Raw genomic sequence first — 114,271 nt, 5'->3', positions numbered from 1 at the left:
TCGGAGGTTGGAGAGGGGACACGAGGAAATGAGGAAACACTCAACCTCCTGGGACCTGGAATCATTCCTTTTAGCTCCGTGTTTGGTCTCCTCCAGCTGATCTGGTTTATGGTTCTCCTTCGGTTCTCTGAGGGTTTGGTGGAAACAAACATCTGAACCTCGTCTGCAGCAGATTAAAGGATGTAAATCAGCCTCTGCCTCATTTTCCCATCAGGCCTCGGGGCGTCTGAGAGGAGGTTGGAGGTCACGGAGGGTCGAGATGAAGAGATGGAGAGCAGACGGTGGAACATCTGAGAGGCTTCATGAAGAGGAGAAGATCTGTGCAGGTCTGGAAAATAACCAGTTTAATAAATACATAGATAAATAAATAACCAGTTAAATAAATAACCAGTTTAATAAATACACAGATAAATAAATAACCAGTTTAATAAATACACAAATAAATAAATAACCAGGTAAATAAATAACCAGGTAAATAAATAACCAGTTTAATAAATACACAGATAAAAAAATAACCAGTTTAAAAAGTAACCAGTTTAATAAATACACAGATAAATGTCAATGTCAATGTCAATGTCAATGTCAACTTTATTTATATAGCACATTTACAACTAAAAAGCCCAAAGTGCTTCACAACAATCAAATACACTAAAAGATGACACATAACTTTAAAATTAGCAAAGTCATAAAAATAGAATAAAAACATAAATTATACTATGCAAATAAAATAACATATTCAGCACATCTGATGATTAAAAAGCCAGGGAGAAAAGGTGCGTCTTAACAAGAGATTTAAAGTGCTCAAGTGACTCAATAAATAAATAAATAACCAGGTAAATAAATAACCAGTTTAAGAAATACACAGATAAATAAATAACCAGGTAAATAAATAACCAGTTTAATAAATACACAGATAAATAAATAACCAATTAAATAAATAACAAATTTAATGAATACACAGATAAATAAATAACCAATTAAATAAATAACCAGTTTAATAAATACACAGATAAATAAATAACCAATTAAATAAATAACCAGTTTAATAAATACACAGATAAATAAATAACCAGTTTAATAAATAACCAGTTAATAGGTAGTAAAATAGTATAATATCTGTAAGCATCTGTCATATTACAGTTTTTATCATCATATATATCTATGTGATGATATAAATATATATTATATATTTTATACACATAAAAATATTTTTATGTATAATAAATATGTAATATGTAATAAATATTATAGATAAATATTATTTTTATGCGTAATGATATTGCAAAAAAAATGCAAATGGAAAATTTAAAAGCCCCCAAAAATATGCATGACCTGAGGTCAAAATTAATGGTAAAAAATCTTCTTTAATTTTTCAAAATAATTGTATTTTTGTAAGATCTTATCTTATTAAAAATCCCATGAGAATACAATAATTTCTCATAATTAAAGTAGATTTAGTTGCCTTAATTTGAACTGAGATTATGCGTATTTTTGGGGCTTTTTAATTTTTATTTGTAAAATAGTTGCAATATTATTACCAGTAAATATAATATTTGTATGTAATGTTTAAAAAAAAATATATATATATCATCAGATAGATATATATGATGATAAAAACTACCAACGGTAACAGATATTACATTGATAAAAACCATATTTTTGTTGTGAAAACTTTTACTTCAATTAAATTACAGAACAAAAACTTATCTTTATTCTCATTGATTATATCTAATTTTATAAAGATGTTTAATCTATTAAATGTAATTCAACACTTTTGTATATTGAATATTAAAGGATTGTTTGTGAAATTTTGATTAAAAATTAATCTTTTAAAAAATTGATGTCAAAATTCTCTCTCTTATTTTTAAGAAATACAGAAAAATATAGGAACAAAACAAACACATTCTGTAAAATTACTTTTTTTAAAAAAGAAAAAATAAAAGCATAAAATGTATATATATATATATATATATATATATATATATACATATATATACATATATACATATATATACATATATATACATATATATATATATATATATATATATATATATATATATATATATATATATATATATATATATATATATATATATATATATATATATATATACACACACACATATATATATATTGTGGAATCCTAAGGCCAGTAACCTCCTAAATCAATCAAATAAATTAATTAACTATCAGAGGATTACTGGACCAGCTCTCCATCTAACGGGTCCGGTTCCCGTAGCCCATATGGTACAACCCAGATGGGATCTGAGGAACGTTTTTAAGCTGGTAAGCGAGAAAATTCACCTAGCTTCTAACTGCCTCCATCCAGACGCCTATCCTGCTTCCTCTGATAACTAACTCAACTGAGTAGCCACTTTCGAATGGTCAAATTAATTACCAGTCACGTCTGTTAACGGCAGCTTTTCTCTCATCGGATTCTGCACTTGGTAAGTTGCTAGGTTTAAATTTAGAGGTTAAGGAATGGATAACCCCAAGGATAAGTTTAGAAAAGGCCACCCTCGGCCCCAACGAATAGGTAATCTGACAGAACCAGTTTTAGATGTAATGCACACAATAACCTGACTTTTTACAAACTGAGAAGATATATGTGATTAATTCATCATCATGATAAAAATAAATAGAATTTCCAATCTGTTAACTTTAATTGCAGGATAAATGCTTTATTATAAAATTTCAGTAGGAAAATAGCAATAGCCCATAAATCATCAGACAACCAATTAAACATTAATTTCTATAACAATCCTCTAATATGACTCCTAACTGGAACTATGCTATTTGGAGGGGGAGAGCAGACGGTGTGGCCTCACCTGCTGCTCACCTGAAGACCGACGCCCCGCTGGGCTCTGCTCCAGGGAGGAGGTGGAGAGAGAGTTCAGTCCAGATTTAGATCTGCTTGTATCCATTTTTGTTCTTTGGGCCAGTAAAAACTTTGTTAATCCCATTCTGGTGTTAATCCTTTGGAAATAGTAGAGTTCAGTTATATTCCTTCAGTCAGCGTTATTTTTAGATCACAGTCTTTCGTAATCCTCAAACAGTGCAGAAAGAGCACTCCTTCAGTCCATAATTCCAATAGAACAGATATTCCTTTGCAGATCATGTTGAATCCCCCGTCCGAGTTACGTGGTAAAATCCCCTTTGCTCAGAGCATTTCTACCCTGGCTTGCAACGAGTGACCACCTCGCAACGACTCCCAGCTCGTGTCTCGATCCAGTGCAATTTATACAACAACTGAACCTTTTGCATATGCAATGACTGCACACTTAATTAACATACGTGATGACAACATCCATCCCCCTCCTTACTCGTGCACTGCTTCCATCCACTGACCTCATGGCCTCTGTTTGCTCTGGAGGAACTAAAACCATCTATTCTGGACTGTTCCACCAGCTCCCCCCCAACTCATCCTAAGACCCCTCCATGTTTGAGGAACTGAAACTAACTGTTTGGACTGTTTGGACCCTTCCACTCAGTCTTACTTCTCTATTAATGTATTTGCTCCATCTGCAGCTCAGAGCAGGCCTCCGGTCAGGAAACAGATGTCAGACTCACAAAAATCCTTGACGTCTATTTCGAGCTTAATAACCTTTACTGTGGGCTGCACAGTGGCGTAGTGGTTAGCACTTTCGCCTTGCAGCGAGAAGGTCCCTGGTTCGCGTCCCGGCTTTCCCGGGATCTTTCTGCATGGAGTTTGCATGTTCTCCCTGTGCATGCGTGGGTTTTCTCCGGGTACTCCGGCTTCCTCCCACAGTCCAAAAATATGCTGAGGTTAATTGATCATTCTAAATTGCCCGTAGGTGTGAATGTGAGAGTGATTGTTTGTCTCTGTATGTAGCCCTGTGACAGACTGGTGACCTGTCTAGGGTGTCCCCTGCCTTCACCTGAGTCAGCTGGGATAGACTCCAGCCCCCCCATGACCCTAGTGAGGATTAAGCGGTGTATAGATAATGGATGGATGGATGGATAACCTTTACTGTGAACACTTGACCCCAGTTCACCTCAGGTCTTGACTTCTCACTTCATTACTAAGTTAAAAACCTTAGTTTAACAGTAATCAAGACTCTTTCTAAAACATCTCAGTTTCATAGTAATCAAAACTCTTAAAAGCATTTCCATTTAATAAAGCATTAGTTCCTCATATATGTCATATCTATCAAAAACATCAGTTTCCCTGGTAACCAAAAACATCACTTTTCACAGTGAGTTGCTGTTCTGACTTAGTTACTTCTTAAACAAAGATTATAAAAATAGGTATTTGTGTTAGCTTTAACACACTTATTAGGTTATAGCATGAATCAGTTATAAATCACAGGTTATAATATCACAATGTTCCCTTATTTAGCTGTTATTCTGCCAGAGTCTCCCCCTTGTGGCTGATTCTGGGATCTCATACCGCCATGTTTCTCAACTATATATATATATATATATATATATATATATATATATATATATATATATATATATATATATATATATATATATATATATATATATATATATATATATATATATATGGGAAACAAAATAAAAGTAAATTCCAAATATTTAAATAAAAGGAAGCATAATATCCAAGAATCTCATCTGACCCAAATCCTGAATTTTTATTTTTAATGAAATGCAGAAAAAATATAGAAACAAAACAGACAAATTCTGTAAAAATTGCAGATTTCAAGAACTTATTTAAAAAAATAATAATAAAGTCAAAGGATTAAAAAATAAAAGCACAAAACTTTGATGTCTTGTGAAAAAATAAAGTAAAAATAAATTCACTATATTCAAAAAATAAAAGCATGTTATCAAAACATCATGAATCTAAACCCTGAATTTTATTTATTTTAGAAACATTTCTAATTTTTTAAAAACCTGTAAAAATAGATAAATGAATAAATAGAAAATTTCAGTAAAATTCCAAATGAATGCAGAATAAAACATTGATACAAACTGAACATTTTCTCAGGTGAACAGAAACTTCATGAATTAATTACGTCTTCTGATGCGCTTAAACTTTTCCTGCTGTTGTTCCTTTGAGCTTTTATTTCTTTACATGCATTTAAACTGCTGTTTTGAATCCAAATTAGACAGAAAACATTCAGAGAAATACATAAATAAAAGAAAACCTGCCCTGTTCAGACATTTAGATTTAATCTGAGACTCTGAAGTAGAAACAAGTGAAATAAAAATCATCTGAACCTGAAGCTGCAGAGATTCACCAACAGACTCCATCTGTTTACCTCTAAACACTCAGCTCATGAATATTAATGAGCTGCAGGCCTGGTGGGCGGAGCCAGCATCTCTGGAGGTTTGAGCTGATCTGAAGTCAGAATTTATTAAAACACTAAAACCTCCATTTGTCCTCTGAACTCCCACAATCCCCTTGGGCAGCATCAGCTGGCTAACACAGTGTTTGGAAGGAAAATATGATGAATAAATATTAGACAGCACTGGAAAATAATAAAAATAATACTGATAATCATAATAATAATAATAATAATAATAGTACTAGTAATAATAAAATAGTAATAATGATGATAATAATGATAATAATAATAGAATAATGAGAAGAAGTAGTAGAACTGTATTTATGAAGCAGTTTATAAAACAACTTTAATTTAAAACAAAACGGCAACAGATGCAAAAATAGCAATAAACCCTTAGTAGTCGCTGTAATTTATACAGAATCTTTAACAGCAGCTGAGATGACATTTTTACTTCCTCTTTTTAACTGTTAAACTCAAAAATAGACTCTAAATGTGCCAAAAATTAAAAGAAACCTGCTCAAAATTACTATAAGATCCTCATTTTTAACAAATTGAGTCATTTTTAATGAGTTTCACATAATTCTGAACAGTTTTTGAGGTATTTTTGATCATTGTTGAGTCAGTTTAGGATACATTTTATGTTACTTTGCACAGATTTTAATTGCTTTTGGACAATTTTAGATTAAACTTTAAATTGAGAGGAAAATCAAAGTTATTGGATGAATCAAATAAATGGCTCAGAAACAGTGAACAGAGGAGCAGGTTGGAGATACATTCAGCATGGTGAAACATCTTTCTACTGATGATAAGCAGAGACTCTAAACTGGACTCAAAATTGTCCAAAATGACTCAAATTGTCTACAAGGACTCAAATATTGATGTTTTGAACCAATTTTGGGGTTATTTTAAACACATTTCAAGTAATTTTTAGTCAATTTTCAGTCATTTGGACATTTTTTGTTACTTTGGACCAATTCTGTATAAATTTGGGAATGTTTTTCAGGTTATTTTCAACAGTTTTAGACTGAGATAAAAAATCAAAGCTACTGGATGAATCAAATAAATGCAGCATGGTTCAGAAACAGTAAACAGAGGAGCTGGTTGTTGGAGACACATTCAGCATGGTGAAACATCTTTCTACAGCTATAATTATTCATATTCAAAAGGAGTCAAATTTGTCCAAAATGACGTTAACTTGTGCAAAATCAGTCTAAAAATGATCAAAACTGTCTCAAATTACATGAACTCACATAAACTTGTCCACACTTGCTAAAAATTAAATAAAAAATATTCAAAACACTTCAAAATTTGTACAAAATGACATAAAAAAAGTGCAAAAATGACTTTTAAAACTGTCTAAAACGGAATAAAGCTGGGTAGAATTGTTGAAAAATTCACCTTAATGCCCCCAAATTCGTTAAAAGTTAACCTGAGAAGAAAACCAAAGCTACTGGATGAATCAAATAAATGCATCATGGCTCAGAAACAGTGAACAGAGGAACAAGTTGTTGGAGATACATTCAGCATAGTGAAACATCTTTCTACTGCAGAGACTCAAAAATGGACAAAATATTTTCTAAAATAAATCAAATTGTCCATAATGACTCAAATATTATCATTTTGAACAGATTTTGAGTCATTTTGAACTTTAGTTCATTTTGGACAATTTTCAAATTATTCTGGACTATTTTTAAGATGTTTTTGGACAATTTAAGTACTCTGGATGCGTTTCAAATCATTTTGTGCAATTTTTCAGCTGAAAACACAATAAAACAGGCTCAGAAACAGTTGATTAATTTAGGAGGTTACTGGCCCTAGGATTCAACAATCTTTAGAAGACTTTAGACTTCCTGTATTAATTATCTAGTACTTTGTATATAAATCTAGTTGTTTTCTGTAAATCTGTGTAAACGTTCTGTTGATCAGAGCAGCTCCAGACTAGAACCTGAATCCAGACTGAAGATCTGCTTCCTGTAATCAGCTTTAATTCATCCCTGGTTGTTTGGAAACACTGAAGAAGAATCTGCAGATTAAAGTCTGAATCCTAGAAGCTTTAAATCCTTCTCTCTGCTGCACAACAATCAGACGGCGTCATGAAATATTCAGTTTAGCCTTTCTGTTTGCGGAACATTGTTTATCTGCAGGTGGTTTCAGGAGAACATGTGGAGGCGTCTGAAGAACAAACCTGCAGCTTCAGGCCACAGCTCTGTTTGTTTATTTGTTTATTTATCAATCTGCTGCAGAGACAAAGAGAAAACAAACTGTTCCGTTTACAGTCGTCGGGTTCTGTCGGGTTCTATCAGTGGATCAACAGTCAGAGGTTTGATGGAGACAGAACGTCTACCAGAACGTTTCCCTCAGTGTGAACAGGTTCTGTTTGTTTAGACGTGATAAACAGGTTCTGTTTGTTTGTATTTATATCAGGAGGATTTACTGTCTGACTCCTCAGTTTATTGTCTGATTTTCAGGTTCTGGAACTGAAGCAGAAAATTCAGAGAACTAGAACCTGCTGCTGGTCTGAAATCCTCTAAAATACTAGAAACTATTCACTGATGCTTTTATTTCCTGTCTCTGTAGTGGTTCAAACTGTGCTAGAACCACTTTAACAATTCATAGAACCTTGTTTATCATCACTAGAACCCTCTCCATATGACTCTTATGAACGTCTTAATGGTCACTAAAGTATTAGCAATGACTCCTACATTCTAGAACTACAACTAGAACATTCTTAGTGATCAAAAGAACCTAATTAATTTTCCTTAGAACCTCCTTAATGCCCCCTAGAAACTTCTCAATAATGTTTTGAAGTTAAAGACCTGTAGAGTCCCTTTAATGACTCCAAGAACATTGCTAATCACTACTAGAACCCCCTTTTGTGACTCACTGACCTTTGTAATGGTCACTAGAACATTCTTAGTGATGGAAAGAACCTAATTAAAGATCTGTAGAACCTCCTTAAAGATCCCGAGAACCTTCTCCATAACTTCTAGAAGTGAATGACCACTAGAACCACTGCAATGACTCCTACAACCTCATTCATTAACATTGGAATCAATCTAGTAAATAAAAGCACATTTGTAATGACCCTTAGAACATCTTTAATTACTACTAGAACACATAATCACCGTCAGCGTGTAAATATAGAACATCCACAGCACAGAACCGACCCCCATCCTAGACGTTTATAGACCTCCTGATGATCTCACACGAGCCCCGCGGCGGTGAGGTCACAGGTTGCAGTGATGTCATCGGATCGCCACATAAGTCACAGCAACACGTTTACTGATCTGAGGACAAAAAGACGTTAACATCAGACTGTAGAGCAAAGAAATAAGATGTTAAAGAATGAAAGAAAGAAAAATAATAATAAAAACAAAAAACTCTGTGAGCCATGATGAGACCTGATGGAGGCAACACACGATTAATAACGATATGTAAGATGAGATACAACGACATGATGATAAGAGAGAAGATAATATAAGATAATATGATATAAGATAAACTAGGATAAAATAAGATAATACAAGATAAAATAAAATAAGATGAAATAAAAAAAGACAGTAAAATGAGATAAGATAAAATAAGACATAAGATAAAATAAAATAAGATAATATAAGATAAAATAAAATTCGATCAAATAAAATAAGATAAAAATAAGATAATACAAGATAAAATGAAAGATCAATGAAATAACAAGATAAAATAAGATAATATAAAATAAATTGATATAATGTAAGATAAAAATAAACTAAGAAATCTTAATAATTTGCATGTTTACTGCATAAAAACAAGCTAAAACAGTAAATAATATCCATCAAAATAAATCTACATTTTTATAAATTCGATTTTTTTTAACAATATTTGTAAAATAAATAAATAAAAATACATTTTTTTACTGTATTAAGATAAGCAAAAATATTATTTTTTATAGATATTTTATGAAGAAAATTATATATTAATTATATATTATATATTGAAATTTCTGTTGTTTTACAGATTTTCTTTGTGAAAATGCAAATAATATCCAGAAAAAAAATCACAAAATAGCTTAATGACTTGCATGTTGACTGCATAAAAACAGAACACAATTATAAATAATTCAGTCAGACATTTTTTACTGTATTAAGATAAGCAAAAATATATTTAATTTAACAGCTTTTTCCAAAGAAGAATTATGTATTGAAATTTAAGGATTTATTTTATTATTATTATTATTATTATTATTATTATTATTATTATTATTATTATTATTATTAATAATAATAATAATAATAATAATAATAATAATAATAATAATAATAATAATAATAATATTCCATTCAGATTTTTATTTTAAACGTATTTTACAGATTTTTCTTGTTAAAATACAAATAATATCCTGAAAAAATTGCAAAAAAATTTAAAATAATTTACATGTTGACTCCATAAAAACACGCTAAAATTGTGGATAATATCCATGACAGTAAATCTGTATTTTTATAAATATTAATTCATTCTTTTACAGTGTGTGACTGTATTACACAGGTTTCAGTTTTACTCCAGAGATCTGGCTTTTGAACGTCACGTTTCAGTTTCTTCACACTGATGCTGCCTGATGTTTACAGATGTTTTTTTTAACATTGTTTATAAATAAATAAATAAATAAAAAATAAAACACAAATGGGTTTAACGTCTGCAGAGTTTCTGTCAGACTGTCAGGTTTTAAGAAATAAAACACTAGAGATCAATGAACTGAAAAATTAATGTTTGACAGATTCAAAGGGTAATAGCTGTGTGTGTGTGTGTGTGTGTGTGTGTGTGTGTGTGTGTGTGTGTGTGTGTGTGTGTGTGTGTGTGTGTGTGTGTGTGTGTGTGTGTGTGTGTGTGTGTGTGTGTGTGTGTGTGTGTGTGTGTGTGTGTGTGTGTGTGTGTGTGTGTGTGTGTGTGTGTGTTTTCAGCGCCTGCAGTAACAATTAAATGTGTCTGCAGCGTTTAATAAGGCAGGATTAACACACCGGACCACAAAGCGTTTAATTAAACCTGTTTTCACCTCAGGGGAGACCAATTATTATTCAGGTTCTATCTGCAGAACAACCAGACGGACACAGAACCAGAAACTAGAACCAGAACCACACTGATAGACAGATACAGAGAGGTTAATAACAGACAGATGAGGACATCATGCATTAAACATGTTATTTATCTCACTGTGTGTTTGTCCAGATCCATGTAGTTATTCTGGTGTTTTTCTACAGACATCATGATGATTTATATTCATGTTTTAGTCTTTAAACTAATCGGCTCCATTTTGCTGCTTCCTGCTCGTCAACAACCAGCTGTTGTTCTTCACACCCGACTCCGACTGCTCACTTTAAACTGACAAACTGTGAACTACAACCGGCGCTACTGAGAGGACTTCACTCTGATACTCTGCTGGCTGCACCAGATTACTATTATGTTTTAAATAGATTAATATAACAGTAAAAAAATGAATTTATTGATTTGATTTGTATACTGATGATATTGTTAGAGCCATGCAGAATTGACTCTAAACAGACAAATTCAGCAGTGAAATAGACACACAAGACATTAGCAACACAAAATACAGCAACAATAACCTGGCATTAGCATGTTAATATGTTAGCCTGCTGAATGATGCTAATATTAGCGTGTTAATATGTTATCCTACTAAATTATGCTACTAATGGCAAGGAAAAATAGTAGTCTGTTTACTGATGCTAAGATTAGCATGTTAACATATCAGCCATAAGAGTAATGAAGACATTAGTGTGTTAATATGTTAGCCTGCTGCATAATGCTAAAGGTAGCATATTAATGTTGCTGAGCACTGTTCCCTCTAAGCTGCGCGCGTGCGCAATTGCGCACTGCTGACGGTCTCCGCGCACAGAAAATCTGCGCTCCACACACAAAAAAAAATCCAACCTAAATTGTAAATAAAATAAACACGAAACAATTCATTCTGTGCTATTTTTCAATGTGAGTCAGTGAGTGACCGGTGACTGGCTGCTGCAGCCAATGATGCGATTCACATACGTATTTACCATAGACTGTATATAATGGTATTTACGCAGCTAATCAACGTCAGGCGTCCTTATGTGCAGCCACCGTTGTTCTCATAGATATGAATGAGTAGATAGGACACGCCCCTTTGAGCTGCGTGCTACGGCGAGGCTAAGCTAGTGGGGGCAAAGTTTCAGTGCATTCCGTTGATGTAGACGGCGTGAAAACGGAAACAACAAGTATGCCGGCTCACTGTGCTGCATACAATTAGACACTACGTCGTACGATTGAGACAAGGAAACTTGGAATGACTTATAGGTACGAATAGTTTTTGGCTCTTTTTTCATTATGAAATCTTGTTGAGAGCTTCCAGTCTATGAGAGCTAACTAGTTAGCCACTAGCAAAACGCTAAGGCGAGCTAGCAGCTTGACAACCAAATACCAGACGATTAATAGTAGCTGTAGTATAGTTGTACAAGCAGTAGTAGTAATACTAAAAGTACAAGCAGCAGTAGTAGTATAAACAGCTGTTAGAGTCATAGAAGTAGTATCAGCATTTGTAATAGTATTACAAGTTGTAGTGGCAGTGCCAGTATCAGCAGCAGTCGTGTGTACTACCACTACTACTAGTAGTAGTCACATTACTATTACTACCACCAATACTACCAATAGTACTTATAAAGCCTAACTCATGTATATCCAGATTACCATCTATGTTCTTCCTCCAAACCCATTTTATGATTGGGATTACAGGCAGTTCTTTAGGACTGCTCTCAAATAATTGAAATGTTACTAAACAAGGTTATACTTATCAAATTAAATAGCTCTGGTCTCCAGTATATTGGCGAATTTGGTTCTTTGTACTTAATTTATTAGCATGATTTCTTTTTAAATATGTTGTGTACAGACTTATTTACTTCTCTGTCTACTTTTTTTTACTACATGTAGGTTTCCCAAAGACTATGGGTTGAGGAGGAAGTGGAAGCAGCTCTGAGGAGAGAGGGGTTTGCTGCAAATGATGAGTGGGTGCTCTGCAGTGATCATTTTAAACCTGTGGGTTTGACAGGGCTGGGCAGGTTTGTCAGTTTAGACCTGGTGTCATTCCATCAGTGTTAAACTTCCCGGTTCATCTTGGAAGAGTACGTGCCAGAAAGACCACGACCAAACAGCCTTGAGATCTTAGACAACGTCTCCCTCAGGTGGGTGTCAACGGTGTTCACGGTCAGGTCTGTGGTAATCCCATCAGAAAACAAAACAGAAAAAATCTAGATTATCAATCAACATGTAACCAAAGCACTCTGTGTATAACGCCATAGTATAGGATGTAGTTCAGAAAATGTCAAAATATAGTATGCTTTACTCAAGAATAACATAGTATGGCCTGTAGTTCATAGTACAGCATGTTGGCAAGAAAAAAAAAACATAGATTATTATGTGGTTCAAAAAGCGCAAAATGATAGGATGTTGCCTAAAATTGTTATGTATATGTGGTTCAAAAAATGTCATAGTGCAGTATATTTACAAAATAGTATGTAATTCAAAAAAAAAACATCAGAGTATATGTCATCTAAAAAATGCCATAGAATAATAATTTCATTGCACAAGTAAAAGTATAGTAAGTTTTAAAACTGTTCAAATTCTTATATGTTGCTAAAAAACAGCAAAAAAAACTAAAACAAAAAAAAGGTCACAGTAATATGTCAATTAAAAAAGCCTATAGTATAGCATGTCGCCCAACAAACATCATAGTATAGCATGTCGCTCTAAAAACATCACAGTATAGCCTTTAGTCCACAGCTGTCAGTAGGTGAGGAGCAACACAAAAACAGCCCAAATGCTGGTTTCCAGAGGGTTAGACGAGAATTTATTTGAAAGAGTAAGTTTACAACAACACAACATGTGAGGGGGTTAAAAACAAGTGGGTGTTAATAAAATAAAAATAAATAAACAGAACTAAAAGTGAACTTCATGTTGACATTGATGGGCATTCCAACCAGGAACAAAGTAAAAGATAATCAATACGAAAAAAAACTCTTCCTGTTCACCTCTTAAAACCCAAAAACACACCGCAGTAGCATCCTAAACTAAAACTACCAATGGGTTTCCTGTTTTCCTTTGTGAACTATTCAAAGGTCCCTCTCTATCTCCCCACACATCCACCAACCACTGGAACACATCTCCAAAGTTCTGCTGGGCCAGCTCAGCTTCCCCTCAGAAGAAGTGGCGCCACCTGCCAGATGAAGGAGCTTTTTGAGAGGCAGCTGGCATCGTGATTGGACTTTACTTTGGTCTGTTCCAATCCAGCTTCAGCTCCAGAGACGGCAGGTGGGACGAGTCTCACGAATAATCATTATCAGCCTTAAAAACCCACAAAACACCCCTCTATACTGGACCACACTTAGTACAGTCCGGTTCCCCCTTCTATAAATCTGCTTGGAATCTTCCACTTCCTGTTTGTCAAAGTGGCCTTCTACCTGGACAGGTTTTGTTGGAGCTCATGCAACAAACATTTTGGGTAACTGCAATTTAATATGGATGGATGACACTGAATTAGAGTCTGTTTTAATGAGACTGAGTTAAGATGTGTAGCTCTGTCATTAAATAGGAAATTATTTATCAGAATTCACAGAGAAAAGTCTGAAATGTTTGCTAGGTTAGCGTCCCACATGTTCTTTGGCTCAGCTAAAGCTAATTCTCTCCAACTTCTGGATCTCTTGAGTTGCTTGTTGTTAAAATATCTTGCTAGAGGTGCTGAAGCTCAGAAAGTCTGAGATGTTTGTTCAGAATAAGCTCATTCTCAAGTCTGATCTGAACTGTCCTCTTTTGTTTGAACTTTCCCTAAACTTAGGAGTTAATGACAGAGCAGCACATCCAGACTCAGTCTCATTTATGTAGAGATTAAACTTCAGTGTCATTCGTTGATGTTAAAGTGCAGTTTTTCAAATGTTTGTTGCACATGCTCCCAACCAAACCAGTCCAGGTGGAAGACAATGTGAAGAGAAAGCTCCAGAGGATGAATATCACACATTTACATTGGAAATAAATGTCCTTTAATGAGGCATTGTCATGCAAAAGTTGGATTTCCCTTTAATGATGTTCAAATCTTTGTTGAGTGTTTTGTTGATGTTGGTTTCTAAATGTTTTCTGACACTCGGCCCCAAAGATTAAAACCTTCTACGACTCACAAGCTGCAACAATTCACACATTATCAACTATCTTTCTGACTAAACTAAGATAAAAGGTGAAAAACTGCCTGATTCCTGCATCATGAATGTAAATCTTTTTGGTTTTTATGACAGTAAACTGAATATATTTGGGTTTGACATTTTATAAACCAAAACAAGAAATGAATTAGTGGAGAAAACAATCAATAGATTAATGGACAAAGAAAATATGTTTTCCAACATATATGGCTGAATTACTCCAACATTACAAGATACATACAATTTTAATTCAATTTTATTTATATAACACCAGTTACAGGTCAAATTGTCTCAAGATGCTTTATTTTTATATATTTTTTTGTCATATTTCAAATGTGACAAAGTAAGAAATTTAAACCTCTTGACTAATCCAATTTATTATTTAGTTTTTAAGAGACTAATTGACAATTAAAACTTTCTCCACTAAAACTAATAAACATGAGGTCAAATAGAAGGAACAGTTTTAAATACTGCAGTCCCACAACGACAAGAATAAAGTTGGTCAAGAAAAACAAAATCTGCTGGTGGATTCCATTAAAATCCTAATAAATGATAAAAAAGTGTGATACTAAAGGTTTGTGGTGCTAAAAATCTCAAAGTAAAGATATCAAGTTGAACATCTGCATGGAGGTTGATAAAAGTTGACCTCCCTTCATTTCTCTAGAGTCGACTCCATGGATTTTATGGATGGTGGTTAAAGACCTGCTCTTCTAGTGGTCTTCCTTCTAGTTGCTGTAAAAAGTCAGTCCATCCTGGCCGACTTCAACACCTCTTCATGATGACTTGTTCTGCCTCTGACCTGGTGGAAACTCCAGAAACTCGGGAAAACCTGTCAAGACTCGAGGAACTCATCGAGACTCGAAGAACTCGTGGAGACTCGAAGAACTCGTGGGGCGGGGGAAGGTGTGGTGGGTGGTGGGGGGAGGTGGGGGAGTAGAGGGGGGAGGCTGCCACCCACCTCCCCGCCTACTCTCCGCCCTGACTCCACCCAGACTCCGCCTTGGCTCCACCCATGTGGTGACTTCAGGAACTACGATGCCAAAGGGACGACGAATTTATTTCTTTTTATCTGATCTGTAGCTCAGTGAGTTAAGGATTTGCCTATGGAGCTGCAGGTCGCTGGTTCAAGACCAGACACTTCTTAAATTTTCTCAATATCCTGACAAAGACAAAGAAAGAAAACTGCCACTGGTGGGTCTTGAACCTGCGACCCTCCGCTCTGTAGTCTCTCCTCTTATCCCCCTGAGCTATCCGCTCAGATACTAATTCTTCTTTTTTTTGCGCATTTATCATCTATTTTTTGTCGTTTTCGAGTTTTTTTTTAACTTGAGTCTCGACTCGACCGTTTTTCTCAGGAGGTTGGACTTCAGCCTTTGTGCTGGAGGGTGGAACCCTCAGTTCCAAGACTTTCCAAAGCCTCCACACCTCCCGAGTCCTCAGGACCTGAGCTTTCACACAGTCTGAGGGCTGAAATTTTCTAAGTCCCACAGTAGTTCTCTGTTAGTTTGAACCTTCAGACAGTCCAAGGACTGAAATCCTAAAAGTTTCTCAGTACTTCTCTGTTAGTTTGAACCTTCAGACAGTCTGAGGACTGAAATCTTCAAAGTTTCTCAGTACTTCTCTGTTAGTTTGAACCTTCAGACAGTCTGAGGACTGAAATCTTCAAAGTTTCTCAGTACTTCTCTGTTAGTTTGAACCTTCAGACAGTCTGAGGACTGAAGTTTTAAAAGTTTCTCAGTACTTCTCTGTTAGTTTGAACTTTCTGGTGAACAGAAGCCTTAAAACTTGTGACCATGAGTCTTGATTTCACATTTAGATCATCCATCTGAGTTCTTCTCAGACCTTCACCTGTGGGTTTTTTAGAAATCCTGAACAAACTTTGATTCTCTTCATTGAACAGTAAAGTTTGTGGAGATCAGAAGGTAACATTAGTTTGATCAGTGCCTTTAACTACTAGTAAACTTTATCTGGAAAGCAGTTTTCCGAAATGAGTTCTTAGTAAATCTGTCCACAATCAAACCAAGAACATAGAAAGAGGAAATGTTTGAAGAAACAACTTGATGTTTTCATTTCAGACTAAAAAACACTTTAAGGCCTTTATCTGTTTTTGCTCTTTTGATCATTTTATTGTTTCTTCTGTTTAATTTGATCTTCTAAAGTCTAACTGGTGTCCTTTCAAAGGTTTTATCTTTAGTTTGATTCTTCTTAAATGTTTAGTTTTGCTCTTTTCTCACCTTTTATTCTGTTCTAATGTCTGATTCAATTTAGAAATGTTTTGTCTTTTTAATGTTTAATTGTTTTTTCAAATGTTTTGTCGGCTTGTTTGAAAAATTTCCTTTTCTTCCCAATGTTTAATTTTTCAATTAAATCTTTAAGGTTTTTCTTTTTAAATGTTTTACCACCTTTTAATGTTTAATTTTCTTTTTTAATGCTTCATTGAATTTTCTGTTTAATTCCTATTTAAAATTTTATTGTCTTTAAGATTTCATTTTCAAATTAAACATTTAATTTTTTAATTAAATGTTTTGACTTTTAAAGGTTTAATAATCTAATTAAATGTTTGTATTTTTCTCAATGTGTAATATTCTTGTTTAATTGTATTTTTTAAATGTTTATCTAAAATATTTCATCTTTAATGTTTAATATTTTTGTTTTAAAATTTTTGTTTAATTTCATAATTACATGCTTTGTATCTTCCATTTAATTATCTAATTAAATATTTTGTCTAATATAATTTAATTGTATTTAATGTTTAATTTTCGTTTTAAAAGTTTTATTGTATTAAATGTTTTTTTCCTTTGATTTAATTGCTTTTTTACTGTAGTTTATTTCTTAAATCTTTTTTTTCTGTCAAGATTTTAACCCCAATCTTAAAAATGAAACAAACCCTTAAATCACAATGAAAATACTTCTGTTGTCACAATCATGAGTTAATCAATTATTCAGTTTATCAATTCAGCTTTATTTGTTTAGCACCTTTCACACAGATGACAAAACTGAACAAGCAAAGAGAAAAAACTGCTAAAACTATGATTAAAACTCAAAAACATAAAAAAAAAAAAAAAATAAAAAATTTAACATGGTAATAAAATATGTTGTGTCCAGGGGATGGAGAGAGTTTATTGAAGTCTTCTTGGGCTCACATGGTAAATCATTTAAAATATAAACTTGATATTCAGTCTAAGGAAACTGCAGAGCGACAGAAGAACCAACAATATCTCCTGTTTTCTCCTTTAACGAGTCGACTCTTCTTGTGCTTTCAGACCAAAGAACTACAGACTCTTCACAACCTGCTCAAACTCTTGGTACAGGACCTCACCACACGGGTCAAGAAGGTTTCCTTCTCATTTCTACTCTGAAGCTCACCTTCTCCTGCTCAAACTGCTGATAAATGTTTCTGCTGCTCTAAAGTCTGGTCTCCAGAACTTCCTAAAAACTCTCCAAGTCTCTTCTGCTGCAGGTTGCTTTGTAGAACTGTTCCAGAAAACCTCACTAAACCACATGGAGGGGCCTCAAGATAGTCGTCCAAATGAAACCATACAAAAACCAAACTAGCACAACCCAAACACTAAAGTCCCCTGCAGCCTACCAGAGAACCTCTGAGAACAGAGAATCAGGACAGGAACTCTTACCTTCTGGACAACCAACATTGCTTCACAAACAAGAATACAGAATGTGTCTGACCAAAAACCTCTGAAGACTCACTACAGCCAAGATAAAGACACAACTCAGCTGTACCAAATCCACTAATCACTGCACACATTAGCACCATGTGCTAACTGTGGCTAAAGGACCTCATTTACCAAGACAACTATCCAGTACAAAGCCCTAAAACACACCAAGAAACACATTAAAGACGATTTTACTGCTGGAAGCTGCAAGCCAACGTCTTAAAGAACAAACTAAAGCAAGGGAGCCAAACCCAGTTCACTGGTGAAGAGAAGCAGAGGAAATGTTTGTCTGCAGCTAAATAAAGCAGGAAGACAGGGAGCTGCTCAGGTGTTCCTGATAACACCAAGCTGCTCAGGTGTTCCTGATAACACCAAGCAGCCACCTGGACAGCCAATAGGAACACAGCTTCCTGGAAGTCCAGAGGGCTGGGTTAGTGAAGGAAATTTTGTTTAAAGTTGAAGCAGAAAGTTAACAAAGAAAGTTGAAAACCACCTTCTGATACCTGAAATCTCTGAGTTTTCCCACAAAGAACACCTGAACATGTCAAACTGGTTCCATAGTAGAACCATCATTGTAAAAACGTCATAGTATGGTGTGTTGCTCAAAAAACATTAGGACCCGGCTGTCAGGGGACAAACATGTAAGAAACATGAGAACAGAGAGAATCCAACCAGTAGGTCACAGTTTATCATCCCCCAGTCATCTCCTGAAGTCCATATGGTGAGAGACATCAGTATCTGGTTGTTAATTTACCAGAGGATGCTTATAATCATGCTGATGTGGTCTGTACTCTACAGTATTTTAGTGACTCAATAAATGCCTAAGTTGTTTTTTTTTAATGCTTTTTAGTTTTTAATAAACATTTAACAGCATATATGTAATCAATAAATGGCCTTTGCCTATCTTAAGAAAAATTCACTCAGAACTCTGATATGTTAACAGTACTAAATAAATCAATAAATACATGCATACACACATAAATAAGTTAATACATTAACTGTGTTAAGATAAGATTTAGATAAAAAAAAAGTTGTTTATGTTTTTGCAGAATCCAGTATTGCTCACTGGTTGGTCATTACATTTTATTAGTTTGATTTCACTGTTTAAAATGATTCCACCTCTTTCCAGACAGAACCTGTGATAATAAAACAATACAAAATTTTTAGTTCCGTGTTAATAAAGCACTTAAAGCTTTAAGTATGACTAAATGCTTTTTTCAAAATTAAATATATCACTCCTTAGGTGGTAGTGGCCCCAAGTTCAGTAAAGTTGGAAAGATATTCACAGATTGGGACTTCCAGCATCAATAAGTCATTAGATATAGGTTGTCAAAACATAAACGGTGCCTCTTTCCCATTGTTGCAAGGCAGACAATGTGCTACAAGCCCAGTTTTATCAAAAGTAGCTGTCTTTCAAGCTACAGGAATAACATTGGTGTCTATGGAGTGAACAGGGTCCGTCTGCAATTTGCAAAACCACTGCAACAGTAAAGAGAGACAAATATTCAATAACTTCACTCTTATACATTGTAGTGTCACTAAAATCACTGCAGCCTTCAACTGACTCCTGTTGTCAAAGTGTTTTAACAGAAATGTAAATGCTGTAATATGATTCTTTTAATGAACCATGTAACTTGAATGGATGTGATGCTGGTGTGACCACAGTGCACACGTCTGATGTTGCTCACAGTGGTCCAAGAGACGCTCAGGGAGTTTGTGTGTTTGCTCACACTCAGACTGAAACATTACAGGGAACATTGTTGCTGAGTGATGTTAATATGTTAGCCAGATGATTGATGCTAATATTAGCATGTTAATATTTTAGCCTGCTGAATTTGAATTATCCTAATATTGGCACGTTAATATGTTAGCCTACCGAATGATGCTGAGATTAGCATGTTAAAATGTTAGTCTGCCACTTCATGCTAACATTAACGTGTTAATATGTTAACCTACTGTTTGATAATGATGTTAGCATGTTAATGTGCTAGCCTACTGATTGATAATGATGTTAGCATGTTTATATGTTAGCCTACTGATTGATGTTAGCATGTTAACGTGTTAGCCTACTGTTTGATAATGATGTTAACATGTTAACATGTTAGTCTGCTGATTGATGTTAACATGTTTGCATACTGATTGATAATGATATTAGCATGCTAATTTAGTCTTGTAAAGTTGTTTTCATCAAACTGCTTCAGTGTTTTTGTGTGTTTCAGGTCCAGAACCTCCTGCTCTTGTGTTGATCCGTCCAGTAGAACCATGAGGCCGCTGGTTGGTTCTGGTCGGGGTCATTCAGGTGGTGAAGATAACGATCTCAGTTTATCTGCAGCTCATCTCTGACTCTGCAGTTTTCTGCTTCGACGTGTCTCAACAGCTGCAGTGTCGCAGGATGAAGCCTGAGTGATCTGACAACCACAGGTGAGTCTGCAGGTAGACAGCTTTAAATGAGACGCTATGGAATGAAGGGTCAAAATCTGAGATAAAAAGTCATTATTTTGAAATAGTCAAAGTTAGAACACAAAAAAATCTGAAGAAATCAGGATAGAAAATCTAAATGTTGATTTACATCAGAATCTGAAATTAAAAACGGAAAATTACAAAATAAAGGGTTGCAAACGTGAGATAAAGTCAGAATAACGAAAGTAAGGTTCAGAAAGTGACAAATTGACAATTTTGTTGCTGAGGAAAATCCTGATATCATGATGCTGCCACCACCGTGCTTCAAATAATGATGCTGCTACCACCATGCTACACGCCATGATGCTGCCACCACCATGCTACACGCCATGATGCTGCCACCACCATGCTTCATCATGATGCTGCCACCACCGTGCTTCATCATGATGCTGCCACCACCGTGCTTCACATCATGATGCCGCCACCACCATGCTTCACATCATGATGCTGCCACCACCATGCTTCACATCATGATGCTGCCACCACCATGCTTCACATCATGATGCTGCCACCACCATGCTTCACATCATGATGCTGCCACCACCATGCTTCACGTCAGTCTCTTTCTTCTCGGTCTCAGGTTTTGAGGACGTCCTGTTCTAGTCAGATTTATTTATGTTCTATATGATGGATTTAACTGGACCCTCAGAGATCTTCAGGAACCTGGAAACGTTCTTCTACAGTACATTAATAATTCTGTGTATTTTCCTTTAAATATAAATTCCATAAATGCTGATTTCTGTTGTGCATTTGCCTGATTGTGCAGCAGAATAACAACCAGTGTGTAACCTAAATCCAGGGCTCAGTGGTGTGCAGTCCGGACCCTCCCTCCCTGTCCAGGTCACTGTGGTCTTTGTCTGCTGGTCTGGGTTCTCCTGTGAACTGGTTTAGTGTCGGGGTCAGCAGCTCAGTGGGATTATCCCAGTCTGCAGCCGGAAACACAAACTTTCTATCTCTGTGAGGACCTGCTGCTGCATTCACAGACCGCTCAGTAGAACACAGCGTCTGGACAGAGCAGACAGATAGACACACAACAATACACAAACACACTAATACAACAACACACAAATACAATACACACTAATACACAAATACACTAATACAACAATACACACAAACACACTAATACACAAATACAACAATACACAAACACACTAATACAACAATACACACAAACAACAATACACAAACACAAACAGGCAAATACAAAAATACAACAACACACAAGGCAACACACAAATGCACAAACACACAAATACACTAACACAAAAATGCACAAACATACAAACACAAAAAACGCACAAGCCAACACACAAACACATAACTTCACAAATACACAGCTGCATGAATACACAGACACACGCATCTATACAACACACATATACAACTACACAAACACAACAATACATCAACACAGAAACACAGAAACACCAATACACAAACATAGCACTCAAATACACAAACACAACACTACACCAACACACAAACATAACAACACAAAAAAACACAAACAAAAGAACACACAAAAAACACTCCACAACTCACACACACGGACACGCAAAAGCAAACACCAACACAAAAACACAGCAACATATAAACACATAAACACACACATAGAGACACAAAAACACACAAGCATACAATACAGAGACACACACACACAAACACACATCTAGTGTGAGGTCTTTATCTAGGTTGTGTCGTCTTTAAAGCAATTTACTTGTTTTATTACTGTAACTTATGACATAATAACAAAAACAACAACAATAAGAAGAAGAGCATCTTTATTTATCAAAACTAAGTCAAAAAATCCATCATAAGAAACATAAAAACTGTAAAAATTGATCAAATACTGAACAAGTTCATTAAACCTAGAAACTTGAAGGAAGCAGAGAATCTGTAATCAGATAAAACTAATGAAGGCAGAACAAATGAATTCAGTTTTATTATTTATTACTTTATTTACTTAATGAATTAAAACCTGAAACCACTCAGTGCGTCTGGATATGAATCTGTTCAGAGAAAATCTGATGATTTAATCCTCCTGTTGTCGTCATTTACAGGCATCAAAAAATACTGTTCCCTTGTCTGAAAAAAATCCAAAAATTCCTTAAAAGTTTCATTTTTAAAAAAATCCCCCAAATTTTGCAAGAAAATTCTTGTAAATATTTTCAAAAAATGAGTAAAAATCTTCCCAAAAAAATCCTAAAAATATCTAAAGTGATTCCATATATATCAGTAAAACTTATAATATTCTCTTAAGAACATTCCCCCCCCCCCAGAATCAACCAAAATCCAGCGAAATTCACTGGATTTTGGTTGATTTTTTTGTGAATGTTATTAAACATTTTTAACATTTCTTTTTTTCCACCAAAAAGTGTTCAAAGATTTCCCAAAAATGTTTAAAATGTGAACACCAGAAGTTTCACTGTGAATATATATATTTCTTTCCACATTTTCAAACTTTAAAACGGGTCAATTTTGACCCGCAGAACGACCGGAGGGTTAAAGCATCAAACTGTTTAAGGGTTAAATCTGAAGTTTCTCTTTAGGAGCTGATTGTTGTCTTCTGCTGCCTCCTGCTGGTGGACAGAAGACACTAATAGCTGATGCTGAGATAAACTTTATAAAACTACAGCTGTGAAGCTGAAACAGGATTTATGAAAAAAAAAAAACACTGAGAGGATCAGAAGTAATAAGAGATGATCAGAATGCTGCTTTCACTGATCGTTATTTCTTTCTAACAGAAGATTGTTTCTGTTTTATTTCTACTAATGTTGAAAAGTAACTCAGGAAACATCCACACTGATCTACTTCTCCTCTAAATTCACCACATTTCTCAGGTAAATTTTGGACTTTCTGTTCCTCTACATTTAGTGGACAACATTTTTAAGATGCACATCGACACAATGGATAGAAGTTAAAGATAAATCTACATGTTCTCTATATATGTTAGATATAAATATGTTTTTAATATGTTTTTATCTTTTTATGTTTTAACATTTACCCTTTTTTAAAATAAAAATCTGATTTTTGCTTTTCAAAAATAGATTTTTTCCCCCAATATTTTGATATTTTAAAACTATATTTTAATCTTTTCCATTATTTTCCAACAGATGTTTTTTGTGGATCAAACCAGGTTAAGAAATAACTAATTTTCTCTCCCAAATCCAAATTTATTTCATTAGTTTATCCGTAATTAGAAACAGTTGTGTCAGAAGGTTTCAGTTTGATGAGGAAGAGAACCGCCGCCCTCTACAGGCAGAGTCAGAAATTACAGAATTTCTGAGTTGAACAGCAGAAAATTTCCTCTGATGAATAATTAAAAACAAAAACTTTAGGACGACTATATTCAAAATTCAGACTCAAGGTAGAAACAAACGTGAGTCCAGCTGTGATTTCCAATCGGTCTACCTGCATGAACATGGTTCTAAACTGAGCTGAGAACATCAGAACTTTCTCAGTTCTGGGTCTATCTATGTCTGCATCATGGCTCCACATGGAAAAGAACTGAACACAGGAAGAGAAAAATCTGACTGAGAGACTTCACGAAGATGGAAAAAGATCCAAGAAGATCAACTAGAAACCAGTGAAGCAGAGAGTCAGCAATAATCTGGAGGTCTAGAAGAAGTCATAGTACCACTAATCAGGAGGTCTAGAAGGAGTCATAGTACCACTAATCAGGAGGTCTAGAAGGAGTCATAGTACCACTAATCAGGAGGTCTAGAAGGAGTCATAGTTCCACTAATCAGAGCTCCTAAAATGACTCCACAGACATTGAGCTACTTTCTCCATCCAGCTGTAAAGACAGACATCAGCTGCTTCAGACTTGGTTCAGGGGTTCTCAATGGAAACCAGAGTTAGTGTGAAGCTCAGACAGGGTGAAGGAACCTTCAGAACATCAACCTCTATGGACGGAGGACCAGAACTAAACCTGGTTGCTGCTCAGAACTAAACTTCCAGATGAAAGTTTGCTGAAGAACCTGAGAAGAAGCCCTGATGGATGCTGGAGAACATTCTTTGGTCAGATGAAGATCAATGAGTTCAGATGGAGTCCAGATGTTTGGTGAGAACCTGACCAGGACTACCACAGTGGATGCAGAGTCCTGACAGTGAAGAACGGAGGTGGGAGTGTGATGATATGGAGCTGCATGAGTGTAAAAGGCATTGATGATATTTATAGATGCAGCATGAAGGTCTGGATAAACCAGAATACTGGCTGATAATATGAAGAAGAGGAACATTCCAGCAGAGAACATCCAAAGAACAACATCACTTAAGCGGTTCTACACTAGAAAATAATCCGACGAGGATCCAACAGAACCTCTTTAAAGTTAAGGATAGACCAACTAAACCCTCCAGCAAAGAAAACTAAAATAATAACATGAGGAATATCTAATTCTTTCTATTGTGAGGTCAGATTTTAATTTGACATCAGAGCAAATACTCTACTGTTCAACTTAGAAGTAATCTGATTACTGTAAGGTGGTACAGTTTGGTGATTTATGGGATGTTGTACAGGGGGGTGCTCACTTCTGTTGTCTACGTTCATCTTTGTTGCACAGAAAATGATGTGCTTCGAGTGTACTGACTGGGATTAGAGAAGAATTTACTTTGTTACATGTAGACTTTCTTTACATTTTTCTCCTGAGGACCACACCCAGTCTGACTCATCCTCAGGTCTGTGTGATTCACGGCGTCTGGCAGCAGACCGAGAGGAATTCCTGTTCTACCGACTGGGTGTGTGTTTGTTTTTGTGTTGTTGGCTTCCCATCAGATGGTTGGACTGTAGAACCACACCAGCTCAGATTCTAGTTCACAACAGTTTTAAATGAAAGTGTCAAACTGTGTAGTTTGTTCCTCTGAATAAAGCAGAAACACATAAATATTGTAAAAATAATAATGTAAAAATACCTGAAAAAAGGTGAATCACAGAAATGTAGAAATGAAACCAAAATGGGGCAAAATATGAATTAAAAAGTAAAATTGCAGAAAGATAGAGACAATACAAAACAATAAGACACAACATCTCATGATACCAAAATGACAACCGATAATGTAAGATAACATGAAGAGAAACAGGATAACACAAGATCAAACAAACTGACATTAAATGACACCTGATACTAAGATTACACAAAATGAGAACATGAGACTTTAGATGACACCAGACAACAGAAGACGATGTTGAATATGAGATGATACAAGATAATACAAGATGACATGGGACAGCACAAAACAATACGAGGTGCTAAGAAATAATATATGGAAATATGCAGCAGAATGAGATGACATGAGGAGACACAAGATGACAACAGACGAAACAAAATGACATGAGATGGGACATAAAATGAGACGACCCGAAATGTCATGAGATGGCAAGAGGCGACACAACATGACAAAAAGTTCAAATAAATGACATGAGAATGAGAGGACATGAGATGATAACACGAAATCAGTCGGCGTAAAATTTCATAGGACAGCAAGAGGTGACAAAATGACACAGAAAGGTCAAGAGATGACAAGTGATAGCATAAGATTATATGAAATGAGAACATGAGATTTGACATAACATGAGACAACACAAAATGACACCAGAAATAATGTGATACAAGATAACAGAAGACAACATTGAATATGAGATGACATAAGATAATACGAGATGGCATGAGATAGCATGAGGAGACACAAGATGACACCAGATGAAATAAAATGACATCAGATGACTTGAAATGACATGAGATGGGACACAAAAAGAGATGACCCACAATGTTATGAGACAAGAGATGACACAAAATGACACAAAAAACTTAAAATAAATGACACGAGAATGAGATGACATGAGATGACATGAAATATCATGAGACAGCAAGAGGTGACACAAAAAAGTCAAGAGATGATGTGTGGTAACACAAGATTACACGAAATGACAACATGAGATATGATTAGACAAGACGACAGAAGACAACATTGGATATGAGATGATACAGGATGAAGCAAGATGACATGAGATGACACATAAGATGAGATGAGACGGCATATAATGAAATGACACGAAATATGAGATGGCAAGAAGTGAGACACAAGATATATGAGATGACACAAGATGATACAAGACAACACATGATGGAACAAGATGACATGAGATGGGATGCAAAATGAGATGAAACAAAATGTCATGAGACAACAAATGTAGCACAAAATGACACACAAACTGACAAGATGACATGTGATGACATAAGATTACGTGACATAAGAACATGAAATATGAGATGACATGAGACAACATAAGATGACTCGAGATGACATGACATGATACAACAATAGACAATGTTGGATACGAGTTGATATAGGATGACATAAGATGACACAGGACAACATGAAGTGCCACGAGATAACATAAGATGACAGGACATGAGATGATATCACACCTACAGTAAATCATTAACAAAATGACAAATATTTGTATCATTTTGAACAAAGCCTCCGGTCCGACTGCTGACAGGTGAGCTGCTTTCAGGTGAAACTTGTGTAAATCTCTTTGTTCTGAGTGCTGAAGGCGGGTCTAAAAGTCTAATGTAAATGGCTCTTTGGTTTCCACGGCGACACACAACAGCCGACTGATCACACCTGTAATAGTCAATCAGTTATCAGGTCAGACAGCAGAGAGGATGAAGGCAGAAGTCACTGAACAAAGGAGGAGTTAGATATGAAGTTTACACAGCAGCACTGGAAACACACCCAACCACTGTGTGTGTGTGTGTGTGTGTGTGTGTGTGTGTGTGTGTGAGATGTTCTGGTATTTCAGTGAGGACCGGACATGGTGGTCGGTCCTCACTAATGGGGTTAAAACCAGATTTAAGGATCTAATGTTAAACAATGAGTTATGTCAAAGCATTCTGGTGTGTGTGTGTGTGTGTGCGCGCGCGCATGCATGCGCATGCACGCGTGTTATGTGTGTGTCTGTGTGTGTGTATTTTATGCGTTTGTTTATGTGTGAGTGCATTTTTGAGGCCGTTCGTTTTTCTGTGTGTAGTATTTTTGTGTGTTTATACGTTATGTGTATTATGTGTGTGTGGGTGGTTGTGTGTATTTGTGTGTATTATGTGTGTGTTAGCGGGTGTATGTGGGTGTGGTCTGAACGGGGTGAGGCTCAGGACTGAAACTCTCTCCGGTTTCCAGCAGTCTTCATTCTGTCTGCAGCTCTCAGGTGAACTCAGGTACGTGTTCTTCTTCTTCTTCTTCTTGTTTTCAGGTTCGTCTTTGTGTCTTCAGATTGTGTTTTTTTTTTTTTTTTTTTTTATAAACCTGGCAGAGTTTCTCTTTTTCCTCTGAGTCAGATGCTGGAATCAGAGCTGGAACAGAAACAGGAAGCCGCTTTGTTTTCTCCTCTGATTCAGAAGAAGAAGAAAATGTTGCTAAACTTGGTTTGATGTTGGTTATTCAGGACGGTCTGACTGTGAACGGCTTCATTCAAGCTTTATTGACACTGAGAGAGTGAACAGCTAACAGTTAGTGATGAGTCTGCTGACGGTGACTCATGTCCCGTCTGATGTGTGTTGATCTGCTGTTTGTGTTTGTGGGTAGCGTGGGAATGTTAACTCCACCCAACGCAGAGAAAACGCTTAGAAAACACACAGAGAACATCCTGGAAACATACAGACAGCCTACACACAACACCACAACACCTGGGAAACGTTTAGAAAACATTTAGGAAACATTAAATAAACATGCAGACAATTTACACACAACACCTGGAAAGTATTCAGACAACATACCCTTAACACCTAGGAAACATTCCGTAAACATACAAGAAACATTTGGACAACATCCAAGACATATCCAGAAAACATTCAAGAAACATCCAGAAAACACACCAAGAGCATCCTAGAAACATACAGATAACACCTGGGAAAACATTTAGAAAACATCCTGGAAACATTTAGACAACATCCAGAAAACATGCCAAGAACATCCTGGAAAAAAATAGACAACACTTAGAAAACATTCAGTAAACATCCAAAAAACTTTCAGGAAACATCCAAACAACATTCAGGAAACATCCAAATAACATTCAGGAAACATCCAAATAACATTCAGGAAACATCCAAAAATCATCCAGGAAAAGCACACACAACATATAAGGAATATTTATACATGATCTAAGAAACATCCAGGAAAATCCAGAAGAACATTCAGACAATATCCAGAAAACATCTAGGAAACATACAAAGAACATCCAAGGAACATTTAGACTAAATCCAATAAAAATCCAAGGAACATTTAGACACCATCTAGAAAACTCATAAGAAACTTCCAGACAACACCCAAGAACCATTCAAGAAACATACACACAACATCCAAGGAACATTTAGACTAAATCCAGTAGACATCCAGAAAACTTATGGACAACATCCAGAAAACATAAAGGAAACATACCGACAACATCCAAGAAACATTCAAGAAACATACACGCAACATCCAAGGAACATTTCGACAACATCCAAGAAAACACATAAGAAACTTCCAGACAACATCCAAGAAACATTCAAGAAACATACATGCAACATCCAAGGAACATTTACACAACATCCTAAAAACATCGAGAGAACATTTTGACAACATCCAACAAAACATACTAGAAACTTCCAAGCAACATCCAAGAAACATCCAAAAAAACATCCAGAATTTTGGCAATATCCAGGAAACATACAGACAACATTCCGAAAACATTCAGGGAACATTTAAGAAACATCCAGGAATACTTTAGACAACATCTTAACAACATCCAATAAAATCAATCTAGAAAACATCAAAGAAGCATTTAGACAACATCCAGAAAACATTCAGGGAACATTTAGGAAAATCCAGAAATCGTTTAGACAACATCCAGAAAACATTTAGGGAACATTTAGGAAGCATCCAAGAATCATTTAGACAACATCTCAACAACATCCAATAAAATAAATCCAGAAAAAATTAATAAAACATCAAAGAAGCATTCAGAAAACATCCAGGAAATATCCCGTCCTTGTCCCAGTCAGTAAACGAACCAGTTATTGTTTCATCCACGGCTTCACAACGGCTGTTTGATCAAAGTTTGATCCAAAATGGCCGATGGGTTTTTAAACTGTTGTGATGATCATCTTAATGTGAACACCTTATTGATTTGAATTGCATGTAAACAGAGACGTCTCCTACAGTTTCTGGGTCCGTTTCAAGTTCTGATCTTGTTGTTTTTCTTCCTCGTGCCGGGACTTGTCTAACCCTAACCCTATGACATTCTTCTTCTGCTGCTTCAAGACGTTTATTCTTGTCTTTGTGTTGCAGGTTGCAGAAAGGCAGAATGAATTTCAATGTAAGTCTTCTTCTCTTTTTCATAAACTCTGAACACTGTTTGCCAGGGTTAATTGTTGTTTATTTGTTTTGATTTTTAGTCAGTTTTTCTTTTTCTGAATTAGTTCTTGATTAGTTTTGAGCTACACTACCATTAAAAAGTTTGGTGTAATTTAGAAATGTCCCTATTTTTGAAATAAAATCTTTTTTTCAATGAAGATAACATGGCATTAATCATAAATCCAGTGTAGACGTTGTTAATGTGGTAAATGACTATTCTAGCTGGAAACTGCTGATTTTTAATGGAATATCTACATAGGTAAATGTTACGGTGGGGGAAGCAGGAGAACCCAAGCGCAAACACACAGAACTGGCTGACAGGTGAATAACAGATTTATGTAAACAACAACTGAACCAATACATTAATGGGGAACTGAGCTGGGGGGAACAGAACTTAACCAACTACTAGAACTCTAATTCTACAAATACAAAAACGGAAGTTTACAAAACTTAACTGAATTACAAAACTAAGCTGGGTAGGGGTTCTCACGACATGGGGAAACTGAGAACCAAGGGAGAAAACAGGCTGGGGAAAATCCATGAACAGGTGGGAGCAAAATAGAGTCCAAGAAGGGGAAATCCAGGAGGGGGGAGAGCAACAGAGTCCATGGGGCTAAAGCAGTCCAGAGGTGGCAGGCTTGGTGGAGGGAAACAGAATCAAAGTAAGGATGTGAATCTATGATCCAGCAGGGAGTGAATGAATGGGCAGAGCTTAAATAGGTGGAGGTGAGGTGAGGTGGAGAACAGGTGAATGGTGTGAACTGATTGCTGCAGCTGAAACTCATTGTAGCAATCAGCAAGACAGAGTGAAGGCAGGTGAAGCAGGGAGAGCAGGAGGGAGAGAGACAGGGAGAGAGAGAGACATGAGGGAGAGGTGACAGACAGACAGAGGGAGCCAGAGAGAGAGACAGGTCAAAACAAACAGATGAGGAACAATGGTAGAAAGAAGGAAAAAGAGAAAAGGAGGAAGAAGGGCAGAGGCTGGAGCAGGATCATAACAAGTAAACATAAAAGTGTGAATTTTCATGGAAAATATGAAATTGTGTGGGTGGCCCCAGACTTTTAAACGGTAGTGTACATTTTCTCATTTAGCTGAGAGGAAACATACACACGACATCAGGAAAATATTCAGAAAACATTCAGGAAACATTCAGTAAACATACAGACAATGTACACAGAGCATCTAGGAAGAATTCAGAAAACATACAGACAACATGCAGACAACCTACACGCAACGTTTAGGAAACATTCAGTAAATATCCAAGAAACATTTGGACAACATCTAGAAAACACGCTAAGAACATCCTGGAAACATATAGAAAATACCTAGAAAACATTCAGCAAACATCCAAAAAACATTCAGGAAACATCTAGACAACATCCAAAAAAAATTTCAAGAAACATCCAAAAAATATTTAGGAAACATCTAGACAACATCCAGATGAAAATTAGCCCTCGAGGCTAAATCTGGCATATTTACATGTGGACATTTCTTGACTCATGTCGATTAATATGCACTGTCCCATCTTAAATAAATAAATAAACATCCCAAAAAAATTTCAAGAAACATCCAAAAAACATTTAGGAAACATCTAGACAACATCCAGAAAAACATTCAGGAAACATTTGGACAACACCCAGGAAACACACTCCCAACTTGCAAGGAACATTTATAAACCATCTAAGAAACATCCATGAAAATCCAGAAGAACATTTCGATAATATCCTGGAAACATACACTGAACATCCAAGGAACATTTAGACTAAATCCAATAAACATCCAAGGACTATTTAGACAACATCCACAAAACATTTCGACAACATTCAAGAAAACACACAAGAAACTTTCAGAAAACATCCAAGAAACATTCAAGAAACATACACGCAACATCCAAGGAACATTTAAATGACATCCAAGGAACATGCAGAAAACATTTCAACAGCATTTTCTGATTTAGCTGAGAGGAAGACATCTGTGTATTAGATGGTGGAAACAGAAAATCCAGAATACTAGTTTAGTTGGTAATGACTCAGTCTGACACGTTCAGTGGGGTTTTGAAAATCATCATTTCAGTTTCCGCACAAAAAACTTGACACTTGACAAATCTGTGAAAACAAACTGTTAAAGCAAATTAAATCTTGTGAAAACTTGTGAAATAACGCAGAAACAACCTAAATTTAAAGATATTTTCAAAGATTTGGACCTTGAGCTTCATGTCATCAACCAGCTGGCATGAATCTGAATTAAAGCTGCTTCAAATAGGAGTTAATGTCTTTTATAAATGCTGCTTTTTTGATGTTTAACGCTTTAATGACGTCCAACAAATTTCTAAAATCTGAGTCCTCCATTAATGAATTGGATCAATATTCTTCAGAATTCCTGAAGCCAGAGGGTGGGTGTAATGAATTAATCTGTGAGAACAATACCTTCATACAGAACATTCCTGAAGTTTGTGTACCTGAACACACCTTTAATCTGCCGACACACCTGGACACACCTGAACACATCTGGACACCTTTTCTCTTTTCACTAATTGCCCATCATCATAGAGGATTCAAGGCAACAAACGACAGTTTAAAGCAACATTAGTTAAATATGACATGTAGAATTTATGAAAAGATATAACATAGTACAATACAAATAAAGCATGACGTATTTTATCATTTCACATAGTTTACACACATTTGTCAATTCTGCTTCTGACAGCCTACACACAACACCTAGGAAACATCCAGAAACATTCAAGAAACATCCAGAAAACACACCAAGAACATCCTGGAAACATACAGACAACATGCAGACAACATGCAGACAACACCTAGGAAACATTCAGAAAACATTCAGGAAACGTACAGACAACCTACACACAACATCTAGAAAACATTCAAGGATATTTATTGTCATTGCATTTCTGAAACCAAACTTTGTTGGCACTTCCAAAGAAAACAAAACAACATAGTATAACAAACAACAAACAGCTGTATAAAACAAATATTAAGTATATATATATATACAAGTAAATAGAACAAGTATTTTAAAAAAGCGTAAAAGTGTGATAGTGCGATGAGATGCAACGTCTGCTTTAAAGTGTCTGATGCAGTAAAATGCTCGGTATGAATGATTATTGCACATTAAAATGATTGTTGTCCATCAGTGAGTCTCTGTGTGAGAGCAGGGGGTGGAGGAGGGAGGAGATGTACTGGTATGATGGAGGCAACAGCTCTGGGGAAGAAGCTGTTCCTCAGCCTGGTAGTCTGTGTTCTGATGGTCCGGTACCTCCTTCCTGATGGCAGGGGGACAAACAGGGAGTGTCCTGGGTGGCTGACGTCCATGCAGATGGACCCTGCTCTTCTCTGCTTAGTGTTCACAGAGTCCAGGTCTGGGAGCTCTCTGGTCCACCTTTACCACCCGGGACAGATCCTGTCTGTCTTCTGCTGTGCAGGAACTGGACCACACTGTGCAGCCCTGGCAGAGGATGCTCTCCATGGTGCTTCTGTAGAAGTTTCTGAGCAGTTGTGGGGCCAGACCAGCCTGCTTCAGCTTCCTCAGGAAGAATATCCTCTGCTGGGCTTTTTTCACCAGTTTGGAGGTGTTTAGTGTCCATGTCAGATCCTTGATAATGTGCAGCCAAGAAATCTGACTGAGTCCATCCTCTCTACCTCTTCTCCTCTGATATGGAGTAGGGACCGTACGACTGCACGTTCATTCAGTTAACATATACCCAACACCTAGGAAACATCCATTAAACATCCTGGAGTCATTCAGGAAACATCCAAGAAATATTCAGATAACATCCAACAAATATTTAGACAACATTCAAGAAACATCCAGAAAACACACCAAGAACATCCTGGAAATATACAGACAACAAACACAAAACACCTAGGAAAGCATTCCAGAAACATACAATTTACACACAAGGTTGTGCAACTGAACACACCTTTAGTCTGTCAACACACCTGACACACCTGGACACACCTGGACACTTTTTCTCATTTCACTAATTGCACATGGTCGTAGAGGAGTCGAGGCAACAAACGACAAACAGTTTAAAGCGACATTAATTAAATATGACATGTATAGTTTATAAATAAATCTAAAATAGTAATTTGCAAATAAAGCATGACATATATTATTATTTCATATAGTTTACTTGATATCAGTTTACTGAGATAATACATACTTAAAATGTTTTAGATGAGCTGTAGAGCCTGTTTGTTGTTACCGTTTAATGCTTCCCTTCTGCGGTGGCTTTATAGGAGTTTAGCCAGTAAAGGGACACCATGACAAAGACTATGAGGCTTACTGACCTCAGGACAGTAACCCAACGTCAGAGTTGATAAAGACTTCATCCTGCAGCCTGTGCTTGATTCCCGCTTATAGCCCATTGCTGCTGTCTTCCCCCCCATTCTTCTCCCTACTTTCCTGACTGTCTCTTCACTCACCTGTCAGATAAAACCAGTAATTGGCCCAAACGCCACTCATCCTCCAGCGGCCTCCTTGATCCTCATTTCAGGAACTGAGATGTCCATCATTATGATGCACCAGGATGGATTCCTGGGTTATGGGCTGAAGAACTGATGATTGAGGAGGCGAGGAGGCTGAAATTAGTGAAATGAGATGAGCCTTAAGTCTTCACTGTGTTCACATACAATCTGTCTCTCTGCAGTTTGGCGACGCTGTCGATAACCAAGGAGGTCCATGGCCTGAACAACCCAAACACCCCGCCTGGCCAGGTACATCCATCACCTTCTTCTTCTATGTCGTACTCCACCAGGAGTCCCTTTTCAAATCCTGCATGAGAACGTAGATCCAGAATAAAATCAGTCACAGGATCAGGATGAATTAAGATTTTTATCCAATCAAGGTCAACCTTCTGGAAACTCCCTCTGGCCGGGACAGAATAAACCCCAGACCATTTGGCAGGGAGGTGGAGGTAACCCCGACCCCGCCTGGAATTCACCTACTCCTCAACCTTCTGGACCTGGAGGGTGGTCCAATCCTTATCCTGGACCTGGACCTGGAGGGTGGTCCAATCCTTCTCCGGGACCTGGACCTGCACCACCCAGGAATGTTTTTCCCCAACAGAATCTGGTGAGGCAAACAGAGAGACACCGAGACACACAAACTGAGAACCAGACGTGATAAACAGATGTTCATTTGTTTTACAGACAGTTCCCCACCATCTCAATCTGCCCCATGGAGCTTACGACAAACTGCTCATCACCATCGCTGGAACCGTTAAACCTGGCGCTGACAAGTCAGTACAATCGCTTCGACCGTAGTGATATAAGATGAATTGAGGGGATCATGTTGCAGTTTGTCCAGAAGTCATGTTGTGTGGATAAAAGCTACAACATACATGACAATGTACATTTAGGGTTATGGACTGATCAGCTGTGGTCTCTGTTGTCTGTCAGGTTCACACTGGACTTTCTTACATCATCTGGTGACCTGGCCTTCCACTTCAACCCGCGCTTCAACGAACAAGGCAAGAAGGTGATTGTTAGGAATACCCTCATCGGTCAGAAGTGGGGCAAAGAGGAGAGAGAGCTGTCACGCTTTCCCTTCGTTCAGGGTCAATCTTTTGAGGTGAGACACCTTCACAGCATCCTGAAGTGAAGTTAAAGGACCAGTCTCTGAATATGTGAGCAGGTCAGTAACGGTTTGTGGTTTTGCTGTTGCAGATAAAGATCTTGTGCACCAACACAGAATTCAAGGTGGCCGTCAACAACAGTCACCTGCTGGAGTACAGATACCGGAGGGACATCAACCCGAGAAACATCACGAAACTCAGCATCTACAACGACATCATTCTGTCCAAAGTCACGACGGAGACCATGCCCTGAGACCCCTGATCCAGCAGAGATCTACTGGGGATCCACTAGACATCTACTGTTGATCTATCAGAGATCTACTGTTGATCTATCAGAGATCTACTGAGGATTTACCAGAGATCTACGGGGCAGCCAACCTTTGGGATCTACCACAGATCTACTGGAGATTCACCAGAGATCTACTGATGATTTACTGGAGATCTACTAGGGATCCACCAGAGATCTACTCGGGATCTACCAAAGATCTACTGGGGACCCACCAGAGATCTACCAGAGGTCGTCTGGGCATTTACTATCATCCATATTCCATATCTGAGGTAGATTCTCTGTGGATCCACACGAGATTCTCTCCCAACAGGATCATCGTCATGTTTAAATAGATTCAGAGAACTGCTGGTGAATCCACAGTAAATTCTTAGTAGATCTACAGAAACTACAAAATAAGATTATTATTGTTCCACAATTCCCAGTGATCAACAGTAGATCCACAGCAGATCCTCTCTTAACAATTTTCCTCTGCATGTTTGTACTCTGGGTAAAAAAATAAAAATAAAGGTTTAATCTGCTGAAGTTTCTGTCTGTTTGTGTATCTGTCAAGACAGATAAACCTGACCTCTGATAACATAAAACATGACAGTATATGACATATGCATGAAAATGCTTTTAAAATATTATAAAATGTAATTTACATTGATATTTAAAGAGAATAAACCGATTTCATTATAAACACGAAACTTTTTTTTAGGATTTTAAAAATATCTCTATGTGAATTTTCTAATGAAAGCAAATATAAATTGAATCTAAATCAAAGCGTGAATGGAAAAGATGGTGACAACATTGTTCCATTAAAACTGAAAAATAATGACATGAAAAGGATTAACCTCAGCGTACGTACATAAAACATCTTAACTTTATTCATACTCCTCATACAATTCCAACAACACAATAGCAACAATACAAAAAACAAGACATTAAACACTAAGGACAGTTGTATATAGGCAGAAATATGTGCCACAAGGAACTGAATTTGAATCAGATGGACTAAATCTGTACTTGTATTGAGCAACTTGAATTAAATTTCAAAAATTTACATTCAGTTTCAAGTTTAAAAAAACAAAAACAAATCTACATTTTTATTGCAATTAGAATATAGAATAGGACAAATAGCCACTTCATTGTCATTTATAACATACATACACCTGTGGAATCCTAAGGCCAGTAACCTCCTAAATCAATCAAATAAATTAATTAACTATCAGAGGATTACTGGACCAGCTCTCCATCTAACGGGTCCGGTTCCCGTAGCCCATATGGTACAACCCAGATGAGATCTGAGGAACGTTTTTAAGCTGGTAAGCGAGAAAATTCACCTAGCTTCTAACTGCCTCCATCCAGACGCCTATCCTGCTTCCTCTGATAACTAACTCAACTGAGTAGCCACTTTCCAATGGTCAAATTAATTACCAGTCACGTCTGTTAACGGCAGCTTTTCTCTCATCGGATTCTGCACTTGGTAAGTTGCTAGGTTTAAATTTAGAGGTTAAGGAATGGATAACCCCAAGGATAAGTTTAGAAAAGGCCACCCCCGGCCCCAACGAATAGGTAATCTGACAGAACCAGTTTTAGATGTAATGCACACAATAACCTGACTTTTTACAAACTGAGAAGATATATGTGATTAATTCATCATCATGATAAAAATAAATAGAATTTCCAATCTGTTAACTTTAATTGCAGGATAAATGCTTTATTATAAAATTTCAGCAGGAAAATAGCAATAGCCCATAAATCATCAGACAACCAATTAAACATTAATTTCTATAACAATCCTCTAATATGACTCCTAACTGGAACTATGCTATTTGGAGGGGGAGAGCAGACGGTGTGGCCTCACCTGCTGCTCACCTGAAGACCGACGCCCCGCTGGGCTCTGCTCCAGGGAGGAGGTGGAGAGAGAGTTCAGTCCAGATTTAGATCTGCTTGTATCCATTTTTGTTCTTTGGGCCAGTAAAAACTTTGTTAATCCATTCTGGTGTTAATCCTTTGGAAATAGTAGAGTTCAGTTATATTCCTTCAGTCAGCGTTATTTTTAGATCACAGTCTTTCGTAATCCTCAAACAGTGCAGAAAGAGCACTCCTTCAGTCCATAATTCCAATAGAACAGATATTCCTTTGCAGATCATGTTGAATCCCCCGTCCGAGTTACGTGGTAAAATCTCCTTTGCTCAGAGCATTTCTACCCTTGATTGCAACAAGTGACCACCTCGCAACGACTCCCAGCTCGTGTCTCGATCCAGTGCAATTTATACAACAACTGAACCTTTTGCATATGCAATGACTGCACACTTAATTAACATACGTGATGACAACATCCATCCCCCTCCTTACTCGTGCACTGCTCCCATCCACTGACCTCATGGCCTCTGTGTGCTCTGGAGGAACTAAAACCATCTATTCTGGACTGTTCCACCAGCTCCCCCCCCCAACTCATCCTAAGACCCCTCCATGTTTGAGGAACTGAAACTAACTGTTTGGACTGTTTGGACTCTTCCACTCAGTCTCACTTCTCTATTAATGTATTTGCTCCATCTGCAGCTCAGAGCAGGCCTCCGGTCAGGAAACAGATGTCAGACTCACAAAAATCCTTGACGTCTATTTCGAGGTTAATAACCTTCACTGTGAACACTTGACCCCAGTTCACCTTAGCTCTTGACTTCTCACTTCATTACTAAGTTAAAAACCTTAGTTTAACAGTAATCAAGACTCTTTCTAAAACATCTCAGTTTCATAGTAATCAAAACTCTTAAAAGCATTTCCATTTAATAAAGCATTAGTTCCTCATATTTGTCATATCTATCAAAAACATCAGTTTCCCTGGTAACCAAAAACATCACTTTTCACAGTGAGTTGCTGTTCTGACTTAGTTACTTCTTAAACAAAGATTATAAAAATAGGTATTTGTGTTAGCTTTAACACATTTATTAGGTTATAGCATGAATCAGTTATAAATCACAGGTTATAATATCACAATGTTCCCTTATTTAGCTGTTATTCTGCCAGAGTCTCCCCCTTGTGGCTGATTCTGGGATCTCATACCTCCATGTTTCTCAACACCCCCTACTATGAGATCACAGTCAGCCCTTATAAATGACTGATTCTGGGATCCCATATCTCCGTGCTTCACAACAATACGTAAAAAAAATCATTCAAAAATATATGTATAAAATATAATATACGCTAAATATATACAGTATAAAATTTTTCAAGTAATACCGCAGACTGAACTAACAATTCAAGTTAAGCAATACAAATTCAAACGATCACATATTGCTGCTCTTCTGCCCAACTGTTCAATTAAAGTAAATTATTTCAGTTTAATTTCACTTCAGAATGTAAAATTTTGATTTTTAAAATTTTTTTAGGTCCCAAAAACCGAGTCCGAGTCGCGCCTCTTGGTGTCAGTATACGAGCGAACAAACGTGTTCTGGACAGTAGACGATCTTTGTCAGGCTGGTGACGTCATGACGCACAGCTGTAGGCGGACGTCAGGGAGCTCGGTGGATCGGTAGTGGCTGAGAGGAACGGACAGCCTTCTGTAAACGGCGGCGCAGCTCCGGTTAAAACGACATTTAACGGTTTAAAAGTGAACTTAAAGAGCGAGCGAGCTGCGGGAACCGACAGCAGCGGGGATCCAGAGCCTCGGGACGGACCGGAGAAGAGGAGTTTATCTGCTGTGGTCGCTGCCAGCAGCTTTTTCTCCGTCCAGGGGGCAGAGACGGAGAGAGTTCCCCTGCCAGGTTAGTCCGACCCCCGGCCTGTGCGCCGCTTCTGTCCGCTGCTTCTGTCGCTATAACCTCCGCCTGCGAGCGAACAGAAACCGAGTTAAAGATTTATTTTAAGCTCACTCGAGTATTTTCGGAGCTGTCTTCGCGCTCTTGTCCCTCTCTGCTCTGTGCTGGTTAGCAGCGGAGGCTAGCCAGTTAGCCAGGTGTTTAATGGTTTCAAACGGCCGCGACTAGTAGCATGCTAGTTAGCGCTGCGGCTAGCAAAGTTTGTTTGTTTGCTAACGGCGCACCGGACACTTTGTTTACCGGGTCGCTGGGTCACAGTAACGGACAGTAGCCGTTTTGAGCCGGTGTTTAGCCACTCGCCGGCCGTGAACAGGGCGGAGGTGAAGCGGGGGCCCTCCGGTAAAGTTTACAGCAGCTGTTAGCCGTTAGCTTGAGACTGCAGACTCAGCAGCTGTCTGTCAGACTCCTGAGGGCCTGAAGCTGTTTTTCTGCTCTGACCTGCAGCTGGTTCACAAAATAACTGTTAAACACGGTCACTGGTGGAGGACTGGAGGACTGTGGGTCCGAACCGAGACACAGCAGAGCGGGAAAGAGGCTGTTAGAGCTGGAAACAGCCCCGAAATCTGGAGGTTTTGGAACCATTTTGGAGTTATAGTGTTGTAAAATGATAATGTTCTAATGTCTTGAAACTTGTTCAAAATGAATACAAATTGTCCAGAATGATGCAAAATTTGTTCAAAATGATTCAGACTTTCTTCAAAATTAAATAAAATATTGTGCAAAATGACTTAAACCTTATTCAAAATCACAAAAAATGTTCAAAATGTCTTGAAACTTATTCAAAATGACAAAAAAATTGTCCAAAATGATGCAAATTGTGTTCATTATAACTCAAAATGTCTGAAATGTGTTCAAAATGATACAAAATTTGTTGAAAATCATTCAAACTTTCTTCAAAATTAAATAAAAAATTGTCCAAAATGATTTAAACCTTATTCAAAATGTCTAAGAAATATCCAAAATGTCTTGAAACTTGTTCAAAATTCCTTGAAACTTGTTCAAAATGTCTTGAAACTTGTTCAAAATGACTAAAAAATTATCCAAAATGCCTTAAAACTTGTTCAAAGTGTCTCAAAATTTTCCAAAATGTCTTGAAAACTTGTTCAATATGACTCAAAATTGTCCAAAATGCCTTGAAGCGTGTTCAAAATAAATGTAAATTGTCCATAATTATGCAAAATCTGTTCAAAATCATTCAGACTTTCTTCAAAATTAAATAAAATGTCCAAAATGATTTAAACATTATTATTATGCATTCAGATTAATAAATAATCTGAATGCCCATCCTTTAAAGTCGTATTTTTCTCCACGTTCTGGGACGGACACTACTGAGAAATACAACATACTGCTTTATAAACCCGTCTTCGTAGCTGTGTTCATCAATTTCATGTCGTTTTTGACGTTAAAGATGATTTTTTTCTGTGATATTTGGAACCTTTCTCGACACACAGGATGACTTTTAGCTGAGTTTGTGATTTAAATGATCAAACTCGTCGTGTTTCCTCTTCTACAAGCTGGAAGTAACTGTTTTTATTTCAACATCCTCCTTTTTTCTACCTGAAATAATTCCAGAATGATAATCAGGGTTATTTTTTATCATTTATTTTTGATTAAAACCCTAAATCTTCATCTCTGCTCATCAAAATGACACATTCAGATCTTTTTTTTCACTGAAAACACTGTAAAACTACTATAAGCTACTTCTCCACCTTCATTGTAGAGATTTGAGGAACCAAAACATCGTATATCAAAGCAAAAACTACAATTTTCCTTCAGCTTTCACCCAAAACAACAACAGATTTTACATGAATAATGCTCAGTCTGAACAGAAATTAGCCACCAGGAGTAGACATTTGATAACAGCTTCAGGAGAATAAACAAACTACAATCCAAAAAAATCAAAAAAACAAACAGCTTAAAATGTTATTTGTATTTTACAGTCATTAATCTGAGTCTGTTTTTCTTACAATTATAGCAAATATCTGTGAAATGATAAGATTTTTCTAATTTAAATGGTCAAAAACTGTCTTTTTACAGTCAAACACTAAAAAAAATGCAGATTATTTTATGTGGACATTATTTACAGTTCAATATAATACAAATAAAACCATTACGACAAAATAATGTAAAATAGCAGAAATATTTCAATAAATGATTTCAATTGAAAGAAATAAAAAATAGTTTATTTTAATTGGTTTGTTTATAATTTAAAAAGGAAAATGTCTAAAATGTGCATTTAAAATGAATAAAGTAGAGATAACACTAAAATTAATGAATAAAATCTAACAAATATTTCTCAACATTTAAAAATAAAATTAGTTTCAATATGAATAAATATAAAAAGTAAATTTGGATTTTTTTTGCAAAGTTTTGCTTCGTGAAAAATATTTTCAATATATATTTTAGAATAAATTCAGTATAATACAAATAAAAACATTACAACAAAAGAATGTAAATTAGCAGAAATATTTCAATAAATGATTTAAAGTTAAAGAAACAAAAATAATATGAAATAGTAAAATAATTTATTTGAATTGTTTTGTTTATAATAAAAGCATTGAAAATGGACAGAATGCACGTTTAAAATGAATAAAGTAGAGGTAAGAGTAGAATAAATAAATAAATGAAATCTATACAATATTTCTGAAAACATATAAAAATAAAATGTATTTATATGTATTAATAAAGTTGGGATCTATTTGCAAAGTTATGCTTCAAGAAAAACATTTTAAACATATTTTAAAAACCGTTCAAATCTACATGAAAGGAGACTAACTTCCCGTTATGTACATAATTAATTAATCAAAATATAATTGATAGATGATTTTTCTCTTCATCTACAGAAATCTGGGTCGTAGCTGACGGTTATTTTTAGCATTGATTCATCTCTTCTGACTGATGGTTTGGTCTCAGAAAGGACAGAAACGTCGGCGTGTTTTTTCTTCGTGAAGGCGAATCTGTGCAGCTCTGAATGAATGAAGCTTCTCTCTGATTTAAATGTCTCTGAGGACAGTTGTTCCACAAACAGACGTCGGTTTTAGGGTGTTTTCTGAGAGTCTGACCTCAGGAAACCGTTGAGACGAACACGTAAAGTTTCTGCTGCAGCCTGTTCAGACATGTAGAGGAATGTCAGAGCAGCTTCGTTTTCTGCTCGTTTCAGCCCCGAGTTCAAACCCAAACTCCTGAAACTAAGGCTGAAAATACTGAAAATATTCTCTGTACAGACATGAAAAAGCTCATTAACTGATCTGAGCATCGTTTAAACATGAGGGAGGGGTCGATAGCCGAACAGACCTTCAGTTTCTGGGTGTTTTTCTGCTTCTGTCACTTTTTTTAAAGCTTTTTTACATTTATTTTGTTGATCCAGTTTGTTTTATTTTCCTCCCGGTCTAAAAATTGTCCAAAAAGATTTTAAACGCAGCAAAATAAGTGTCCAAAATAGCCTGAAAACTGTCCAAATGTAGCTGAAATATGTTAAAAATGATCAATTCTAGCCAAGTTTCAAGTCAATCTGGTTAGTATTTGTCATGTTTGTTAAATCTTGAGTCATTCTGTGCCATAATGATATGGTTAGAATGTCATGGAGAACATAAAAAAGATGCTTTTTTCCCAGTTTAGACAAATCTTAAATCATTTTAAACTATTTTATGTCATCATGGGACACATTTGAAGACATTTTGGACAACACATGCTGTAGATATTTACGTCATCAGTAGAAAGATGTTTGACCATGCTGAATGGATGTCCAACTAGCTGCTCCTCTCTTCACTGTTTCTGAGCCATGCCACATTTATTTTATTGATTCACTAGCTTTGATTTTTATTTCCAGTCCAGGGTCTATTCTAAAACTGTCAAAAGTCTATTTAAACCTGTCTAAAGTAACATAAAATTATAGTCCACAAAAGAGAAGATCCAGGCACTCATCGTTTGCAAATATGAGGATTTTTAATGGAGGGCCAGGAACATTAAAAAGCACACCAACGCGTGTCGGCTTACGCCTTCATCAGGATGTGAATACTCACAGACAAAGAGAGCACCTAATTATAGTCAATGTCTCCAGGTGTGCAGTCACATGACTGACAGGTCTGATGTAATACCTTTGTCAAGCTCTAGATGTAGACAATGGGCACAGAGAGCAGGAGTTTACAAGAGAATACAAATTTAACAGAAAAACTCAAGGTTTTACAAAAAACAAGAAAGGTCAAAATCTTCATTGAGGCCAGGGTACACTGTGGCACTGAGTTCATGTATCCAGTAAGCTTCCCTCTGCCTAAGGCGGAGGACTTTGTCACCGCCCCTTGCATCCATAGTGATAACTTCAAGTGCCAACACTTTTAGAGTAGAGTCATTACAGTCATGTATATCCATATAGTGTCTTGCCATGGGGTAGTTTTGGTTTTTTGAGCGAATGGCATAGCAGTGTTCAGCCACCCTATCCCTCAACCTTCTTTTAGTAAGCCCCACATAAAAACATCCACATGGGCATTGGAGGCGGTACACTACATGGGTTGTTTGACAGTTGACAAAAGAGTTAATGAAATAAGTTCTGCTCTTACCAATATCTATAAAAGTATTAGTTTTTATCAAGTTATCACAATACCTACAGTGGCCACAAGGAAAGTTCCCTTTTGGACGGGAAAGCCATGTAGTGGGTTTAGATGGAGGAAGATAGCTCCTAACTAATCTATCCTTGATTGTAGGAGCTCTTCGGAAACTTACTCCTGGGGGCTCAGGGAACACCTGTCTTAAAAGAGGATCACTCACAATAATATCCCAATTTTTTTGTATAACCTTTTTGACCAAGATAGCCTCCTTACTGTAACGTGTAACAAAAAACGGCTTTTGTGCTTGGACATTTTTAGGTTTGGGAGTGAGCAGTTCAGTCCTCTTCAAAGACAACGCTCTAGTGTGAGCTTGAGACAGCAGCTTCTGTGGATACCTTCTCTGAACAAAGCGTGCCTGCATGTCCCTTGATTGCTTGATAAAATCCTGGTCAGAGTCACATATACGTCTGAGTCGTTGTATTTGTCCTTTAGGAATATTGTCAATTAACCAAGGAGGATGGAAACTCTCCGCATGTAGCACTGTATTGCGATCTGTTGGTTTCCGGAAAATAGACGTATGAATGCTGCCTTGGTCATCTTTTGTAATATTCAAATCAAGAAAATGTATACAGTTCAGATCATACTTGAGATCTAATTTCAGGTTAACATTGAGACCATTCACATAGAGGTGGAAGTCCTTCAGTTCTTTTTCTGAACCTGAAAAGAAAAGGATGACATCATCAATATATCTGCCCCAGAAAATAATATTATCCTTAAATGGATTGTGATCAGAGAAGATATACATTTCTTCCCAAAGGCCTAAAAATAGATTTGCATAGTTCGGCGCAAAACAAGCACCCATGGCCGTACCTTTTTCTTGTTTGTATAGTTTATCTTCAAACAAAAATATATTGTTCCTTAGAGTCCACTCCGTTAGTTGTATTAGGAAGTCTGTGGGGGGCATTTGGTCAGAGTCTCTATTGCCCAGATAGTGTCTGAGGGCAGCTAATCCTTCTTTGTGAACTATATTACTAAATAGAGATTCAAAATCCATAGTAGCCATTAAACAAGAGCCAATATTTCCCATTTGTGATATCTTTTGGAGTACTTGAGTACTATCTTGAAGATAAGATGGTAATTTGAGAACATAAGGTTTTATAAAATAGTCAACAAACTTGGAGGCAGGCTCTGTGACAGAATCATTCCCACTTATTATTGGGCGCCCTGGTGGATTCATCAAGTTTTTATGAACCTTTGGTAACATGTAAAAACAGGGAAACCGTGGTTTGTCACGAATCAAGAAATCATACTCTTTATTTGAGATCCAATTTTGACTTTTGGCCACATCAAGCAATTCTAAAAGTTCTTTCTTCACATTGTCTATAGGATTTACAGATAGTCTTGAATAACACTCTTCATCATTTAGCTGACGTAACGCTTCTGTCACATATTTATCTTTGCTCCATACACAAACGGCACCACCCTTGTCTGCACTTTTTATGATTACATCAGTTCTTTTTGATATCCAATCAAGTGCATCATGTTCATTTTTTGTCAAGTTGTATCGTTTTATTTCCCTGGGACCCTGAAATATTTTCTCAACCTCATAGGATACTTTTTTTGTGAAAGTGGATAATGTTGGGTTATTTACACAAGGTATAAAGGTTGATTTGGGTCGAAAGGGCGAGTAGTCTCTAACAGAACCATTTTCATTGTTTGTGGAGTAAGACACTGTATTCTGGGGATTCTGATAATACCACAGTTTTAAATGTAGACTCCTATAAAATCGAAAGAGATCAACTTTAGTGTCAAATTCTCTACCAGAGTAATTGGGAGAAAATGTGAGGCCCTTACTTAGAACAGATATGCAGTCACTTGAGAGAGGGACATCAGAGATGTTGATCACAGGCGATTCTGTGACTGGCTCCTGGTGGCTGGGCGTTGAAAGGATCTTCCCTCTCCCCCTCCTGCTCCTTCGGGTTTTCCTCTTCTTTTTCTGTATGACTTGTGTATGTCTAAAAAAACCTTCTGAGACATCCCAACAGGGCGACGATCTTGAATACCACCTGTAGATCTTTCATCGTCCTCCTCTTCATCGGTGCTTGGAATGTTGAAAGACACAGTTCTCCTTCTTTTAGTTTTCTTTCCCCAGGTATAGACTGTGCCATTGCTATAGTCCTCCAGATCACGCTTAAATTTCGAAATCTTGACTTGTTTTAATTTTGAAGATAACTTGTCCACATCATCTTGTAGTTTTTTCTCAATTGTAGATCTGTTTTCTTCTGTTTCAGCTTGAATTAATTCAGCTCTTTTTTCATCGATCTGTGTCTGTATGATGGTCTTTTCTTTTCTTGCTTCTTCAATCAACAAAAGAATCAAGTCCAGGGAGCATTTGTTGAGAATTGCCTCCCATTTAGTCTTAAACTCTTCATTGTCATGTCCAAATGTCGGGAATTTGTTTAGCCTAAGTCCTCTTGGGATCATGCACTTTCTCCAGTAATCCGACAAGGTGACAATATGTAGCTGTAACTTTAATTCTTTTTCTGACAGTTTTTGGAGATCAAAGAGCAGCTTACGTGAATCAGGTGTTTGAGTAGATTCTTCATGATCTGATGATCATGATAACATAAAATTATCTTAAATTCACTCAAGAATGATCCAGAATTATTCAGTATTTGTTCAAAATGACAATTTTTGAGTTATTTTGGAGAATTTGGACTCCAATTCCAAGTCTTAAAGGTAAAAGAATGGAAGTAAAAATGTTGCCTCCACATACAAAATTGACCAAAATGATTAGAAACGTGTCTCAAATAACCTAAAACCAAAATTGACTCATCAATTGTTTAAAATTAGGTGAAATTCATTCAAAATGACAGTTATAAATCATTTTAGTCAAGTTTTTTGTTATTTTGGGCAATTTTTGATTTCCAGTCTTACAGGCAAAAGAGTGGAAGGAAAAAATCTACGTTCTCCATATATTTAAGACAGATATTTCTATGTTTACAGACGCTACAAACTTTTCCTCGCAATCTAAAATTGTCCAAAATGATTTTAAATGTTTCCAAAATAACCTAAAAGGACCAAAAATTGCCCAAAAGGACTCAAAATTTGTTCAAAATGGCAATTTTCAAGTCATTTTAGACAGTTTTCTTTTAATTTTAGACACATTTAGAGTCCAATTTTGAATTTCACAATTAAACAAAGAAGAAAAAAAATGTTGTCTCTACATATTACAGATATTCCAGTACCAAGTGATGTAATTTTAGAGATTTATTATAGATAATCTGCCTTTTAAACCCTCAGGCAGGTTCCAGACGGTTAACTAATCAGCTATTTATGAATAACATCAGACTTTCTTCAAAATTAGAAAAAGAATTATCCAAAATTAATTAAAACTTGTTCAAAATGACTCAAAACTGTCCAAAATACTGCAAATGAGGTTCAAAATTAATCAAAATTCTGCAAAATTTGTTCAAAATCATTCAAACTTTCTTCAAAATCAAATAAAAACTTGTCAAAATGATTTAAACCTTGTTCAAAATTACTAAAAATTGTCCAAAATGTTTTTAAACTTGTTTAAAATGCCTGTAAATTGCCTAAAATGATGCAAATTTTGTTTTTCAAAATTAGATTAAAAAAAATAGTTAAAACTTATTCAAAATGACTAAAAAATATCCAAAATGCCTTGCAACTTGTTCAAAATGAATCAATATTGTCCAAAAATATGCAAATTTGGTCAAAATCATTCAGACTTTCTTCAAAACTGAACAAAAATGATCCAAAATTATTTAAATCTCATTCCAAATGACTAAAAAATGTCCAAAATGATGCATATTTAGTTAAAAATGACTCCACGCTTTTTCTTGGATAAACAATGATCCAGAATGTGACGTTCTGACAGTGAATCCTGAAACCTTTAGTTATTATTCATTATTATTTTTATCAGTCATCAGCTGTTTGGTCGGTTTGTTGGTTCTTCTGTCTCTGTGAGGACCTCATTAACATAAACCTGGTTCTAAGTAGAACCCACTGGAGACTGTGTTACTGGGAGACTGTGTTACTGGGAGACTCTGTTACTGGGAGACTGTGTTACTGGGAGACTCTGTTACTGGGAGACTGTGTTACTGGGAGACTGTGTTACTGGGAGACTGTGTTACTGGGAGACTCTGCTACTGGGAGACTGTGTTACTGGGAGACTCTGCTACTGGGAGACTCTGTTACTGGGAGACTGTGTTACTGGGAGACTCTGTTACTGGGAGACTGTGTTACTGGGAGACTGTGTTACTGGGAGACTGTGTTACTGGGAGACTCTGCTACTGGGAGACTCTGCTACTGGGAGACTGTGTTACTGGGAGACTCTGCTACTGGGAGACTCTGTTACTGGGAGACTGTTACTGGGAGACTCTGTTACTGGGAGACTCTGCTACTGGGAGACTGTGTTACTGGGAGACTCTGCTACTGGGAGACTCTGTTACTGGGAGACTGTTACTGGGAGACTCTGTTACTGGGAGACTGTGTTACTGGGAGACTGTTACTGGGAGACTGTTACTGGGAGACTCTGCTACTGGGAGACTCTGCTACTGGGAGACTGTTACTGGGAGACTCTGTTGCTGGGAGACTGCTACTGGGAGACTCTGCTACTGGGAGACTGTTACTGGGAGACTGCTACTGGGAGACTGTTACTGGGAGACTCTGTTGCTGGGAGACTCTGCTACTGGGAGACTCTGCTACTGGGAGACTGTTACTGGGAGACTCTGCTACTGGGAGACTCTGCTACTGGGAGACTGTTACTGGGAGACTCTGTTGCTGGGAGACTGCTACTGGGAGACTCTGCTACTGGGAGACTGTTACTGGGAGACTCTGTTGCTGGGAGACTCTGCTACTGGGAGACTCTGCTACTGGGAGACTGTTACTGGGAGACTCTGCTACTGGGAGACTCTGTTACTGGGAGACTCTGCTACTGGGAGACTGTGTTACTGGGAGACTCTGCTACTGGGAGACTCTGTTACTGGGAGACTGTTACTGGGAGACTCTGTTACTGGGAGACTGTGTTACTGGGAGACTGTTACTGGGAGACTGTTACTGGGAGACTCTGCTACTGGGAGACTCTGCTACTGGGAGACTGTTACTGGGAGACTCTGTTGCTGGGAGACTGCTACTGGGAGACTCTGCTACTGGGAGACTGTTACTGGGAGACTGCTACTGGGAGACTGTTACTGGGAGACTCTGTTGCTGGGAGACTCTGCTACTGGGAGACTCTGCTACTGGGAGACTGTTACTGGGAGACTCTGCTACTGGGAGACTCTGCTACTGGGAGACTGTTACTGGGAGACTCTGTTGCTGGGAGACTGCTACTGGGAGACTCTGCTACTGGGAGACTGTTACTGGGAGACTCTGTTGCTGGGAGACTCTGCTACTGGGAGACTCTGCTACTGGGAGACTGTTACTGGGAGACTCTGCTACTGGGAGACTGTTACTGGCTGTCTTTGTGGACCGTTACCATGGTTACGTATTCAGCTATGACGGAATTAGCGATGATGAGGCTCATCGCTAGAAATGTTTTTCATTATTTTTGTTGTAATTTTTTGATTCATTTTATAGTTAATCAATACTATAAATTTATTTAATATGAATAAATAATTAATTTTATTTATTTATTCTGTGCTTATATCTACTTTTATCTGTTTTGAATGTGTATTTTAGACATTTTATTTTCTCTAACTATAAACAAAAGAACAGAAATTTAATCATTTAATTTATGGAATTATTATTTAATTATGAATTTTTTGTTTCTTTTAATTCAAAAAAATGTTCTCTTTTTCGTTATTTTTTGTAATGGTTTATTTGTATTATAGTGTATTTAATCTACTTTTATGTAGATTTTTATGGTTTTACAATATGTTTCAAATATTTTTATGAAGCCAAACTTTGTAAAAACATCCCAGCTTTATTTTTTATATTTATTTATTTAACCACTAATTTTACTTAAGTTGTAAAAATACTTGTATTTGATTTAATTCATTTGTTTTATTTATTTATTCTACTCTTATCTCTACTTTATCTATTTTAAATACATATTTTAGACATTTTCTATCCTTGAATGGCAAGCAAAAGAATTAAAATAAATGATCAATTTTTGTTTCTTTCAGTTAAAATCAGACGTCCCTGACAACGTATTTCAGGCAGTTTGTCCAAGATATACTTCCAAATATCTTTGTAAACATCCATATTTTAGACTCTGACTGTTATTTTATTGGTTGAAAACTAATCGAATGATGGTTGCAGCTCCATCGAACTCCATCTGCAAGAATCTGGTCAATTTCAGACGTTATTCTTGGAAGAAACTCAACACAGCAGCATAGAAACTCCACACTTAACCAGCGTTTTGGCAGCTTAGATTGAATGTTGTTAGATTTAATTGTGTTTGAGACGATTAAAAACGATTTATTGCTCATCAGAATAAAAGTACAGCTGTTGGACACAACTGTTGGTATACTCTGTGATATCTTCACTATATTTTTAAAGATTTTAGGCCATTGGCTACCGGAAAAATCTCAAAAATACAAGTTGGTATCATCAGTGGGAAAGTTAGTCTGGATCCCTGCAGAAATATAAAACCTGTTTGGTGTTTTAAGGCTCATTCCTGCAGCTTTCATGCTTTTTTTTTTTTTTAACATAGAACAAATGAGATATTTGGGGAAAATTGGCTGATATTTGAATAGAGTTTGGTTTGGATTCATTTTAGCTAAAAGATAAATAAACATCCTCTGTTTACAAGCTGGTGTTAAATAAACAGATGTTCAGATGGAGTTTAGTTCCAGTAATCAGAGTATAATACCTGCCGGGACTCGTCCAGGATGGAACACCTTGTTGGTTTACGGTCAGAAGGGAACTTCCTGTTGCTCTGTTTGGTTTTATGGTTGCTGGTTTGGGAGCAGATTGCAGGTTGTGTGTGAAAATAGTCTTTAAATTGGGCCAAATGTCCAACAGGTTGGTGGATTGGTTAATAAGTCATTTATAGCACAGATGTCAAATATTTTCAGGTTCCAGCTTCTTAAATGTGAAGTTTTTAAGATTTTCTTTGTTATATGTGGTATTGAGCTGAATCTAAAGACTTGAGATATGCGAACTTGCAAATGACATTATGACATTTTCTCAATTTTTGCATTTTGCAGAGGACAAAATACTTGTCAGATGAAACAATAATGAAAATAACTGTTAGTTGCAGGATTGTGGTGTAGTTTTAACTTTAACGATGAACTGTTTCACCTATAAAATTCCAGAAAACTACAAAAGAAAACCTACTAGTCTTCCTCAAACGTCACAAAAAAGACCCCTTAAGATGTTTAACTTAGTCGCGCTGCAACGATTAATCAATTAGTTGTCAACTTTTGAATTAATCACCAACTGTTTTGAGTCATTTTAAGTAAAAACTGTCTAAATAGTGTGATTTCAGCTTCTTAAATGTGGATATTTTCTGGTTTCTTTCCCCCTCTTTGACAGTAAACTGAAGATCTTTGGACAAAATAAGACGTTTGTCGCATTTTAGAGACCAGAAACTAACCTGTTAATGCAGAAAATGTTGATAGATGGATCTATAGTGAAGATATTTTGGGGAATTTTTGTTTTCTGCAGATTAATAGACGGTTCCTTTGCATTCTGGAGAACCTTTGTTTTGGAAGAATTGCTGAAAAATTGTGTGTTTTCATGGAAAAGTCCATCCCAAATCTGATGGTTCTGGGTTTATTGGGTTCATATTCTGCTCTGCTGTGGTCTGGATGGAGAAAAACATCCATATTTTTCTGCTTTTTATGAATAAAATAAACTTTCACAGATGTAAAAGTTTGTTTAAAACAGTTTTCTGGTTTGTGCTGGGACATCTAGAAGTCTTTTAAGGCACAAACTGGATCAAATGTCTTGATTGAGTCAAACTTAAACGTCTTGTTTTGTCTCTTGTGGTTTTGCGTCAGTTTTCTAAAGATAAATTCATCGTTTCTTGTTCTCATCTCATCACAGAACCTTTAGATTAACACATTTTAAGAGAAGGTCTGCAGGCGAATCACCAGATTTACATCATTTGTTAGAAAAACTGGAAACTCTGCAGGTTTATTCGGGGAAAATGCTGATTGTTGAGCAGGTGTGGTTCTGGCTTGTTAAGAGAATTCATCACATAAGAGCTCCTCCATTTCAAACACCAGCCTTCAGTCAGTGAAAACATCCTGGAATCTGGTCCAGGAAGGTGTTTTTATTGACTGTTTGCATTTTTCCTGTCGCCTGTTTCCAGTTTTGTTCATAATCGTGTTAAAATCTGTGTTTTTTTTCTTCAGGATTTGTGTTTTCGGAGGACGACCAGCTTCAGTTTCCTGTGTGGGCGGAGTGACGGTGAACGTCTGAGAGATGTGAAGCTGACGGGCCGGAGGAGCTGTCACTCAAACCACGACCACAACCTCCGCACCACCGCCAGCCAATCAGCGCGCAGCCAGGAGGTAAACAAGCTGTGATCCAACAAACTGTAGGGAAAAAAAAAAATCAGACGTCTGAGGAGAACTACAACTCCCAGAATGCACCTCAGCAGCAAGCGCCCAATCAGAGAGTTTAATGCTCTGATTGTGGATCAGTTCAGCAGAAAAATATTTTTTTATTTATATTTTATATTGTTCTACTTTGTGATGTGGAAAATTAACTCAAACATACAAAGCTACAACAGTTTTTTTACTGCTTGATGCAAAAAGAAAACTCACTGTTCTCATTTTTCATCACTGATCTACAAAAATATCTTATAGAGTATGATTTTATTTTATTTTCAACAGAATATATATATAGTAAAAGTATAAATAGATCAATAAAAATGCATAAAAATAAAACAATAAATAAATAAATACAGTAAAACTATAATACATAAAAAAATTACCAAAATACAAACAGAAAACAGGTTAAAAAATAATTAATAATAGTTTTAAAAGGAAAAATACTTACAAATAAATAAATGCAACAAAAATAAATTAACAAAATTACAATTTAAAAAACACAATAACAATAAATCCAGAGATTAATATTATATATAACACACTAATGAACAATAGAATATATTTCTATTGTTCTTTAGTGTGTTATATGTTAATAAATAAATAAATAAATAAATAAATAAACAAAAATGTGCAAAAATAAAACAATAAATGAATACATTTAAAAAAACAAAAACAAAAATACACTAAAAAAATACAAATAAAAAACAAGTTAAAAAATTAACACAAATATTTTTAAAGGAAAAAACATACAAATAAACAAATGGCAAAAAATTCATTAATTAATAAAAATACATTTTGAGAAAACAAAATGCATATAAAATATAAGTTTAAAAAAATGTATGGAAATAAAATACATACAAACATATAAATACAGCAAAATAAATTAACAAAAATACGTGAAAAAATACAATAGCAGTAAATCCATAGAGTAATATTAACAATTAACACACTAATACACAATTGAATAAATACTATGCAGTAAAAATACGAATAAATCAACAAAACTGCATGGAAATAAAACACAAGCAAATAGATACATTGAAACTAAAATAAAATAACAAAAATACATATACACATACATAGAAAATAAATAAAAAATACGCAAAAATATATTCTTAAAGGAAAAAATATATAAACAAATGTAACAAAAAATAAATTAACAAAAATACATAAAACAACTAGATGTATCTAAAAATAAGTTTAAAAATGTTACAAAATATTTTTAAAATGAAAAAATGCATACAAATGAATAAATTTAAAAGCAAAAGAGAGAAAATTTAACAAAGACAGGAAATAAATGAGTTTTTAGGTGGTTTTCTTGTATAAAACCAGCAAACAGAACCTCTAAAGCACCAAATCAGTGAGCTTCATCAGTCAGAGCTGCAGTATATTTAAGATCTTATTGTTTTCCAGCAGCAGAGGCTCATGGGTATTGTAGTATTTATTGAGAACATCATCTTGCAGAGCTTCAGAAACTCTCTGTAGTTGTTGTGTTTGACCTGTGACCTTGGTTCGCTCTCGGTGTTTTATATAACTGAGCTTCTGGCTCTGTTTAGCGTCTCTGACTTCAGGTTGTGTAATGATAATTGTTCCCAGTCGCCGTGACGACAACTCGCCTGTAGCTTCACAAACCTCCAAAACCACCTCAGTGGTTTTAGAACAAACTTCTCTCAACATTTCTGCAGCCAAAGCAGCACTTTATTGGCTCTTTTTCTACTCTTTAATCCAGTTTTTCAGGACTTTCTTTCCGTTTTGCGTCTTTATGTTGTAGAACAGCTGGACGTAATCACTCGTTTTAACTCCATTTGTTCTGTTAATTAAACTAAATGCAGCATTAAACTGGTCTGGAAACAGTAAACGGGTTTTTAAACTCTCACAGACTCCGAGATTCAGTTAGAGACTCGAGGAGGTTCGTGGAGGGGAAACGGTCAGTGTGGGATTGTGTAACCATCATGACTCACGTTTCATACAAACACTTTTTTCATTACGTTACATCATCGCTGATGTCATCCTTTAAACCAGAAACATACAGCGTTGAAGCTTGAGAGACTTCTATTATATAAGACCATATACACCGTTATGTAAGAATTTAAAGAAATTCACAACCGCAGCGATGAGCATCTTAAATATGAGCAGAAAATAAACTAAGAAAACTCAAAAATAAAGTATCAGTAAAATCAAAATAACAGTGAATAAATTACAGAATTTAATCATCTGACTTCAGAGTCGCTTGAAGCTTTGACTTAACCGGAGGGATCAAAAATAAAAATTGCAAACAACAAAAACTGAAAATACAAACAAGGCAAAAAATACATAAAAACATAGACAAAAATAAATTTAGAAAGAAGAAAAATCAATTTAATAAAACAAAAATGAACAAGACATTAATTGTAAATAAAATAAGTAAGTAAATAACAAAAAATAACTTTAAACAGTGACAAATCAGCAATAATACGCAATAAAAACACTAAAATATCATTAATACTACAAAACAGCAAGAAAAATGAACAAGAAACATACTTTAAAACAAAAAATAAAATAACAAAAATAAAATAACAAAATATAAATAAAAAGTAAGTTTCAAAATAAATGGAAAAAATATGGAAAAAATAAACAAGTAAATAAATGCAGCAATACAAAAGAAAAAATAAGAAAAATACATTAAAAATACAATAACAATAACTCTAAAGATAAATAAAGACACTAATACACAATAAAATAAATACAATAAAGACAGAAATAAATCAACAAAAATGCATAAATATAAAACACAAAAAATAAATACATTAAAACAAAAATAACTAAAGTACATATAAAAAAATAAATTATAAGTTACAGTTTAAAAAAAATTTAAAATGTTTTAAAATAAACAAAAATATTTTCTCAATTTTGTAATAATTTCTATCGTTACATAATTAACTCCCGGTTGCAATGAGCTCATTATTTCCCATTTATTCGGCTGAATTTCTACGTTTCTCAGTGTTTTGCTGCTTCCTCCCTGATGGAGTTGAGCGATGATCAGAAAACTCTGAAAGGGTTTAATAAATAAATGTGGGCATCTGAGAGAAGAATCTCCTCGGAGGTTCTACCAAACGCTGGTCGGGTCGGTTGGTGGGCGTTAGAGTCGAGTCCAGCAGACGGCTGAGGTAATGAACATGTTCAGATGATGTAATCCTGCAGTTAGAATGTTAGAACATGCGTTTCTGCACACGTCTGGACATGTGGTCGAAAACACAGCAGCAGGTGAAGAAGATAGTAGCACAGAATGAAGAAGTTTGTAGCTTCAAGTTTTATTGAGCTTTTAACAGATTAAACTCAAGTAAGAGTTTCATTTGGTTCAGTTAGTTTGATCCAGTCGATATTAAAGCTTCAGTCCATCAAGTTTCATACTCTCATAATGTCATAATTGCGAGATATATTTAGTAAATAATGATAATTGTATTTTATTGTTGTACTATCTGTATTTAGGAGTTAAAAGGTCCATATTTTGTCCATGCACAATCTGTATTTTGTGCTTTTGGTTTAAGTTTTGTTCGTACAAGATCCGTACGACTTACGAGATCCGCATTTTGTGTCTAAGAATTCAGCATTTTGTCTTAATGAGATTCGTAGTTTGTATTTCAGAGATGCGTTGTAATGTTAGGGATTTAAATTTCAGTCTTATGAGTTCTGTATTTCTTACTTTTGAGATCAGGGTGACAAGATTTGGATTTCCTACTTAAGACTTCTGTAATCTGAACTCAGGAGATTTGCATTTTGTGTTTACCAGTTCTGTTTGTCATCCGTACAAGATTAATATTTCATAGGAATTCTGTATTTCGTAGTTTTATCCTTATTTCACACACTATATCTGTGTTGAATTTACAAGATCTGTATTTTGTATTTACAAGATTCTATTTTTTTACGTACGAGTTTACAAGTTCTGTATTTTGTACTTTGGTACTTCCGAGTTCTGAATTCCGTACTTTTTCGATCTGTATTTTGTACCTATGATTTAAATTTTGTACGTACATGATCTGTACGACGTATGAGATCCATAATTCGTGCTTAAGAATTCTGCATTTTGTATTCATGAGATCCGTAGTTTGTATTTAAGATAATTTGTGTTTGTACTTCAGATATGTCTTTTAATTTTCGGGATTCTTGACTTACAAGTTCTGTATTTCTTACGTTTGAGATCAGAGTATCATACTTACTCGATCTGGATGATGAGATTAGAATTTCCTACTCATGATTTTGTAATTCGAACTTGGGAGATTTGCATTTTGTGTTTACAAGTTCTGTATTTTATACATACGATGTTAATATTTCATAGGAATTCTGTATTTCATAGTTTTATCCATATATCTGTGTTAAACTTACGAGGTTTGTATTTTGTATTTACATAATTCACTTTTTTTTATTTCTGTATTTTCTACTTAGGAAACCTGGATTTCTTACATAGGAGTTCTGTATTTTATACTTGGGTACTTTGGTACCTCTGAGTTCTGTATTTTGTGCTTCTCATTTAAATTTTGTACTCACAAGATCCGTATGATTTATGAGATCCACATTTTGTGTTTACGAGTTCTGTATTACATACGTACGGGATAAATTTTTCATAGGAATCGTGTTCATACTTACGACCTTACGATTTTGTACTTAAAAATTCTGCATTTCATAGTTTTTGCCATATTTCACACACACTATGTGTCAAACTTACAAGATCTGTAATGTGTATTTACAAGATTAGATTTTTGTTTTGTAATTTGTACGTACAAAATTCCAATTTTGCACTTAGAATTTCTGTATTTCATACTTACGAAACTCAGACTTCGTACTTACGGCATTCATATTTCGGATTTATGAAACTCGAATTTTGTACTCAAGAGTTCTGCATTTCATACCTATAAAACTCTGATTCCGTACATTTGAGTTCTGTATTTTGTACTTACAAGATTCATATTTCATACTTTGGAGTTCTGTATTTTGTACTTGTGAGTTTCAAATTTCATAGTTACCAGATTTATATTTCATATTTATGAAACTCAGATTCCATACTTATAAGATTCGTATTTTGTTCTTACAAGATCTGTGTTTCGTACTTTGGTACTTCCAAGTTATATATTTTGTACTTTTGCGATCTGTATTTTGTACTTAGGAACTATGCAATTCATGCTTATGTGTTCAATATTTCATACTTTTTAGATCTTTGTTTTGTAGTTATGAAATCTGCATTTCGTACCTATGAGAGCTATACATTTCATACTTTCAAGTTCTGTATTTTGTACTTTTAGGATCCATGTTTTGTACTTACGAGATCTGTATTTCATACTTTACATCTGTGTCGAACTCATGAGATCCATATTTTGTATTTACAAGATTATATTTTTGTACTTTTGAGATTTGTGTTAGGTACTTAGGACATTTATATTTTGTTCATACGAGATCTATATTTAGTACTTAGAAGAAACCTATTTCATACTAAAAAATGCTTATTTTCTATAGATAATCTGTGTTGTACTTTGGAGATCGATGTTTCATATTTAAGAGATAATTATTTTGTAATTATAACATCTGTATTTAGTAATAACAGTTTTTTATGCGGTAATTCACTACATTGAGAAATATGTGTTTAAAAATGAAGAAAATGATCCCAGAATGACAACATGTTATAGTTATGGTTTACCTGCACTAAAGTATTTCAGTAATAAAAGCTTATAATTTATATTTACAACATCTGTACATTAATACAGAATCTTAAAATCCAACACCAACATATTTGAGTCTTAAGGCTTCATTTTGAACAATAAGTTGCTGGAGGTTTCCATCAGAAAATGACTGATAGTTTTATCTGTCGTATCTTTCACATCCAGAAGACGACAACCAACAACATGAACACAAACAGAACTCCTTTAGAGGCCGAATGACGCTCCTGCTCCTCCCAGGAACTACCAGTTATAGAAACCTCTGATTAACTACAGACTTCCAGTAAAACCAGTGAGATCCTCCCAGTCTGCATCCCCACTAACCTGAGCTTATAAGGAGTTCTTCATCTGCAGCTCCAGAGCAGCAGACTAGTTTCATGTGATGAACGTCTGGAGGTGTTTGTTTTCAGCCTCCGCTCAGATCTTCCCTTGAAAGGCCTGAACCGATGTGAACCCTGAGTCTGTCCATTATTTATTTAGTTGCACGTTTAAACTCAGTTATCTGAACTCCTTAGTACCAAACAAAGACCCTAAAAATCCGAAATCTCATAAGAGATCTCATAAGTACAAAGTAAAAGTCTCGTAAGTACCGACATTCAGTCTTGAAAATATGAAATACGAATCTCGTAAATACAAAACACGGCTCTTCAGAATCTGAAGACCCGTGTTTTGTATTTACAAGATTCGTGTTTCATATTTTCCAGATGTGCATCATGGAATTACTGGACATTTTCATCCTATTTCAGAGCTCTGTGTGTCGTATTCACAAGATCTTTATATTCAACTTCAACTTTAACCACAGGTTTCTGGAACTTAATGATATAATATTTTACTTTATGATCAGAATGACAAGAGTCAGACCAAAAAGACAACAAAAGCAAGACAAAGTATTACAGAAATGAGACAAACAACATGAAATGAAACAAAAATGAGACAAAAAATTTGATAAATGTTACCAAATGCCAAAAAATGGACAAAAACTAAACAGAAAAATCACTCGAATGACACAAACGAGACAAAAAATGACAAAAAAAGAAACAAAACAACAAAAAATAGACAAACAACACAAGCGAGACAAAAAGACAAAACAACACACAAAACAGAGAATAAAGTGAAACACAACATGACAAAAATACAAAAAATGCAAGCGAGATAAGAAGGAAGCACAAAACGACAAAAACGAGAAATAAAACGACAAAAACACGAGATGAAAGTCAGACAAAAAATGGCAAAAAATAACAAGAAGAAGCAAAATATTACAAAAATGAGACACATGACAAAACAAAAAGAGACAAAAATTTAACAAAAAAGTGACAAAAAATTGACAAACGAGACAAGAAAATGGCAAAAAAAGGAAATAAAGGAAGAAAACAACAAAAAATTGACAAAAACAGATAAGCGAGACAAAAAAGAAACACAACAAAAATGACAAAGTGACAAAAAAAACAAAATATTTAAAAATGAGACATAACATGAAAAAAGAACAATGAGCAATCCAGTATTTTACTTTATGATCAAAACAACTTGTCATGGTCTAGAAAATATTTTAAATTTATAATTTTACTAATTTACCGGATTAGACGCTCTGGAGGGCCGGTTTTTTGCCCACGGGCCACATATTGGACACCAGTGGTCTAAAATGTTCGTTTCTAATTTTAGTTTTCTCCCCCTCCTCCTCTCTCAGGACCATCATGCACCTGAAGTCGTATCCGAAGCTCGTACGTTCGGAGGTTCATCTGGATGCCCCCGGCGTTCAGACGGCGTCGCAGCGGAGCAGTCTGTTCCTGAGCCAGCAGGGGGGGCTGCTGAGGACCTGCAGCGGTAACCATGGCAACGTCAGCAGCAACCGCCTCCCCTTCAGCGTCATCTCCACGAACACGCTGCGCTGCACCAACGCAACCAACTGCAGCAGCGGCGTGACATCGCTCCAGCTGAAGGCGCCATCCAGCGCCGCCCTGCAGCTCCTCCCCCCGACGCCAGGCTGCGAGAACAACTCGCCCGGACTTTACCAAACCACCGCCGAGGACGCCGACGCTCCACTTGACATCTGGGCCGTCATCAAGCCCGGACACGTCCGTGAGAAGATCGCCATCTTTGCCTCAGAGGAGGGGCGGGCGGACGGAGCCAGAGTCAGTGAACGCACCTCAACCAGCAGCTCCAGCAGCCAGGACAGAGCGCCGGCAGTGTTGGTGAACCACGGCACCATGACGGGACTCTCACGGGCCGTGAAGGCAAAGGGCAGCTGGGAGGAAAGCTCCAGCGCCAAACGCCGCCGCCGGTCTGGAAACAACCAGAACCTCCAGCAGGACCAGAGGACCCAGGTTCAGGACACTCAGCAGCTCGCCCTCAAACTGCCGCCACAAAGCTTGGACGCTACGCAGTGTCCAGCCGGCGGGCGGCGTGACAGCGAGGTGATGTCGGCCGAGGAGGAGGAGCAGAAGGTGTCGGTGGTGGAGATCGTGGCGTTCATGGAGCAACGGGCGAATGAGCAGCAGCCGGACTCCAAACCTCTGCTCGCTCTCCAGAGGAGCTCCACCACCATCACGCTGTCCAGAGCTCCGCCCCCTGTGGTCAGGGAGGGGTCAGAGGTCAAGGGGGAGGAGCCAGAGAGCATCAAGGTGTCAGACATGGTGGCCAGACTGGAGTCGGAGTGTCTGAGGAGGAGGACGGAGGGAGACCTGTCCAGAAACAACAGTCTGAGGAGGACGGTGGGACGAGTCCTGCTCGCTGCCGCAGATCACGGCTCCGCCCCCGATCACAGCTCGGCCCCCTGCCAGCCATCATCACCATCATCATCACTGACATCACCAGTGGCACCTTCATCTTCCTCCTCACCGCTGCCTGCGGCTCCGAGCGGGGAGCCAATCAGCTGTCTTCAAACCATCAGGGCGGAGACACCTGCCTCAGCTCTGACCACGACCCCCTCTCCAGGTCTGACCACGCCCCCATCAGGTGAGTTGGTGGGCACATCTCAGCAGGTGGGGGGAATTGTCACAGAGACTGTAGCTCCACCCCCTTCATCTGAGGAGGCAGAGCCTGTTCCTGGATTATTGTTTTTGACTCCGCCTTCTGCTGAGACAGACTCAGAGCTCCAGCCCTCTGCTGTTTGCCCCTCCCCCAGTAACTCTACCAGCCAATCAGAGAAGAGGAGGAGGAGGAGGAGAAAGACTGACGTCGTCCAGGCGGAGGAAGTTGTGGACGTGGCCTCGCCTCTGAGCCGGCGCGCGTCAGCGTCGCAGGACTTCCTGGTGATGCGTCAGCGGCTGCAGCAGCTGCTGGAGCCGCAGCCTTACCTGGCCGTTCTGCCGCATCACCTGCTGGTGAAAATCTTCCTGCTGCTGCCGACGCAGAGTCTCGCTGCACTTAAGTGCAGCTGCCACTACTTCAAGTTCATCATCGAGAACTACGGCGTCCGGCCTGCCGACTCGCTCTGGGTGTCCGACCCGCGTTACCGTGACGACCCCTGCAAGCAGTGCAAGAAGCGCTACGGCCGCGGCGACGTGTCGCTGTGCCGCTGGCACCACAAGCCGTACTGCCAGGCGCTGCCCTACGGCCCTGGATACTGGATGTGTTGCCATGGCGCCCACAGGGACGCGCCCGGCTGCAATGTGGGTCTCCACGACAACCGCTGGGTGCCGGCGTTCCACAGCATCAACGTGCCGATTTACAGGAGGAGCCGTAACCATGACGACTGAGCGTGTGCGTGCTTGCGTGTGTGCGTGTGTGTGTGTGTGTGTGTGTGTGTGTGTGTGTGTGTGTGTGTGTGTGTGTGTGTGTGTGTGTGTGTGTGTGTGTGTGTGTGTGTGAGAGAGAGAGAGAGAGAGAGAGAGAGAGCAGAATCGGGGCTGCAGCAGCTGATTGTAACATTTGTGTGCCTTACTTTAGTGATGTGTACATCGGTTGCTTGGCAACGGAGGCAACATTCATTCAAAACGGTTTCCCTGAACAAAGCTGTGATCTGCAGCAACTGTTTCAGAGTGTTTTTGTTGTTCTGTTGAGGTTCAGCAGAAATTTAGAAACACTCTAAAACACTTGCGAGGATTTCAGTGTTTTTGTGGTTGTGTTGAGGTTCGGAATAAACTCAGAAACACTTAGAAACACTGCCAACTGTTTCAGAGTGTTTCTGCGGTTCTGTTGAGAAACGTAGAATCAGAAACACTCGGAAACACTCTCAACTGTTTCTGAGTGTTTCTGTGGTTCAGTTGAGGTTCAGTGGAGGTTCAACATAAACTCAGAAACACACGAAAACACTTGAATTTATGAGTTTCTTTTGAGGTTTAGCAGAAACTCAGAAACTGCGGCGAGTGTTTCTGAGTGTTTGAGTGTTTTTGATATTCTGCCAAACCTCATCAACGCCCGACCGATCTATCAGGCGTCCAATCAGGATTCACGGTGACGGCCAGCTGTTTATCATCACTGCTGTAAATATTTATCACCCGCTTCAGTTCCCAAACCGCCCAAACGTCCAATCAGCTGCTGCGACCGCCTAACGCAGAAGTAAACATCAGCTGCTCTCATGATGCAACAGCGGGTCGGACTTTTCCTTAAATAGGTTTGTGAAATTTATCGTCAAACAAGTTTTCTTTAAGGAAAAATCTGTGCAGAGCGGCGCCCCCTGCTGCTCAGATGCCTCCTCACAGCCTCCAGGGTTTCAGTTTCTAGTCTGCAGCCTCCAATCGATCGATTATTGATCAGCAGGAGGAGGAGGAGGAGTCCCGGCCAGGGCTCTGATTCTCCTCTCAGATAAATAAAAACATTAGCCAACCGAGACGAGAAGATTTCCCGCCTTTTTTAGACGTTTTATCGACCAAACGGTTGTTCGATTAGCTAATCAATAATGAAAACGATCATTAGGTGATCAATAATTTTAATATCTGTACCTTCATGATCAATTATTAGCAATATTGTATATTAATTAGATTTTTGTTTGGTTGTTGTGTCGACAGAATGAAGCTTCTTCATTGTTTTTAGCTGTTTAACGTAAAGATTTGTCCACGAACGACTTTTGTTATTGATTAATCAGGTTATTGATTAGCAGTTTGGTCGATAAATTTTACTAATAATGACTAAAAAAAAGTAGAAAATCTTCATAGAAGCTGTAAACCAAATGTTTTTTACTGAAAAATCACCTAAAAGGATGATTTTCAGGTGTTTGAGGGGGCGGAGCTTCGATTGCGCGGGGCTTTAGTGGGTGTTGCTTTTTGGGAGGGGGCGGAGCTTCAGGAGGCGCTCTCTGCTCGGGGTAAACTGTGCACCTTGTTTCCATGTGGACTTGAATCCTGCAGTTTGAGGGGAACAGAATCGTGGCCTTTGAGTCTCGGAGTCGATGCAATAAAATGAGAAACTGGACAAAAAAAAAAGAATCTGAGGAGAAAAAGACGGACGCTGCAGCCGCTTATTTTTTAAGCTGTGTTGGTTCATGTCTGCCGGCTGTTTGCGTTTTGTTTTCTCTCCGTTCAACTTGTTTTGCTTTAATAAAGTGCTTTTTCATCGGGTCTTCAGGTTAAAACGTGACTTGACTTCTCTTCATTTCACTGTTTTTATCTGAAACGTCTCAAAACGACAGAAACTTCAAACGTCCTTGAATCCTCTGAGCTCCAGCAGCAGTTTATTCACTCCGTCTCATTTTTACTCACTGTAGGTTCGTTTTTACTCAATATAAAGTCCTGCAGCTCTAGCGTGGCTGCTTCTCCTGATATTTAATGTTTTTATGTTTGCTTTATTTTTTTTTTTTTTTGGTAAATTGGACTATCTTTTAGTCATTTAGAACAGTTACTTTGGACATTTTGGACACGTTTCAGTTCATTTTGAGAAAAATAACATTTTTGATGATTTTTGAATTTTTTCAGATGACTTTCAAGTCATTTTGGACAATTATTTTTGACATTTTGGACATGTTATGCATTATTTTCAAAAAATATTGCCATTTTTGACTAATTTTGAGTTGTTTTGAATATGTTTTCTGCATTTGTTTTGCTTTTGAGTCATTTTTAACAGTCATTGAGCTTTTTGACAAGTGATCAATTCTAGTCATTTTGGATGTTTTAGGTAATTTTGACCATTTTTTGATTCCCTTTAAATTATGTTTGAATCATTTTTGATTGATTTTTGCGTCATCGTGAACAAATGTTTGATAATTTGGATAAATTTTGAGTCATTTTGGACAGGATTTTTAGAGGTTGAGTTTACACAAAAAAGAAAAAATCCAGAATATTTTGACTTGTTGAATGTTGGAGTTTAAGCTCAGTGATTCCAGGACGACCGACCTGCTGATGAAGAGTCAGATGTGGCTGAAAGCTGCAGGAAAAACTGAAGTAAGTAACCCTAGTGGAACGTTTAACTGCTCGCTGTTCCATCACCTGTCCACCAGGGGGCTGCTTCGTTATAATGCTGGTTTATTTCAGTTCATCAGACTTTTAGGTTGTTTCGGTTCCATAAAGCAAAATTTAGCAAAGTTAAAAGTTAGTCTGGAAACTTGTGCTGGAGAGCTAACTGTCAAGCTGACAGGCTAACCAGACTTCCTGTTAAACTGACTTGAAAGAACATGAAGATTTTAGCACCGACTGTTTTTCTGCTGCATTAGTTGACTTTTTTTTTGTACAGTTCCGGCCCAAATATTGAAGAAACTGAGCTGATAGCACCCAGACAGTTATCTGGAATATTTAAACCTGCATTGATTTGATGACATGAACTCCAATAGAACCGATTGATCCCATCTGATGTGTTCTAGTCGAGTGTTGGACTTTTATCTCCACGTTTCTCTGCAGCTTTATGAAGGAGGCCCCAGGTGTGATGTTACACAACATTTTCATCATTTTCTAGTCGTTTCTTGACTAACTTCCTTCTACGCTTTAGAACTGAACCCTGGATCATTTTAGTGGCTCCAACTGAAGACGACTCTTTATCTGCTGAAAATGTAGAATTCACTAAAATTATTTTGGAAACAGAAATCTAAAATCAGTTTTTTTATCTTGTTGCTCTGATAGTATAGGATGTTTTTTGGTATAAACAGGAAGTTTCTACTGTCCTTAACTTCCACATGATGCTAAAATAAAACAAAAGGAGGCTTTGAAGACACTTATTAATAAAATAAAACAGCAGCAGCTCTTATAAAGGTATAAATTCACGTAGTTGTTGATTCTTAGAGCTGCGTTTGTCCAACACAGACTATAGTTTGGGTTCATGAGGTTAAATCCAAACATCATGAAGTCAAACAAGTCTGCAGTTCGAAATAAAACTTTATTCTAAATATAATAACTGTTGCCGTGACATCATGCGGATGCCGTGATGTCACACAGCGCCTCCAGCAGCTGGAAGTAGTTGTACTTGATGTCGTACTCCATGTCGTACCAGAAGTTCACTGCAGCGGAGACACAAAAAAAAGACGACAGAACATCGTTGTCATTATTGATTATTTGATCAATACTTTTATTGAGTGATCGGTTTTTGATTCGGGCTGTTAAAGGTCAGAAAACTGGAAAATGTGTTTTAACGTCTCGACACGTTCAGCTCAGTGTGAAAGGAGACAAAAGAAGGGTGTCTTGGTGCGTTCAGGTACCAGTATTTGCTGTGACGGGTGTGGTGATGTGTTCAGGTGTCTGCCAGTGCTGTTTCAAGAGGTGTGTTGCGTTCAAGTGCCTGCAGCTTCTGTCACAGTGTGGTGGTGCGCTCAGATGTCGGTACATGCTGTTACAAATGTTGTGGTGCGTTTAAGTGTTGTGACTATGTGGTGATGCATCTTGGTGTCTATACCTGCTGGTACAACTGTCGTGGTGCGTTCAGGTGTCTGTTGCGTTTAAGTGTCTGCACCTTCTGTCACAGTGTGGTGGTGCGTTCAGGTGCCGTGTCTGCTCCTGCAGTTACAGGTGTGGTGGTGCGTTCAGGTGTCTGTATCTGCAGTGACAGGTGTGGAAGTGCTTTCGAGGTACATGTACCTGGTGCTACACACCTGTAGCGTTCAGGTGGTGCGTTCAGGTGTCTGTACCTGGTACTACAGGTGTGGTGGTGCGTTCAGGTACCTGTACTTTGTGTTATAAGTGTGGTGGCGCGTTCAGGTACCTGCGATGCAGCCGTGTGACTGCCTGACATGATGGAACCACAGCGACGGCAGGAACAGCATCTCTCCAGCCTTGACTGTCACATGAAGCGGTCGAGCTCGCCGGTACTGAGGGAAGAGCTGCAGGTCCGGATCCAGAGGGTCCAGAGGGATCCACGGGACCTGAGGGGGGGAGGGGAGGGGCAGGGGAGGGTCAGGGGGTGTCACACAGAGCTGAGATTTACAGACACCTGAACGCACCTTCTCTGAGTCGCTCTGATCCATGACCTCGAACTCTCCATTGTCCCGCTGACGGTAAACAGCCGGCTGGTACACACCTGTCAGAGACAGTCACCATGGTTACTGCAGGTGCAGGATCACCACAGGGATACTGAGTGGGCGGTTGCTATAGTTACCGTAGGGGATGAAGGGGCGGTCGGTAGGCGGCAGCAGGATGAAGTGTTTCTCTCCAGAGACAACGCAGTAAAGATTCTCATAGTGGTCTTTGTGCACTGAAGGAAACAACAACGCAGGTAAAGAGGTAAACACAGCAGGTAAACACAGGTGAGACAGACAGGTGAGCAGGAGGAACATCTTACTAGACGTGACGGCGTTTTCTTCTCCCAGCCAGAAATTTACTGCGTCTGGTAACTTTCCTAAAAAAACAAAGATGAAATAATCTGATTGTTGTCAATATTTAGTTCACAAAAACAGAAGATCATTTTAAAAACACCACATTGGAAAACTGTTCAAGGTCAGAATGAAGTTTATTGTCAGTTCTGTCACATGTAGGAAACAGACGGGATTAAAACGATTTTTAGACCCAAACATGCAGGACAGAGTAGAAAAAACTAAAAATAGAAAGAAACAAGCAACGCAGTGGATACTGCAGTGATGTAGTAAAAGTACACAGATATGTACAGATGGCTTAAAAAGTCTAAAATGGTGTTAAATTCACAAAACAATACAAAAAAAAAGAGTTTCCATCCTGAATACGACGTTAAGATGTTTTTAGACAATTGTTCTTCTGATTGTTCCTTCAGTTGATTCCATTAAAATTGTTCTGCAATGGTTAAATTAACGCCCTAATTTAATTCTTTAATCTGCTGTCATCTGATTGGTCACAACTCTTCCGAGAAAAAGATGATTTCAGTGAAGTAAACCTTTTAAACCAAAACCTGTTTGTTAGAAAGTACTATTTACAAGGAATAAACCTTTAAAATTGTGAATATTTGGACAGGAAGTAGTATTTTGGGTGAAATAAGCATTTAAAAATGTAAATATTTGGACAGGAAGTAGTATTTTGAGTGAAATAAGCCTTTAAAAATGTAAATATTTGGACAGGAAGTAGTATTTTGAGTGAAATAAGCCTTTAAAAATGTAAATATTTGGACAGGAAGTAGTATTTGGGGGAAAATAAATCTTTAAAAACAAACTACAATTGTTAGAAAGTAACATTTATGAGGAATAAACCTTTTAGACCTGTAAATATTTGGACAGGAAGTAGTATTTTGGGTAAAATAAACCTTTAGAACCAAAACAAGTTTGTTAGAAATTAATATTTACAAGGAATAAACCTTTAAAATTGTGAATATTTGGACAGGAAGTAGTATTTTGGTGGCATAAACCTTTAAACGTAAATATTTGGACAGGAAGTAGCATTTTGGGTGGAATAAACCTTTAAAACCAGAAGTCCTGATAAACACGATATCTGTTGTCATCAATGCTGTGGACCAACTGTGGGTCAAACCATGAGGACAGCGGTCATCGCCGTGGTTACAGTCTCTGTGCTCCTACTGGGCAACATCATGGACGTATTTTGGACGTCATCATATGAGACGAAAAAAGAGAAACTCAATAGAACCATCAGCTGCTGAATCTGCAGGTGTTCTGGTGGAAAAGTTCTACATCAGCAGTGAAAGAGACTCAAAACTGCTGAAAACACAACTAGAGACTCAAAACTACACAAAACAAACAACTAGAGACTCAAAACCTACTGAAAACAAACAACTAGAGACTCAAACCTACTGAAAACAAACAACTACAGACATAAAACAGTGACTAAAACATCTGCAACAACACAAACTGAAGCTGATTCGCCACAAACAGAAATAAAAATAACTTCTCAGATAAACTAACGGATCACTTCCAGACCCAACAGAACAACAAAGAATCGTGACTGTTGAACCTGCTTCCTGGTTCAGCCCTCAGGTGGGACAGGTGTCCGTCTGAGCATGCTCAGTAGCGTGAACTCACCGAGAGCGCTGCTCATCCAGGAGATGTGAGGCTCCAGGTCATCATTGAGTTCAGGAAGCTCCAGCAGCAGGTTAGAACACTGTTTCTGGACGTAGAACACACCGGAACGCTGCACCTGTTCAACAGAACTTTATTAGAACACTGTATCTGAATGTAGAACTCTATTAGAGCACTGTTCCTGGACGTAGAACTTTATTAGAACACTGTTTCTGGACGTAGAACTTTACTAGAACACTGTCTCTAGAAAAAGAACTTTATTAGAACACTGTTTCTGGATGTAGAACTTTATTAGAACACTGTCTCTAGAAAAATAACTTTATTAGAACACTGTTTTGGAACATAGAACTCTATTAGAATTATTTCTGGACATAGAACTTTATTGGAACTTCATTAGAACACTGCTTCTGGATGTAGAACTTAATTAGAACTTAATTAGAACCCTGTTTCTGGAGGTAGAACTTCATTAGAACATCATTAGAACCCTGTTTCTGAGTCTCACCTTCCCCTCGATGACGTCGAGCACCGAGGAGAAGCTCATCTGTCGTTCTTCAGGCATCACGAATCGATCCCCGTTGACGGCGTCGGCGTAACCGTTGGGAGTCACTGCCACGCTGATGACCTTTGACCCCACCTTCTGTCTGCAGGTAAACAACAACAACACGACTGTAAACAAAGAGACAAACAACAACAGCATCATGTGATCCTAACAGGTATGACGTTCTGTTTATAAACATTAAATCAGCTAAATAACATATGAATTCTATAAACAGTCAATTTGTGTCCAGCTGTGTTTGTGGGCGGAGCTTCCTCACCTCAGGTACTCCAGCGTCCACCTGGACAGAGCCGGCCAATGGTTGAAGGCATTGCGGATGATGCAGGGCTTGTTGGGACCAATCCAGTCCCTGTAGAAGAGCAGCGGGTCAGGTGGTCCATCCAGGTAGGGCACCGATTGGTTCAGGTACAGCTCTGACAGGTAATCAATAACCAATCAGCTGATCAATCAGGAGCAGTAGTACAAGTATCAGTAGTAGTTACAGTACTAGGAGCAGTAGTATTAGTATCAGTAGCAGTACAGCTGCTACCCTTTATTGATTAAGTGATTGGTTATCAGCTGTTAAATTATTTGGGAAATATTCGACTAATCGATCAATTAAGATAATGGTTGATAGATTAATCAATGAAAGTAATCTCTGTAAGTAACCGCTGTATAAAAGTAGTGATGAATACTGCAGTAGTTGTAGTACTGACAGTAACTACAGCTGCAGTAGTACTACAGGTAGAAATACTGTGATCAATACTGTGATCGATCAGCTGATCAGTTCTGTGATCGGTCATCTCTTCTCACCCTGAGCCTCCTCTGAACACTCAGCCAGTCGTTTCCTCACAGACTCCATCTCCTCTCCTCATCGATCTGATCGATTAACTGATTGATTAGTTGATGATTGATTGATTGCCTCCGCCTCTCAGCTGATCACAGATCGATAATAATAATTGATAAATCACTCTAAAGATCGCTGCTGTCTCTTCTCTCCAGACCGGGGCCCTCCGCCATGCTGCTTTGTTTACATGTGGTGCGCATGCGCAGAAGACTGTGGCTGTTGTGATGTTTGACGTGAGCAGGTTTCCCCCTGGAGGAGGGAGGAGGAACTACGGGAAGAAGAAGATGAAGAAGAAACTGCTAATGGTATTATAGTACTAGTAATAATAATATTATGAAAAATGTACAATAAGATAAAATAAATATAATAGCAGGAATCATAATAGTAGAAACAATTATTACTGTTACTAATGACAGTAATAATTCAATTCAATTCAATTTTATTTATATAGTGCCAATTAGTCAAATTGCCTCGAGACACTTTACAGAACCCATATGCCTAATAAATAACAATAACATATATTGTAATTGTGCTGATAATAATTAGAATTATTGCTAGTATTTTTGACAATAATAATGTGAAAAAATAATAGGAAGAAGACAAATTTAGACTATTAGTATTAAATTTGTAATATTGATAATGCAGATGTGATTCGTTGATCAGAGGTCATGAAGAGTAAAATATCGTCTCTGATGTTTTGTTGCAGATTTAAAGATGCAGCAGCATAAAAACTAAAGAATGGAACTCAGAAATCTCTTCAGGTGAGTTTCAGGTGCAGCAGCTGATTCTTCACAGACTCTGAGTGTCTGATTGGATGCAGCTGAGCAGCTTCACCTGGAAGCTCCTGAAGATCCTGGACCAGGTGGACCAGGTCAGATGTGGAGTCATGGATGAGTCGGCGTTGGAGCGTTACTTCGATGACTCCATAGCAAATGTAAGTTTTAGATGTATCTAAATGTTGGGGCAGAATGTGTCTGAAGAAGAGTTTAAACAACAAACAGAACAGATCAGATCCTCAGAGTTTTACTGAAGAGTTTTAGAATGAAATGATTAAATAATGTCACAAAACACCAATTCAACCAGTGAAACCTGCAGAGTAGCAGCAGAAAACACCTGTCAGAAAACCTGACTTTAAAGCCAGAAAAAAAAAATTTCTTCCATTGACAAACCTGAAACTGATAGAAACAGAAAAAAACAGAGGGGATGTTTGAAAACCTGAAATTTGAAAAAAGTGACAGATAACTAAAAGCTTTGTGTCTCTTTGTGATCGTTTTGTGTGTCTTTGTGGTCGTTTTGTGTGTCTTTGTGGTCGTTTTGTGTGTCTTTGTGGTTATTTTGTCTCTTTGTGGTTGTTTTGTGTCTCTTTGTGGTCGTTTTGTGTCTCTAACAGATGAATTAGGAACTGTAAACCATCATTGTGTCTCTTTGTTTCTCTGCAGGACTCTGCCTTCATATTGGGGGAGGAGCTTGGCCTCCAAAGCCCCGCCCCTCTGCTGCATGACTCCACCCCCTCTGTGCAGAACTCCTCCTTCCTGTCTACGAAGTCTGAACGTAGCAGCGAGCTGGGCGATGAGCTCGACCTCAGCTTCCTGCCCGATGACCTCAGCACCCAGGAGGAGCCCAGTCAGGATGACACAGGTGTGAGGTCATGGGGGGGGCGGAGCCTGATGCAGGGGATGATGGGAAATAAGTAGAAATATGTTTTTCATGGAAAACAAGTAACGAAATCTATCAGGAGGCTAATAATAGAATGACAATGACTTCAAATGTTTGTGTGAAGATTCTTCTGCAGTTTTTGAAACTGCGTTTTATTGTTTTGTGTCTCTTTGTGGTTGTTTGGTGTCTGTAAGTGCATTTTGTGTGTTGTGGTGTTGGCGTTGTGTGTCTTTTTTGGCTACTTTTTTGGTCTCTGGGTGGTCATTTTTTGTGGTCGTTGTCTATCTTATTGCAGTAATTGAGTCTCTTTGTTGTGGCTTTATGTGTCTTTATAGTGGTTTTGTCTTCTTTTGCAGTCATTTTGTGTCTCTTTGAGGTGATGTTTTGTCCTTTTCTCGTGGTTTTGTGTCTTTTTCGGATGGTTTTCATCTCTTTCGGCTCGGGTTTTTTGTTCATCACTTTGTGTTTGTGTCTATTTGTGTTGGCTTTGTGTCTCACTGTGGTTATTTTGTGTGTCTTTTTGGTGGTTTTATGTCTCATTAATGTTGTTTTGTGTCTCTTTGGGTTCATTTTATGTTTCCTAATGTGTCTTTGTGGTTGTGTTGTTACTTTTTTGTGGTTCTATGTCTTTTGCGGTAGTTTTTCCTTTCATTTTGTGTTTGTTTGTCTATTTGTAGGGGGTTTGCGTCTCATTAAGGTTATTTTGTGTCTCTATTTTACTTTTGGCAGTCTTTCTGGTTGTTTTTGCTTCTTTGCTTTCACTTTGTGTCGCTTTTTGTCTCTTTGTGTGTGTCGTGTACCAAGCAGTCAAGCACAAAAGAACACAGGTTTAAAGTTCCAAACAAAGGAACGATTTATTTTACAAAGCAAATGACTAAAGGTAATGAAATCAAAGTTACAGGGGTCTTAAAAGAGGTCAACAAAATATAACTCTACTGAAAATAAGGCTGACAAAACCTAGACACCAACTCAACTAACAGACCTGCCAGAATGAGACACTGGGGCAACATTTAACACTCAGGGGAAAACTATATACAATAACTGAAACTAACACAGTGAAACCCTGCCCCCCCCCCCCCCCCCCCCCCCCCCCCCCATGATGTAAAAGCTCTTAGTCTAGACTTCAGCTCCACCCTCAGCCCCGTCTTTTGTCTGTCCAAGCAGGAAATGCCACGCAGCAGCCAGGTAACTCAAGAAAGGAGAAATGAATGACTACAAACAAACAGCAAAATGATGAACAATGTAAACTAAATGTTGGTGATAATAAACCAATTTTAAACAAACTGTGTTGTAATTTAAATGACTGCAACTCAAAGTAAGTAAACATTTGACAGTGGTGTTTGTGGGTGAGTGGACACTATAATCTTCTGTGTGGCTGTGGGCACGGCCATCATAGTGTGTCTCTTTGTGGTTGCTTTTGTGTGTCTTTGTAGTTATTTATCATCTCATTCTGGTGTTTTTCGTCTCTATAGTCATTTTGGTATCTTTTTGTGGTGATTTTTTTTGTGAAGTTTAGTCCCTTTGTGCCTCTCTTTGTGTGTTTTTCTGTTGTTTTGTGGTAGTTTTATGTCTCTTGTTGACTCTTTATTGTGGTTTTATGTGTCTTTCTGTGTTTTTTGGTGATTTTGTGTCTCATTGTGTTGATTTTGTGTCTCTTTGTGTGTCATTTTAGCAGCAGGCAGTCAGACTTCAGTTCTGGACATGTCTCAGGACAGCGGCATTGGGGTGAACTTCACCTCCCAGGATTCCGCTGCAGCCGAACCCCGGCAGGAAGCCTCTGTGTCGGGGTTGAGGACCATAGTGTCCCCCTTCTGTCCGATGACCCCGATGACCCCGATGACCCCGATGACCCCTGTGACGGAGAGATCAGGAATCATCCCACAGCTGCAGTGAGTCCCCGATGGTTCTCAGTCTAGATGTTTTACCAGGCCAGATGTTACCTTCTGCTCCGTCTGCAGGAACATCGTCTCCACGGTGAACCTCGGCTGTCCTCTGGATCTAAAGTTCATCGCCCTGCAGGCCAGAAACGCAGAGTACAACCCAAAGGTACTGAGGTCTGACGTTCCTCCATCACTGTGGTTTGACGTCTGTCTGTCTGAACTTCTTCTCTCTGGACTGTTTCAGCGTTTCGCGGCGGTCATCATGAGGATCCGTGAACCGCGAACGACAGCACTGATCTTCAGCTCAGGGAAGATGGTCTGTACTGGAGCCAAGAGGTCAGGAAGACTCAGGGGTGACTCTGGTTTGACTCACGTGGCTCAGATGGGACTTAAGCTACGTGTCCACAGGGCTGTTTTTTCTCACATGGAAACGTACCACATCATAATATCTCCTGCTTGGTGGGTGGTCATTAGTGGTCATGTAACAGACCTTCAGTCCGGTAGATGCGTTGGACCAACATGGCGGTTCAGCCGCAAACTTTCTTTTTTATTACAAAAGCCATTCAGCAAAAAGTATTTCTGAAAACATTTGAGGCGAGAAATAAGCTGCTGAATCTGTCCTGGTTTTAGTTTCCCAACAGCTAGTTTAGACATTTTCCAAAAGTTTTGCGATGGGTCAGACCTCTGCTCCCTGTGCCTCATTTGCATAAAATAGAAATGAAACTACTTTATGCAAAAGAGCTCTGGGGCGACACATCTGAATGCAGCTCGAAATGCACTGCAATGCAAGCAGCATGCGATGTGGTGTCATTTCACAAAGACAATGACTGGTGTGTGACATATTGACGGATCCTGTGGACACGTGCCTTTACTTGTGTCTCGGTCGTGACTCTCGCATGACTTGGTCTTGACTCAGTTGTGTCTCCAGTGCGATCCTGGTTTGACTCGGTCGTGACTCAGTTGTGACTCAGGTTTGTCTTAGTTGTGAGTTTGACTTCTTGATTCAATTGTAGCTCAGTTGTGATTCATTTGTGACTCAATTATGACCAAGTCATGACTCAGTTGTGACTTTGTCTTGACTCAGTTGTGTCTCTAGTGTGATTCTGCTTTGACTCAGTCCTGACCCTGGTGTAACTCTGGTGTGTCTCGGGCGTGATTCAGTTTTCAGTTTGACTTCTTGACTCAATTGTAACTCAGTCGTGACACTTTTGTGACTCAATCATGACTAAGGCTCTGGTTTGACTCAGTCTTGACTCGGGTTTGGCTTAGTTGTGACTCAATTTTAACTCGGGTTTGACTTAGTTGTGATTCAGTCTTGACTCAATTGTGACTCTAGTTTGACTCACATGTCACTCAGGTGTGTCTCAGTCATGACTCTGGTTTGACTCAGTTGTGAATTTTACTTCTTGACTGAACTGTGACTCAGTTGTGACTCTTTTGCGATTCAATCATGACTCAATTGTGACTCAGTTTTGACTCAGTTGTGAGTTTATCTTGACTCAGACATGTCTCTGGTGTGATTCTGGTTTTGATTTGGTTGTGACTCAGTTGTGACTCTAGTTTGAATCAGTCATGATCCTGGTGTAACTCTGGTGTGTCTCAGTGTGACTCAGGTTTGACTCAGTTGTGAGTTTGACTTTTTGACTCAATTATAACTCAGTTGTGACTCTTTTGTGACTCAATCATGACTCAGTCCTGACTCAGGTATGACTGTGTCTTGACTCAGGTGTGTCTCTGGTGTGATTCTGGTTTGACTTGGTCGTGACTCGGTAATGACTCAGGTTTGACTCAGCCATGAGTTTGACTTCTTGGCTGTGACTCTTTTGTGACTCAGTTGTGACTCTGTATTGACTCAGTTGTAAGTTTGACTTCTTGACTCTTTTGTGACTCAATCATGACCAAGTCTTGACTCAGTTGTGACTCTAGTTTGACTCACATATCACTCAGGTGTGATTTAGTCATGACTCTTTTGTGACTCAATCATGACCAAGCCATGACTCTGGTTTGACTCTGGTGTGACTCGAGTTTGATTTAGTCGTGACTCTGGTGTCACTCAGGTGTGACTTGGTTGTGACTCTGGTGTGACTCAGCTCAGGTTTGACTCAGTTGTGTTTCATTGTGAGTCTGCTGTTTGTTAACCGTCTGTCTTGTCCACGTGTTCATCTGAGCGCGTGCAGTGAGGAGCAGTCTCGGCTGGCAGCCCGTAAATACGCCCGGGTGGTTCAGAAGCTCGGCTTCCCCGCTCGATTCCTGGACTTCAAGATCCAGAACATGGTGGCCAGCTGTGACGTCTGTTTCCCCATCAGACTGGAAGGACTGGTTCTGACCCACCAGCAGTTCAGCAGGTAGAACCGGAGCAGCAGATTCCTTCAGTTTCACATGTTCAGACCATTCAGAGCTGTAGAATGGTCTGACTGCACCTCAGGATCATCAGCTGGTTCCAGTTTTCTAGTCTGTTCAGTTTATGTACCCCATATGATATATTTCACTCTCACAATGGACACAAAGGTTGAGATGCACATGGACTCTTGTTTGTGGTCGTTTTGGGTCTCTCAGAATTTGTTTTGTGGTTCTGTTGTGTTTCCTTGAGATGTTTTGTGTCTTTTTGTGGTTCTTTTTGGTTTTTTTGTGGTTGTTTTGTGTCTCTAAGTTCATTTTGTCTGTTTTTAGTGGTGGCTTTGTGTGTCTTTGTGGGTTTTTTTGTCTTTTTGGGCTACCTTTGTGTCTCTTTGGGGTCATTTAGTGTTTCTTTCTGGTGGTTTTGTGTCTTTTGTAATGGTTAAGCATCTCTTTGTGGTTGTTTTGTCTGAGTTTGTTTTGTGTATCTTTGTGATAGTTGTGTGTCATTTTGCGGTGATTTTGTGATTATTTGCATTAATTTTATGTCTCTTTGTGGTTGTTCTGTGTCTCTAAGTTCATTGTGTGCGTTGTAGCAGTGGTTTGTGGTTTTGTTTCTCTGTGTGGTTGTTTTGTGTCTCTGAGTTTGTTTAATTTCTTTTTGTGACAGAATGTGGTTTTTTTTGTGGTTGTTTTGCTTCTTTTCGTGGTCGTTTTGTGTGTCTTCGCAACTGTTTTGTGTCTCTGAGTTTGTTTTGTTTTTCTGTGTGGTTATTTTGTGTGTCTTTGTGATGGTTTTGTCTCTTTTTGCAGTTGTTTTGTGTCTCTTTGTGGTTGCTGTGCTTTTGTTTCTTATTGTAGGGGTTTTGTGTGTCTTTGCAGTAGTTTTGTATTTTATGTACTTGTTTTGTGTGTCTTTGAACTTTTGTCTTTAAGTTCATTTTGTGCATTGTAGCAGTGGTTTTGTGTCTTTTTGTACAGGTTAAGTGTCACTTTTTGTTTGTTTTGTTCCACTTTGTAGGCATTTTGTGTGTCTTTGCAGTAGTTTTGTATCTTTTTGTGATAGTTTTGCTCTTTCAGTATATATTAACAGGTTTTGTGTAATTATTGTCTCTGCCAGAAGGAAGAGATGAAAGTTTCACACTTAAGGTTTAATTTTCTTGTATTTTATCACCTGAAACTAGTTCATGAGACTTTTTCTAGTATATTAGCACTGGGGCTGGACCCGAATATTCGGTCCCGACGGTAGTATCCGGATATTAATTAATTCGTCATTAATAGAGCCCGTTTATCCGGAGCCCAGAAACTGCTATTCGGGCCAGCCCTAATTAGCGCAAACTGGACAACACTGATGTTTGCAGGAGGATTTAAATAATCTTTATTTAAACACTCAGATGGACAGTGACTGTTTTCCTCCTCAGTTATGAACCTGAGCTGTTTCCCGGCCTCATCTACCGGATGGTGAAACCTCGTATCGTCCTGCTCATCTTCGTGTCGGGGAAAGTGGTTCTGACCGGTAATAAATCTCCAACATGATCCAATAATAGTTAAATGCCTTAAAAAACACACCTCACACTCACTGAGGAAACCAAACCTGGAGAGTTTTCACACTTTTCATGACACGCAGTTCCATAAAAATGAGATTATTGTAATTTTTCATCCTGATGAGACACAGGTTGGGTTTTGTGGACACTCCGGTAAATAATCTGCAGATAAAGTCGTGTTAATTATTCAGAGTTGTGTTGACTTGCAGGAGCTAAAGAGCGAGCTGAGATCTACGAGGCGTTTGAGAACATTTATCCGATCCTGAAGGGCTTCAGGAAGCAGTGAGGACTCGTCTGTTCAGTATTTATGTTTTATTTTGTGTCTCAGCTGTTGGATGGGAAACATTCAGTAGTTTGTTTTACAGTTTCACCGTCCTGAGAGAAAATAAATGACAGTTTTCTAAGAAAAATCTCTGCACAGAAAACTCCAGATCTGTTTCTTCTAAATCGGACTTCAATGTTTAAAATACCCCTAAAAATCATATTTGATTTCTTAGAAAAATCCGTGTTGGTGTTAATAAGTGAATCTGGATAAATCTGACTTTCTATACATTTAAAAAACATCCAACAGAAACTTTTCCATCTTTAAAACACATTTATTCAGAGATATTGTTTTTCCCAGGATGATATTATTAGTAATCAAAAAGATTGATAACTGATATTTAAAATAACCTTCAGATGTGCTAAACCTTTATTATATTTGTCAAAACAAATTTTTTAATTTTAATTGATTTATTAAATTTATTTAATTTAATTGCTTTTTTAAACCACATTAGAGCAGCTCTGGATTAAAGCCAACCACAGCTGGACCTCATGATCAGCGAGAATTTGTTTAAATAAAAAAAAAAATTGTTCTTATAAAACCTAAAAGTCACGTTACTTTTTACAGAACATTTAAAACAATAGATGTCGAGAAAAACTGATTTTCATCAGATGAACATTTAAAAATGACCTAGTAAGTTTAAATCTTAATGTTAAGACCCTGTCGTGGTTATCTTAAGTTCTGTAGCTCTTTCCTTAATTCTCTTCTCTTTCTTGTTTCCATAACCACTTCATGAGCGAGAGGCGAGATATCGTTTTACGCGCTTTATTAAGCAACATCATCACAAGAACGAAGATAATGATGACAATGACGACGGTAAAACTACCGTGTTGCTCCGCTCCCGCTCGTTTACTGAAAACAAAAACATAACTTCCGGCCACATCTTCTTCGTGGCTGCATTACAAGCCTACGGAAGCCTAACAGGATAACAATTAAGTCGAACACTTTAATCATCTCAATTTACAAAAATCTGCATTTCAGCACCGAAAATGATAATTTATTAAATTAAAACAGGACTGCGAAAATGGCGCTTCCAGACCCTGTAATATATTTATTATGTAAATTTACCAGACTAATTTAAATAATTTGATATTAAAGTTAATATTCTACAATACTATTAATTACGTAAGTTTACCTGACTAATTTAAACTGCCGTTTAGATGGTTCAATATCATTAATTCTATAAGTTTACCTACTACTAATATAAATATTTTATATTATACCATTTAATCTTATATATCATGTAAATTTACCAAACTAATTTAAATAACTAGATATTAAATAAAAATTAATCATATAAAAAGTTAGGACATTATAATACTAGTATTATACAGATTTTCCTGAATAATTCTAATATTAACATTCAGAGAGTATAATTAATTCTCCTGTAATATTAAAAGTTAATTATTTTTTATTGTCTCTGTGGCGTGCTGTGGCTCCGCCCATCCGTCTTGCGTCACTACATAAACAAACCGATCACGTGTTCGGAGGAAACGGAAGTGGGGGATTCATCTCTTGTCTCTTCACCAAAACAAAAACGTCCACTACTGTCCGCCGCTGCTTTCCTCCACGGAGGCTTTTAAAACATGTCACTGGGAAAATAACATCCCGGCCGGCAGCACAGAGCCGCTCCGAGCCTTAGGTCGCTGCTTCTGGCTCTAACAACTCATTTTTAACGTTAGCTTAGTTTAGCTTAGCTTGGCCCCTCCATGGCGTCCTCAGCGGGGCACCCACCGCTCGATCCGGATCGCGCCGCTTCGTCCTCCGGCTCTCACTCCGGAGCCAGACCACCTCTGCGTCCCCACCACCCGCATCCGGCTCACTCCACCCCGGGCTGCGTGATGGTGGAGTCGGTGGACGACGCGGAGGGTCTGTACGTGGCGGTGGAGCGGTGCCCCCTGTGCAGCACGTCCCGCCGCAGGCTCACCTGTGCCCGGTGCGTCCAGGCCGGAGACTTCGTGTACTTCGACGGGAGGAACACAGAGAGGTAAGACCCGGAGTCTGAATGAACCCAGCCAGGATTCAGGGTGTTTTTGTTTGTTTGTTGGAGCCGAACTTCATCTCGAGATTTATAAATTTTACATTTGCCCCAATTTTCCTGCAAACACACACGACTTATCGGGTTAATTAGATCATTTTTATAAAAATGTCAATCCTTACTTCCATTCGGCATCAGTGTCATTAAAATGGTTTTGTGTATAAATGAGAAAATTTTAGTGTTTTATTCCGAAACCCTTCGATTTTCACCATCGTTTCTCTGCCAGAGCCAAACTTCATTTGGAGATTTGTAAATTTTACATTGGCCCCAATTTTCCTACAAACTCACACGACTTATTGGGTTAATTAGATCACTTTTATTAAAAAAATGAATCCTTTTTACAATTCGGCATCAGTGTCATTAAAATAATTTATTCACTAAATGGGACAATGTCAGTGTTTTTGTTCTGAAACCCTTCGATTTTCACGCTCGTTTCTCTTCCAGCGCCAAACTCATTTCGATATTTGTGAATTTTATTTTGACCTTAATTTTCTTGAAAATACGCATATCATTTCAGGGTTTTAAAGTAGTTTTATGAAGATATGAATCCCGTGTACAGTTCGGCATCAGTGTCAGAACTCACTGCGACATTAAAGCCCCCCAAATCGGTTTTATGTACCCGAGTTCCTGAACCGACCACATGCAAGCTCCAGGGGAAATAGTGGCGGAGCTCGCTGGTAGATCAGAAGTTAATGTTTGTAATTTGTTGAAAATATTGGTAACAGGTGGATTATATTAAAGCCGAATTATAAAGTAGATCACTCAAATCAAAATAATATCTGTTGTTTTCTTCTTCTTTTTATAGATGGAAAAAAACACGTTGAGTTTTAAATATATGGTTTCGTATATTGAGTTTCGTCTCGCTAACTCAAGCTAATTGCTAATTCTGTACTCGAGATAGGCTCAACTTGGTTCTGAGTACTTTAAAAAAATAAAGTTAGGATCTGATAACGAACACACACACGTTGATATCAATCTGAGCTAGTTAGCATTAGCGGCTAAGTTAACTGAAACTGGTTAACTTATGCTAGTTAGCTTGTTAGCTTCCACTGCCGAGTCAGTGGGTTAAGTTTTTGTTAGCTTTGCGGCTAACTGCTCCAGTTACACAACACGTGAAACCCAAAATAACTTTGTCCTCATAGTTTCCATGTCAGGAGGGCAAGTTTCCCAATCTGGGGTGTGGGACCCTTCAGGGGTCATGGAGAAGCTTCAAGTGGACCAAACAGCATGTGTGGAGTCTGAGTGGACGCTTTCTGATTAATTCTACTCGTTTTTATCTCTGCAGGTACACTGATAAGTTGGAGCGTCTGAAGAAGCTGAAGGAGGAGAAGGAGCAGCTGCAGACGAGGTAAAACCTGCAGAGATAGAAATGTTTACCACAGAGAGGACACGATTGATCGATTAGCTGCTAAATTAATCGATAAATGGTCAAATCTGGAGCAAAGATCAGTGATAATATACTTACAGGTAGAAGAAACAGACTAGAAACTACTTAAAAATGTTCTTAATTGGGTGTGTTTAAAGATGTGATGCAGCTGACATTGTTTTTTAATATTGCACCACAATCTAAATTCCGATTTACTGTAATAAATTGTCAGGATTTCAGAGTCAAATCTTGCGTTAAATCTGTCTAACCAGCCAGATTCCACCTGGGAGACGCCACAGAATTCTCATTTTTATTTTATTTGAATACTTTATGCCACTTTTTGATCATTTTGATCAAATGTGTTTAAGGAATTTGAAGAAAAACAAACAGCTGAAACACCAAAAAACATAAATAATACTGCAGTTATACCGACCTGTACTTAAATATTGTTTGATTTTAATTGATTTAACCTCAAACGTTCCTGCTACGCATAGAAACAGACAAATCTCTGCCCAGACATTAACAAATTATCTGCAATAGCTTACAGGTAGATATATAATAAACTGTGTTTTTGTTATTAGGCTGAATGTCATTTGTTCATTTTCTTATTTACTTAGATTTTGAGAAACACTGATCAACGTTTTTCAGCATTTTCTGACATTTTAGACCAACGAACTAATTAGTAATTCCAGTAAATAATCCACAAATTAATCAGCAATGAAAGTATTCATAGTATTCTGTTAATATTACTCCAGTAGGACTTCAGTTAATTGTTTCAGTCACTTTTATGCAGCCAAAGTGCATAAATGTTGCTGATTCAGTGTTTCAGGATTCAGACAAAATGTGATTTTCTGTTCTCAGCGTCCTCCAGGCCATGGACAGGAAGCTGCAGGCTGACGAGATGGTGAGTGACGATTTCTTCTGTGGTTTAATGTGGATTTAAATCTCTGAAATTAGACAGTTTTATACAGATGATGTTCAAGAAACACATATAGGTGACAACATCCAGAGAAATGTATGAAAAAATGTGAAAGAAAATATATATATACACACACACACATATATACACATATAAAACATGTACAAAAAATAAATAAAATGAATTTACAAATTAAAATATTTTTTAAAAGAATTGAATAGAAACACAAGATCAAAAGGAAAGTAAATTAAATTTGTAAATGAGCAAAAAAACTTAAATTCAAATAAAAAATACACAAAGAAATATAAAAATACATTTCATGCATTAGAATACAAAATACAATAAATAAAAAATAAATAAAATGAATTACAAACTAAATTTAAATATTTCAAAGTGAAATAAATAAAAACAGGATCAAAAGTAAAATAAATTAAATTTGTAAATGAAGAGTTGAAAATTAAAGATGGACAACAAGAGCATGAAGGAAGTCTGGGATGAAAACCACCATAAGATGAAAACCAGCAGCTCAGCAGAGGAGAGAAGAAACCAGTTAAACCAGTTCTACACATTTCATTCTACTCCCACTTCAATACCCCAAAGAATGGAAAATATGTTAAATAATAAATGGATTAAAATAAAAACAAACAATCAGCAACTGACAAACATCAAGAATAAAAGTGTGTATATATCTAGAAAAAGTCTAAAAAAAAGAAACAGATGTGAGAGCTGCACAGATTAAACTGAACCAACTATGAGCTGCTGTTTCCTCAGAAATGGAAGATCATGTCCTGTAAGATGAAGATCGAGCAACTGAAGGAGGCGGTCGCCTGGGGCAACGAGGAGGTGAAGAGCGGTGAGTCTTTAAGGAGTTTTAGTGTTTAAGGAGTTTTAGTGTTTAAGGAGTTTTAGTCTTTAAGGAGTTTTAGTCTCCGAATCTTTAAGGAGTTTTAGTCTTTAAGGAGTTTTAGTCTCCGAATCTTTAAGGAGTTTTAGTCTTTAAGGAGTTTTAGTTTCTGAAACTTTAAGTAGTTTTAGTTTCTGAGTCTTTGAGTCTTTAAGGAGTTTTAGTCTTTAAGGAGTTTTAGTTTGAGTCTTTAAGGAGTTTTAGTCTTTAAGGAGTTTTAGTTTGAGTCTTTAAGGAGTTTTAGTCTTTAAGGAGTTTGAAAGTTGCTTCAGGTCCATCAGCTGCTGTTTCTTCTTCTCCTGCAGATAAGGAGCTTCTGGTTCGGTCTCAGGAAGAAGCTCAGCGGCTGCAGCGACGAGCCGGACGCCATCAGGAGAAACGGGACAAAATCGAACGTCACAACCGGCGTCTGGGAGAACTTCTGGAGAGACGAAGCAAGGAGCAGCAGAGTCGACTGAGTCAGCTGGCGGCTCTGAGGAGGGAACACATCCTGGAACTGACCACCCACATCTTCCCCACGCAGGAGGAGAAACAAGGAAGCAGGTGAGTTTATAGTCGTTCTGCTGTGGAGCTAGATCTCCATGGTAACTGCTGCTGTGGAGCTAAATCTCCATGGTAACTGCTGCTGTGGAGCTAAATCTCCATGGTAACCGATGCTGTGGAGCTAGATCTCCATGGTAACCGATGCTGTGGAGCTAGATCTCCATGGTAACCGATGCTGTGGAGCTAGATCTCCATGGTAACCGATGCTGTGGAGCTAGATCTCCATGGTAACCGATGCTGTGGAGCTAGATCTCCATGGTAACAGATGCTACGGAACTAGAGCTCCATGGTAACTGATGCTACAGAGTTAAATCTCCATGGTAACCGATGCTGCTTAGCCAGATCTCCATGGTAACTGTTATTTAATCACAGTTTTTTCCCAAATATTCACCATGTTGATAATTTAACTGTAGAGTTTTGCACTAAATTATGTAGACTTCAGTTTTAATTTCTTGCTGTGCTGCACTTTATAAAGACGTACAGTTTTTCACATACAGAATTTACATTTCTGTCTTTTACAATAATAATAATAATAATCCTTCTTTTTTAGGCTTTTTTTTATAATGTTGGAAGTTTATTTCCACTGTTTTGCACTTAATTATGGAAACATTAGTTTTCATTTCATACCGTGCTTCGTTATACATAGATGTACAGTTTGTTGCTTCAAAACGAACACAAATAAAATAGTAATTTTGCTGTTTTTCAATTGAAAGTAATCATTTAGATAAAACAAAACAAAAGTATTTGTTAGTTCGTGGCGGTTCTGTTATAAACTGAATATTTTGAACAAATCAGGACATTAAAGCGTCTTTTTTGAGGCATTTTTCTTTGTTTTTAGTCATGTTGAAGTGTTCAGTTAAACAGGAATATATTAGTAATTGGAAGATGTTGGACAGATGTCACAGATATAAGAGTTTCCTGTGAAGGTTCTCAGTCATCCAGGTCGTGGTAGTCGTAGGAGCTTCAAGAGAAACCGACTGGACTTCTCAGTGAAACGTCTTCCAGAGAAATCCAGTCGGTTTCTCCTGAAGCTCCTACGATCATTTAAATGAAGCTCAGATTTGATCCCAGAACTCTGACCTCTAAATCCAGGTTAATCGTCCTGGTTCTGTCCCGGTTCTGTCCTCCAGAGACCCGGCTGACGTCGTGGCCGAGTGCGACTCGGCGCTGACCTCCAGCACGGTGAGCGAGCTGGCCGAGGCCCGGAGGACCACCTACCTGTCGGGTCGCTGGATCTGGGACGACCAGAACGGAGAGACCAGCATCAGCATCACTGGGCCACCGGTCACGCTGCCGAGCAACGGAGACTGCTCCGCCTACTACAGCTGGGTGGAGGAGAAGAGCACCAATCAGGGCCCAGGTGAGGAGGAGGGGGCGGGGCTTCACATTGACACACCTGAATGAGGTCTAAAGCTGGGACTGATTTAGTAGCTCATTTATGTTTCTCCTATTCTATTTATTTTTTATGTGTTTATTAATATTACTGATAGCTCATAGATTTATTTTTTAATATTTTAAGAATTTTAAAACTTTTCTGCCTTTAAAAAAAATCGTTTGTCCTGAAAATTTTCCCTTCACTTCACAAACTTGTATTTTTTTTAAATGTTCATAATTTTATTATTCTATATAGTTGGTGTTATTATAATTATATAATATATAGAATTGGGATTTTTTAAATCTCTATAATTATTTTCTTAATTTAAAAATTTATATTTTATTTTTGTTTTGTTTTTTTAGTTTTAAAAGCTTCCTCATCACTTCTCACATATATTTGATGGCTTCATCTATTCTGTCTGATTTAACAATGTTTTGTTCCATATTTTCTTGTATTTTTGCTGATATAATTTTTATACTATTTTTTGCATTAAGGATTTTATTTTTACTCCAAAATGTTTTAACTTTTAAAATTTTTTTGTTAATATTAGTTTCATAATTAATTCACACACATCTCCTGTTTTTATTTATTTAGTGTTTATTTTTCTTTTAAAACAATACAGTTTTTTAATTATTTATATTTATTTTTAAATCTTTTGTTGGTACCATTATTTTAGTTTTTTTTTTTTTTTAATGAAAATTTTTCTAAATTAAGAAAGTTTTTTTTAACTTTTATTTTTCTGTTCTTTTTTTATCATTTCCTATTTATGTGTAATTCGCAATGTTATTTTTTTTTTATAATGTTTTGTTTAGTCAAGCTTTTTAATTTAGTTGTTAAATTCTGTTTTCAGTTATTTTTTTTTTAAATAGAGGAAATTCACATTCTTACATATCTAATGTTTTCATTTATAAAATTTCTTGCTTTTCTTTTTATTATTGAAACATTTATATATTTGTGTATATTCCTATATTTTTTAAGCAGATTTTAAATTTTTTTTTAATCTATTTAACTGTGTGTTGTGTTGCTTCTGCAGAGTTGGACCACATTAATCCCGCCCACACCATCAGCGCCGCCCTCTGCTACGCTACGCAGCTCGTCACCATCTTATCCCACATCCTGGACGTCAACCTGCCCAAGAAGCTCTGCAACAGGTGAGTCTGACACACCTGCTGCTGCCTTCAGGCTCCACAACACGGTCAGGAAATCAGAGCGTCTGGTCCTCCACAGCTGCTTACAAACTCGACTCACTTTACATTTATCATAATAAAACAGTTTGAACTCAGAAAAAGGTTAAGAAAACATCATCAAACCAACAGAGTTAGAAAACAAAAACACATTACACAGTTTTTAATGATAAAAGTGAAATAACTCAAAACAAATATACTTCTGTTTTATATCCATTTAGTTACAGGTATGTATTCTTTGCTCTTTTTTTTTTTAGATACTATCAAAATATCAAAAACCTGAGCTTATGTTACAATTCAGGGTCTTCTACATACTCAACACTGTTTTTTTTTTTACCTGTTCTTATGAAATTTTGTGCATTTTGAGGCCTCTAAACACCTGTCTGTGTCAGTCAGGGATGTGTGATTATTTCCAGGTGCTGACAGATGTTTTACACAATTTTACGTCTCTGTTTTGACTGGTTTCGGGAGGATTCTTTATCCTCATCTTCATATCTGTTCTCTTTGAATCATCTCCATCCAGCAGAAGAAGCTCGTTCTTTCTGAATGAACTCTTCAGATCCAATAGTTCCTGTTTCTGATGTTTGTTTGTTTCCTCAGCGAGTTCTGTGGAGAGAATCTGAGCCGTTATCGCTTCACCAGAGCTCTGAGTAAACTCAACACCAACATCCTGCATCTCTGCTTCTCACAGGTCAGAAAACACCAAAAACAGTCACTTCACAGCTGCACACTCATTTATTCTCCCTGAGACTGCATCTAATGATGAATGTATTGATTATTTTATTAATGAATGAAAGGAAAATGTTCAGAAGTGATGCTCAGATGATCTCAGCTCCAAATGCTTTTAATTTACCGTCACATGTGGCAAAGAAAGCACCGTTTAAGAAGCTGAAACCAGACAAAGTTCAGCTGTTCTGCTTGAAAAATGACTGAAATAATTAATTTTATGTTGGCAAATTAATCTAGTTTTTTTCTTTTCTTTGGTGTGTTTTAATCATATTAATGCAGAGAAGTTGCTTCCGAACAGCTGCTGCAGGAAAAAAAACTGATTATCTGCAAATGAACTTAAGTATCTGCAAAACTACCACAAAGATACACAAAATGACAAGAATTCACAAATTTGGTCACAGACACATAACGACCAAAAAAATGACAAAATGACCACAAAGAGATTAAAAACAACCACACACAAAATCATCACAGAGACACAAAACGACCACAAAGAGATGCAAAATCACTATAAAGTGACAGAAAATGACCAAAGATTTGACAAAATATAAAAAAAATATACATAAATTGAATGGAAACATGCAGAACGATCACAAAGATACACAAAATTATGACAAATATACACAAAACGACCACGAACGACACAAAACGACCAAAAGAGAGATGCAAAATGACAACTAAGAGACCAAACATCACCACAAAGTGACAGAAAATGACCGAAAATTTGACAAAACAACTAAAAAAGTTACACAAATTGAACAAAGTCATGCAAAACGACCACAAATAGACACAAAATGCCCAAAAAGCGACGCAAGATGTCCGAAAAAGAATCAAATCAATCACAAAAAGACACAAAGGATTAAATCACCAGCACTTATAACTGATTATTGATTATTGATTGAGTAACATTTCGTCTGTTTCCTGTTTGCAGCATGTGGACAGCGAGAAGCTTCATCCTCATCACACCCTGAGGAACATCATGTTCCTGGTTGCCCCCGACAACGAAAACCTGGGCAGGTAAGATGTCTTTGTCTGAGGTCATCAGTGACCAATCAGAGAGCAGCTTCCTGAACTAACCAGGTGTTCTCTCCGCTCCAGGACGGGTCCGTTTGAGGTCAGCGCCGACCTGGAGGAGTCGATGGAGTTCGTGGAGCCGGAGGCGGCAGGTCCAGCCGAGGAGAGCGGAGACGAGGCGGTGACGGACGAAGAGACAGACCTGGGGACGGACTGGGAGACGGTACCCAGTCCTCGGTTCTGTGACATCCCATCACAGGTAGGAACACCTGGAACACAGGTTTATGAGCTGCCCCGCTTGGGATATGTGCAATACTGTTCTCTGATGGCACAGCTTTTGAGTCCAAGATAAATTTCCCCAAGTGAGACAATAAAGTACCGTATTTTTCGCAATATAAGGTGCACTTAAAAGCCTTTCATTTTGTCAAAAACCGACGGTGCGCCTTTTAACCCGGTGCGCCTTATGTGTGCACCGAGTTCCACCTAACCCGCTCCGCTTGATTGACTGTCGGACCATTTCCCACCAACATAGGGACGTAATACATACACTACATACGCTGGCAGCGATAAACCAATTACAGAACATTACATAAAGGTACGTACAGTGCCTACGCTTACTTCCGCCATGCCTCCGGTAGGTAGGTAAACTGTACTACCGGTATGCTGCAAAACAACACTTGTTTGGCTAAGGACCCCCAAAAATGGCATCAGTGAAGAGACATGCTTACGAGGCGCAATTCAAACTACAGGCTATCAGTTACGCGGTTGTAAATGGGAACAGAGCAGCCGCGAGAGAATTCAAAATCAATGAATCTATGGTTCGGAAGTGGAGGAAGCAGGAGAATGAATTGCGCCAAGTTAAGACGACAAAACAGAGTTTCTGCGACTCCATGCGCACCCATATCACCGCTACTTTGAAAAACCAAGTGAAGCAAATGAATTCAGAGCTTGCCATCATTCCGGGAGGATTAACAAAAGAACTCCAACCGCTGGACATTGGTGTAAACAGGGCGTTCAAAGTGAAGTTGCGAGCGTCGTGGGAGCGATGGATGAGAGACGGCCAACACACCTTTAGTAAGACTGGGAGGCAGCGCCGGGCGAGTTACGCCACCATATGTGAATGGATTGTGGATGCCTGGGCTAAGGTATCTGCTTTGACTGTCGTCCAAGCTTTCGCGAAAGCCGGCATCATTGCTGAACAGCCACCCGGCAACGAGACTGACTCCGACAATGACGAGAGGGAACCCGGCATGTTTGATGGCGAAATTGGCCCAGCTGTTCAATTCAGATACAGAAGATGAGGACTTTGATGAATTTGTGACAGAAGATTGATCAAAAAATAATGTGTGTATTTTTAAATACGTAATAGAATAAAGTTCAACCAAACTCACTGTTTTGCTTCCGTTACTTTGTTTTAGCATGCGCCTTATAATCCGGTGCGCCTTATGGTGCGGAAAATATGGTATATTGAATTGAATTGAATCTACAGGAACTTTATGTAATGGTTAAAGTTCTACCTTCAAACTGGGAATATTTCCAGAGTTCCAGGTCCTTGAAGTCCATAGAAGAGAACGTCCCCTGGAGAAAGTTCTAGAGTAGACCTACCGACAACTGTACAGTTGTCGGTAGGTCTACTCTAGAACTTTCTACAGTGGACGTTCTCCTTTCCTGCTTCCAGTCTTGAAATTTAGTCTCAGTTAGAACATTCCAGGTCCTTGATTTCCATAGAGGTGGGTCCAGATTTATCACTTTTTAATGGCTAAAATTACCACTAAGACAAAAAAAATCACACCCAAAAAATCCCAAACTATCTTGACGGGTCCAAATATGCCAGGAAAACCATGCAAAATCACCACAAAAAGGACAAAAATCACCACAAAACAGGTGAAATTGTGATGAAAACTCAAATTTGACACAACAAACATGCAAAATAACCACAAAAATGGCCAAAATTACTACAAAAAGACATAAAACCATCCCAAAATAACCTTGAAAATTTCAAATACGCCAGGTAAAACCTCCTCAGAACATCTGGTTCTTCATCTTCAGGAATTTTATCAATGATCTGATTTCTACCATCATCCTGTGAATGTTTCCAGAGTTCCAGGTCCTTGAAGGAAGAGGAGCATCATGATGTGAAGTTAGTTGTACAAAAAATTGTCATAAACCATTTTTAGTCTTTAGACTGTGACACCTGGATGGATGTAAAACTGATCTGGTGTCAGGTTTTCCCAGAACTTGGATGTTTTTCCTCCTAAATGTCATGGTTCTATCTGCTGGACTGATGAAGTTATGAGGCTGAGAAATGATGGAAAAAGTCTATTAAAAAGTGATAAATCTGGACCCACCTCTATGGACTTCCAGGACCTGGAACTCTGCTGTAATTTCTAAGAGTAGCATTAGGTTAATTTCCCCTCTCCTGTTCTTCTTCTTCTCCTTCAGTCCATGGATCTTTCCCAGAGTGCTCTGCAGGTTTCTCAGCCTTCAGCCAACACTGGAGGGATGATATCTTCTGCTGCTGCCTCCGTCACCTCCTGGTTCAGAGCCTACACCGGCCAGCGCTGATCGACCCGGATCAGGACCGAAGGCTGGCAGGTCTCAAGCATCCAGCCGCAGTTTAAAGTTTTACACATCAGCTCCTGTTGCACTTTTACAAAGAAAGAGGTGACACTTGTCTTCAGCAGCAACCTGAAAGATTTAAAAGCTGAAACAATAAAAGTTTAACTCGACTTGCAAGTAGCTCCGGATTCAAGAAGGCAAATGTTGGTGAACTGGACTTGTAGCTCTTCAACTAGTCGATAAAAATCAGCATGTTATCTGTAGGTTGGCGAAGCATTCGCAAAAGTACCACAGAGACACAAAAGAATGCTGGTTTGTGGCTTTGCAACCCCATATCCACAAAGATGGAAAAAATGACCACAAACAGATGAAGAGTGACCACAAAGAAACAAAAAACCATCACAGAGACAAAATTAAACACAAAGACACAAAACAACCACAGAAAGATGCAAATCGACCACCAAGAGATACAAAATGGCCACAAAGACACAAAATGTCTGCAAAGTGACAAAATGCAACCACAGAAAGACACAAAGTGGCCACAAAGAGACATAAAATGGCCACAAAGACACCAAAAAACCCCCAAAAAGATGCAAAATGGCCACAGAGATGCAAATTAACCACAAACGGATGCAAAACAACCACAGACATAAAACGGCCACAACGAGACGCAAAACAAACACAGAGATGTAAAATGGCCACAGAGGCACAAAATGGCCACAAAGTGACAAAAACCAACCCCAGAAAGATGCAAAGTGGCCACAAAGAGACGCAAAACAACCATATAGAAATGTAAAATGGCCACAGAGACAACTAGCAACTTCAGAAAGATGTAAAATGGCCACAAATGGACAAAACATGACTCTAGAGATGCAAAACAACCACAAAGAGATGCAAAACAACCCCAGAACGGCACAAAACGACCACAGAGACCCAAAATAACCCTAGAAAGATGTAAAATGGCCTCAGAGACACAAAACAACCACAAAAACACGCAAATCGACCACACAGTAACACAAAATCACCACTAAACACCTCTAGAATACAGATCTACTTGCAAGCAGCTGCATGACGATAGACGTCTTCGAGTTTTATTGAACTTTTATGGAGTTTTTTTGAGACAAACACAAACTGACGACAAACTGAACACTAAAGATCCTCTGACTGGATTCAGACTAAACTAACCTATAATAAATAGTTTATTTACCTTCAGTTCAGCCTGAATCCGACAACAAGGCTGAGGTCATCTTTATAGTCTGAGTCCTCACAGCTGCTGATAAACTGTGAAATCTATTTATTACACGTTTATTGATCAATCAGCATCGTTCGGACCTGCCAGCCGTCCGTCTGTCCGCCAACGCAAAGGGAAACTTTCCGTTTTTCACCCTCTTTTATTTAGTTTTTATGCGTTTGTGTGATGACGGGAGGAAATCGTGACGACGGAGGAAACCGTGACGACGAGGACGATGATGCAAATGAACGTTGGTTGCCACGGCCATAACGGACCCTGTTTACAAACTTGAACTCGACCAGACGGCGTTCACACTGGTTCAGAACCCGGATTAAAGACAGTAAATGGTCCAGGACAGAGAGGATTCTCAGAACTGAACTGAGTCTGGGTTTCTGGTGGGACGTTTTACCAAGTGACACAAAGTGGTTCAAAGGAAACTTTCTGTTTTCATTTAAAATAAAGTCCTGTTTTCTGCTTTGGGCTCTCAAGTTTCTCCAGTATTTTTATTTATCAGTGCTTTTATTCATTTTTTCTGTAAAACTAACCGAAGAAAACTGCCAAATATTTTCATCGGAGTCATGCGCTGATATTTAATCTGTTACTATAGTGAAATATTCAGTGTTTCCAGCTTTCTGTTTCAGCCATTTTGTGTTTTTCTCATTAATTTGAGCCAAAGTTTCCACATTCCCTTAATGAAATGCTGTTTATCTTATTATATGAAACATTTCACATCATGACTAGAGCTAAAACTATTAATCAGTTAGTTTACCACGTATCAGGTACCCTCACCAGGCAGTTTAATCACCAATAACACCTTGAGTCATGATTTTGAGTTGAGAAAATAGTCTGATTTCACTGCATCGTCTTAAATGTGAATATTTTCTGGTTTCTTTCTGCCTATGAAGCTAAAAATTCTGTATTTTTTACTTTTTGTTTGAACCATTTGAGCCTTTTCCTGAATAATTGAACCAAACTTTCCTCATCTAACTTTATAAACTGCTGGAGAGTCTCTAGTTGGGAATTTACAGCAATTTGTTGCCGCCACATCAGAAAAATAGATCAGTATTTCATTCATTTATCTTGTTATAACATGATTGTTTTATATAACAATTAGAGCTGCAACCATTTATCAATTCGTTGCCATCTGTCAGGTACTTATGATGCTGTCCTGACGTCCCTCACCAGGCAGTTTTATCATCACTAACACCTTGAGTTGTGATTTTGGGGTGAGAAAAAATGTTTAAATTCTTTGCATCTTCTTAAATATGAATATTTTCTGGTTTCTTTCCTCCTCTCACACTAAATATTCAGTATCTTACTTTTTCCTTGAAGTATTTGTGTTTTTTCTCATTTATCAAGCCAAACTATCTATAGTTCCTTTCTAAACTGCTGGAGAGTCTCTAGTTGGGATTTTGCAACAGTTTGTTGATGCCACATTAGGAAAATAGATCAATGTTTTGTCCATTTGTCTTGTTATAACATGATTTTTTTAGATTACAGTTAGAACCGCAACCATTAATTGATTAGTTGCCACTCATCAGGTACTTATAATGCCTTCCTGATGTCCCTCAACAGGCAGTTTTATCATCACTAACACCTTGAGTCATAATTTTGGGGTGAGAAAACAGTCTAAATTCTCTGAATATTCTTAAATCTGAGCATCTTTTGCTTTATTTTTCTTCTTCTGAAGCTAAATGTTCTGTATTTTCAGCTTTCCGTTTATACCTTTTTAATTGTTTAAATATTTTTTTTCTGATTAATTCCGCCAAACTCTCCAGAGCTTCCTTTATAAACTGCTAGAAAGTCTCTAGTTGGGATTTTGCAGCAGTTTGTTGATTCCACATTAGAAAACAGATCAATATGTTTTAAATTTGTCTTGCTTTATGTTGCCTTTAGAGCTGCAATACTTGATTAGTTGCGACTTATCAGGTACTTATATTGCCATCCTGACGTCCCTCACCAGGCACTTTTATCTCCAATAACACCCTGAGTCATTATTTTGGGATGAGAAAATAGTCTGACTTTACTGCATTGTCTTAAATGTGAATATTTCCTGGTGTCTTTCCTTATCTGAAGCTAAAATTTCAGTTTTTCTTAGTTTGTGTTTAAACCATTGGATTAGTCGAGCCAAACTTTGCACTGCTGGAGAGTCATTAATTAGGATTGTACATCAGAAAAAAATCAATAGTTTGTTCATTTATCTTGTTATAACATGAATTGTTTTATGTTACAGTTAGTGCTGCAACCACTGATCGATTAGTTGCCACTTATCAGGTACTTATAACGCTGTCCTGACGTCCCTCTCCAGGCAGTTTTATCTCCAATAACACCTTAAGTCGAGAGATTGAACACCTGGGGAAGCCTTAATTTAGTCATCATCTATTAAAATAATCATCAGCTATTGTGATAATCGACTAATTGGTTTGAATAACTAGCAAAATAGGCAAAATGTTGATTGCATCTTCTTACTTGTGGATATTTTCTGGTTTCTTTCCTTCTCTAAAGTCAAAAATTAAGTATTTTTTCAGATTACTGGTTAAACTATCTATAAAAACATGATGCTGCCACCACTGTGCTTCACATCATGCTGCTGCCACACCAGAAAAAAAATGATCAGTATTGTGTTATAATGTGAAACTAAATCGATCAGTTGCCATTTATCAAGTACTTGTAATGCCTTGTTGACGTCCCTCACCAGGCAGTTTTATCTCCAATAACATCTTGAATTACATGATTTGAAGATGATAAAACGGATCAGTTGTAGCACTAATGTGCTGTTGTAATGAATCACTGGTTTAGTGTGTCTAAAAACAGTGTTCTACAGATGAGAACAAAGAGGAACTTAAACGCAGAAAAGACACTTATTAGTCGTACTAAAGAAGATTAACTTTCTTGTTTTACAGCAGCAGAAGAATAAATCTAATCATGCTAACATGAATGAACAGTTTTAGAGGAAATATAGTCGTGTGTGAAACAAAGCGACTTTCCACCATTAATGTGATTATTACACACACCCTGAGGACAACCGTGCACGTGAGTGTGCATGTGCCAGTCGATCACACAGATCCTCTGAGCTGCTTTGTTTTCAGGGTGTGAGCTGCAGATTAGCACGTTAGCTATGCTTGGTATGCAGCGCTGCACAGGAGGAACTGAGCTTACTAACTGGAGACACTGACCCATCGGCGCCCCCAACAGGCAGATTTAGTCACTACAGCAACAACTTTAAACACTGATGTTAGACATCAACAATAGCACGTCTTACCGAAGCAATGAAAATCTACAAATACATGCTTTGGCTGAAACCTGCAGCAAAAACATGTCAACTTTTTTAATCATTGAGGTTGTTGTTGACTTTTATTTTCAAGAGGACCAAAAGTAAACAAACACTCCGATTTAAGCCGCTTCTTCAGATCTAGTTAACTTGTAGGTGATTTTTTATCGGAGTGGTGGTTCTGGTTTTATCAGAATCAGAATCAGAATCAGAATCAGAATCAGAATGAGTTTTATTGCCATTGTTCATGAGGTTCACAAACGAGGAATTTGACTCGGTGCAATGCTGCTACATTAAACATTTAACAAATAGTAGAGATAAAAATAAAGATAAAAATAAAGATAAAGATAAAGTAAATACTATAATAAAAGCTAACATCTACTATAATAAAAACTAACAACTAAGTACACTGTACAACAAAAAAGTGACTAAGTGAATAAAGTGACCAGTAGCAGCAGGTGGTGGGGGCCACCACGTAGTGCAAATATTGTAGTGCAAAAAACAGTGGTAATTGTTGATGAGTCGGTGCTGAGCTGCTGAACATAGGCACGTGTGTGTGACGTAGAGTAAAAGGTGAACCAGAGCGAGGGCTCCAGATATTGAAGTATCAAACTGTTCATCCTCCCCAAGAAGGTTTCTACCAGGGTTTGGTAAACTTCAGATTCATTGATCAACTCTTCACTCTTGTCGAGTTGTCGACTGGATCGTGGGAGTTTGTCCTTCCAGTCGACATGTACGTTGTGGATTCAAGCCGTCCGGTCCTTGTCCAACCAAAATGAGAAGCAAGTTTCTGGTGAGTGTTGGACTCCACCACCTTGACATTTGTCTCCGATTCTGTTTTTGGGTGAAGAGTTTGCCTTGTTTGGAAACTTCCCAATCACATCTTGGCTTTATGCAGACGACAAGGTTCTGTTGGTGTCATCTGTTCTACATTGAACCCAAGTGAGAACTCTGTTTATATTCTCACTAAGTCATATATACGTTTTCACCGCAGTTGCCTCTTGGGAACTTTAGGTTCGCATTTCTACTTTTTGCAGACAACATGATTCTGTTGGTATCATCTGTCCTTTGTTGAACCAAAGTGAGAACTCTGCATTTTCCAGACTTAAATATGTTTTCACTGGGGTTGCCTCTTGTGTGTGGTTTGGGAACTTTAGGGTCGGATTTCTACTTTTTGCAGACGATGAGGCTCTATTGACTTCTGACTGTGAAAGTCAGAATGAGAACCAACATCTCCAAGTCCAAGGACCTGGTTCTGTCAGAAACCAGTAGATGGTTGATTCTGTTGAGTTGCTGCCTCAAGCAAAAAAGTTTAATTAAGTGAATGGAAAATGCAACTTTAGACGGACAGAATGATGCAGAGGGACGAAGCTCCCAATAAACCAGCTGATCTTCGTTCCAACTGTCAGCGATGGTCAAGACCTCTGGATAGATACCAAAAGGTTGAGATACAAGTAGCTGAAGCTTTTTTTTTAAAGCTAAGATACCTCCCAAACCAGCTGGTTTAAGGGTTCAAAAAGATAAACCCAATAAGTTGGTATTCTTTATGTGATCATCTGGTTTGAATCGAAGAAACACACAGGAAGGAACCAAATATGATCTGAAAACAGTTGTTAATAAATGCTGACACGTTTACCAGGAGCACAGTTTCAGTTTCATCATCATTTTTTTCTATTAAATTATTTTATTTACTAGTTCTGTTTGGAGTTTCAGGTTATTTCAGGTTGGTTTTCAGGCTGGAAACAGCAGCTCAGGTCTGATTAATCCAGTTTCTGGTTGGTTGAAGGTGACATTTTGCTGATGTGTGTTAAAGATAGCAAGACTTTAAAACATGCTGGTAGGTTTTGTGCTTCTTTATCAGATTATTTTAACACAGGAGGAAACCGAATACAATCTCAGAACTGTTTTCCGCAACAGATTAGTTTATCTACTGTTTCTGTTTGGAGTTGCAGGTTATTCCAGGTTGGTTTCAGTCCCAGTCTGTGTGGTTTTAAAGTTCGCTGTGCTGAGTTTGAAGGGAGGGTCTGCTTGGACTCGTGCTGCTGCAGGATTACAGACTTTAATCTGCTGGACTCATTCAGCTGCAGGTTTTGGTTTCAGGATGAGGTTTCTGCTGGTCCTGTTCTTCTGCTCCGTCCAGGTCCAGTCCGAGTCCACCGTCCCCCCGAAGCTACCGGTCCTCTGGGATGAGCTGAGGGGTCTGAGGGACCTGGTGCTGAGCCTCAGGACCGAGGAGGTTGGCCGGCGTCAGGCCATGAGGAGCGTAGAGAGCCGGCTGAGGGACGGAGAGCTGGAGGCCGACGAGCAGAGGAGAAACCTGGAGGAGCTGAAGAAGGAGCTGGAGGAGATGAGGAGGAAGGAGGAGGACCAGAGGAAGATGGAGGACCAAAGGAGGTCGGAGGAGCTGAGAAGAAGCCTGGAGGAGCTGAGGAGGAAGGCGGAGGAGCAGAGTGGAGGTCAGGAGACTATAACATCTTCTACCATCATAATAACTGAAGTAAACAAACTCTGCAGCCTGTTATCTGTAAACAATATATATACCTGAACTCTAAAAATCATGTTTGGACTTAAAAAAACAAAGTTGGAACCAAACTTTTAGAGTTCAGATCATTTCTAGTAAAGATTCTGTTCAACCAACAAACTACGTTCAGTTACAGGAATTAGATTTTCCTCTTAAATCAAAGTTTTTTTAATTACTAACAAACCAAAACTTTTTCAGTTTAGACGACTTCTAGTAAAAATTCTATTCAAGCAACAAATAAAATTTAGCTACAGGAATCAGATTTTCCTCTTCTATAAAAGTTTTGTTGATTCCCAATAACTGGCAGAATAAACACAAGTTTATAAGTTAATTACTCATAAAAATGCAGTTAGGCTAATATTAAATATTCTTCAGCACAGTTTTAAGGTTTCTGTTTTGGTTGTTTTTTATGTTATCTTCTCCAAATTTTGCTGAATAAAACCAGTTCTGGACGTCGGTGGTTCTGATGTTTTTCAGCTCGAGCAGCAAAATCTGAACTGTTGGAGCTTCATTCTAGACTGAACAGCAGCGAGACATCGATGGACGAGCTGAAGAAGAAGAGTTCAGGTGGGTTTAAATGACTGTCGTCATTGATTCTTAAACATAGAAACCTTTAACCCTCTGAACTCCAAAACCTGCAGCAAGTTGAAAAGGAAAGTTAACTTTAGAATAAATCTTTTAAAAAAACACACACATTTGACCAATTCTGAGTTACTTAAGAGTTCATAAACTGCTGTTTTCCTGCAGCTCTGGCTGCTGAACTTCCGTTCCTTCAGACCAGACTGAGGGCAACTGAAAGTACAGTGGAGCAGCTGAGGAGGAAGAACTCAGGTCAGGTCCAAAATGACACAAAAATACGTCTGAAATTACTGGGAATTTGTCCATAATGACTGAAATTTGTCTAGAATTACTCAAAATTTGTCCAAAATTATTTAAATATTGTAAAAACATTTTTTATAAAATGTCCAAAATGACTGGAAAATGATCCAGAATGACTCAAATATTGTCCAAAATGAACTAAAATATTCTGAAAATAACTGTAAACTTGTCTGCTTCCAGATCTGGCGGTCCGACTGTGTCACACTGAGACTCTGCTGGAGCAGCTCCGGAGGCAGATCTCAGGTCAGATTCGTCTCTTTTTTTTCTCCTGCTGACTTCTGATTGATTACATCTTTAACTGATTAACAGTTTGTGTTTCCCAGAATTCCCTGTGGCCGACAGCTCACCTGTGATCTCACCTGATGTATCTGAGACTCGACCGAACGTCCGACTGGAGGAGATGAAGTCAAACACTGAAGGTGACAGAACTGATCGGTGATAAATAATCAATACTCAGCGTGATCAGCTGAGCTTAGATTCAGTGTTTTGTTCTTCAAATGTGTAATTACCAGATAAACAAAATGTCAGATCAGTGGATGTAAACATCTGATTATGGAGCTTTTCACAGAATTAGCATGTTTGTTTGTTTGTTTGTTTCAGCTCTGCAGAGTCGACTGAACTCACTGCAGGAAAAACTGAACTCAGCAGCTGACAGACAACAACTCAGCTCAGTACGAGGTGAATCACAAAACAACCACAAAGAGATACAAAACAACCACAAAGATACACAAAACGACCACAAAGATACACAAAACGACCACAAAGTGACTTGAAAAAACGCTAAAGCACCAACAAGCTCATGTTTGACATTTCTTATCATCAGATTATTAATCAGTCGATCAGTAGTTTGATCTGTGATGTTTGCAGATCAGCTGTCTGAGGTCACCACCAGACTGAACTCCAGTCAGCTGCAACTGGAGGATCTGAGGAGGAACTCTGCAGGTAGATCACATGACACAAACACAGTCACATGACACAAACACAGGTCACATGGTCAGCGTCTGTCCAGTTTTAACATCGTGTTTTTATTATGTTCAGATCAATCAGATCGACTGGTTTCTGTGGAGAATCGACTGAAGGAGGCAGAGAGACGACTGGACGAGACGAACACACTGAACACAGGTGAGACTCACACCTGTATCTGTATTTACAGCAGGAATATGTGGTTGCTTTGCGTCTCGTTCTTGTTGTTTTGTGTCTCTGTGTGGTTGTTTTGTGTCTCTATGTGGTTGTTTTGTGTCTTTGTGGTTGTTTTGTGTCTCTTTGTGGTTGTTTTGCATCCATCAGAGGACACTCAGGAAGTGTTTTTTCACAGTTATGATGTGTTCAAACTCCTTCTTCACTCCAATAAAACAACATTTTCACTGCTGCTATAAATGTGAATCTGTGTCGATGCAACAAATAACACCAAAGGAGAAAGAAAGAAGCAGGAAAAATTAGTGTCTGTTCTTTCTTTTCAAACTGTTTTTCTTTGTTTTTATATTTAAATCTGTGTGTTAGTATTTTTTTTTTCTTCATTCTGGTTGCTAGTTTTGGTTGATTCTCCTCTATTAAACCTGCTTTTAGTGGATTCAGTGGATGTTTCAGCTCTGACTGAAAGACTGAGCGAAGCCGAACGTCGACTGGATGAACTGCAGGAACAAACAGCCGGTGAGTTAAAAAAAAAAGTTTTCTGTCATCAATCTGCAGCTCTGACTTCATACAGAAACAGAACTAAATTCTGAGCAGCTCATTTAGACCAGCTACAGGTGAACAGAATGATGGTGATGATGTTCCCAGTACAGGATCTGAAGAGTTTCTGGTTTGTTTCTCAGCTGTCAGCAGCTCGTCGTCTCAGGATGAACATCTGTCGGAAAGTCTGATGCTGCAGCTGGTGACCAACAACTCAGGTACATCAACACATTATTATCCCCATAAACACACCTGATGGTCAGATTATTAGCTTAGATGCAGCAGCAGGAACTGAACAGTGTTCAGATCTTATAAAACAAGAATATAGAGCAGAGTGTTGTCTGCATATAAACACACATGAACATGTAATTCTCAGATTATGATCATGATCAGATGTGTTTTCCCTGATGTTTTCAGTTCATAGTGATTCAGTGAAGCAGCTGCAGGTCAGATTAAACTCTGCTCAGCATCAGATCCATCAGCTGCAGACTGAAACCACAGGTAACTGGATGAAATATGACCTGAAATGATGCACAGAAACTGTTTGACTGCAGCTTTTTTTTCTTTTGTTCATGCTTCAGACCAAACCTCTAAACTGTTGAACCTCCAGAGAAAACTGAACACGACTGAGAGTCATCAGGATGAAGTGAACACAGGTATATTTATCAATGTGTTTAACTATCAGATAATCAATTTAACAATCGTTGAATCAGGTATGAGCTGATGGTGTTTGTTGTTTGGACAGAAATTTCTAGAAACTGCAGCAGAACCCCCACTGTGTTCAACACTTATTTTTTGTTTCTCATTTACAAAGAAAAACCTTCGTTGATTGCTTAGACTGAAACTGTAGAGGTTCCAGTGAGATACGCCAAGGAACTCCTTCTAACCTTTAGTTTCTGTTTAGAGGTGTTGAACAGACTAAGCGTTGGTGAGAAACAGCTGGAAGACCTGAAGACAGAAAACACAGATAACGCATGAAGAGTTAAAACTCAACATTTATATTACAGTGTTTGTTTCTAACATACAGAATTCAAAGTCACAGAAAGTCTTTAGGTCATGTAACATGTTTTTTCCGATGATTCTTCAGACTGAAAATGAGGAAGATCCAACAAGATTACCTTAGAAATTCCTTTAAAAAACCTTTAAAAACCCTCAAATAAAGCAAATTTTGGGGAAATTATGAGGATTTTTCCCAGGACATTAAGTGTAAAATACAGGAACTGTAAAATAAAGTGTGGAGGATCCAACAAGGTTCCCTGAGGAACTCCTTCTAACCTTTAGCCTCTGTTTAGATGTGTTGAACAGACTGAATGTTGGTGAGAAACAGCTGGAAGACCTGAAGATAGACAACACAGGTAACATATGGAGAGTTCAAACTGAATATTTATATGAATCTGTTTTTTTTTTTAGAAAGTACAACATTGAAAGTGACAGAAAGTCAAAGCTTATAGTACAGACTAAAAGTTTACAGAGAACGATCCAGTGATTCTTCAGACTGAAACTGTAGAGGATCCAACAGGGTTCCCTGAGGAACTCCTTCTAACTTTTAGTTTCTGCTTAGAGGCGTTGAACAGACTGAGAGTTGGGGAGAAACAGCTGGAAGATCTGAAGACAGGTAACGCAGGTAAAACATGAACAGTTCAGACTGACCAAAGGTTTAAAAAATGTTAAAACTGCAGGCTTTTATATTATGAATCTGGGGGAACCTTGAACATGTGGAGGAGAACATTCAGCTGATCTACTGAACTGATTTAGCATCAGTCAAATGCAGCATCATGGAAGTAACTTGCAATTAAATTTTTTCCGACTGTGGTGATCAGGTTTCACAGTTTGTTGGATGATTTTGTTTTCAGCTTGGTTTGTTGAACTTTCCTCGATGGAGTCCAGACTGACAGATGGACTCAACAACACTGCAGGTAGATTTATATTCACTTCATCAACAAATGTTGTAATGACTCATTAAGGAATGGGATCAATAATGTTTTCTGTTTAGATTTGGTGAGCCGACTGACAATCAGTGAGAAAAAGCTGGAAGAGCTGAAGACAGAAAACACAGGTGACATGTGAAGACTTATCATCTGTTTATACATTTCTAACAAAGTAAAAGAAAGACAAAATTTTTCAAGGAAACAAGTACAGGTTCTTCAGACTAAAACTGTGGAGGATCCAATAAGGTTCTTTGAGAAATTCCTTTAAAAAAACTCCATTATAAACCTTCACATAAAGCTAATTTTTAGGAAATTATGGGGAATATTTCCAGGACAATATCTGGAACTGTGAAATAAACTGTGGAGGATCCAACAGAGTTCCCCGAGGAACTCCTTCTAACCTTTAGTTTCTGTTTAGAGGCGTTGAACAGACTGAGAGTTGGTCAGAAACAGCTGGAAGACCTGAAGACAGAAAACACAGGTAACACATTAACATGAACAATGTTTATTGTAGGAAACCTTTAACATATGAGGGTTCTTTGAAGAGCAAGTGCATCCTCTGACCTTATTTACCATCAGTGTAACACACAAATTAAGTGGTTTTATAAAAATGACAATAAGAAAACAGTCGCTGAAATCTTGTCTTTTTTTTTCTTAAAGAAGTTTGATTCTTCTCAACACTTAAGTGCTGATTCAAATAATTTCCTGAATGTTCATGTTGCAGATCAAACCTCCAAACTACTGGACCTACAGAGAAAACTGAACATTACTGAGAGTTTTCAGGACAAAATAAATTTAGGTACATCCATCAAAATGTTTGTCCATCAAACAGTTACTTAACCACTCACTGACTCGGTTAGTCCAGCAGTGATGAGCGGATTCTGATTGTTGTTTAGACAGAAGTTTCTGAAGCTGCAGAGAAATCCCACAGTTCTTAACATGAAATTAGATAATTAATTAATACAAAAACACACTGAAGGTTTGAATACTGAAATGTGTTTAAAGTGACACAAAGTTTGGAACAGAGTCAAAAGAAAAATGTTTATTGATCGTTTAGACAAGATCTGAGGAGGATCCAACAAGGTTCCCTGAGGAACTCCTTCTAATCTTTAGTTTCTGTTTAGATGTGTTGAACAGACTGAGTGTTGGTGAAAAACAGCTAGAAGATCTGAAGACAGAAAACACAGTTAACACATGGAGAGTTAAAACTCAACATTTGACTGAATAGTGTTCAGGCCTGAGTAGACTAGACAATCAGGATCTTATAGAACTTGAGTATAGAGCAGTGCCGTCTGCATATAAACAACATTAACACGTAATCCACAGAATATGATATTGATCAGATGTGTTTTCTCTGATGTTTTCAGTTCATAGTAACTTAGTGAAGCAACTGCAGATCAGATTAAACTCTGCTGAGCATCAGATCCATCAGCTGCAGACTGAAACCACAGGTAACTGGATGAAATATGACCTGAAGTGATGCACCAAAGCTGTTTGAATGTAGCTTATTTTTGTTCATGTTTCAGATCAAACCTCTAAACTGTTGAACCTCCAGAGAAAACTGAACACGACTGAGAGTCATCAGGATGAAGTGAATACAGGTACATTTATCAGAAATAACACAATAATTATAGTCCAACTGAACTAACTGATATTTTCTGTTTTCTGTTTAGAGGTGTTGATCAGACTGACAGTTGGTGAGAAACAGCTGGAAGACCTGAAGACAGAAAACACAGGTAACATAGGAAGAGTTCAGACTGAACATTTATATTAGTGTGTTGGTTTATAACTGAGCAAATTTTGTTCACGTACACTTTCCTCCACGCATCCTTGAAAGATTTTAATGTTCATACGGTGGTTGTTTAAGATGTACGAACTGTTTTCAGTCCATGAAGCTGAGGTGATGGCTGTGAATCTCAGGCTGAACCTGACTGAGCAGCAGGTAGATGAACTGAAGAATCAAAACACAGGTGACTTCATGTATTCAGCTGAATACTTCCTAACAGTTCAGAGGAAATGTTGTCCTTTATCCTGCACCGTAAACCTGCAGAAACATCTTTACTAGTCTGGCCGAGTAAAGACTTGGAGATGAGTCAAAAGTGATGAATCTGTAACTGTATGAGGAAGACCGACTCTGTTATCAAGGCTGATGATATATTTCATGTATTTTCTGTGTGTTGATTTTGGCTTGATGATCAGGATTTTACTTCTAGTGCAGCAGTAACTAAACAGTGTTCAGGCCTGAGTAGACGATCAGGATCTTATAGAATGTGAATATAAAGCAGAGTGTCATCTGCATATAGATACATTAACATATATTTCATTAGAAGATATAACATAATCAGATCTGTTTACTCTGATGTTTTCAGTTCAAAGTGATTCAGTGAAGCAGCTGCAGGTCCGATTAAACTCTGCTGAGCATGAGATTCATCAGCTGCAGACTGAAACCACAGGTAACTGGATGAAATATGACCTGAAATGATGCACAGAAATTTTTAGATTGCAGCTTATTTTTGTTCATGTTTCAGATCAAACCTCGAAACTGTTGAACCTGCAGAGAAAACTGAACACGACTGAGAGTCATCAGGATGAAGTGAACACAGGTATATTTATCAGAAAAAACACAATAATTATAGTCCAGCTGAACTAACTGATATTTACTGTTTTCTGTTTAGTGGTGTTGATCAGACTGACAGTTGGTGAGAAACAGCTGGAAGACCTGAAGACAGAAAACACAGGTAACATAGGCAGAGTTCAGACTGAACATTTGTATTAATGTGTTTGTTTATAACTGAGCTAATCTTTTTCATGATACTTTCTTCCACTCATGCTTGAATGGTCCTAATGTTCACATGGTGTTTAAGATGTACAAACTGTTTTCAGTCCATGAAGCTGAGCTGATGGCTGTGAATCTCAGGCTGAACCTGACTGAGCACCAGGTAGATGAACTGAAGAATCAAAACACAGGTGATTTCATGTATTCAGCTGAATACTTCCCAACAGTTTAGAGGAAATGCTGCACTTTATCCTGCACCGTAAACCTGCAGAAACATCTTTACTAGTCTGGCCGAGTAAAGACTTGGAGATGAGTCAAAAGTGATGAATCTGTAACTGTATGAGGAAGACCGACTCTGTTATCAAGGCTGATGATATATTTCATGTATTTTCTGTGTGTTGATTTGATTTTGGCTTAATGATCAGGTTTTTAGTTCTGGTGTAACAGAAGTAACTGATCAGTGTTCAGGCCTGGGTAGACGATCAAGATATTAGAAAACAAGAATATAGAGCAGAGTGTCGTCTGCATATAAACACACATGAACATGTAATTCTCAGATTATGATCATGATCAGATGTGTTTTCTCTGATGTTTTCAGTTCATAGTGATTCAGTGAAGCAGCTGCAGGTCAGATTAAACTCTGCTCAGCATCAGATCCATCAGCTGCAGACTGAAACCACAGGTAACTGGATGAAATATGACCTCAAATAATGCACCGAAACTGTTTGACTGCAGCTTATTTCTGTTCATGTTTCAGATCAAACCTCAAAACTGTTGAACCTCCAGAGAAAACTGAACACGACGGAAAGTCAACAGGATGAAGTGAACACAGGTATATTCATCAGAAATAACACAATAATTGTAGTCACACTGAACTAACTGATATTTACTGTTTTCTGTTTAGAGGTGTTGATCAGACTGGGAGTTGGTGAGAAACAGCTGGAAGACTTGAAGACAGAAAACACAGGTAACACGTGCAGAGTTCAGACTGAACATTTGCATTATTGTGCTTATTTATATCATCCAAAACTTAAAGTGACAAAAAATTTGGAACAGAGTCAGAAGAAAACTTTTATGAATTGTACAGACTAAAATTAAAGAGGATCCAACAAGGTTCCCTGAGGAACTCCTTCTAATCTTTAGTTTCTGTTTAGACATGTTGATCAGACTGAGAGTTGGAGAGAAACAGCTGGAAGATCTGAAGACCGAAAACACAGGTAACACATGGAGATTTCAGACTGACTGTACGTAATATTCATGTGTCGATAAAAGTACGAGTTTCTACTTTTCTAATAAACTGACAGAGTTTTTCAGAGAAAATGTTCAATGATTCTTCAAACCAAAATTGAGGAGGATACAGTGAGGTTCCCTGAGGAACTCCTTTTAACCTTTATTTTTCTGTTTAGAGGTGTTGAACAGGGGCTGCACAGTGGCGTAGTGGTTAGCGCTTTTGCCTTGCAGCGAGAAGGTCCCTGGTTCGCGTCCCGGCTTTCCCGGGATCTTTCTGCATGGAGTTTGCATGTTCTCCCTGTGCATGCGTGGGTTTTCTCCGGGTACTCCGGCTTCCTCCCACAGTCCAAAAACATGCTGAGGTTAATTGATTACTCTAAATTGCCCATAGGTGTGAATGCGAGAGTGATTGTGTGTCCTTGTATGTAGCCCTGCGACAGACTGGCGACCTGTCTTGGGTGTCCCCTGCCTTCGCCCGAGTCAGCTGGGATAGACTCCAGCCCCCCATGACCCTAGTGAGGATTAAGTGGTGTATAGATAATGGATGGATGGGTGTTGAACAGACTGAGAGGTGGAGAGAAACAGCTGGAAGACCTGAAGATAGTTAATTAATGTGAAAAAAATGCTTTTATGCTTTTCTAACAAACTGAAAGAAACCCAGGCTTTTTCAGAAAAATAACCAGAGAGCTCAAGACGATCCAACAAGGTTCCCTGATGAACTCCTTTATTGACAATGATAGTTGTAGGAACCATGAACGTATGAGGGTTTTTTGAAGAACCTGCTGATCCCATGACTTGTTTTACCGTCAGGTGTAAAATACAGATGTAGTGGGTTTTTTTTTTTATAATAAAAGACAAATGAAACACTAAACTCTGGAGTCTATTTTCATCTTGCAGAAATTAGATTCTTCACATCACTGAAGTTCTGATTAATGTGATTTTCTGTTTGTTTTATTTTAGATCAAACCTCCAAACTGTTGAACCTCCAGAGAAAACTGAACACGACTGAGAGTCATCAGGATGAAGTGAACACAGGTATATTCATAAATCTGTTGAGCCTTTAGTTAAACCAGCTGTGGGGTCAGTTAGTCTAGAAGAGAAATTCTGCCATGATAACAATGAAATTTAACAATATTAATCAGGCGCAAGTCAGTTAAGGTTTCAAACCAGCTCAACATTTTTTAGAATGTGTTTTAAAAACATTGACGTGTTTAGGGTGATGGAAAGTTTCAAACAGACTCAAAAGAAAAATCTTTATTCATCGTTCAGACTGAAACTGTAGAGGATCCAATGAAGTTCCCTGAGGAACTCCTTCTAACCTTTAGTTTCTCTTTAGATGTGTTGAACAGACTGAGAGTTGGTGAGAAACAGCTGGAAGATCTGAAGACAGAAAACACAGGTAACATGAAGTTAAAACGGAACTTTTATATTATTCTGCTCACCATTAACATATAAAACTTAAAGTGACAGAATGTTTTCCAGAAAAACATGCAGAGATTCATCAAACTGAAACTGAGGAGGATCCACCAGGGTTCCCTGAGGAACTCCCTTTTAAAATGTGTTAGCAACCTTCACATAATACAAATGATAGAAATGATGAGAAACGTTTCCAGGAAATGAACATTCTTCTAACATTCATGCATATTATTATTGTAAAATTGATGTATATAAAGAGAAAATTCCAGAACCTGCCTTCTACCCTCTGTAGAACCAGTGATTTCCAATGAGAGGGTCATATATCAAATATAAATAGCTTACCATTTTTTAAGCACTACAATGATGAGCTTTTAAACATCTGCAGGGTAAATACCATTCATAAATACTCATACTACTTATATTTCTTGTTTTTTCTAGTCTCTTTTAAGGCAGATTCATTGATTATAGATAAGAGAAGGGACAAATAGTGTTTGTTGTAATAAGGTTCCCATCACCTGCTTACCACTGAACATTATTTTATATGTAAAGTATGAAGGATCCATCAAGGTTCCCTGAGGAACTCCTTGTAACCTCTAGTTTCTGTTTAGACGTGTTGATCAGACTGAGAGTTGGAGAGAAACAGCTGGAAGATCTGAAGACAGAAAACACAGGTAACACATGGAGAGTTCAGACTGAATATTTATATTAATCTGTTTTTCTATTAATATGTAAAACTCAAAGTGACAGAAAGTCAAAGTTTGTAGCTCAAACAACATGTCTGCAGAAAGAATCTATCACAGATTCTTCAGACTGAAAGTCTGAAGTTGCAACTGCTCTTGGAACTACACGGTGCCAGACCCCCCCGGCCTGTTCGATGGCCACGTCTGGCCCATGTACCTGCAACACAAGAACATCATGGAGGATTCTTCAGACTGAAAGTGTGAAGAATCCAACAAGGTTCCTTGAGCTAATCATTTCCAGACAACTTCATTTCCCTTCATGCTTGAATGGCCTTCATCTTCTGTTTTTAAATCTCCTTAAAAAGTCTCTAAAACGAGAATTACTTAAAAAAAAATAACTAAAAATGGCAGAGGACCTCAACTGGTTCCCTGAGGAACCCCTAAAACATTCTAAATTCTGTTTAGACCTCAAGCACATGAATGTTATTAAAGTAAATAGTTCTAGTGAGTGACTATTTTTCTTGTTGTTGTTGTTGTTGGTTAAATTTCTCTATAAAAGTCAGTAAGAGAAGAATTACTAATTAATTTAAAAAAAAAAAAAAAACAGTAAAGGATCTCAACATGTTCCCTGAGGAACCCCATAAGACATTATAAACTTGCTGAGGGCTTCCTGAAGGTTGTTTGAGTTTCTAGTGAGACGAGATGAGGCTCAGTTTGTTCTGAAGGTTATTAAAGTTTAATATATTAGATAATAAAATGAAAACTGTTTGCAGGTCGTGAAGCCGAGCTGACAGCTGTGGTTCTCAGACTGAACGTCACTGAGCAGCAGGTGGACCAACTGAGGACTCAAAACTCAGGTGAGTTCAGCTACATTCACTGACCATCCTGTAAATCTGTAAATTTTGCGCTGCCTGCAGTTTCTTCATGTTTCTAATATGATCTTCTGCATGTTCTCAGTTCGAGCTGCTGAGCTGGTTTCTGTTTCTGACCGACTGACGGCAGCTGAGAGAAACACTGAAGGTAACAAACATCCTCATTTAAAGTGTTCTGTTTGCTTTGTTTCTTAAACGTGAACTAAATGAGATGATTTCTCACCAGAGCTGCAGGTCAGACTGAGAGCCGATGAGGCTGAAGCCAATGAAGGTAAACTTCCTGTCACATGGCAGTTATTGATCACTGCTGAAGGACTTTGAGTTAAAATCTGTTTCTTGCAGATAACCTGAAGGTGGCGTTTTCAGCCGGTCTGACGGATTCGGGATCAGTCGGTCCATTTGATGAAGAAAGAACTCTGATCTTCTCCAAAACCATCACCAACATCGGCCAGGCCTACAACCAGACAGCAGGTAGTTCACGGTAACACCGTCTACAACCGTTAACTGATTCCACCTGACAGTAATCAGATAACCTCTGAGCTGAACGGCAGAGTATTTGAAGGGTTAGAAGCAGAGTGGTCTGACTCACTTTCTGTAGTGTTTGAGAAAAATGGGTTCAAAGTTTTGTGTTTTCCAGAATGGTCTAATATTGGAAGCTCCACTGTAACACTATATTTGGGTTGATGTTTCAACCACTCTGACACTAAAATCTAGACCATAAAATATTACAGAAATGATGTAAGACTCAGTTCAGGTTTTTTTGGGTTACACCACTCTGCTTCTAAGCCCTCATTTGCTCTGAAGTCAGATTTAACAGGAACTCAATGCAGCAGAAGCCAGAACATCTTCTACAAACATCAAACCTTTGATTTCTTTCTATACCTTTATTGTAGATGACAGACTCAGTCCTCCTCATCTTGAAGGTACCAGAGTCCACTCATTTCTGGAGAGATGTTCTTTGCTGGATGGGTTTTGTTGCTACACTTTTCTTTTTAAAAGACCCCAAAGGTGTTCTGTTGGATTCAAGTCAGGACTCACACCGTCTAGGTTCTAGTGTAGAATCTCTTGTGTGATGCGGCTCTTTGGACGTTCTCCTCCTGGAATGTTCCTCTTCTTCCAGCTTCTTATCGGTCAGTATTTTGGTTTATCCACAGACATTCATGGTGCATCTAGAAATGTCACCAACACCTTTTGCTCTCATGCAGCTCCATATCATCACACTCCCACCTCCGTGCTTCACTGTCAGGACTATGCATCCACTGTGGTAGTCCTGGTCAAGTTCTCACCAAACATCTGGACTCCATCTGAGCCCAACTCATTGATCGTCATCTGACCAAAGAATGTTTTCTAATATCCATCAGGGCTTCTTCTCAGGTTCTTCAGCAAACTTTCATCTGGAAGTTTAGTTCTGAGCAGCAACCAGGTTTAGTTCTGGTCCTCCGTCCATAGAGGTTGATGTTCTGAAGATTCCTTCACCCTGTCTGAGCTTCACACTAACTCTGGTTTCCATTGAGAACCCCTGAGCCAAGTCTGAAGCAGCTGATGTCTGTTTTTACAGCTGGATGGAGAAAGTAGTTCACTGTCTGTGGAGTCATTTTAGGAGCTCTGATTAGTGGAACTATGACTCCTTCTAAAACTCCTGATTAGTGGAACTCCATCTTTGTCGAGTCTCTGTCAGATTTTTCTCTTCCTGTCTTCAGTTCTTTTCCATGTGGAGCCATGATGCAGACATAGATAGACCCAGTCCATAGGTCCAGAACTGAGAACGTTCTTCTGTTCTCAGCTCAGTTTAGAACCATGTTGATGCAGTTACACTGATTGGAAATCACAGCTGGACTCACGTTTGTTTCTACTTTGACTTTCTACTTTAGGGGCTGAATTTTCAATATAGTCTTTCTAAAGTTTTTGTCTTTAAATGCTCATCGGAGGAAATACAATGCTATTTAGCAAAGAAGATTTTATCTTACTGTGAGGTCATACAAAAGACATTCTGGTGATGTTCCACATTGATGTTCTCACTGTTTGCTGTTTATGCTTTATTAAGAGACTGTAGGTGAGTCTTTCTGTTTGTCATGAGTAACACATCGGTTCTATACTCAATGCAGGAGAATGCAGGTAATTGTGATGAAGAAAATATAGTTTTGTATGTAGCCAAACACACCTTCAGCATCTGTAGCACAAATAAGAAGAACCTGTTCATGTGGAAAGAATGAAATGACATATGACCCTATACCTCCCAGGTCATTTCTACTTGGTTCTTATACTGTCAGTAGTCTTTAAACAGCTGTGTTTGATGCACTCTGCTGTTTTTAGTCACTAATAAATGTGTTGGTTCTTCAGGTGTGTTCACGGCTCCGGTCAGAGGAGTTTACTTCTTCAGCTTCACGGCAGCAGATTACCTGAAAGGCTACATGGGTCTGTACCTGTATTGGAACGACCAGCCAATCATGTTCAACCTGGAGCTGAACGACCACGGCGGCTACGCCTCCACGTCCAACGCCGTGGCTCTGCAGCTGGAGGAGGGCGACCGGGTCCGCCTCAGTCTGCCGGCCAGCTACCGGCTCTACGACGACAACCGAAACTTCAGCCTGTTCTCCGGCTTCCTGCTGTTCCAGCTGTGACAGAAGAGTTGCAGGATAAGGGTCCGAGTGAGACGTCATCTCAGCGATAAACCACCCTCTCAGACTGAAACATAAAGACTGGACTTTTGTTTTGGTAGTGTAAGAGACTTCCTGTGGTTCTAGTCAGAACAGACTGAATACTGAAGACCATGTTTCAGTACAATGATGGTGAAAATAATAACTGTCATGTTTACATCTGTGAATATAATAAAGAATACAACCTTCTGTGGAGATCTGCATCTGGAATGATACAACCAGGAATCCTGAAAGCTTCAGGAGAAGACAGGTATGACATTTTGGTGACATTTCGGACGACATACTAACCTATGACGTTTTTTTCCATTTTCGGACGACATACTAACCTATGACATTTTTGTCCATTTTCGGACGACATACTAACCTATGACGTTTTGGTGATATTTCGGACGACATAATAACCTGTGACGTTTTTTTCCATTTTCAGACAACATACTAACCTATGACATTTTTGTCCATTTTCGGACGACATACTAACCTATGACATTTTTGTCCATTTTCGGAAGACATACTAACCTAGGACGTTTTTGTCAATTTTCGGACGACATACTAACCTATGACGTTTTTGTCCATTTTCGGACGACATACTAACCTATGACGTTTTTTTCCATTTTCAGACAACATACTAACCTATGACATTTTTGTCCATTTTCGGATGACATACTAAACTATGACGTTTTAGTCCATTTCCGGACGACAACATCCACATGTGAAAAGCTGAGACAACTTCATTTCTGCTTAAAGTAATTATTTGCAATTTTTTTTGTCAATCAGCTGATCGGTTTATTAAGTAATCATGCCAACAGTGATATGCAGCTTGGTTTTAGAGAGAATATTTACATAGCTTGGAATGCAATGGAATACATTTTGATTTTGAGGCACTCTGGGAGGTTAATCAGACCATGAATCAAAGAAATAGTAAAAAAGAAAAATTAAAAGGAAGAAAGATTCATGAGATAACTTAAGATGAGAAATACATCCAAGCACATTATGCAAGTATGCTAGTACATCCAAACATATACACAAAGTAGGGAAGTGTTAGCGCACAAACAATGTTAAAAGATCTGAGCAAGGCAATAAATGTGTAGATGTGTGGAGATGTTTTTTCGACATAGTATAGTAAGGCGTTTTTTTTGCAGCAAAATTCATGATGTTTTTTTTTTCAAAGAAAACCTTTCTGGAGTGTTTTTCACGACCTCCTTTTACATTATTTCATCATATGGCACATTTTTACATGTTGAAAAATCGCATTTTTTTTCGACATAGTATAGTAAGGCGGTTTTTTTGCGCCAAAATTCATGATGATTTTATTTTCAAAGAAAACCTTTCTGGAGTGTTTTTCCACGACCTCCTTTGCATTATTTCATCATATGGCACGTTTTTACAATATGTTTGAAAAATCATGAACTCTTTCTTGCTTACACCAGGAATGTATGTGTACATTTAAGTCTCTCAGTGCACTCCATAGCTATTTTTCCTGCTTTCACATCATGAATGTGGGTCAAATGCAAACTGTAGACTCTAGAATTAAGTTTTGCTGTTTGTCATGGCAATTTTTTCTCATGATAAATGTATTTTTTTCATATTTTTCAGGTTTACTTGGAGTTTAACAGGGTTGAAATCTTCAAGAAAAATTCTTTCTAATTTCATGGAAATCTTCAAGAGGAAGATGGTTCAGAGAGGCAAGCAGTCAGCTGACCTGCTACAACAGACAACGGTGGGTTGATATTCCTGTTTTCTTTAATGATATTGATGGTTAGTTCATCCATATTACATAAACTAACTCTCTTTCATTTAGGTGTTTCTTTATATGGATAAATAAAGTGATATATTTCATTGTCCTACATTAAGTGTACATTATATCTTTATACCTTTGCAGAGCACTGAGCCAACAGCCATTAGAAGCCTTGTCCTGAGAGGACTTCCAGTCATTCTTAGGGACAATGCATCCGTGTTCTTTCAGAGCAATTTGGTGAGTAATGTTTTTTGATAAGTGTTTGAATCAGTTTTGCCATTTTCAGGTTCTGTTTATTTGGGATGATGGGTTATTATAATTAGATTTTCTGAAGTTGTTTCATTGAACTCAAGTTGATTTTAACTTGATAATATGCCTTCCCTGTAAGCAAGGCAAAACTAATTATTGCGTTTTATACTGCAAAGTATGCAAACATTCAAAGGGCTTGTATAGTAACTTGATTTCTACAAAAAAACCTAAACCAGTGAGGGGCTGCTGCTGGAACTTCCAGGTAAGGCATAGTTTGTGCTGGCTCCATTGAAGGAATCCAGAGATCTTGAGCGTATTTCCAATATCGCCTTTATTGATCTACACACTCTTGTTCCACTAATTTGTACTTACATGCAAAATAAAGTAAAAGGCTTAAATTCAGCCACTAAAAATCTGATTAAAAAACTGTGTGCTTCTCCCCAGTCAGCAGCACACCTGAATTAACCCTTCTTCTGTTTATAACATTCATTTACATTGTCCAATACACCACCTACTGTCAAAACATGAAATTTATACACCAACAGGCACCCATAGAACACACACAAAAACGGCTCTAACAACTTGTTTACACAACACAACCTAAAATACAACCACAATGAATTAGAAAAATTGCAATATTAAAGAAGGTCATAGAGAA

The 114,271-nt window shown here is 37.9% G+C and overlaps 6 protein-coding genes across 14 annotated transcripts; 5 read left to right on the top strand and 1 right to left on the bottom strand.

Moving 5' to 3' along the window:
* The first annotated feature begins 27,702 nt into the window (after positions 1 to 27,702).
* Positions 27,703 to 36,417, top strand: lgals3b (lectin, galactoside binding soluble 3b). Of its 2 annotated transcripts, XM_055005655.1 has the most exons (8): positions 27,703 to 27,833; positions 29,944 to 29,971; positions 34,680 to 34,746; positions 34,878 to 34,994; positions 35,031 to 35,104; positions 35,182 to 35,270; positions 35,431 to 35,602; positions 35,698 to 36,417. In XM_055005655.1, exons 1-8 carry the CDS (start codon positions 27,718 to 27,720, stop codon positions 35,857 to 35,859), a joined length of 825 nt encoding a protein of 274 aa, XP_054861630.1. In that variant the 5' UTR covers positions 27,703 to 27,717; the 3' UTR covers positions 35,860 to 36,417. The 2 variants fall into 2 exon arrangements, with proteins under 2 accessions (XP_054861630.1, XP_023129957.1); XM_023274189.3 differs by having other exon boundaries at positions 34,878 to 35,104.
* A 2,978-nt stretch (positions 36,418 to 39,395) lies between these two features.
* On the top strand, positions 39,396 to 63,966 carry fbxo34 (F-box protein 34). Its single transcript, XM_023274192.3, has 3 exons — positions 39,396 to 39,644; positions 52,570 to 52,728; positions 60,142 to 63,966. The coding sequence occupies exon 3, from the start codon at positions 60,149 to 60,151 to the stop codon at positions 62,150 to 62,152; it is 2,004 nt and encodes a 667-aa protein (XP_023129960.2). The 5' UTR covers positions 39,396 to 39,644; positions 52,570 to 52,728; positions 60,142 to 60,148; the 3' UTR covers positions 62,153 to 63,966.
* A 1,711-nt stretch (positions 63,967 to 65,677) lies between these two features.
* On the bottom strand, positions 65,678 to 70,301 carry jmjd7 (jumonji domain containing 7). The gene is made up of 9 exons (XM_035949952.2): positions 70,094 to 70,301; positions 69,561 to 69,714; positions 69,248 to 69,386; positions 68,749 to 68,863; positions 67,092 to 67,148; positions 66,909 to 67,004; positions 66,754 to 66,830; positions 66,516 to 66,675; positions 65,678 to 65,817 (listed from the first exon to the last, which is right to left on the bottom strand). The coding sequence occupies exons 1-9, from the start codon at positions 70,140 to 70,142 to the stop codon at positions 65,729 to 65,731; spliced, it is 936 nt and encodes a 311-aa protein (XP_035805845.1). The 5' UTR covers positions 70,143 to 70,301; the 3' UTR covers positions 65,678 to 65,728.
* Positions 70,294 to 79,207, top strand: tbpl2 (TATA box binding protein like 2). Of its 2 annotated transcripts, none has more exons than XM_023274187.3 (9): positions 70,294 to 70,432; positions 70,834 to 71,061; positions 71,567 to 71,765; positions 73,459 to 73,672; positions 73,742 to 73,829; positions 73,908 to 73,999; positions 75,841 to 76,008; positions 77,422 to 77,516; positions 77,754 to 79,207. In XM_023274187.3, exons 2-9 carry the CDS (start codon positions 70,942 to 70,944, stop codon positions 77,828 to 77,830), a joined length of 1,053 nt encoding a protein of 350 aa, XP_023129955.1. In that variant the 5' UTR covers positions 70,294 to 70,432; positions 70,834 to 70,941; the 3' UTR covers positions 77,831 to 79,207. The 2 variants fall into 2 exon arrangements, with proteins under 2 accessions (XP_023129955.1, XP_023129954.1); XM_023274186.3 differs by having other exon boundaries at positions 73,456 to 73,672; positions 77,754 to 79,129.
* A 185-nt stretch (positions 79,208 to 79,392) lies between these two features.
* On the top strand, positions 79,393 to 92,216 carry atg14 (autophagy related 14). Its single transcript, XM_055005654.1, has 11 exons — positions 79,393 to 79,853; positions 81,190 to 81,252; positions 82,132 to 82,174; positions 82,961 to 83,042; positions 83,399 to 83,636; positions 84,767 to 84,996; positions 86,045 to 86,162; positions 86,796 to 86,886; positions 87,856 to 87,941; positions 88,023 to 88,197; positions 90,381 to 92,216. The coding sequence occupies exons 1-11, from the start codon at positions 79,576 to 79,578 to the stop codon at positions 90,501 to 90,503; spliced, it is 1,527 nt and encodes a 508-aa protein (XP_054861629.1). The 5' UTR covers positions 79,393 to 79,575; the 3' UTR covers positions 90,504 to 92,216.
* A 153-nt stretch (positions 92,217 to 92,369) lies between these two features.
* LOC111571114 (putative leucine-rich repeat-containing protein DDB_G0290503) lies at positions 92,370 to 111,818 on the top strand. 7 transcript variants are annotated; one of them, XM_055005643.1, is made up of 38 exons: positions 92,370 to 97,455; positions 97,998 to 98,087; positions 98,268 to 98,351; positions 98,580 to 98,642; positions 98,723 to 98,818; positions 99,000 to 99,077; positions 99,267 to 99,341; positions 99,438 to 99,521; positions 99,966 to 100,049; positions 100,214 to 100,288; positions 100,488 to 100,571; positions 100,652 to 100,726; positions 101,363 to 101,425; positions 101,632 to 101,685; positions 101,924 to 101,986; positions 102,064 to 102,126; positions 102,417 to 102,479; positions 103,366 to 103,449; positions 103,525 to 103,599; positions 103,672 to 103,734; positions 103,885 to 103,968; positions 104,368 to 104,451; positions 104,527 to 104,601; positions 104,674 to 104,736; positions 104,882 to 104,965; positions 105,373 to 105,456; positions 105,532 to 105,606; positions 105,679 to 105,741; positions 105,929 to 105,991; positions 106,965 to 107,039; positions 107,341 to 107,403; positions 108,029 to 108,091; positions 108,874 to 108,957; positions 109,058 to 109,120; positions 109,199 to 109,243; positions 109,315 to 109,443; positions 109,866 to 109,895; positions 111,313 to 111,818. In XM_055005643.1, exons 1-38 carry the CDS (start codon positions 96,831 to 96,833, stop codon positions 111,591 to 111,593), a joined length of 3,549 nt encoding a protein of 1,182 aa, XP_054861618.1. In that variant the 5' UTR covers positions 92,370 to 96,830; the 3' UTR covers positions 111,594 to 111,818. The 7 variants fall into 7 exon arrangements, with proteins under 7 accessions (XP_054861618.1, XP_054861617.1, XP_054861620.1 ...); XM_055005642.1 differs by having other exon boundaries at positions 101,632 to 101,694; XM_055005645.1 differs by lacking the exon at positions 101,924 to 101,986 and having other exon boundaries at positions 101,632 to 101,694.
* Positions 111,819 to 114,271: the final 2,453 nt, after the last annotated feature.

The sequence above is a fragment of the Amphiprion ocellaris genome, chromosome 20, assembly GCF_022539595.1.
Source record: "Amphiprion ocellaris isolate individual 3 ecotype Okinawa chromosome 20, ASM2253959v1, whole genome shotgun sequence".
NCBI classification, from domain to species: Eukaryota; Metazoa; Chordata; class Actinopteri; family Pomacentridae; genus Amphiprion; species Amphiprion ocellaris.
This window is presented reverse-complemented; position numbering and strand designations above follow the sequence as displayed.

Coding starts and splice junctions, on each gene's coding strand:
- lgals3b (XM_023274189.3), top strand. CDS start 27,718: ATGTGTGTGTTAGCGGGTGTATGTGGGTGTGGTCTGAACGGGGTGAGG. Junction 27,834..29,943: donor CAGCTCTCAGGTGAACTCAG/GTACGTGTTCTT, acceptor TTTGTGTTGCAG/GTTGCAGAAAGGCAGAATGA. Junction 34,747..34,877: donor CAAACACCCCGCCTGGCCAG/GTACATCCATCA, acceptor TATCCAATCAAG/GTCAACCTTCTGGAAACTCC.
- fbxo34 (XM_023274192.3), top strand. CDS start 60,149: ATGCACCTGAAGTCGTATCCGAAGCTCGTACGTTCGGAGGTTCATCTG.
- jmjd7 (XM_035949952.2), bottom strand. CDS start 70,142: ATGGAGTCTGTGAGGAAACGACTGGCTGAGTGTTCAGAGGAGGCTCAG. Junction 69,715..70,093: donor GTGTTCAGAGGAGGCTCAGG/GTGAGAAGAGAT, acceptor ATTACCTGTCAG/AGCTGTACCTGAACCAATCG. Junction 65,818..66,515: donor GTCACACGGCTGCATCGCAG/GTACCTGAACGC, acceptor TCTCCGCTGCAG/TGAACTTCTGGTACGACATG.
- tbpl2 (XM_023274186.3), top strand. CDS start 70,942: ATGCAGCTGAGCAGCTTCACCTGGAAGCTCCTGAAGATCCTGGACCAG. Junction 73,830..73,907: donor ACGCAGAGTACAACCCAAAG/GTACTGAGGTCT, acceptor GGACTGTTTCAG/CGTTTCGCGGCGGTCATCAT. Junction 74,000..75,840: donor GTCTGTACTGGAGCCAAGAG/GTCAGGAAGACT, acceptor GAGCGCGTGCAG/TGAGGAGCAGTCTCGGCTGG.
- atg14 (XM_055005654.1), top strand. CDS start 79,576: ATGGCGTCCTCAGCGGGGCACCCACCGCTCGATCCGGATCGCGCCGCT. Junction 83,043..83,398: donor CAACGAGGAGGTGAAGAGCG/GTGAGTCTTTAA, acceptor CTTCTCCTGCAG/ATAAGGAGCTTCTGGTTCGG. Junction 86,887..87,855: donor TGCATCTCTGCTTCTCACAG/GTCAGAAAACAC, acceptor TCCTGTTTGCAG/CATGTGGACAGCGAGAAGCT.
- LOC111571114 (XM_055005642.1), top strand. CDS start 96,831: ATGCTGGTAGGTTTTGTGCTTCTTTATCAGATTATTTTAACACAGGAG. Junction 98,088..98,267: donor GCTGAAGAAGAAGAGTTCAG/GTGGGTTTAAAT, acceptor GTTTTCCTGCAG/CTCTGGCTGCTGAACTTCCG. Junction 101,987..102,063: donor TGGACTCAACAACACTGCAG/GTAGATTTATAT, acceptor TTTTCTGTTTAG/ATTTGGTGAGCCGACTGACA.